At 40.6% G+C, this 131,782-nt stretch overlaps 1 protein-coding gene and 1 pseudogene across 3 annotated transcripts; one reads left to right on the top strand and one right to left on the bottom strand.

Annotated features, from left to right (window-relative positions):
• Positions 1-10,572: 10,572 nt before the first annotated feature.
• On the bottom strand, positions 10,573-11,180 carry LOC118580547 (annotated as a pseudogene).
• Positions 11,181-32,912: 21,732 nt separating this feature from the next.
• On the top strand, positions 32,913-100,978 carry Gprin3 (GPRIN family member 3). Of its 3 annotated transcripts, XM_036180944.1 has the most exons (4): positions 32,913-33,400; positions 62,927-63,019; positions 90,468-90,567; positions 95,052-100,978. In XM_036180944.1, exon 4 carries the CDS (start codon positions 95,161-95,163, stop codon positions 97,456-97,458), a length of 2,298 nt encoding a protein of 765 aa, XP_036036837.1. In that variant the 5' UTR covers positions 32,913-33,400; positions 62,927-63,019; positions 90,468-90,567; positions 95,052-95,160; the 3' UTR covers positions 97,459-100,978. The 3 variants fall into 3 exon arrangements, with proteins under 3 accessions (XP_036036837.1, XP_036036835.1, XP_036036836.1); XM_036180942.1 differs by lacking the exon at positions 62,927-63,019; XM_036180943.1 differs by lacking the exons at positions 62,927-63,019; positions 90,468-90,567.
• Positions 100,979-131,782: the final 30,804 nt, after the last annotated feature.

Genomic DNA, 131,782 nt, shown 5'->3' with positions numbered 1-131,782 from the left:
GACCCGTGGGAAATTAACCCGCACACCTCTGAACATATAATTTTTGACAACGAAGCCACAAATGTACAATGGAAAAAAGAAAGCATCCTCAACAAATGGTGCTGGCATAACTGGATGTCAATGTGTAGAAGGCTGCAAATAGATCCATATCTGTCATCATGCACAAAACTTAAGTTGAAGTGAATCAAAGACCTCAACATAAATCCAGTTACTCTGAACCTGACAGAAGAGAAAGTAGGAAGTACTCTTGAATGCATTGGCACCGGAGATCACTTTCTAAATACAACACCAGTAGCAAAGAAGTGTCTTTAAACAGAATTCTGATACTTGTTAAAAACTTAAAGAATAATTCAGGTGTTCTAGGCTTTTTCAAATGTAGTCTTTCAGATGATCTATAACCTTTCCTTCTAACAATACAAAACTAGCCCATTACAACAAAAAAAGAAAAAGAGAAAGAAAGCTGGCCTGAAAGATTTTGCAGTGAATGCCACCCTTCAGTGAAAACAAAGGTATCTTCCTCAACAGTTCTGCTTCATAAGGTTTATCTCCTTTTCTTGAGGCCCTTGTTCAGGTACATAGAACTAAACTATAACTGTCCTCATCAGGACTCTGCAGCAGGCATTCCAGTTGTCAAATTTTTTTCTGCTGGAAGAGTTGGAAACAATATCTACCCCTCCTCCTAAGATCTCAACATGAAATTGAGTTACAATTCCACAATATTCACCCAGGAAGTCCATGACTTTTTAGTCTTACATAGAGAGTCATGGGTATAGGGTTACAGAAAGGAGCCCAGGTGACCTTCAAGTCACCACACTGGAATATCCACCCTCAGCAGGGATCATGGCTTCCCATGGCTACACGGATGGAATGCTCTTCCTCCATCTTTCTATATCTTCCTGCAAGAGTACATGCAATTAGGGGAAAATTGTGAGAGGGGTCTAAGGAACCCCATGACCCTCTCTGTTCTCTCCTCCTATTAGGGTAGGTAAATAGCCAGTAGGCTCAGATGATAGTATTTTTGCAAGCAGGCCTAGAAGAAATTTTGAAGATGGTGGCAGTTTGGCTCAGAGGATAGTCCTGTAAATCACAAAAACATTGAGACATGGATGAAGCTTTTCTTTTTATCCTTGAAGGCTTTTTCCTCACCATGTCCCATCCACATGATGAGTTGTAAGTCTGCAAGGTATCTGTGATCACAACATAAATCCCTGATGTTAGACTCAGTATTAGGCTTGAATCATAGTTAACATGACAGATTCTGAGACAACATCCTGAAGGCAAGGACAGTGTGAAGAAATGGGAATGAGCTCACTTTGAACTTCCTGCGAGGTGTGCAAATAGAAAGTGGAGTGAACCTGTCTTGTTGTTAGACTGCAGGACCATGGCCATAGTAGGACCTGCATAATAATTGAAATCATGCTGCTTTGATTTTCCTGGCTGTCTTCATCTATTGTTATGAAGAGACGTCATGACCACTGCAACTCTTATAAAAGAAAGTCATTTAATTTGGGCTTGTTAATAGGTTCAGAGGTTTAGTCTATCATTGTCGTGGTCGGGGAGCATAGCAGCACATAGGCAGAGAAGAAGCTGAGATTTTTATAACTGGATCTACAAGCATCAGGAAAACAGGAATACTGGGTCTTGGATTGTGATTTTGAACCCTCAAAGACCAACCCCAGTGACACCTTCTCCAACAAGGCCATACCTTGTCTTCTTTTATTTAGTGCTACTCCCTGTTGATTAAACATTATGTCTATGAGTCCATGGGGGCTATTCTTGTTCAAACCACCAAACTGTCCTCCCCTTTCTCCAGTGCTCACTGAGTATTCTTCCTTGCTGTTAGGGTCTGGGGACTTTTATATCTTTGCTGATACTGATGTCCACATCATTCCAGGTAAGCCACCCTTGCTGTTTTCTCACCCTACCCCATCAATACCTACCCTTGCTGTCTGACTTTTGCTACCAGTACCTCTGGTCAGAGGAAAGTACCTCCACCACCAACCAGTTAATGCTGTCTGAACTTCTAGGCTCATGCCTTCTGCTTTTTCTTTACTAGTTGGTTAGTTTGCTTTCTATTATTCTGATAAAGCCCATGGCTAAAAGCAGTTTGTGGAGGGATGTGCTGATTTCAGTTTACAAGTTATAGTCAGTCATATCTCTTCTTTCAATTTGATTCCATTGGTCCACATGTCAGTTTTTATGCCAGTACCAAGCTGTTTTTATTACAGTAGCTCCATAGTAGAGCTTGAGGTTGGGGATTATGATGCCTCCAGAGGTTGTTTTATTGTACATGATTCTTTTGGCTATTCTAGTCTTTTTGTTTTTCCATATGAAGTTGAGTATGATTCTTTCCAGATCTGTGAAGAATTGTGTTGGTAATTTGATGGGGATTGTGTTGAATCTGTAGATTTCTTTTGGTAAGATCGCCATTTTTACTATGTTAATCCTGCCTATCCATGAGCATGGGAGATCTTTCCATTTTCTGACATCTCCTTCAATTTCTTTTTTCAGGGACTTAAAGTTCTTGTCATATAGGTCCTTCACATGCTTAGTTAGCGTAACCACAATAGTTAGTGGCTATTGTAAAGGGCGAAGTATCCCTGATTTCCTTCTCAGCCTGTTTGTTGATTGTATATAGGAGGGCTACTGATTTTTTTGAGTTGATCTTGTATCCTGCTATGTTGCTGAAGGTTTTTATTAGCTGTATCAGTTCCTTGGTTGAATTTTTGGGGTCACTCATGTATACTATCATGTCATCTGCAAATAGGGAGAGCTTGACTTCTTCCTTTCCAATTTGTATCCCCTTAATCTCTTTGTGCTGTCTTATTGCTCTGGCTAGAACTTCAAGTACTATATAGAATAAGTATGGGGAGAAGGGACAGCCTAGCCTTGTTCCTGATTTTAGTGGTATTGCTTTGAGTTTCTCTCCATTTAATTTGATGTTGGCTGTTGGCTTGCTGTAGATTGCCTTTATTATGTTTAGGTATGTGCCCTGTATTCCTGATAGCTCCAAGACTTTTATCATGAAGGGGTGTTGGATTTGTCTGCATCTAGTGATATGATCATGTGGCTTTTTTCTTTGAGTTTGTTTTTATAGTGTATTACATTGACAGACTTTCGTATGTTGAACCACCCTTGCATCCCTGGGATGAAGCCTACTTGATCATAGTGGATAATTGTTTTGATGTGTTCTTGGAGTCTGTTCACCAGAATTATATTGAGTATTTTTGCATCAATGTTCATGAGGGAGATTGGTCTGTAGTTCTCTTTCTTTGTTGCATCTTTGTTTGGTTTAGGAATCAGGGTAATTGTAGCCTCATAGAAGGACTTGGGTAATATTCCTTCTGCTTCTATTGTGTGGAACAATTAAAGAGTATGGTATTAAGTCTTCTTTGAAGATCTGGTTGAATTCTGCAGTGAAACCATCTGGTCCACTGAGAGAAAAAATCAATCAATAGGATCTGTTGAAACTGAGAAACTTTTGTAGAGCAAAGGACAAAGTCAACAAGACAAAGCGACAGCCTACAGAATGGGAAAAGGTCTTCACCAACAAACATCTGACAGAGGGCTGATATCCAGATTATATAAAGAACTCAAGAAATTAGACATCAAAATGCCCAACAGTCCAATTAAGAAATGGGCTATAGAACTAAACAGAGAATTCTCCACAGAGGAAGTTCAAAAGCTGAAAGTAATTTAAAGAATTGCTCAACATCCCTAATTATGTGGGAAATGCAAATCAAAATGACTCTGAGATACCACCTTACACCTGTCAGAGTGGCTAAGATCAAAAACACAGAATACAGCTTATGCTGGAGAGGATGTGGAGCAAGGGGAACTCTCCCCCACTGCTGGTGGGAATGCAAGCTTGTACAGCCACTTTGGAAATCAATATGGCGCTTCCTTAGAAAATTGGGAATCCATCTCCCCCAAGACCCAGCTATAGCACTCTTGGGCATATACCCAAGGAATGCTCAATCATACCACAAGGGCATTTGTTCAGCTATGTTCATATCAGCATTGTTTGTAATAGCCAGAACCTGGAAACAACCTAGATGCCCTTCAACTGAAGAATGGATAATGAAAATATGGTACATATACACAATGGAGTACTACTCAGCAGACAAAAACAATGACATCATGAGGTTTGCAGGCAAATGGATGGATCTAGAAAAAAATCATCCTGAGTGAGGTAACCCATACTCAGAAGGACAAACATGGTATGTACTCACTCATAGGAGGATACTATATGTAAAACAAAGATGACTAGACTGCTACACAACTCCAGGGAGTCTACCTAGAAAGCTGGACCCTAGGAAAGACCCAGGGATCACCCAATGACAGAGAAATGGATGAGATCTACATGAACAACCTGGATGACAGTGGGAGTAATGAAGGGCAAGATTTGAGGGAAAGAAAGCTTAGGGGAGCAGGAGATCCCAGCTGGATCAAGAACAGAAAGGGAGAATAAGGAATAACAGACCATGATAAATGAAGACCACATGAGAACAGGAATAGGCAGAGTGCTCTAGAGGTCCCCAGAAACCCACAATGATATATCTTCTGTAGACTGCTGGCAATGGTCGAGGGAGGGTCTGATCTGACCTAGTCTGGTGATCAGATGACTAAACAGCCTAGAAGTCGTCTTGGAACTCTCATCCAATAACTGATGGAAGTGGATGCAGAGATCCTCGGCCAGAGCTTAGGTGGAACTCCAGGTGTCCAACTGTCAAAAAGGAGGAGGGACTGCAAGAGCGTGAATTTTTTAATCCAAGATTGCAAAAAGCACAGGGACAAATAGCCAAGCTAATGGAAGCACATGAATTATGAACCAACGGCTGTGGAGCCCCGAGCTGGATCAGGCCCTCTGGATAAGTGAGACAATTGAATATTTTGATCTGTTTGGGAGGCTTCCAGGTTGTGGGACCAGGACCTGTCCTTGGTGCCTGAGCTGGCTGTTTGTGACCTTGGGCTTACACAGGGACACATGCTCAGCCTGGAAGTAGGGGAATGGACCTGCCTGTACTGAATCCACCAGGTTTAAATGTGTCCCCAAGGGTGTCTTGGTCCTGGAGGACATGGGAATGGAGGGGAGGGGCTGGGGGGGAAGGTGGGGGGGGGGGTGGGACAAGGGAGGACAGGGGAACCCATGGCTGATGTATAAAATTAAAACACATAATAATAAAAAAATAAATAAATAAAGACACTTCTTGAACTTTGATATTAAGTTGGTCAAACTGGAAAGCATAGAAAAATCATTAAGATTATTAATAACAAAAGAATTTATCAGGGCCTAAACTTCCTGTACACTGAGGAATAATTTAATACAGTATTTTAAAATGTCATAGTCTAATGCATATTCTTTTCCTCATTAACACATGGTTACGATGCTATTATTTGTAAATTATTCCATAAAGCTGATCATCATACATGGCCTTTTAGATAGAACCAGGAGCCTCTCCAGACACATCTCGAAAGACAGGCTTCCAGCTAATACTTCTCCTGGGAGGCTGAGCTTGGGAATTTTTAAAGAAGAAAACTGGATTTTTTTGGTTGTTTTTTTGTTTTTTTTCCTGTAAAACTATACTTAGTTTTATTTGTTTATCTTCCTTGTTGCTTAATTGAGATATGAACAAAGATAATATGATTTCTTATCTAGGAAACTGCATCTGCTAAACAGAAAACATTGGCATGTCCCTCCCAGCCCCAGGGGTCCCTGAGTTTAATTGCACTTGCCTACAAATTATTCAGTGGTGGATGGCAGTGCAGTGTCTTTCTTTGATCATTAAGATTAATTGTTATTTGTAGTTCTGAGAAATATCCATCAGTGAGGTTAATAGTGTACAGTAACACTGTGGGGTTTTCTACTGTTTGCTTATCTTAACAAATTAGGGTGAAAGTCTAAAGAACATTAATCAAGTGTTATTAAACACAAGGCATAATTTTAAAAAAGCATGTGGTTAAATTCTGCTTTTCTATGAATACTTTTAATTCTTGGGTTTCTGGGAATTTCTGGTATAACAAGTCTAATTTCGTATAACAGGAGCTTCTCCCAAAACAAACAAGCCCTAAGAAAACCAATAAGTAAAAAAATAAAAATAATCAAACAAAAACCAGGAATTAAGATTCCATTACATCCTATCGTTTCAGCTCTGGTTGAGTAATGGTGGACAGTGTCCTAAAATAGTTCAGAGAATTTAGGGGTAGAAATAACCCTTCATCTCTTTTATTACTCCTTTTCTCACATACCACAACCCTGTCCTCAGACACAGAGTGTGCTTCTGTGTGGGTGCCTGTGTGTGCATCAGTGTGGGTATCGGTGCATTTGTGTGTGGGGGGGGTATCTATATGTGGGTATGTTGTGTCTGTGTGTACATCTGTGTATGTATGACTGTGTCTTTATGTCTTTGTGTGTTCTGTGAGAGGGTGGGGGTGGGTGTCTCTGTGTGTATCTGTATTGGTGTATGTGCATCAGTGTGTGTGTGTGTGTGTGTATCTGTGTAGGTGTCAGTGTGTACATCTGTGTGTAGTACATCTGTGTCTGTGTGTCTGTGTGTGCATCTGAGGGTGTGTGTGTGTGTGTGTGTGTGTGTGTGTGTGTGTGTGTGTTCCTTGGTAACCTGTTTTCAGAAGTGATAGTAAGGCTGAGGACTAATAAGTGAACAGTCCATGCCATGAAGAGATCCCAACTTTCAACTTCCTTACCAGTTTCATTTCTGGTGTCCTTTGTCTGTAAAAGATATGAAAGATCTGAACAATAGTTCCTAAAATGTTACTGATATGGTGCAAGAAGGAATATAGCCATGTAGTTCATGAGAACTATGAGGCCCAGATAGATTGTAATTGTCAAGGCTAGACACATGTCAAAGGAAAAATCATATCCCAGATATGTCATCCCCACCCCACTTAGTAAGTAGCGTGCTTTCAACATTGAGACCTGAGAATATGGCTGGCATCTGAAATACATTAGCTGTTTATTTTCTTCCTCTAACAGAAGAGATCTATGTATGTTTCTTTCTCCAAATACCCACTAGCTTCCTTACCCCTTTCCCTCCCCCTCTTTTCTTCCTCCCCATCTCTCTCCCTTGATATTTTAATTTAAGAACTGTCTTCTGCACTAATTTAAAGCTGAATATCATAATTATTTCCCAAAGATGCCAATTTTATAGGAGGAGGTATGTGGTACCAATGAGCATGGTCCAATAAGTCATGTTTTAGTGAAAGAAAGAAAGGAAGGAAGGAAGGAAGGAAGGAAAAAAGGCATTAGTTGAGAATTGCTACATTAAAGATGAAGAGATGGTGTTTTCAGGGGGTCAAGGTAGTAGGCCAATTGCCCGTGAGTCTAGGTCCTTCAGGGACAAATCAAGAATTGAATATCCAAGGTCAAAGAAATTAAAGAAAAGGTGAAGGCAGGTATTTGCTGAAACAAGCAGAGAACAAACAGCAGAAAGCATCCTTTTAGGAAGAGTAGGGTCTCCAGAGGTACTAGACCACCAAAGCCCATTTATAGGGCTTCTACACCTTTATTTCTTTCTTCAGATCCACTTTCCCCATGCTCTATCCCTTGACTACATGGCCCTGTTACAGATAATAATAGCTAAGACTAGTGGCCTTGTAAGACAGATACCTTTGTTAGAAACCTATGCTGTTAGGAAACAGGATGCCATATTACAGATATGAGGGGCTATTTCTAGAGGGGAAGTATTCCATAAGTAACAAAGATGTGATTAGATTTTCTTCAGCATTTGGGAGGGTGGTCCATTGGCTCAAGGACAACATTGATTCCATTTGGATTAAGATGCCTAACTGACCCTTCTAGGCACTCTTCCAAGTTATAGTCGAGACATGCCATTGAAAAATGCATCCCAAAGTTATTAGTCATTCTTTTTGAAAAATAATTCAACTTGGAGAATGGTAGAATAATTGAGGCTGCCTCTGGATGGCCTTTTTTTCAGCAACTTTCAGGGACTACTGGGGCCAGATTTCCTACCAGAAAAAGAATAGATTTGTTTTCTTAAGGCTTTGGGGTCTAATTCTGTCCTAGGTATCTGAGTTAATAGCTGGAGAAATCTTGTAGCCAGGTTGTCCCAAAGGTAATGAGATGGAGGAGGAACGACTGAGAAGTCTCAGGTTGGGTATGACCTCTCCCTTCTAGTGTTCTACAGTTTACCTGGAGGTATCTCCAGTCTGCCGATGGGGGAAAACAGCTAGTGGGGTCTAGCATGTCCCAGAAGGGCTCTGCAGGAATGGTGAGAATTCTGAACTCACCTGTGGCTCAGTGCCTCTTTTTTTTCCTCTTTCCCTCCTGCCTCTGAGCTAATTCAGAGGATCATATTTGGCATCCTTCTTTCCCACTTGCAGGAAGATGGAACCAGACCCCTGGTTCTTCTTATATCTTATGTATTTGTAAAGTTGCCACTTTCCAAAAGAACTCACTTACCATTTGACTTCCTGTAACCAGGGTGCAAGGAGACAACAAAAAGCTAATAAATGAGGGAAAGTAAAGGTACCTTGTGGTAGGGGATTAAAACCCACTGGTTGGGTCATGTTCAGGCAAGAAAAGAAATGGGCTGTTATCTGAGTGCCTATAGTTTAGGGTAGGGCTGGGGCAGAAGGGCTCAGACAGACAATGTGGTTGTTGGCAAGAAGTGCATTAGCTATCATGATAGTTAAGTTTACCTTGTATCTTAGTTTGCATGGTGCCTGCCAAATATTGGGCAATGGCAGAGGGTAATGTCCAAAGTGGTAGATGCAGACCAAGAAAAGGGGAGCCTGACACAGGGAAATTGTTCAATGGAGAGATGAGGTAGAGAGGGGACAAACTGATGGGCAAATTTAGAAAATGAGATGTCACAGAAACAGGAGGACTACTTCATAGTACAGTGCCAATCATGGCTAATGAAATACCCCACATTCTATTCGGAGGCAGAGGTAATGCTCAGACATGATGAACATTGAATTCACCCAGCCATCCTGTGTTTATGAGTTGTAACTAGCTATCTTTTTTTCCATCCAAATTTACTTCATAATTGGTTGGATACAAATTAATGCACAGAAATTAAACAAGATATATGTAACAATTTAACAGAACCTGATGATCCAATTTCTGTATTTTCCAAATTCATCTTTAAGTCTTTCCATCACGGGGTTCATCGGGAAATTAAGCAAGGTATGAATGCTTCATCTCAATGTCAATTAACTGTATATGACATAATTTGTTCTGTAATGCAATTATGAAGAACATTCAAGAAATTTCTGAATGTAAAAAAGTGTTAGTCAAATAACACAATATAAAAGAATCATTTCTGATTTGTTAGGTGGAGAGCACTTTTGTTCATAATTTTTAACTATAATATCAATGAGTCAAAGGAACAAATCACCTTGAGAACAGAAGGCAAAAATAAACACATGCTAAATGGATAAAACATTACATCTTTACTAGACCATCTCTACCTCTAACATTTTGGAAGTTTAGAGACTTAGAGTATTCTTACATTAATTGCAAGAAAAAGGAAAGGAGAAGTTCCTTTGAGATCACAACTATGAAGTCATATGGTTATACAAATCCTGCTGCATTGGTGTGTGAAACAAGAAACACATTTACCTTTCTTTCAGTCACCCAGCAAGACTTAACAGACACCTTCCTTAGAAACAGACTAGATGTGTTTCTGTAACTTCAGTAACCTCAGCACTACAGTAACAGGAGATGCAGTATCCTTTGCTAACGTTCCAGACAGCAGGGAAAGAGGTCATACAGGGAAAGAGAATCAAAACTGTTACAGCTGAAAACTACTTGTTATGTTTCACCATGGTGCCACCTTCGTTTTTACATAAGCATGGTGGCATGGTTCAAAGGTCAATACATCAGAATATTAATATTTAAATTTCAACTTGACTTTCAATTATCACCATATTAACAACCAAAACAATAAGATAAGACACACAAGGAAGGGAATATCAAATCCACTTTGCTAGTATTGGTTTCCTGACACATCAATTCATTTTTAATAGAAAAGGGACAGTGCATCTCCGTTTGCTTACAAGCTAGGCGATCACTTTGAATTTTGCATTTCCTAACTGCAAACAGAATATAGAACTTACAATAGGTTATAAATAAACTGGGTTTCAAGCATAGAGCCAGCCCCAACAATAATAATACACTATTTAAAAAGACCTAAGGCAATGAATTCCAATTCCAATGGAAAAAAAGAACTGTGAAAACAAGCTTTAAACTACTTTTTTTGTGCCAGTGTTATAAAATGTAGCTTTTAATAAAACCTTGACCCAAATGCCAGTAACTTTTCAGAAAAGAATTTGGGTGGAAGGGAGAAGAAACTTTTCTCACTTAGGAAGAAAAATAACAACTATCTTTTTCCTAATCTTCAACACACACAATTTAAACATGTACAGTTGCTGTAACGCTTTACACAATTCCTATGTACTGGAGCAAGAACAAAGTGTAATAACAATTATATTTTAAACACTGGGTCAAGGCTTTACATAAAAATACCATCCATCCTACTTTCCCCCATAAGTTTCTAAAATATCACATACTTCCATCCAGGAATCTGCAGCCATCCAGGAATTTTTAGGAAACTTTTGTGCATGATCTTAATTCCTAATCCCTGGCTCTTTGGGCTCAGTGACAAAAGATCAAAACCACCAAAAACGATGATTCACTTGAAGTCAGACGAGAGACCCTGGCTCAATTAGTCTCACAGGAAGAAAGCAGTGCTGGATGAACTGGCTCCATGCAGGAGGGGCATGTGAAGGACCTCATCAACGGACCAGTCCTCTATACAGTCCAGGTGACAGATGTGTATGCATGGCAGAAATCGAATTGGGTCCCCATACACAAAGTCCATCATACAGATCACACACCCTCGGATCTTTTTTTCCCGATCCATCTCTTCCAGGGTCGTAAACTCCTGTAGGCAGATGCTGTATAAGGCCTATTCTTTGAGCTATTCTAATTCAGTCAGCTGAATTGCTAGACGAGTCTGGCTAGGTGTTGGATGATAGATGGGAACTTGTTCCTGATATGGCTGCGGCGGCTCCTGATCTGGCTCCGTCCCCTCGCCAAAGCTAGCCCGGTCAGATTGAGATTCGTGAAGCAGGGAGATGTCATCTGAGGTCGGGGATTTGAGGCAGTTCCCCATCTTCTGGGGCTGGGGTGTGTGCATGAGATGTTTTATCTTAAAGAAAACAATCAGTTGAGTGAAGAATAAATTCACAGAATGGGAGAGAATTTTTGCTAGCTATACACCTGAAAAGGATTAACCAAGAATACACAAAGAACTCAAAAAACAAACAAACAAACCAAAGTCGGGGAAACAAATGACACAATTAAGAAATGAGGCAGGAACCTCTCACAGTCTTTTGGTGCCTGCCCACCCTATCCCCAGTCCCACACCTTCCTAGTTGCTTTATCCTATCCCCAACTATGGCAAATATCCCTTGCTCAACCACAGGCCACACTGACCAGGAGATCAGAAAGGATATAGAAACCAAGGAACAGAACTCAAATCCAACAAAGACAAACTCATAAATCAGCACCCAGACCTATTATCACCCCAAACCCAGATGCCTAGACAATAGCATAAGAACATAATCAACAATAGCCAGGGCAACATGTCACTAACAGAGCCCAGGTATCCTACTACAGCAAGCCCCAAATATTCCAATACAGCAGAAGCACAAGGAAATAACCTTAAAAACAACGTTATGAACTGGGTAGTGGTGCACACCTTTAATCTCAGCACTTGGGAGGCACAGGCAGGCAGATATCTTTGAGTTCAAGGCCAGCCTGGTTTATAGAGCGAGTTCCAGAACAGGGTCCAAAGCTACACAGAGAAACCCTGTCTGGAAAAAAAAAAACCAAATACATACATACATACATACATACATACATACATAAATAATCTTTATGAAGATGTTGAGGTCCTTAAAGAGAAAATGAATAAATCCCTTAAATAAATCAAGAAAAAGACAAATAAAAATTGGTGGAAATGAATAAATCCCTTTTAAAAAGCCAAGATACAAACAAACAGACAATTAGAGGAAATGAATAAAGCTGTTCAAGACCTGAAAAATGGAAATAGAAAACATAGAGGGAATTCTGGAAATGAATAATCTAGGTAAGTAAACAGAAACTTCAGACCCAAGAATCAGCAACAGTACACAAGAGAAAAAGGGACAACTTCAGGCACTGAAGATACAATAGAATAAATAGATACATCAGGCAAAGAAAATGTTAAATCTAAAAAACTTCTAACACAAAACAATTAGGAAATCTGGGACACTGTGAAAAGACCAAACATAAGAATAATAAGAATAGAAGAAGAAGAAGAAGAAGAAGAAGAAGAAGAAGAAGAAGAAGAAGAAGAAGAAGAAGAAGAAGAAGAAGAAAAAGAAGAAGAACAACAACAACAACAATAACAACAACAACAAGAACAACAACAACAACAACAACAACAACAAGAACAACAACAAAAACAAGAAGAATCCCAGCTCAAAGGCACAGAAAATATTTTCGACAGAATTACAGAAGAAAAAATTTCCTACCCTAAAGAAGGAGATGCCAATAAAGGCACAAGAAGCTTACAGAACACCAAATAGATTGGACCAGAAAATAAAGTTCCCTCACCACATAGTAATCAAAACACTAAACATATAGAACAAAGAAAGAATATTAAAAAAAAAAAAAAAACTGCAAGGGAAAAAGATCAAGTAACATATAAAGACAGACCTATTAGAATTATACCTGACTTCTTAAGGGAGACTCTAAAACCCAGAAGGGCCCAGACAGATGTACTGCAGACTCTTGAGACCATAGTTGCCAGCCCAGCCTACACTCAGAAAAACTTTCAATCACCATAGAAGAAAACAAGATATTCCATGATAAAGTCAAATTTCAACAATATCTATCCACAAATCCAGCCCTACAGAAGATACTAGAAGGAAAACTCCAACACAAGGACGTTAACTACATCCACAAAAGCACAAGAAATCAAAAATCTCATACCAGCAAAACTAAAAGAATGGAAACACACACACATCTCTCTCTCTCTCTCTCTCTCTCTCTCTCTCTCTCTCTCTCTCTCTCTCACACACACACACACACACACACACACACACACACACAAACACAAAATCATCATCAACAATAACAACAACAATAAACAGGAATTAACAGTTTTTGGTCATTGATATCTCTCAATGTCAGTGGACTCAATTTCCCAATAAGAAAAAAAAACAGATTAAACAGAATTGATATAAAAACAGGATCCATCCTTCTGATACATACAAGAAACACACCTCAACAACAGACCTCAGGGTAGAGAACTGGAAAAAAATTTTCAAGCAAATGGGCCAAAAATGTAAGTTGGTGTGGGCATTTAATATCTAACAAAATAGATGTCAAACCAAAATTAATCAAGAGGGATAGGGAAGGATACTTCATACTCATCCAAGAAAAAGTCCACCAAGATGATATTTCATTTCCTAACATTTGTGCCCCAAACACAAGGGCACTAACATATGAAAAGTAGCATTACTAAAGCTTAAACTACACATTGAACCTCACACATTAATTGTGGGAGATTCTAATACCCCATTCTAGCCAACGGACAGTTCATCCAACTAAAAACTAAACAGAGAAATAATGGACCTAATAGACATTATAAACCAAATGGACCTGACAGACATTTACAGAAGATCTCATCCACAAAAGAATATAGCTCCTTCTCAGAACCTCACAGAACTTTTGCCAAAATTTACCATATACTCAGCCACAAGGCAAGTCTCAACAGATAAAAGAAAACTGAAATAATCTTCAGCATTCTATCAATCAGACCGCTGTAGATTAAAGCTGGATGTCAGCAAGGACAGAAACAACAGGACACCTACAAATGGAGGACATCACAGCAAACCACAACTGGACATAATGCAGATGTTGATGGTTTGTTGGACGCTCAGCTCCAACAGACACATCCACATCACAGCTTCTGCACCTATCACTCAGGAAACACCATAGAAGGGGAGTAGAAAGATTGCAAAAGCCAGAACACCAGGGATCCTGTTGGGAAACAGTTTCTCCTTTTGTGACTTTTCATGTAACTTGTAGTATACTTTTCAAATGGAAGAACAAAGGTGTCTACAGTACTAGACTCTCAAATTTGGAAGGTCCTTCGGAGATGAGCAGAACTCAGAGCAGATTCACTAAGGGTGCTTTCTGGTTGAGTGTCAAGACCACTGTACAGCTACCCTCTCTAGACTCCTTATCCTACTTATCAGGTACTTTAGGAATAGCATGTCTTGGTCAGAATGCCTCTGGAAAGTTGAACTCTTTCTCAGTTCATTTGTGCACACTTATCCCTCTGATATGAATAAGAACAAGAACTGTCAGCAAATGTCATCAAATGGGCTCCACAAATATTTGACACTGTTCTGTGAACACATCACGGCTACCTCACAGTACACATGGTAGGTCTTTTCTTGTTATACATAAGAGAGGCTCAAGATTCCTTGTGATGATACTTTGTATATGCTTTAACAAATAAAGCTTGCCTAAAGAACAGAGGGCAAAAGCCAGCCACTAGTTAGCCATAGAGGCCAGGCGGTGATGACACATATCCTTAATCCCAGCATTTGGGGGTGGGGGAGGCAGAGGCAGACAGACTCTGTGAGTTCAAGACCACCCTGGACTAAACAAGATTAATCCCATCTAAAAGAGAAACAGAGCCAGGCAGTAGTGGCACATATGAATTTAATCCCAGCACTAGGGAAGTTGAGACAGGAAGTGATAAGAATGGGTAGAGAAAGGAGTATAAGGCAGGAAGAGACAGGAACACAAGCCCCCTTTCAGCTGAGGATTTCTTAGAGGTAAGAACTAGTGGCTGGCTGTTCTACTTCTCTGATATTTCAGCTTTCACTCTGATATCTGAATCTGGGCTTTTATTAATAAGACCAATTAGAATTAATGTTACAATTCCCCAAGAGGCACACATGTCAGTCATGATGAAGGCTAAATTCCATCTGCTTTCCCTCCTTCTTTAAACATTTTCTAGCTCACAGGCTAAATCAACAGAAACTATAGGACAAAACCAATATAAGATTGTTATTTTTCATTGGTCTTTTCTATTTTCATATGTTCTACATGTTGAATAGGAACAACATTACTAGACCTCAAAAGTTGGAGAGTCATATGGGGACCTTGGTGAAGTAAGCATTTGAGTGGGTTGAAGATGTTGGAGCTAAGGAAAACTAGAGGAGATTGAAACTTGACACCTTTGAGTCAGAATAATATTCAAATCCAAAAAAGTGAAGCAACTTAAGTACCTACCTTGGACTAGAGTGGGTGGAGGAAACAATAAGATTAAAGAGGTTTTAGAAACACTGAGTAAACTAGAAGGAGTGTGAGTGGGGATAAGGGGATAGTGTGGTTGGCAGGGTGGAGCTTTAGTGTAATTTGAAAGATAGAGGTAACAAGTTTTAAATGGGATTTAAATGTTAGAGAGCCAGTTCCCCTGTTAGAATAAGGTGTGTGCAGAGACTCAAAGGGTGGGTGATTTCTTACTATCTCTTAAGTCTGTAAAGTATTACAAAATTATGTTGACTCTTCCAGCAATAAAAATTGACCTGCCCTGCAATATAACATGAAAGTTAATCTCATATAGCTTTACTCAACAATCTTGTAACACTGAGATATGGCTCGACAATATTTAAGTTTTATTTTGGGCTTGAAATTAATGGTTGATTTACTGCACAATATTAACTTGTGTTAAAACAATATTTTTCTATCCAGTGATTTTTTTTTTCAGATTCTAGTAATGAACTAAACTCTTGTCTCTATTCTCATAGGAGTGACCTTTTTGTTAGAAAATATCAAAACGGACCAGAATGGAGTAAATAGAATGTAAAATTCATCTATGAGTGAAAACATGGTGTCTCTTGTTTTCTAGGCTTCAGCTATGTGGTCGAGGTTGGTCCAGTGTATTTATGAATCCTTTTGTTCAATCCCCAGCACAGAAAGAAAGAGAGGTGAAGGAGAGAGAGAGGAAGGAAGGAAGAAGGGATGGAGGAAAGGAAGGAGGGAGGAAGGGAGGAAGGGAGGGAGGGAAGGATTAAGGGATATTGGAAGGAGAAACAATGTCACTGTTTACCCCAACATTTGCAGCCTTATTATTTTTGTAACTATAGTTTATAATTATGCAACATTCACAACTATTCTGAAAAATTACTGCTTGTTAAGAGCAGTGCATAGAAGAGAAACAAACATGGGCAGACACATGTACACATCTGAATAAGTGTCTCTGTGTGTTGAGTGCATACTTTTATTGTTTTGATCAAATGTTATTTAGTGAAAAAATTTACACTTGGGATTTTCAATATGCAATCAAGCTTACATCCAGAAAGTGGTAATGATTGGGTATTTTTACTTATTAAACACTCCAATATATCACAAAATTAAATCACACTATTATAATCAAAAGGATAATATATGAAACCCAATAGAGGAGAGAGAGAGAGAGAGAGAGAGAGAGAGAGAGAGAGAGAAAGAGAGAGAGAGAGAGAATATTCTTGCTATTCTGTCCCTGTAGATCAATTCCCCTACTCTAGGCCCCTCTATTTCCACCAAGCATACACACCTTGAGCCACCCTTGGTGTCTTTTCTCTCTTTGCATTGTAGTTCTGCTTTGGGGTGCATCCATTTTTTTATTATCACCTGATAAACTCCATTTTTTCTGTGGCATTGAATGGAGGAATATGTTGCATATGTGCTGGCTAGCTTTATCTCAACTTGACACAGCTAGGGTCATCTGAGAGGAGGGAACCTCAGTTGATATGGCTGTAGGCAAACCTGTAGAGCTTTTTCTTAATTAGTGATCAATGGGGGAGGGCCCCACCCATTGTGGGTGGTGCCCCCCTGGGCTGGTGGTCCTGGGTTCTATCAGAAAGCAGGCTGAGCAAGCCATGAGCACCAAGCCAGTAAACAGCACCCTCTGTGACTTCTGCATCAGCTCCTGCCTCCAGGTTTGATTGAATTCCTGACTGCCTTTGATGATGAAGTGCAATACAAAAACATAAATGAAATACACCCCTTCTTCCCCAAGTTACTTTTGTTTATGGTCTTCCATGACAGCAATAGAAAACATCACTAAGACACTATATTCTGAAATTTTACATGTATGTATAAATGAGATTTAATGTCACAGAGTTCCCTACCATCTCAGAAAGCCAGGGAAAGCCCACACACCTCCATCTCAAATCAGAATTTACAGTGAAAGAGGCTCACCAGTTAAATATTTGTCCAAGTAGAGGAGAAAAATCATCCTTTCCAATGTTTAGAATCTAGAAAGGGTCCTGATAGGAAAATACGTTAAAACCTTTGATTTTTGTCTTAAATTCTATGAGCTAATAATTTTATTAAACCAGTCCTGAATAAAACACATCTTTCTTATTATTATTATATTCTTATATTATTAAGTAAGCTTGTTCTGAACCAATTTTTATGTTAGCATCATGTATATCCTTTATGTTCTAATACTCGTTGAAATGTAGGACCACTTCCTACCACATAGATTTTCCTCCCCTTAAGGAGAGGCTCTTGATTGTTGCTAATCAAGATAGTCTTAAGGCAATAAAACACAAAAGAATATCAGTACATATTCCAATCTTCTCCCTTCACGTATTCTCTGTGCTTCCCACAGCACCAATGTTGGACGTTTTGCTCACATCAAGTCTTCTTTGTTAGCACTAGTGATTCTACGTGTGCTGAGGCTATAATTAAACTCAGGAAATTATTTTAAAAGGAAGTTTATGTGAATATGCCTCCCCATGGGAGGCCTTACCTTCTTGTGTGGAGGAGTGGGGGGTGGGGTGGGAGGGGGAAGTTGGGGTTGGGAGGAGGGAAGAGGGGGATCTTTGATTGGTCTGTAAAATGAATGGGAAAATGTTCTTAATAATAAAAAATACTTTTAGTAAAAAAGGAAGTTTATATGGGACTAGGGAGATGGCTCAGTGTGTAACAGTGCCATCAATCCTGATGACCTTGACCTTGAGAACCAGATAAGGGCAGGAAAGAACCAATTCCTGCACTTTGCCATATGACCTCCACATACATGCTGTGGAATAAACACACACACACACACACACACACACACACACACACACACACACACACACACTAAAATGAATAATTGTATACAAAATTAAGCATACAGCCTAACATGCTGTCTATCCGCATATCTCCCGCCTAGCTGTGATCAAGCTCATCCTGTGCAGTTGGGACAACCAACCTTATTTCCTGAAATGAAAACACATGACTTGTAATCTTACAAGAACAACAGCCCCCAGCATTTCAGGAAGTTATCTGTCCTTGGGCAAGTAGGGTGTACAGGTTAACTTGAGCTGGCTACCTTCTCATGTCAGGACAGGATTAGGAAAGACAGACAGCATTCAGTTCAGTAGTGTCATTGCCCAGTGCCTTGTGTGTTTTGCCATACAATGTAAGAAATGTCTTATCCAGTTAAACTTCCCTAGGCAGTTTTAGTAGCAATCTAGTAGGCCACAATTTCTTCTAAATCATAAGGTGGCAAACAAAATTATTCACTGAATCATGTCTAATTAATTCAATGGCTATTAAACTATAGTATTTGATTTAAATAAGTCATGTAATTTAGTACAGTTCAAATTGCTCAGTTATATTTGTTTATATATTACATGAGAAATCCTTAATTTATGTACACATCTTTTCATATCATTTTATAGATTTAAATATAATCCTATTTTAAATGACTGTAGATATTCATAATCAGAGAAGTCAGATCTATTTCTAACATTATTTCTACAGGGAAAAAAAAATAGTATGCTTTTCTTACCAAAGGACCTGATGACTTTGCACAGTAAGTGGATAATTAGACAAACAAGTTGCTCATAGAAATAAACAGTTTGAAATGATGACCTAAGAGGTGACTGGGAAAATTAAATGTTTTTGTTAAACAGATAGGATTTTTTTATATTTATTTTTAGTGTGCATGTATGTGCCGTGTGTGTGTGTGTGTGTGTGTGTGTGTGTGTGTGTGTGTGTGTATGAGCTCATGCGCAAAGGGTACAAAAAGGTTTCAGGTCCTCTAAATGGGGAGTTATGGATGATTGTGAGTCACCTGATATGAGTGCTGAGAACTAAACTCAGCCAGGACAAGATACTTTTTCACTGATTTTTCATATATATATGCTGTTTTCATAAAATCTGGCCATATTTTGATAAATTCAGTTTTATCAAAATAATTTCAATCTCTAAAACCAAAACACTACCCTTTATTTAGACATTACAATTCCCTGTATGAATGCATATGTTCTGTGTAGTCAGCAATTTGAAGGACAGGATATGAAGAGCCTTATCCTTGACACACTAGAATTCCCAGACAGTTTAAAACAGCCACTGGATACATCAGACTGTCCATTTTATTCAGCATAGAAGGCACCACCTACCTAGAGCACAGTTTAAGTTGTTCCATTGAGTTAAACAGTTTCAGTAGAAACTAGCTGAACTTAACCAACCTGGGGCAAACAGCATTTCCATCAATCCAAAAACCTTGTGCTTGTGGAGCAAATTCACTCATAATTCAGTATTTACTAACACAGGTGTAGACACTGAATGCCTGCATCATTTTTATTGCATTTTTTTCACAACCATTACAGAAAACAAAATCTAGAATTATAGCTTACTAGCAATTTATTTCTGGCTTATTTTTGTTTTATCATGTGATGCCACACAATTCTGTCAGAGACTTCCATAGTTCTACATCAATACAAGTACTATCTGGCATACTGTAAGTTAGGCCTGTCAAAACAAAGGGCAAAGGGCTAGCCGCTTGGCTGGTTGGCTATTTTAAGCAAAGCCCCTTGGGGATCTACTACTTGTGTGAGCTTACCATAGGCCTGCGTTTAGCTTTGTAGCTTGCTGTCAGTTCTGCTGATTCACTCCAATACAATCAAAATCTGTGGAAGCTATTTAGAATGGAAACATCTATAAGACATAGACAACAAAACTACAATATCATCAAAGACTGACACACTTGGCAGGATAATACATACATTGGTGAGATAATGCATCAAGCAAATAGAGTCAAGTGTCAAATACTGGTCTGCAAACTCACCCTTAGGATAATGGGAGTTAACGGTTTATAAAACAATTACATAATGCTAAACTACTTCCCAAAATAGTATTTGCAAAGAGATTTATTGAGATATAATTCACAAATCACACAATTCACCCCTTTGAAGAGTACATCTTAGTAATTTTAGTTCACATACTGGGTCATATAATCATCACTATTAACTCATTTGAGAATATTTTCATTACTTCAAAGAGAAATACTATGCACGTTAGATGTCTTTTCCCACTCCCTTCTCACTCCCACAGCCCTAAGCAATCACTCATTTACATTCTGTCTGTATAGATCTGCTTAACCTTGAATTTTTTATATTGATAGAATTCTGTCATACGTGACATTTTGTGGTTGACTTTTCCATTTGTCTTATTAATTCCATAGTACATCCATTATGTATCACCTGTCAACATTTTGTTCTTTTTAATTTACAGATATAATTCTACTTTATGAATCTATCATGTTACATTTATCTGTTGGGGTCACTTGTACTGTTTGGCTACTATGAATAATGCTTCTGTTAATATCCATACTCTATGTCTAGTAGGCCATTTGATAACTTAAGGTTTAACTTCTTGGAAACCAGCCAGTGTTTTCCATGTCCATGGTTCAGTATGGGAGTTCCAGCTTTCCATACCCACACCAGCAATTGTTCCTTTCTATTTTATGATCATAGGCTGCTTTAGTCATTGCTCTATTGCTGTGAAGAGACACCATGACCAAGGCAGCTCATATAAGAGAAAGTACTAATTAGCAGCTTGCTTACCATTTCAGAGGTTTAGGTCATTATCATCATGATAGGGAGCATGGTAGCAGGCATATCAGTAATAGAATGTCGCAACCACCTCGACCAGCAAGGAAGACGCCACACCAGGCTCTTCTTTCAGCAGTTTATTCAGGAACCTTGAACAATCTTCTGACTTCTGACCCCAGGGAAACATGCTCACAGCCTTAAGTAATCACTGGGTAGCCAACCCTGATACGCCACATGGGCACTACCAATAGGTCCAGGTGCAAGTAAGCAAGCCAGATTCTCAGCCTTAGCCAATTAAGGAGTTTTTATCACAGAGAGTGCTCACCATCAGGAAGGTGGAGGGTGGAAACCGGCGCCATCTTTGAGGTGCGGCTGCACGCTGCTCTCTACAGTTCCCCCTTTTTTATTTTGCAACAGGCAAGAGTAGAGGTCTGATCTCTGTAGAGTGAATCAGGGACATTGTCCACCCGATGAATACCAGACCCGTCCGATACCCTTTTTCACAGAGGTGGGACACAGGGGATCAACCCACATGCAATCAGACATGCTCTTCTTGGGGTCCAAGATCTCAGCGGGCCCCAAGTGCAGTGCTTGAGCCTCGCATCCTGTGCTTAAAACACACTAATCTTTTAGGGTAGCCAGTTAGGCATGAGTGGACTGTCCTGCTTCAATGGCTGTAAAGGCTTGAACAATCATGGCTGCATTGCAATGCTGAGAACCTTTGATCTGGCAAATGCACCACAGACACATCAAGGAGACTAACACCAGGAGGCCCATCAAAGCTCCTAAACCCGCCCATTCCTTAAGATGATTTATGGCATTAGAGATCCACGAAGACAATCCCTCCGCCAATCCAGCATCCACCCGGGTTGAGTTCACCATGACGATGGCCACCCCCAGCTGTTCTATCAGGTTGTTGAATTTTTCCGTCCAATTGCCTAAAAGATAACTGGACAACTGTTTAGAAAGATTTGCAGCATGGGTAAAGTTTTCATACTAGATACTAGTCACACACAACCCAGCATATTTCCATTGACAGCCAAGCTGGGCTATCTGCCAAAGAATGTCAATTTGCTCTTGAACCAGGTCAATCCTTTGGTTGACTACCAATAAACCCCCCTTTAACTGAGCATTAATGCCCTTCTGCATGTCTAGGGCCTGTGCTACATTGGCAGAAAGATTATTCAGAGTTTGTGCTGTTTGCACAGAGTGGCTCATGGCAATGGCCGTGGTGGTTGCTCTGATCACCGCCAGGGAAATGGCCTTAACAACCGCGGCTGTAATCCCAAAATCTCTTTTATGTCTAAATTGAGTCATGACTTTAGGAGCATCAACAGGTACGGGCACCTGAGCTTCCTTTTCTACTCTGAGTCAGTTGGACTATGGCCGCTGCCAGACCAGCATTGGTCAGGGGTCCTCCCAGTTCTCTGCACACCTTCATCCATGCTTCTAGCCCTCTGCACTTATACGGGGTTATGGCAGCCCTACATTCCTTAGTACATTGCTCATAGACAAATTGTTTAATAAGAGGCATAGCTGCATCTGGGTTCCCAAAAATTCTGCCGGCAGCCTCAACCACATGGGCAAGGTAGTCCGAAAACGGCTCCGTGGGACCCTGCAAAATTTTTGTGAGGTTACCACTCACTTTGCCCTTATTTGGTAAGGCCTTCCATGCCTTAATGCCAATTTTATTAATCTGTTCATAAACTTGAACAGGGTAACCCATCTGTAGATTAACAAATGGACCCTGTCTGAGCAGCATGTCTCTGTTCCAAGCGGCATTCCCCGCAGCTTGATTGGCCACAGCCTCTTCATTAGCAAACTCAATCAGGAAGGTCTTCCAATCTAAGTATTGGCCTGGGCTCAAGCAGGCTCGTGCAAGCCCGCTCCAATCACTGGGTGTCATGCAGTGCCTGTTCAAGGCCTCCACCTGGGCAATTGTGAAAGAGGCTGTGATCCCATAGGTCCACACAGACTCGGCCAATGATTTTATCACCTTAAAATGTAAGGGCTCCTCATATTGTTGCCCCTGCGGGTCTTAAAACACTGGGTAGTCTAGGCGCAACTCAGTTCTGACTGCTTTCCATACCCCCGGGCTAAAAGAGCATTGGAGCTGAAAGAGCATCCGGAGCTACCATTTCCGGGGCCCTCCACATAAGGAGTAGGAGCCAAGGGCGCAGCATGGCATACTGGGGGCTCACAGCATTCTCCTCTGTCTGGATCTTCCTTCTCCTCTCTCTTTTTCCTTTTTCTTCTTCGTCCTTTTCATCTGTTCTATGAGTGACATCAACTCCTCCTCTGTGTCTGTAGACTCAGGAGTCTCTATCTCAGCAAGGTCAGGGTATAATCCCCCTTTGCTCTGTCCCTTGTCACTGCTTGCCTTTTCCGATCTCTCCTCCTGCAACATCTCCAAAGTGACCTGACCATTTTCTACTGCCTCACTGCAACGCTGATCCTCAAGACAGCCTCTTACCAATTCCCAGACTGGTCTTACCCAACTCTTAAGCGTTCCTTGTTCAACGGCAAAATCTAAATCTCTACCCAATTTATCCCATGAGGATATCGTGAGACTTCCGGAAACGGCAAACCATGGGGCAACGATGTCACATTCCTGCAAAAATCTCTCTAAGATACTCTTCTTTAGTTTTAATTTTTTTTTAATACAGTAGCTCGTTAAGAGCCAAAAAAAATGGGTGCGAAGAAGAAGCATCCATAGCTAATTTACTGACTTCTTGGACAACCTTTCACTTTCGTTTTTAGCTCGCCTATCGACCAGCTCTTTATTCCTCTCTCTCTTTATCTACAGAGAAGAGCAAAAAGGTTTCCGCTTTTGTCGCGGATTCCCACCTTACCTGGGAACTTACCGGTGCACCACCCTGACTGCAAAAAGTTCTGAGCCCTCGTTGAAACAACTGGAGTTCCTTCCCCGTACGGGCCACCACTTGTCAAGACCACCTCGACCAGCAACGAAGACACAACACCAGGCTCTTCTTTCAGCAGTTTATTCAGGAACCTTGAACAATCTTCTGACTTCTGACCCCAGGGAAACCCCACTCACAGCCTTAAGTAATCACTGGGTAGCCAACCCTGACACACCATGTGGGCACTACCAATAGGTCCAGGTGCGAGTAAGAAAGCCAGATTCTCGGCCTTAGCCAAGTAAGGAGTTGTTTATCACAGAGAGCGCTCACCATCAGGAAGGTGGAGGGTGGAAGCCGGCGCCATATTTGAGGTGCGGCTGTATGCAGCTCTCTACAATAGAAGACATGATGCTGGAAAAGTAGTTGAAAGTTACACCCATATTCTCAGGCAGAGAGAGAGAGAGAGAGAGAGAGAGAGAGAGCTGGATCTAGCATGGACTTTTGAAACCTCACTGATATTCCTCCAACAAGGTCATACATCCTAATCCTTTTAATCAGAGTTCCACTTCCTGATGGCCAAGTGTAGCTAGAGTTTTCCTGCCTGGCCCACAGTCAGGACAAATCTCTCTCACCCGCCAGGCCCATAGATGCTCAGACCCAACCAAGTAAACACACAGAAACTTATACTGCTTACAAACTGTATGGCCTTGGCAGGCTTCTTGCTATCTAGTTCTTGTATCTTAAATTAACCCATTTCTGTTAGTCTATAAGTTGCCACGTGGCTCATGGCTTACCAGTACCTTACATCTCACTTGTCATGGCAACAGCTGGCAGGTCTCTCCCACCTAGCCTTCTACTTCCCACAATTCTCCTCCTCCTTGTCCCCCCTACCCTATCCTTCCTGCCTTGCTACTGGCCAATCAGCACTTTATTTATTTTAACCAATCAGAGCAACACATTTGACATACAGAACATCCCACAGCACTTCCCCTTTTCTTTTTTTCAAAAAGCAAGGATTTAACTTTTATATAGTACAATTTCAGATAACAAAACTATTATCAAGCAAGAATTACAGTTATAATATTAAAGAAGATATCCTATCTATGTTATATTTGTAAGTCTAAGGTTGGTTGATTATTATGTCAAACATATTTTTACAGGCATATTGTTAATTTACATATTTCCTATAGAGAAATGTTTATTTGTATTTCTGTCTAATTTTCATTTAGCGTATGTATCAGCATTTTATTCTTTGTGTTAGCAATTAACACTACATAAATTAACATTGTGTGCTATAGTGTACTTCTGTACCCATTTTTTCAGTTGCTGTCCCAAATAGAACAAGAAAACGGTAAAGGGCAGAGTTGGTTGTTAATCTGGGACATCCACACCCTTGCACATTAGCAGTCTGGCTCCCAGTCTTCTTGAGGCTAGATTGCAATTCTGTCAGTAGATTTCCTGAGGCTTTTCCTTGCAGATGGCAGATTGTGGGGTTTCTTCACTTCCACGATCACAAAGTCAGTTTCTCATAGTAAATCTCTTTCTCTATATTCCAATAGATCATCTTGAGAATTTTTCCAGAAATTCGTGACACAAATCACCATGACAAAAGGACATTTCTGTGAGAAGACTGGACACAACTAAAAATTAATATGTGGTATCATAAAACAATATACTAATGTGTTATGGATATCAGTGTTGCAAGAAAAATAAATGTGAGGTAGGAAGAGCAAGCTAGAAGAAAGTAGAACAAGCAGTCATTTTAATGCCATCCAATCAGTTGAAGGAGTCTATAGCTGAAGTCATCCTGTTCCTGCCTGGCCTCCACATTCCTCAGACCCAAGCAAACATACAGAGACATATTATTTATAAACTGTATGGCCTAATGGCTCAGGCTTCTTGCTAGATATTCTTATACCTTAAATTAACCCATTTCTATAAATCAATACCTTGCCACGTGGCTCATGGCTTACTGGTACTTTACATGTTGTTTCTCATGGAGGCAGCTGGCAACGTCTCTCTGCCTCAGCCTTCCACTTCCCAGAATTCTCCTCTTTCCTTGTCCCACCTATACTTCCTGCCTGGCTACCAGCCAATCACCACTTTATCAATCAATCATCCACAGCAGGAGTCCCACCTCAAGACTATTCCAGTGACAATAGGGCCTTGACAAAATAAATACCAGAAGGCTAAGCTCCAGAAAAATGTGTTCTGGGAGAAGTTATTTAGCATCAAAGAAAGTGGGAGATTGAGGCAGCAAAGAAATTAGATAGTATCACTCAAAACTATATGTGTAAACGCAATGGTTGCCAGGGTTCAATTTTTAGAAGATAACAGACTACTGGGGACGTGGGAGGAATAAAGGGTTGTCCCTCATGCCCCATCTTCTCTTTCTCTGCTTCTTCACTAGGGATAAGATCACTTGCTCCACCATCTGCTACTGCCATTACTACCTGCTCCCTTCACCAAAGTTATTTGAGTTGGACCTTCAGTTGTTGGCTAAATAAGCACTGTCTGGATAAGTTAATTGTTCCAGCATATCTTTGCAGAAGTACAAAGCTAGCAAATAGGAAAAGATGGAGAGGAGAGACCGTGGGAGGGGAGGAGGGAGGAAATGGAAATGTGGGAGGGAAAGAGGGAGGAAATGGAAAAGTCAAGAGAGGGTTGGAAGGAGAAATAAGCAGAAGCCTGATTTATATACTTGACATGAACTTCTGGAAATCCCAGATTTACTTGTCTTTGTTTGTATTCTGCTGCTGTGATAAAACACTGACCAAAAACAACATGAGGGAGGATAGAATATTCTGTTTATACTTCTATGTCACAGTCCATCACTGAAGAAAGTTAAGGCAGAAACTCAAAAGGGAACCCAAGAACAACTGCCAAGGGATGGTACCACCCACAGTGAGCTGGGTCCTTTTACATCAATTATTAATCAAGAAAATGCCCCAAAGACAAATTGACCCCTTGTAAACATGACTCAAAAATACATCACTATTAAGCTACAACTTTTTCCTTGTCTCTAAGATCTCATATTACTATGACAATACAAAATACAATCCAACTTTTAAACGTCCTACAATCTTTTAAAAGTTCAGCATTTTAAAAGTCTGGGGTCTTTTTAAACATCCAATCTCTAAACTGTTGACTCCTATAAAATATAAGAAACAAGTTTTATACTTTGTTGTTCCAAAAGGAAAGAACCAGGGTACAGTTACAATTGGATAAAAGCAAAATCCAAAATCTAGAAGTATAACGTCATATACTGTAGCTCTGTGTCGAGTGTCTGGAAATAATTCACTCATGATTTCTGGACTCCAAAGGGCTTGAGTAGTCCCTGCTGTGGAATAATCCTCTTGTACACTGTAAACATTTTTCACTTGAATTAGTTTAATAAAATACTGATTGGCCAATAGCCAGGCAGGGAATATAGGCAGGGCAACCTAACTAAGGACAATGGGAAGGAAAAAGGCAGAGTCAGGAGCTGCAGACAAATGCAGAGAAGAAAAATGAGAATACTGTACTGAGAAAAGGTACCAAGCCATGTGGCTAAACATAGATAAAAAAAAAATTATGGGTTAATTTAAATGTAAGATTTAGCTAGTAACAAGCCTGAGCTACAATCTGAGAATTTGTAAGTAATATTAAGCCTCTGAGTGGTTATTTGGGACCAAGTGGTCAGGACAGGAAACATCTGATTACACATCCCACCTCCTTAGATCCCCTCCACAACACCCCCAACCACAGAGCTTATCTGATAAGCTCAGTACATTTCTCTCCACTCCCACTGTGTTCTTGTTGGTCATCCCATATGCCTGGCATATCAAATATGCTGGGGCCTCCACCTTAAATGAAATTGTACCTTTACCAATAGTCTCTCCTGGCCTCTCACAGTGTCAAGCTTTGGCTCTGCTTTATGAATCTTTCTTGCCTTCAAAACCAGCACCCTGTGGAAGATTCTTATGTGTTACTTGCCAATTTCTTCTGCCAGTTTGGTGTGAGCCTTAGTCCTCCACTGGAGCCTAGCTTCTGTATGCTGACCTGGAGGAAATACTTTCCAGAAGACTTCACCTCAATGATATAGGTCTCTTATAAATCACAGCTAATTCATTAGCCTCAGCTGACCAACATCTATTATCCCAATGAAGCACAGGTTTCACTTCCAAAGATCATTAATTCAAATATGTCACATTAATAGACAAATGTTTTTGAGAGACTCTCAAATTTTCTTCTTGTCTCTGTGTGTTGTGGCATAGGTGTGTGGGTTCATGCGGATCCATGGAAAGAAGGCTCAGAGGCATGTTAAAAATGAATCTGGCCTTTCATAGTTGCAAGATGGTCCAGCCTCAAAGGACTGAAGCACTTTCCCTTCACCTAGGGCATTTTTATTTTCTTTCTATTTACAGTTTTGTCAGTTAATTTCTGCACCTTCAAAGCAACCTAAAAGGAGCTCCCAAAGATAAAATGCCAAGTGCAAATTCCTTGATTTCTTGGGTACCATTGTTTTCCAGGTTTCCTGAAGCAAGTTTTGCATAGGCCTTTGATCCTTGGGAGACACTCATTCAAGATTCAGGCGATAAGAGAAACAAAAGGTATAAGAGAAATAAAAGGTGTTGGTAAAACAAAGGAAAGGTTAGGGCTAGGTGCTACTCTCTAGAGTCAGGCCAAGAGTAGCTCAGCAGGAATGCAGCCCCATCTTCAGAAACTTTTCAAGTTTGGACTCCATTGTTTAAAACTCCCTCAACATTCTTATCATCTAAACTCTCACAATAATAACTCATTAAGCTCTGAGCACTCAATGGACGTTTCCTGCCAAAAACTTTAAAATTCTTTCACACACACACACACCCTCAACTAACACAAAAATCACAGTCAGATCCATTACAGTCATACCTTACTCTTGATCCCAATTTCTGTCTCAGTTGACTTTCTTTGCTGTAATGAAACACTAACCAAAACCAACTCCAGAGAGGATAGGGTATTTGGCTTATTCTTCCATGTCACAGTCCATCATCACTGGGGGAAGCTAATGCAGGGACTCAAGGAGAAGCTTGGAAGCAGAAACTGATGCAGACACCATATAGAAACACTGCTATCTGGTTTGCTTTTCATGGTTTCCTTGGCTTGGTTTCTTACACAACCCAGGATCACTTGTCCAGGGGTGTAAGTTCTCCCACTGGGCTGGGACCTCCCATATCAATCATTAATCAAGAAAATGCCCCATGTCCTTGCCCACAGGATAGTTGTCATTGAGACAATTTTCAATAGAGGTTCCCTCTTCCCAGATGACCCTAGTTTATGTCAAGTTGTCAAAAGAAGAAAGGAAGGAAGGAAGGGAGGGAAGGAGGGAAAACGGAGGAAGGAAGGTTGAAAGAAAGAGATAGAGCGAGAGAAAGGAAAGAAGGAAGCAACGAAGGAAGGAACGAAGGAAGAGAGAGAAAGCAAGCCAGCCAGTAAGGACTCAAGCAGTATCAAGACTGTCTTTAACTTAAGTCTTCAGTGTATCTGCTGATTCCCATGAGCACCCCTTCATTATCCAGTATTAATGGAAGGAACGTTTCTTTTAAAACAATAAGTGATCAAAACAAACCCATTTCTCCGTGTACATTCACAGACTTCATGAAAGATCTAATGACCAAATTCCAGGAAATGACTTGGAGGTAGGACAGTTAATTCTAGCAAATAATATTTTCTTTTGTGAACAAAAAGCAGAAGTTGTCTTCTCTACTAGGACTCCCTTCTTGTCTTGAGTATGACTTGTAACTTACAGTTTTGGAAAAGACTGAGCCATTTTATACATGTGGTAACAATTCTGCCCAGAGCTCAGTAACAAGGAGAGCATAGGACTATAAAAGGTAGAGAAGCTGTGCCCAGAGAGCCAGAGAGATCCAGAGAGTAGAAACATACCCCTGAATCATCTGGCAAACAACACTGATGCCGTTGCTCCGTGATGAATTGCTTATTTGTTTCTTTATTTGTGGATGTGCGTGCTATGCATGTGTGTGTTTACATGGTACGGTTTGTGTGTTTTTATATAATGCCAGTATTTCCTGTCAGTACAGCTAAAATGAATATACCTGACAAAAGGCATGGCATTTAGAAAGAAAAAAAAAACTTCAAAATTCTTATGTATTTTAAGTGTATTGTGACCCGTGCATATCACTAGTGACTTTCACTTCAAAAACATATGGTATCAAAAAGTTACTGGGCTGGACATTGAATTGCAGTCATGATACAGCCAATAAATAGCTGTGGGACACTGTACAGGTCATTTGACTATTTCAGAATCTGGATTCCTAATTAGTAAGTTGAGGCTAATGATTCACTGAACTAATAATTTCAGAGCCCTTTAGTGCTGGGCAGTGTTTATGTGAGAGCAGTAAGAACACACACAAGCCATTACATCATACAAGGCAGACATGAAACACACAGCTGTGCAACATGCATTAGTGACTTTCTTTGTACACATGATCACAGTAGCTTAATTCACGAGAGGTTGATTTAGCTTACAGTTTAAAGGATGCAGTCTCCCATGGCTAGGAAGGCATGGGAGTTGGGACATTTCAGCCTTAGGTGACATCAACTTGGACTGCAACCTGAACAAAGCCTGGTAGGTTAGGAAGGAAGCAGAGATCAACTGAAAACAGGGACAAGCTGTCACTTTCAAGGCCTTCCCTTAAGGACCTGTGTTCCAAAAGATCAACATACCCTCCAAAGTGTACCACCAGTTGGAGACCAAGTCATCATCTGTCACTCTTGTTTTTTCTCTCCAATTATTTTAGGATCCATTTTTCATAAATTCTGCATCCTCAAAACAAACAAACAAACAAACAAAAACCCAGCCAGGCAGTTGTGGTGCATGCCTTTAACCCCATCACGTGGGAGGCAGAGCCAAGTGGATCTCTGTGAGGCTAGAGTGGTCTACAGAGTAAGATCCAGGACAGGTACCAAAACTACACAGAGAAACACTGTCTTACAAAAACAAAAACAAAAACAAAAAACAAAAAACAACAAAAAAAGAGCTCCTGTCTATAAATGTCTTGAGTGTAAGAGCATTCAGTCATGCTTATTGTTTTGTCTGGTGTTTTGGTTTATCATTATTATGAAAACTTTCTCTGATAGGATTGGCATCATATTTGGTGTCTTAGTTAGGGTGTTCATTGCTGTGAAGAGACACCATGACCTTGGCAACACTTATAAAAGAAAACATTTAATTGGGGTGGCTTGCTTACAGTTTCAGAGGTTCAGTCCATTATCATCATGGCAGAGAGCATGGCAGTATGCAGACAGGCATGGTGCTGAAGAAGTAGCGGAGAGTCCTACATCTTTCAGGTAACAGAAAGTCAACTGAGACATTGGGAGGTATCTTGAGCATAGAAAACCTCAAAGCCCTCCCCTACAGTGACACACTTCCTTCAACAAGGCCACACACACTCCAACAAGCCACACCTAATAGTGCCACTCCCTATGAGATTAAAGGGGCCAATGACACTCAAACCACACCACACTTGGTTTTTGTTTGAGTTTGTAACGGTTTCATTTCTCTTGCATCTGTGTGCTGTTAAGGACAGATCTGTGAGAATGTCTGTGTTGCTAAAGAAGGGATTCTTTATCAGGGTGATACTTAAGAATTACCTCAATGTCCAGCTTATCCAAAACAGTCTAAATCCTTTGCGTCCTGTGCTGACCATAACCCTGTATGTTCTCTGCATGGCTTTGGAAGTATTTCTTGCCAGTACTCATTTATTAATACCATTTCTTGAATGATTTTCACGTGAGTGCTTAAGTTGAAGGAACTTCCAAACAGGTTGAAACATCAGCACAAGGAAGGTCTAAGTGAAACTTAACAGAAGCTGTAGGACTCACTCTGTGCAATGGAAAGCAGAATAGACCTTAGGGACCTGTGAAGCTATCTGCCCTTATATTGCAGAAGAGATTTTGCCTATGCATTAACTGGGTGTGTATATGACTGAAATGATTATGGGCATAAATAACTATGGGAAGCAATATGTGTAGAAAAAGTGAATATGCAACCTATCTGTCAATCAAAATAGGGAACCACCCTTAGTATGCCCTTTAGTAACCACATCTTCCTTCTGTTGGACATACAAGAGGAAATCCAAAAAATAATTAGGCTCTGAGAATTTCCCTCGTGTGGTCTGCTGTACTATCCGTCTTCACAGTGTGCCCTCTAGGGCTCTACACTGCCGCTTCCCTCTGAATAAAGTGATCTAGTTCTGTTTACAAACCAGTATGAGCCCTTACTTTCAGTTCTTTGGTTGAGAGGCTAAGAACCTGGAAAGAACAGACCACACTCCAGCCGCTCTTGTGAGAAAGCTACTTCAGGAGTGGTCTGGGGTCACTGCAACATTTCCCTTCCTCCTTCAACCAAAGGGAGACTTGAGAACCGCCCTCCGCTTTGCTCAAGAGCCAAGATGTAACTTCTGAAAATCCTTCTTAATCCACCTCCAGGAAGTATCTAAAACCAACATTAAAGAAGCATATTTCCGTTCCCTGGCCTACTAACTGAGACTGTTCGTTTGACCCGGGATTTTGTTCAAAACTCAGATCCTTGGACCAGGCTATAGTCACCATCTCCATATCCGGGGAAGCCCTGAGTAGTTGAAAGGCCACTTCTTTGAGGGGTTGGAACCCCAGCCGCTGTTTACTAATCTCAAGCAAAGTTTCAAAACACGATGCCCTAAAAGGAGTAACACCCCCCTTAATAAGTAGTTGTGAGAATTATAGCTGCGTGTTGTGCAAACAGATAATCAGTTGTAATAGTTCTTGCGGTGTTAGTTAGCACCATCTACACCAGCCCACTAGACTGCACACTACCTATTCAGTGTTGCCACAGCAGGTCAGCGAGGGCTGTGTCCAAAGTCATCCAGACACTTGGAGGGAGATATGAGGGGGAGGGACCCAAAAGTTTTGCTGTGGCAATTCCAAATACTTAAGATGTTGTCCATTTTACCACACATATTAGACGCCTGTGTCTGCTTGCTTTCAAATCACTGCATGTGCCTTTATAAGGAGCCACCTACTGCTCTATACCCAGACAGTGGGTATAGTTAACTGTAGGAGGGAGTAAGGAAGGGCCAGACTTCCTGCTGAGTGGCTCTGGGTCTTCAGTCTTCTTCCTTAATCTCCTTCTTAACTTTCCATCTGTCGCTTGTCCACCTACAACAGAAGCGCAGCCATCCAGTCCTCGGAGCTTCCTGGGGAGCTAAGCTCCCAGCGCTAGGGCCCGGAGGGCTGGCTAGGGCGGAGCTCGGCTTGGGGAGCTGCAGCCCGGACTCGGCGGCTGGGGCCTGGCCACGGGGGCGCGCAGGGCTGGCGCGGATCTGCCAGCACGTGAACTCCACCTCCAGGTTGGTTTGGCGCCGAGCGGCGGGGCTGCGGTCTCCACCCCGCTCCAGTGCCGCCTCAGCCCTTGGCATAGTAATCTCAGTTCCTGATCGCGCAGGGAACTGGCTCCCGGCTGCAGCAGACCGCGGCATGTCCCCCAGCATCGGTGTGGCCCAGCCGGGGCTGGGAATACACGTGCGACTGGAAGCCTAGCACCCCGCAGGCAACGGGCCCAGCCAGGGACAGCCCGCCGGTCGGAGCAGGTAAGCAACCCGCGGCCTGAAAGGAGCCGCCCCCGCGGCCACCTGGCCCAGTGGCCAGCCTTGGGACAGGAGCTGGCAACGTGCCCTGTGCTGGTGAAGGAGGAATTCGGTCCCACATTTTGTTCGTGGATCTTTGCCTGTTGCTCACGTCCCCAGCCCATCCTGCTTCCCAGGCGGGGCGGTGTTCCCCGCAGGTGATGCTTTTCTCTGCAAGGTTATTGCTCTCTTGAGCTCTGACCCAAAGGTAAAGGGGAGAAACCGTTTGCTGCTTCAGACCTGGGAATCCTAATAAGTAGGATATGCACACAGCAAATATGCGAAGAGGGGCGTGTGTGTCTATGTGTGCATGTGCGTGTGTGTGCGTGTGTATGTGTTTGGCATTTTTATTATTTTCCTATGATTATTTCCGGTAAGGTAAAAAAAAAAAACAGTCATATGCATTATTCATAGGTTTACATGCGTGTGTGTGTGTGTGTGTGTGTGTGTGTGTGTGTATTTATTAATACATTTGCATACATATTTATTCCTGAGGTAGGAAGGAAGAGAAGAGGAAGGTTGGGCTGAGGCTGATAAAAAGGGAAGTCATTGTCGAGCATGTTCAGTGTCTAGAGGTGAACTTTGGAACCACAGTAAATCAAGGCAGCGACTAGAGGTGATAAACCCTTCTCCGGGTAGATTAGAGCAAAAGTCTGAGATGTTCATCCAGTACACAGCAAATCTTCTTGCTTCCCAGACAGATGGAAAAGGCAGTCGTAGGCAAGATTTTAAACAGTGGACAAAAGGGAAGGAGAGAATTCGTGCTGGTAAGTAAATTAGGGTGGAGGGAAGTCAGATCAGACTTCAGGGGTTTGGAGGGAATGTTAAGAGAGATCACTGGTTGCATGTAGACAGTTCAAGGTTAGGATGATGTGAGAGCAGCTGAGGAGGGGGGGGGGGAGGCCAAAGCCTGGAGTAGGTGGGGAGGAAGGGAGTGTTAGGTAGATGCCCAGCTAGCAGCCACCTTTTCTGAAGGTGTCTGCTTTTTTTTCCGTTTTCACAGCACATTTGTTCAAGATCCGTAGGTCCATGCTTTCATTTTATTTTTTCATAGAATCTGGGTCATGGCAGGACTGGAAGAAACTGAAGTGTGTACACCACCAGAAAGATTTGGAGAGAGGGTGATTAAGGCTTAGCTCATGAAATATTTACACAGCTCTTGCGTGGGCTTTTGTTTGCTCTTGTTGGTACTTCTGCATATTTTACCTTGATAATGCTTTGGGTGTACTTCTCCTGAAAGAGACTATTTTCTCAGTTATAGACTAGTCTTTCCCTCCCGTTGTGTTCACCCTTGGCCTGCCCAGAGGAACAGTTATGGGAATAAAGATCCATGAGTCACAGTGCAAAGAAGAAAATCTCTATTGCTTGCTCAAATGGCCAGAGTTTACACAGAAAATGTTCATGGATGAAGAAGAGTACGGAAGAATTTGTTTGTTTTATCTCGTCAAGTTTGTGGTGTGTGTGTATGTGTGTGTGTGTGTGTGTGTGTGTGTGTGTGTGTGTGTGTGTAGTGGGGGGAACTGTACTGATTGTAAACAGGAAAACAATGTAGTAACCACCACTGTTATCACTAGTCTAGACATTCTGTCACTGAAATGGCGCCAGGAACTCAAGGAGACACAAGTAGACGGCTGCGGTGTGGTGTGGTGAGGCTCACCTAGCCACCCAGGGCTGTTGGGAACATGGCGCAGCACAGCAGGGTGCACTCACAGGGTGGAGGGATAAAGTACCACCTAAATCAGGTCAACCACAGTTGGTGAGGAAGTGTACTTCAAGTAGAATGTCCTAACATCTGAGTGTTTTCATCGCCTCAAAGACTTTCCTAGCACAATGATTATTAGTTCCTGCAAATTTTTCTTGATTATACCTGCAATGTACTTCAAAAGATGTATTTAGACAATGGGCTCCAAAAAGCCAGTTTATGAACTAGGGATAGATCCTATTCCTGCTGTCAGGGGCCCCTCAAAAAGATCAAACTACACAACTGTCTCACCCCTGCAGAGGGCCCAGTCCAGTCCCACGCAGGCTCCACAGCTGTGGGTCCAAAGTTCATGAGTTTGGTTCGGTTGTCTCTCTAAGTTTCCCCATCTTGGTCTTGATGTCCCTTGCTCATAGAATCCCTCTTTTCTCTCTTGGACTGGACTTCCAGAGCTCGGCCTGGTGCTTGGCCTTGGCTCTCTGCATCTGTATCCATCCATTACTGGATGAGGGCTCTATGATAACAGTTACACCTTGCACAGCCTTGATGCAGGAGGAGGAGCTTGGACCTGCCTCAGCTGAATGTGCTGGGCTTTGCTGACTCCCCATGGGAGGCCTTACCTTTTCGGAGGAAGGAGTTAAGGGGTGAGGGGGTAGAGCTGTGGTGGGAGCAGGAGGATGTATGAAGGGGGGATCTGTGGTTGGTATGTGGGATGAATAAAACAAATTTTAATAAAAAATAGATGTATTTAGAGACAACTGTACGTCACTGTTGGAGCTCTGTCACAAAATCTGCCACTTCCAGGGAAGGCATCAAATATCAGTCATAGAATCACAAGGGGTAGAATGCTGGCTTCGGACAGGGAGGGTGCAGTTTCCCTCACAAACTTGCACTACGGCTCTCCATAATGGCTGCTTCCGCCCTCTGTGCACTCACCCCTTCATTCAGTGGGCCAGTCACTGGCTCATTCATGCTGTCAACCTGTATTTTCTTGAACAAGGCATGATCCTTGAGTGTGACATACAAGAAAAATAAGACACAGTCTGCACTTACAGCACCTAATGAAGTGATGGATGACGATGGCCAGGGGACTGTGGGAAGGCGTTGCAGAGGCCAGGTTGAGGAGGTGAGCAGCACAAGGCAAGTTTCCCAGGAACCAAAACAATGAGAGCTGCTGCCCTGGTTTAGGGGAGAGGGAAGGGCCTTAGGTAAGCAGAGGCCCAGGAAGACAATCCTGTGAGTCCATAAAGGTAAAAGATGAGGAGAGAGAAGGCAGCAGGCTATTGCCAAGCCGAGTCCAGAAGGGCTTCTACCTCTCAGCCTTCGGGATGCCCTTCTGTTTGGAGACAATGAATCTATTCATGGTGAGACTGTTCTAGATTGTGGTTACCCACACCTATATCCTCCAAAGATCTCCGAATCATAGCTAGCTTCATCTGCAATCATTTGCTCTGAGGAGAGAAAGGTCTTCAAGTAAGCCGTGACTTTCTGTGCCTCGGCTGCTTCATCCCCAATGTCTCCAGTATCACCACTTGGCATGTTGTAAAAGTAAATGAAGGAGGAGAGATGGAGTTTTTAGAAATGATTTTAGAAATGGAGGAAATCTTTCCTGTTTTCATTTTAATTTGTGTTCATTTGCTTCTTTACTCATTTGTATTAAGTCATGGTCTTGCTCTGTAGCACAGACTGCCCTTAAACTCACAATCCCCCTGCCTCAGCCTCTCAAGTTTGATGAAAGTAGATATGCACTATCACACCCAGCTTGGAAATCTTATTTTTATGATAACAGAACTCAGGGATAAAGGATGGATACAAGTGACTACAGAAAGCATTTAAATATCTCAAATCACTCAGTAAAGCAAATGCAATAGACCGATAACAATTAACTCTGGAAAGTGGATCAAAGAAATCCCAAAGGGCACATAGAAGTGTTTGTTAATTGTAAGTGAGAGAAATAGTTATATCAGTAAGTAACCTTCTAGACCTGGACTTTTCAAACCTCAGGCACAAAATGACCATGGAATCAGTTAAGTGAATGTGATCAGCATTTTTGTTGTTGAATATACCGGGGAGGAAGATAACATATTAAAGCAGATGTAGCCCAGAGAACTTTTAAATGCTATGTTGTATGTAGGTACATAATGAACCACAATGTAAGCGCATACCTCCTACTCCTCATGTCCTGCGTCGTCTGGGTGCGGCTGCATAAGGTAATAGAGAGGCTTCTGGTTGCAAGATGCAGCCGTTGCACTAAGATTCCCATCCAGGCTTTTATGCACGGTCCTGAGCAGCAGAGCTGCATCACTGAAAAGGCAACACCCAGGAACTGACCATATGTGTCCACAGAAATTCCCTCAAGTGCAGAATTCATCTGAAAAGCTTCAGCAAGGAGTTGGAGCTTAAGTTAGTTTGCAAATGATATGTGGATTCAAGTGGGTAGTGAGAAAAGGGTGGTATGTAGGCATGTAGAAGATAGATATTTACTATAGAGAAACCATCAACGTGTGAATCATCTCCCAGTTGCCTATTTCTCACTCCCTACTCTCCATCCCCATGCCACTCTGCCTGGCAACAGCAACACTCACTAATGAAGCAAAACTCTGGAATACTACACACTGCTATTAATGACAGCCTTCATGTCATTCCCAAGAACTTTAAACTTGTTCTCCCTACAGGTCTTCTGCTATATGTCATTTGCCCTACACCGTTCCGTTCTTCCCCACCTCCCTACAACTGCTGTCTTATTCTCTATTTCTGAATATAGAGCATTTTATGTTGTTGGTTATTTTGTAGCTAAAATTTATCTTCTTAATACTTCAACTTTAGGGAAAATCTAGCTGGAATGGTCATTACAACATGAATCTGTTCTTTCCTGCCATTTTTCCCCTGTTGCAATCATTTCCTGGTTGGACCTAGATTCAGTTGAATATGATAATTGAACTGCTAACTATTGACAAGATGTACCAAAGTGTAGCATGACTCATTTCTCAGAACACAGCTACAATCACTGGAACAGAGGGGGTAGGGGGTGGTCAGGTGATTGTCAATTAAAAAAGCAAGCACTCATCATAAGCAGAATCCCAGGCCAGGCACCATCACTAAGCAGCCACAGTCCCAAAGGGAAGCACACCATCGGCCATATTTTCTTTCCTTTGGATTTTTTGTGTTATGACTATTATCTTAGTTTAATGTTTTAATAAGTTCGTGTGAAATTCTTGGGTTGGCAAGATGGCTCAGTGGATAAAGACACATTCAGCTGAGCCTCATGATCTGTTCTATCCCCACATTTTGGAAGGAGAGAACCTCCAGGGAGTGCATCCCCTACTCCAGGTATATACTGAAGAAAAAAAGGAAGAAAAGAAGGAAAGGAGGGAGGGAGGGAGGGAGGGAGGGAGGGAGGAAAGGGTGATAAAAATTAAATTTTAAAAAGGGCAGTTAATACCTGCATGTTCTGCTGTGGGTGGCCTAATGGTTATTGTGAGGAGAAAAGTCACAGAAGAAAGGTTTTGTGCCCCTGAAAGCTCATTGACTTTCCTCTATCTCTTGCTGGAATAAAACCACATTGTGATATTGACCCCTTCTGAATGAAGCTATGCCCTTACTCAGAACAACAGCACTAGGTCATACAGATTCACCAGCATGAATTCGTTGATTTGGAGTCAAATATGAGAATTTCAGTGTTTTTCTACTCCATCCTGGACTCCATGTTCATCCTCCTTTCCTATAGTGGAGTGTTTAGATTAGTAATAATCTCAGAGTGTAGCATTTCATTCAGGTTTAGGACATTGATATTGGGAGCTGCATTTGAATTGAGGAGACATTCATGAATTCCATGGGGGAAATATCTATATAATCTTATAGTTGAAATGACTTAGTGTGTTGAATGCCAATGAGATAATCACTCGAAACTTCTGGGAATGTGTTGGAGTTAATAACATAGTGACAGCATTCCACTGTTCAAATTTGTAATTAGGTTGTCTTATTTTGAAGCCAGCCATAACTTAGGACCAGATCATTAATGGTAGGCAGTAATAACTGACCCATGGCCAGAGGGCTAAATGAAATGACCTCTTGCTTCCTAATCTGAAATCCAGAGGTGAAGCTTAGAAATCTGTAATCTATTTAAAGGTTCCCAAACGATTCTGATAGCCATATTTTGGAGCATTATATAGTTACAGAGGAGTCCCTATGAAGTCTGTAGCATATCTTCAGTCACATTATGTTAGAGCTAGGTGCAGGGCCTGGTAGTGGTGGTGGTGGTGGTGGTGGTGGTGGTGGTGGTGGTGGTGGTGGTGGTGGCAGTGGTGGTGTGTGCTGTCAGATCCCCTCTTTGGAGGCAGAAGAGCCTAATTATGCAGTCTTTCCTCCCTTATTGAGGGTGAGTAAAATATGCCTTTCTACATCAGAAGCTAAAATGGAAGGTGAACAAAAAAAAATATGTATTTTATTCAGTATCTCTCTCCTACAGAGCCACAATTCAGAATGAAAATCTGGAAGCCATGCCCAATTTTGCAGCATGGAGAAGTTGTATAGTGTACTCACTAATAAGGGCAGTGTATGGGCAGAACCGGTTATACTTCAGATCATCTCTGTCCCCATAGTCCAAGATGTTAGTAAAACCATGGAGATCAACTGGATGGCGTTCAGCACACCAGGTTCCATTCAGGATGTTTAATTCCTGGATCCTAAAGAGGATGCATACCACTCTTGCTACTGACAAGGAAGTTTTCTGTAGTCAGGAATCACAGCTGTGACACTTTTTGAACCAAGAAATCCATTCAGAAGAAAGTGGCAGCCACGTCACAGGCATCTCTAGGACCTCCATCATGTTCCTCAGTGAGGGGCAGATGTCACAGATCCAAGCCGCCTTCAAAATCCACATTTGCATCTAGCAATTTTCTGAAGAAAAAGAAAGATTTGGGACGATACTTAAGCATGGATTGCAAACAAACCATCGAAGTGGGATATCTAGTTTGTGAAGAATAAGATGTTGATAGATTCTTGATTATTTCTCAAGGCTATTGATTATAAATAATATAAATGTTAAGTAAACATATCGTATCAACGGGAAGTTCTTTATAATGTATGCAAATTTGCTTAAGGGAGTAGAGTGCTTGTGTTAATTTTATTTTCTGAGTAATTGGAGCATCTCCCTTTCAGAACTTGTGGACCATTCTGAAGTGTAATCGGCTCTGCCCATACATTCCTCTTAGTGAGTACACTATACAATTCTTCACGTTACAGAATTTGGCTGGCATTGCTTCCAGAATTTCATTCGGGGTGGTGGCTCTGTAGGAGAGAGATACTGAATAAAATAGAGACTTCTTGTTATCCACACTCTATGTTAGCCTGTGATAAGGGTGTGCTTTCTCATGATAAGCTTTTGTAAATTGTTCAAAAATGCAATCCCTGTTCATTGTGAGTTCCATTTTGTTCAGATCTGGTCTATGTCTTCGCTGTATGGCATTTAGAAATAAATGCTCATTTCTTCTAAGTCAGTTTCTCAGTGCACTCAGTCATAAGTTGAAGCTCTTCTATTTCCAAAAACCCTCCTTGATTCTTGAGCACTGTATGTGAAATTCTTGAATATATAGCCTGAATGTTTGACGTGTGCTTAATACACCATTAGTTAAGAATGCCTTTTTAAAAATCTCTTCTATAAATTATTTCTCTTTAAAAATGAAAATCAAAATGAAGTAAATAGAGTTTTATGTGGAGATAGGTTTCATGTGGAACATTTTCTGGAAGCAGTCAAAGAACAGAAACCTGTCAGGTAGGGGGTAGAGGCTGAGCTCTGAGTAGGGGTATGAAAATCTCCACCACCTCGGCATGATTTCTTGTCTTTACATTGATTCTTAGAACAGATGAAGACATCCCAGAGATCTTCACTGCGTGGGCCTCAGGTTTGCTGACATAGGTACCAGCTTAGAAACTGAAACCCATCAGTCTTCAGGCCAGCAAAAGCATCTTAGCCTGCAGGTCTTTGCTTTTCATTAAGTCAACATTCAAAGATGAGCTCTGTTATCAAAACATGAAACACTGGCCCATGGCACAAAGCACGAAGCAGCTGCATGTGCTACCTGCAGTAACTTCCTTACATGTAGTCTCCACTTCCCTGTTGTCTCTCTGACCTTGAGGTTTCCCATAAGTCACTTGTACTCATCCCTTCCACGTTATTCTGAAATAAACTTAGGACTCATAGGTATGGATCTTGGAATTCTGCACTAGGTGTTCCAAAGGTACCATAGAACTCTAAAATTCCATGTCTCAGCTAACTCCCATAAACTGATGAGCTCAAAAAATTTCCATCTTCAAAATATGTAGATTATATAAAAAGCTTAATGAGTGCAAATTGAGTTGACCTAGTCTGTTAGTAGGAGTAGAGGAGTTTTATTTTTCATTTGCTTGGTCGACTGCTTGTTTTTAAGGGTCTTGAAATTGGAGTCATTATCAGTTTTTACAATAATTTATTTGTTCTTCCTCTGAAAGAGCCATGGCTAGGATTTTATCCTGAATTGCTTTACATAATTTTAAATGCATCATATGTTTACATATAGCATCATATGTTTATATGCCATATTTGCATAGTCTTCTGAAAGCTCAGAGCAAATCCTAGTCTTTGGAGTAGGGGTACTTGAGTAAGTCTTCCAAGAGTAGCATGGATGCATGCATATCCCAGTTCCTGGCTGGGTCATGTGAGCTGAGCTATGTTCTCTCAGAAGACAGTTGGCTGTGCATACAGCCCTTCTCTGAAACTAACCACTAATGCAGTTGCCACTGAACATCAGAACTGTGCTGTGGATATAGATAGGATTGAGGTGACTTTGTCAGGATTAATGAATTTGTGTTGCAAATAAAGACAGATGCTCCTTTGCTTATTTTGTTTGTTTTTTGTTTTGTTTTTGTTTTTGCAGCAAGGTCTCCAGTATCCCAGGCTGGTCTCTAACTGGGTGTATAGTTAGTTGGAGATGACCTTGAACTTCTGATCCTTCTTCCCCTACATCCAGAATGTTGGGTTGCATATACTTCCCTGACCAGATTTTCTGTGGTGATGGGAATCAAACCCAGGACTTTGTTCTCCTTAGGCACTCTGCTGATTAAAATGCACCTCTTTGAGACAACAGGATGCTAACTAACATCAGGCCAATCTTTTAGTGGCAGAAGCTGCCTCAATAGCTCTGAAGTCACTCATCCTTTCTCCACTTTCCTTCCTCGTGAGCACTTCACAAGCCACCCCCACATCAGACCTCCTACCTTACTTCTAAAAACATCCCCTCATCTAATTATTAATCCTGAAAGTGTCGGTGCTTTGGCAACGTCACGCCGAGAAGGCAGTGCTGAGAATAGTAACCTTTGAAGGGATAGAGGACACAGTACTACATCCACTCCGGGCTCTCTGGAGAAGGAGCATTTCCTTGTACCATAAGGAGTGTGTAACTGTAGGTGCCATGCCCTCTGAGGGGTATTGACAGCATGTAGGCTCATAATCAATAAAATTCTTCAGAGATATTTTTTCATAGTAAAGGTAATATAAGTTCAATATTTTTGTTAAGAAACTGATCTATAGATCTCCTACTGATTATTTTGGTATTTGAAACTGCAGTGGTGGCTGATTAAAAGACTACCCCTGCAGGTTTTGTGACTTCTGAATGGAAGGCTCCTAAAGATAATATGTAAGACAGGATGGGTGAGGGATATGTCAGTTCCTTCTGCTTTATAGATTAAAGAAAAGCATTGCTCGATTTATTTGGGAGCTGGGTTTGAAATGTGGCTGGAAGATGCCCTGATTGGAGGAAGTGCAATTCCTTGGTCATTAGTCCAAGCATATTGAGCCTGTGCTATGTGCTAGGGATCCAGAGTCAAAGGAAATCGTCTAAAGCTTTTAAATAATCCCCAGACTCCGGGAATACTGTTATCAATAATTGATTCATCACAGTTACAATGGGCCGTTTCCCGGTCAACATCTCAGGAATTCCCCTGGTAGCCTGACAACAAGCATGCTCCTCTGTGCCCTGTATTTCTTTCTTCCTGTGGGCACCAGCAGTTAAGCTCAGCTTCTGCGCATCCTCATAGTTTCATCACATGTCACGTTCCTTTCTTCTCTGATAGGTCAACCTGAAAACTAGAAGTAATCTCAATTTAGTCTTAATGCTTCAGAAAATAAAGCCTCAGACACACATGTCTTAACTATGTGTCCAAGTGATTCCATGACTGTTAAAAGCAAGAAACAGGACAAAGTGGGAGCCAGGAGGCAGACAGAAGAAAAACCTTCCAGTTTCTACTGGTGGCTAGCGTTAGCACAGGAAATCTCTTCCATGTGAATTTGTCACAACTTCGGTAAAACAAGAAAATAGCTAGAAATAAGATAAACAAGGGTGATACTATTACAGAAATCATTTTACTATCAACATAATATAACAGATGTTAGAAATGGTTCATTATTCTGATAAACCATATTGCTAGAATGGCCGGTGATGCTCCAGTAAATGTTCAGAGTGTTTGGTGACCGGTTTGGATAGCTGCTTAGACTTGGGGACAGTCTCTGCCCTAAGGCCTCACTAGTGGTGTTGCCCTTCCAGAATGCTGGAAATGTCCAGCTGTTTCCATAGCTGCTCTCTAAAATGCCTGGGACCCTCTTGTATTGCACCCCACCCCTGCCCCCATCTCGGTGCCACCTGTCACTCTTCTGGAGCCTCATCTCCAGGCCACCGGCCTGCTAACTGAAGTACTAACTCACACCTCTGGCCTCTGGAATTTCCCTAGGGTGATGATTCCCGTGTCTAACTGAGAGGAAGGCGTCCTTGCTTTATCACCCAAAAGGCAAGAGAGAAAGAAGGCTAAAGGACAGGGTGCCACTTCTGCAGTGAAAAAGCAGCCAGACCTGTGGGGGAGATGTGGGATGGAGTGAAGAATGAGCAGGAGCTGAAAGAGACCTTGCAGGCACCCAGCAATGTTGGCTTCAGGCAGTAGCAGAACTCTGGTATGTTATATTTTATCTGTCTAGTTTGTAAAAAATGGACAACATAGATTATAACTCATACAACTCTCAAAATGTTCTCCCAGACTCCCCGTCCGTGTCATTCTGCTGAACCCCTTCCTCATGAAAGGTAGAAGGTTGTACTATTAGTCCCCCATTTTAAAAATGAGGAAACAGGTCCCACAAACTATTCTGGAGAGGGCACTGTACGTTCATAATCACCCAGCCACAAAGCTAGCTTCCCCATGGCATGCAGGGAGCTGTCCCTCAGAAATCATCAATAGGAAGGACTAACCAGGGTGTTATGAACAGATTTCTTCCCACTCGGATTTCATTTCATGGTACATGAACAGGAAATATGAAAACTTCTGAAATAGTTGTAAGACATTTTTAAATAAATGGATAAGTTCCAGGACAAGCCTTTTTAGTCTGTAAATCATTGTATAGGCAATAAACCCAGCAAACATGACTTTATCAGAATATCCAGGTAACACATATGTTCAGCAAACAACATTTCTTTGTTTCTCAAAAGCAAAATTAAGTGCATTCTCTAAAGTCACGTGCACAGGCCAAACACACATGTGTGCAAGCACGTGAACATTCACATGCACAGCAAGAAAAAGCCAGGCCTGTATTTTGTTGAACTTGCTGTGGACTTTGGACTTAGGAACTATTTATAGAACTGGTGTTTCCGAGATTGATCTTTTAATCTTAGGCGTTCATTACTCAGAAATGTTAAGCAATGCCCTATGATAGCTTAGAGCTAAGTGTTCTACGTGAAAACTAAAAGCTGAAAAAAGAAAAATTTATGCACAGGAGGCTGGAGAGAGTCTTTAAACTCTAATGCTAGGCAAATACTAAAGGTCTTCCATATTGTTCTTTGTGGCGCTCACTATGGAATCAGGGACTCATACATGCAGTGAACCCCCAAGCTATGGTTCTGATGCAGTAGTGGAGTCGAAATATATTTATCTCTGTCATCTTTGAAGATGAAAATTAACTTTTCTAAAAAGTCATTGATCTTTTCCTAGTAAATTGGAAATTGAAGGAGTTCTCCTCAGGGCTGGTCTTGTCCTGCGCCTCACCCTCTGGAATTCTTTCACCTCCAATATCATGTCAAAACCCTCTCTGTTGCAGGAGGTGGTGGCCCAGGACTGAGCCCTGTGTGTCTGGAGACTTCCAGAGTGACCTATGAAATGAGCTTAGATAGTCACAGGTTTACTTCTAAGTTTAACCATTATGAAAGTATGAGTATGTCTTTTAAAAACATGTTGACAGGCATGCCGAACCTGTGATTTCATGGGTAATACCCCATATGCAGAGGCCAGTCTCTTTTAAATAGGTCAGTAGCTAAAGTCGATTTAATAAAAATATTCACTAAAAATTACTTTAGATAAGTAGCATATAAGAGAAGATCAATGTAAATTGGATAGAAATATGCAAGTGACACAGCACGCCATGCTGTGGGCTTCAGAACCTGATGCTCATCCAGTTCCTACTGTGGCTGTCAGCTCCAGTGTGTGCTGCTTTCCCCCAGTCCTTCACGGCTTTTTCTTTAGCTGTCTCCGTGTTCACGGAGTTAAGATGCCCTTGACACTTTTTCCAGTACACATCTTTCTTATCTATACCCTTCTGCTCACCTTGCTTTCATTCACTAATAGGTGGATTTTTTTAAGGATATGCCCCATGGAGTGCTCATGCTCTAGGCCAGCAGTTCTCAACCTGTGGGTTTTGAACCCTTTAGTGTGGGGGTTGGGGGTATGGGGGTCATCATGACCTTTCACCAGGATCGTCTAAAACTATCAGAGCAAACACACAGATTTACATTACAATTCATATCAGTGGCAAAATTACAGTTACAAAGTAGCAATGGAAATGTTGTGGTTGGGGGTCACCACAACATGAGGAACTGTATTAAAGGGCCGCAGCCTTAGGAAGGTTGAGAACCCCTGTTTGAGGTAGTGTAGATACATAGGAAAGCTGCAGCATTCTGTGCGTGTGAACATCTGCCATTCACACTGAAGACAAAGCTCTTGAGAGCCCTGGACCTCTGCCATAATCTTTTCTTTGTCCTTCCTGGATGCTTAGAGATCTTTAGTAGGAAGTTCCTTCATTGATAACATGCACTGTAAGAGACTCCTATCACAAACCTCAAGGTATTATGAGCATGGACAAAGGGGCTCTTATTTTCACAGCTAGACACAGAGTCTCTGAAGCCACTTTAAATACAGTAGGAGAAACTGGTACTGATTTAGGGGTATAAAGTAATTCGATTTTGTTCACATGGAGATTTTACAAGGCTAAGACACATGTAGTAGAAATTTAGCACATCAGTTTCTTGGAATTTAAAAAAATCAGCTACATTGAGATGGGAACTAGATTTCAGTAGTATTTCATTGCTTTTTTTTTTTTTTTCATATAAATTACCCCCCTGATAAATGGTTCATGTGTAACTATTATTAGGGCTGGTTTTTTCCTTGGGAATTTGCCCTCGGGGAAACATTGCTGAACCTTCAAATGCTCCTGAACGAAGAGAACATACATTTTCAAGAGCATCTGTGTAGTGTCACATCTGCTTTACGCTGGCTGGCTGGCAATTCCTGTGATTTGAATTGGTGAAGAGGAAATAGCTGTGGTTTCCTGCCGGAGTTTCTGTACAATAGTGAGAAGAGCAGGAGAGGACCTAGGTCCTTGTGGTTGCTTGCTCACACAGTGCTGCTCTTTTCTCTTTTGTGAATAACAGGAAGCCAAAATTTGTACTTTACTGATTTCAACTTATGTTCAGTAAGGACTCATTTCTGTGCCAATATGGAGAGTATAAAATAAAAAGATCCCTGCCTTTAAGGGAGTAAAATCCTAACAAAGAAAGTAAAATATCAAGAACTTAAACAAAGAGAAATGAAACAGTCACAGGAAAATTTATCCACATTTACCGCAAACAATTGTGATAAACTTGATTAACTGGAATTGTTTGCAAATTTTTCATGTTATACTTTATTGTGAGTAAACATAACTCTGTGGGTAGCATGATATTAAGACATGTTTTAAAGGAAGAACTAGTGAACTCTGGTAGTTTGGGTGCTGTATGGTAAATTGGTTGATTATTTTTGAGACAGGGTCTCACCATGTAACCTAAGTTTACTGTGAACTTACTTTTTAGCCCAGACAGTGTAGAACTCGAGGCATTTCCCCTGCCTCAGCCTCCTGAGTTCCGTGGTTATGGGTCTATGCCACCATTCCCATAGTTTTTAACCAAAAAACTAGTTATTGAACCGAAGTACAAATTATTTCGGCAATTTTTCTGTTCTCTTACCATGAACCAGACTCCCAGTTTCTCAACTCATTACTTGGGGTGTGTGTGTGTGTGTGTGTGTGTGTGTGTGTGTGTGTGTGTATGTATGTATGTATGTGTAAATGAGTGTGCAGGTAAGTATGCATGCAAAAGCCAAAGCAGGACATCAGTTGCCTGCCCTGTTGCTAATAACATTATTCCCTTGAAACAGAATCTTTCACTGAACTGAAGCTCAGTGACTGGACTGCTGGTCCACATGATTGCCCTCCAATACTGAGATTACAGCATCTATGTCTGGCTTTTCACATTTTTACATCAGATGCTATGGATTTAAACTCAGGTACTCATGAACATTCTGACTACTGAGCCATCTCCTCTGCCCAGTCTATTATTTTTGATGTGAATAGAGGATAAAACCATATTCTATGCCCCTGTCACAAAAAAGGGAAAATGAAATGATATAGTTTGGAATTATATAACATTTCTTTTTGTATTGACATAATTTTTAAAGATTTATGTTTATTTATGTGTAGGAATGTTTTACCTGCATATATACATATGTACATGTGTGTGTGTGTGTGTGTGTGTGTGTGTGTGTGTGTGTGTGTGTACTACATGCATGCAGGGCCTGGTGTCGACAAAAGAGGCCATTGGACCACCTGGAACAAGAGTTACAGACCTGTTGTGAGCTGCCATGTTGGTGCTGGGAGCTAATCTGGGTCTTCTGCAAGAGCAGCAATTTTTATTAACTGCTAAGCCATCTCTCCAGCCCCTATCATCATTTTTAAATGGGTATGCATAGAAAATTTTATAACCCACCACATACTCTGGACAGGAAAGACTTTATGGAAACTAAACAGCTACCACAATACATAATGGTGAATTCATTCTAAGTTTTACATCCTATCCATAGTGGGAGCCCCAAGTTAGTGCATCTTTTGTCTTTTCCGTAGGCCCAGGAAATCCACACGTGAAATATTTTAACATTCCATTTATATCATACAGTTCTCCCCTTTCTAAAGCAGGCAAATAAAAATGAATTATTTCAACAAGTATCCATGAAAACCACTGAAAATTTTAAAATTCATGAAAAAAGGCAGAAGGTGCAGTGGTTTAATTGAAATTCTTTTGCCATCCCGAAGGGGTAAAATTAAGCAACAGTACATACCTCGGTTGTGTTGGTGAGTGTGTTTGTCTATTCTGATCCTATAGAAACACTCCAGTCACACCAGTCACTTGCCTGTTTGCTTTGGCTAGAGAGGCTGTGCATCCTATGTGTAGGAGAATGAAGGCTTGCTTCCTCCCCCGCCCAAAAAAAATGGAGGAGAGAACAGTCATAACCAAGTAGAGGGAGGAGGAGCACTGAGTGTGGCCTTACTAAGGAAATAGAAATATTATGGATCTAAAAAGACAAAGTTTTCAAATTTTATGCTTATGATGGCAATGGTTTGGGAAAAAAGGAGGTGTGTGTGGGTGGGGGGGGGTAAAAACCCTGACAAATACCATGAATCACTGGGACCTCTCTTATTTTGCTAGTGGGTATCTGAGGTCCTGGGACTGCAGGGGCTCCTAGATTTCTATAGTTATGAAGATGCAACTAAGTTAAGTCAGAGTGAGGGTGAAATATATTTAGTCCATTAGCTTAGCTTCCAACAAAGAGCAAGGCCAGTGCTGTTCCCTCCTTTGCTTGCATAGCTGACTGACCTGGGGCTCCTTGTTGCTGCTCAGGGTTTTGAAACTGTTTGATATTACATGTCATTCGCCTGGACGAAAGACCAGATCCTACATTTGAAACATGGTTTCTAGTCGATGTGTATTGAACATCAATGAAGTAAAAGAAACCAAAAAGGCAGTCCATCAAGGACTGTCTACTCTCTTGATGGTGATGATGGTTCTTCTTCAAGCCTTTGTCGGAATTCATAGACCTGTATCCCCTAAAAAGAGCAGACATAACTGGATATGAATGGTTTTCATTATTACAAGCACTAAAATCCAACTTAGAATTGTGGCCCAGAGTATAGTAGCCTCTGAATACTATATACGTCTATGGAAATGTGAGTTATTCGGAGAGAATGCTTATCCTGATGCTGTTAAAATGGACCTTAGATTTGAGCAAACATCTCCATTGCCTGGGATAATGCCGCCATGTTAGTGCTCTGGTAAGCACGTGTGTGAGCACCATGTGCAATGTATCCAGTGCTGTCCATGTGACTCCGGCATGCTTCGTCCCCGCACTCAGACTAGGGAACGATGCCTGCCCATTTTTCTGACTCTTGAGCTACTCAGAGTCCCCATAAGATATGGGACTTCTAACCTAACGCGAAAGAAAGACGCATGCCTCATTAACTCTCATCCCATCAGATTGCAGCAAATCCTGTAATCAGCATTGCTTCCCTGCATTGAGGCTATGGAGAGAGGGCTATGAGGAAAGGATTATTTCACCAAGACTGGCGTCTTTCCAGAAACTTAAATTTTGGCAATTCTAACCTCTTTGAGAAATGAGGTTTTTTTCCCTTGCCATTCTCACAAGTTTTTTTGTGCACATTGCCAACCTCTGTGTACCGTGCTTTGGGATGGATGAGAGGGAGGTGGGGAGGGAGGAAGGGAGGCAGGGAGGGACAGCATGGTCAAGGTAAACAACACTTGTGACAGAGCCCAAGCTGAGGAGTACAGGCCAAACCTCTGCCACATTTGAAAACGGGAACGATTCTTGCTGGCTGCCGTCCAAGCAGATTACTGGAAGCAATGTTTGAGAGCAGTGTTGGAAGCACCATGAACAAGGGGAGCTTTTTCACCATGGCCAGCCACTGAAGGGTTTTTGAACTCAGACTAATAGGATCAGACCGATTTCAACAGGATGTCATTTGACACAGTGAGACTGTGAGATACCCAAACCTCAAACTTGACTGGGTATCAGCAGCCACTGGACTGTTCTATCTGGAGAGCAGGAGGCAAGAGCTGGGACAGTGCTCTTAATTTGACTGCTATACTGCAGCACACACACCACAGTGTCTGAAGCTGTGGGTATCAAGGACGCCATCACTATGGATGTCTGAGGAAGGCCAGAGAGTGCTGTGTGGCTGAGCTGTGCAAGGATGGTTGAGTCTCAACGGTTGCTGTCAGGAAAGGTTAGGGGTAGTTCTGGAAGACATGAGGCAGGAATTGGTGACTTCATGAGTAGAGGCAGGAAGGGCACCAAAACCACCAAATGATGGAGGAAACATTGGTGATGTTAACACAAATAGAGATACCAAGACAGAGAGCTCATGTAGGTAGACTAGCACTAAATCCAGTGGCAGATGCTGCTTGTGGCGTACAGGCAAAACACTCTGCTCAGCTGCCCAGTAGCACATGGAGAGCTGAACAGGAGAGAGTGGGAAGCCTCAAACTGTAGCCAGTACCATTAGACACTGATTCCTTCCCAAGGACAGAAAGTGGGAGTCTTAACAAAGGGAATTCAGAGTCAGAGAAAGGGAAGTTGAAGTCAAAGCCACAAAGAGGCCATGTACCAGTGAGAGGAAGCACCAACCAGAAGTGACAGTGGCCAAATGATCCCAGACATAATAGCAATTAGGAATACGATTGGGCTTGCTGTGGAAAGGAAATAAGATCCAGCACTAAGCAGTCTCAGACGTAGTAGGCATAAAAGTAGGAGCAGTTACTAGCCTGCCATGCTGTCATTGAAAAGGCACACTCGTCTTCCCCAGGCTTTTCAATGGCTTTTGAAAACTGTAACTCAGATCTTATGAGTGTTGTGTGTGATCCCACTTTTCTTCTTAAAAAAAGAAAAAAAAAAAATCCACAGGCTACATTTGTTGCATAATAACATCTCCTGACCTTTAAAGGGTAAAATGATGTTGCTCGCTCCAGTTTAGAAGAGCTGTGTAGTTCTGACAGAGCATATTGTTTTTCGGTAACTCTCCTGAGAATGCCCTGTTTGCAAAAACAAATTTTCCTCAACCAGGCTGAAGCTGAATCCCATCAAGTTACATGAGGTAAAGCGACTTGCATGTCATCTTCCCACTTCCCTTGTGTAGTATGTATGAAAGGCTCTGTTGCAGTCCTGACAGTGGCAGGCATATGTGTTTATGAAATGCAATTGGCTCAAAATCATTAGTTAAGAGAAAAATTAAACAGAATGTTGGATGGCATGAACATACTGCATTTTCCTACGCATGAGTGAGGCCCAGGAGCACCATCCAGTCTGTTTGCATTGCTCTGCCCCAAGAGGCTAAGCTTCTCTACTGTTATGCAAAAGACAGTCACTGGCTTTGCTGAGAAATGATTTGAAAAACATTTCTTTTTCAGGACCATCTTTTTTTTTCTCCTCAGATCAGCCTTTTTAGAAATGTACACAACTAAGAAATCACAGTGGGAACGAAGAAAAGACTTCAGACATTTGCAGTTCCCCAGGAGAAACCACTGCAAGGAACAGGGTTGTGTGATCTCTAGTGATTTCTCCCCCATACTACATTATGGCATGCATGAAGTGACTCATCAAAAAAGCTGGGCACTCTCAGGGCCACGAAGATGGCTTGGTTGGAAAAGTACTTGAATTACAAGCAGGAGAACATGAATTCATATCCCAAGCACTTTGTCTAAAGCCATCACAACAATGCACACTTAAAATACCAGCACTGGGAGGTGGAGACAAGGGGCTTGCTGACCAACTAGTCAACTCTACATTCAGTGAGAGACGCGGCCTCCAAACAGAAGTTAGAGAGCAAGAGTAAGATGTAATGTTACTTTTATCACATACATGGACATACACACACACACACACACACACACACACACACACACACACACATACACACATACACAAACATATATATATCTATCTGTACACACATGTACACACAAATGCAGATACATTAATATGTATAAATACACACGTGGATAATGAGGAAATTCCAAGGAGTCTACCTGATAATCAAAGGAATTTATTCTAGGTTAACTCACAAAAAGCATAAAGAAGTTGTTCGTGGAATCCAGGAGGGGTGGAGTGTGGTCCAATGTGGTTCTCTGGAGAGCTCTGCCTTGATTCACAGCACCAGCATCCAAGACCACAAGGTAGCGAAGACAAAGTGAGCATGTACTCATCCCAGGTCTTAGGGGGTCCTCCTCTCGGCCATGGGTGTGTGTGTGTGGTACCTAGCAGTTACCTGGTGCCTACTTGGGGCAGTGCTTCAGGTTACAGACTACCATTCCTACACATGCATATATGTATAGTTTCACATACACATATATATGCACACACATGTACATGCATACACATATACTCTTATGTGCACACACAGGCACACACATGTGTGTACACAGACACACATACACGCAAGTAAACAACACATGTATATGTATACACACATATACATACTTACATATATATGTATACACATGTGCACATACTTGTATGCATACATATACATACACAAATACCATATACACATATACACACATGCACATAAACACTCATGTGCATACTTACACATAAATGCACACTCACATACATATGTATACACGCATACACTCAAATATGCATACATATACACATGCACACACACATACATGCATTCATATGCACACATATACACCTACCACAGATATACACACATGCATATATACATACATACACATTGATAGGAATTCCAACCATGCCTCATGATCATGCATGCCCAGCGGGACACTTAGTCATCTCCGCCTAGTCATTTCCAGGTCATACATCCTGCGTGTGACCCAGGCCCCATGGTTACACAGTCATGTAGTCACACAAAGTGACTGCATGATCTCTGCACGTGGGCCTGTGTGCCCAGGTGCAGACTGGCATTTATAAGGTGGTGCCATGTTCCCTCAGTCTCTCTTTCTTGCACATTTCCTTACACAGGCCTGATCACATCTATCCCATTCTCTTTGTCTTGATAAAACTCAAGAGCTCCACAAAAAAACATCATACTCATGCATGCACACACGAATGCACACATATATATGTCCACAAACACAGGAAATACAATGCTGTAGGGTTTCCAATAATTTTGTTTTTAAAGGACACTCTCAAGAAAATTGGTGCAAACATCTGTCCCTGATGCTCACACTCAAGCCAACACATGAGCGCCTTTGCTCAGCTCCTTGGTGATTAGAACACTTGCTTGTGCCTCCCCGGGCACTTCCTTTATGTCTAATACAAGAGTCACCTTTATTGGTAGATCTTCCCTACCACGTTCAATTTGGAGGAGAGCATCCAGAGTTTGTATGCCTTAATTTATCTGTGTAGCACTTACAGAATGTTGCACAATGCCTTGTGTAAGTGGAAGCCTCCATAAAGTTTTACTGAATTCATTTCCATTTTCCATTGAGTTTAGTACTGAATTCCTCGAGATTCTGAGACTAGATTAGTATATTTAAAGAAATAGTGCTTTGTCAATATTTTTGTGGAGTTGTTTCTAAATTTTTATATCATTTAACAGTGGGTTTTTGTTTTTAAATGTTTTAGTATGTTAATTGCAATAAGAAAACCGTATATTTCCCTATCAGTACTTGGTTGATTTTCTTTTCTTTTCTCTTTAGACTTTTAGTTTTTGAGACAGCGTGTTACATCACCCAGGTCAACTCAAGCTCATTATATAGCTGCTGAGAATGACCATAAACTGACCTCCACCCCCACTTCCCACATGCTAGGATCACATGCATGTTCTACCATACTCTTGAGTTACTTTGTTAATTAATTGGGTGTTTTTTTCCCTTTTTGTACTTTTTTTTTCCTTTGATACATGTACTGTATTTAAATCATTTTTCCCTCCTTTCCACTCCAATATATTCATTTAGTGTTGCTAGTATGTATATGTCTTTAGGACTGACGACTTAAATTACATAACCTATTAGAAGTCTTTTCCCTGGACAAGACTTTTTCCCTCTCTTAGAAGCCCTTACTTGCCTGTAGCTATTAATCTAGGAGTGGGGCCTTCTGAGATTTCTCCTATACACAAGATAACATATGTTATTCATGTGCAGGTCTTGTTTAGGCGGCAATATTGTTAACACATCAAGGGTGCACTCCCTGTCATATATATAAGACACTGCATCCCACCAGACACCCTGGTCCTCTGGCTCTTAATCTTCCTTTCCCCTCTTCCACAGTGTTGCATGAGCCTTAAGTGTAAGGTTTGTATTGCATAAATTAGAGTTGGGGACCCCTGGCCATTTGTCTTCTGCATTTTGTCTAGTTATGGATTTCTGTAATGGTCTCATCTGCTGCAAAAAAGAAGCATCTTTGATGATAGGCGAGAGCTATGTTTACTTGTGGGCATAAGAATGGGTATTTTGCATGCACTTAGGAATTAAACTGGTTTAAGAAAGTGATGACAGTAGGTTCTCTGGGGTGATGACCTCACCAGTTGGTCATGTTTACAGTGTGAGGCATTAATTTCCTCCTGCTAAGTGAGTCTTAAGTAAAACCAAATGACTGATGGTTCCCTCCCCCATAGTAGCCACTATTGCACCTTTGGTGCTATCTGGCTGTGGTGGCCATTGTTGTGGTTCCTAAGCCTTACAGCTGGGTCAAAGTGTTTATTGCTTTTCTCTCCTGGCAACTTGCATTGCATCTTAAGATATTCTGAGAGCTAGTTCTCAGGGAGGAGGCTTCCAGGCCAGTTCCAGGTTGATCCCTCCAAGTCCTGTGTCTGAAGTATGTGGTGTCTTCAACAATAATCTCTTACTTTCAAGTTCTGGGGGGCAACCACGGGGAATGACAAGAGCCCATATTGTTTTCTGTCTTCTTGGACTCCCATGACCAGCAACTCAGAGGGAGGTTCCCCAGTCCTGGCCCTGGAGCTTTGTTAGATAGTCCCAACTCCTGTAGGGAATAAGAGCACAGCAAGCTTTGTAACTTCATTTAAACTATGTGTGTACACATATATTTTCTATATGTACTTTTAAGTAAATGTAAAATAATATATTTTCTATGGATTTTCAAACATCCTTATCCCTCTTCCTCCCCTCTCTACTGTATTGCCCTCCCTCTCCATTCCTGTTTAAAGTCCTCCCATTTTTCTCATTTCCTCCTTCACACCATCTGTGCCTCTCCATCTCCCCTCCCCCACGGTCCCTCTTTTACTTTCCCAGCTTCTGTAGTTATTTCATATAACTACATGAGGTTATATACTCATAGCTAATGGTTTAGAGATTGAACTCCAAAATAATAGAAAACATGGAGCATTTTCTTCTTGGGTCTGAGTTACCTTACTCAATATAATAATTTCTGGTTTCCTCCCTTTTGCTTGCAAATTGCATGGTTTCCTTTTTTTTTTCTTTATTTACTGCTGAGTAATAATGTGTATGTACTACATTTTCATTATCCATTCATCTGTTAAAGGACATACAGGCTGCTTCCATTTTTTAGCTATTGTGAGTAAAGGATCAATAAACATGGCTAAGCTACTGTCTGTGGAGTAGGATGCCTAGTTCTTCTGTGCATATGCCAAGGAGTAATATAGCTGTGTTATATGTAGTTCTATGTTTAGCTTTTTGATAAGTCTCCGTACTGATTTCCAGAGCTGCTACACCACTTTTCCATCCCATCAAGAAGGGAGAGGGCTTTTCCCCATATCACCAACAGCATTTGTCCTCACTTGTTTTGTTGATGTTGTCCGTTCTGACTGGGATCAGATAAATCTCAACATAATTTTGGATTTTTATTTCCCTAATTACTGAGGATGTTGAACATTTTTGTGATATCTCTTAGCCATTTTTATTTCTTCTTTTGAAAAGTCTCTTTCTCAAGTCTGTAGCACACTTTTTTTGTTTAATTAGGAAAACTTCATACAATATATTTGATCATGTTTTACCCACCCTCAGCACCTCCCAGTTCCCCCAACACCATCCTACCTACCACAAATCATGTTCTCTCTTCTTCTCCCTTTTCCTCTCTCCTTAAATCAAAATAAAGAACAACTTAAAACAATAAGAAAAAAGCCAGATCAAAACAAATTGAAGCAAAAACCCCACAAACAAAACATAGAGTCCATTTGTGACGCCTGACCTAGAGTGTGGTTGATGTACCCAGGGGCTGTCCATTGAAGAAAACTGATTTTCTCTTTCTAATAGGTATCTATTGCAAATAGCTTCTTAGTTAGGGGTGGAACTGTGTGTCTACTTCCATGCTCAGTGTTGGGAGTTTTTCTGATTTGAACCTGTACGTGCTGTAACAATCTTTGTGACTTCACATGTGTATCAGTCTTGTGCCTGGAAGACTTTGTTCCCTTGGAGTCATTCACCACTTTTGACTCTCTCATTCTCTCTGCCCCGTCTTCTGCACAGATCCCTGATCCTTGAGTGGACGGGTTTGATAAAGACCTTCCATTTCAGACTGCTCCAAAGTCTCTTCCCCTCCACACATTGTCCAGTTGTAGGTCTCTGTGTTAGTTGCCATTTGCTGCAAGAAGAGACTTCTCCAAAGAGGGTTGAGTGATGCTAGCTCTAAGGGTGTGGCGATATGTCAGTATGAGTCATTTTATTGCTATATTTCTTTAGCATAGTAGTAGTAGTAGGTCTTCCCTCAGGTCCAATCTATACAGTTTCAGGTTTACGGTGAATTTAGCAGAGACAAGGGTATGGACTCCATCTCATGGAGTGAAGTTTACATTAAATTAAAAGGTGGTTGGTTACTCTTATATTTGTGTCTCTGTTGCACTCAGGTCACTGTTGCAGGTCACAGGGTTTATAGGTGGGTGACACTGATGGTGATGGTGATTTTTTTTTTAATAGGAGCATGCAGAGTACCTTGCAAGACTATGAATACTAATCAGTAGGGTGAATAGGGTAAGCTTCTAGTTGAATACCAGCCTGATATCTCTACATTCACTGATATGAGTAAACAGTGTCTTCACCAATATGGCTTTATTAGGTTGTAGAGAGTAACCAATAGCCTTGGCAATGGCCTGTGATTTTTGAGGTGGTGGCGGCAGGGAGGTTGGTCTATGGGACTGCTTTAGCCAACAATTCAACCAGATGTAGCCAACTCCTGGCATGAGTAGTTTTACTTGGTGTCACTGGATGTCACGTTAAGGTATTATTTCCCCCATTATATGGTGACTCTATTTAAATTCCTTTAATACGTGTATATATTTTAGGGTACTTCTACAGTAGTAGGTTTCATTATGGTTTTTCAAAAGGCTTTTAGTGTTAGTTGTCCCTCCCCTTATTTCCTCCTTTACCCTACTGTCCCATTCCCCTCCCCATTTAATCCTATTTTACTTTCCCATTTATCTCTTTATCACATTGTGTTCTATTTTCCCTTCCTTGGAAGATCCCCTCCTCCCACTGCTCCATTACTAAGCACTTAACTTATGTGATTATTCAAATTGAGGCTTAAAAGTTAACATCCACATATAAGAAAAATTATGCAACATTTCTATTTTAGGGTCTGGGTTCCTGCACTCAGGATGATTTTTTTTTTCTTTCTAGCTCCACCTGTTGACTAACAAATTTTGTTTTTCTTAACAGCTGAATAATTTCCCACTGTGTAAATGTATTACATTTTCATTGTCCATTCATCGGTTTATGGACATCTAGGCTGTTTCCAGTTTCTGGTTATTATGAATGGAGCAGCCATAAACATGGGTTGGCAAGTATCTCTGTACTAAGATGTAGAGTCCTTTTGCATGTATGTCCAAGAATGAGATAGCTGGATCTTGAGGTAGATTGACTTTCACCTTATAGGTGAATCTTCACACCCATTTCCATGATGACAATACTATTGGTGAAATTATTAAGGCCACTCCATGTAGTTAAAAGGGAGGTTTATTTTGTGGGGTAACTTACAAGTAAAGGGATAGGTAACAGGGTCTGGGAAAGGTGTGGCGCAGTTCGGCGGTGTTCTTATGGAGAACTCTGCTCAGTCTACCTCTAGCATCCAGGGTCCAGGAACCAAGAGAGCTGGCGCATCCAGATCTCAGGTCTTCAAGATCCTCTCTCGGCCCCGCCTTGTAGGCGTGGCAGTTACTGAAGCCTCAATGGGGGTTGGAACTTCCAGGACAATGCTGGAATGGCTGCCCACTACACAATACCAGGTTGCACTCTCTCCAGCAATGACTGTTCCCCATTCTCCACATCCTCACTAACATGAGTTGTCGTTTCTTTTATTGATCTTAGATGTTCTAACAGGGAATAAGATGAAATCTCAAAGAAGTTTTAAGGCTAAGGATGTTGGACAGTTTTTAAGTGTTTCTCAGACATTTGTGTTTCATCTTTTGAGAACACTCTGTTCAGTTCTATACCCCATATTTCAATTGGATTGTTTGTTTAATTGATGTTATTTGAGTTCTTTATATATTCCAGATAGGAAGCTTCTATCAGAAGTATAATTGAATAAAGCTCTTTTCACATTCTGTGGCTAACTGTTTGCCTGAATGCTATTCTCTGTGATAAAGATGCTTTTCAGCTTCATAAGGTCCCATTTATTAATTGTTGCTCATAGTACCTGTGCTATCAGTGTCCTGTTCAGAAAGTCATATCCTGTGCCACTGACTTCAAGTCAATTCCCCACTTTCTCTTCTATCATATTTTAGTGTATCTGATCATATATAGACGTCCTTAGTCTATTTGGAGTTGAGTTTTGTGTAGAGTGATAGATATGGATCTCTTTACATTCTTCTGCATGAAACCAAACAGTGTGACTAACACCATTTTTGAAGATGCTGTCTTTTCTCCAGTGTATATTTTTGGCTTTTTTTTTTTCTTTCAAAACTCAGGTGTTCTTTGTTGTGTGGTATTATATCTGAGGCTTCAGTTTGATTCGATTGACCACTGTGTCTGTTTTTATACTAATGCCATGCTGTTTTGATTGCTATAGCTCTTTAAAACAACTTGAAATCTAGAATGGATACTGCTAGCAGTTCTTTTATTGTTCATGATTATTTTTAAAATCTTGATTTTTCTGGGACTCCCATGAGCAGTTTATTTTTTTTTTTTAATTTCTGTAAAGAATTGTGTTGGAATTTTAATGGGGTTTAAGTTGAATCTGTAGATTGCTTTTCTTAGGATATCCATTTTCACAATATTAATTCTACCAATTCATGAGTCTGGGAGATCTTTCCATCTTGTAGTATCTTCTTCAATTTCTTTCTTCAATGTGTTAAAGATTTTATTGTACAGGATTTTTTTCCTTGCTTGGATAGAGTTATCCCATGGTATTTTGGTTTGAGGGGCTATTGTGAAAGGTAATTTTTTCCCCTAATTTCTTTTTCATTATGTTTGTTATTTGTATATAACAGGGCTGATTTTTGTGTACTAATTTGATACCCTACTACTTTGCTGAGAGTTTATCATCTGTAGAAATTAGCCCTGTGCAGTCTTTGGGGAATTTTATGAAAAAAAAAAAATCATGTCAGCTGCAAAAAAAGATACTTTGACTTCTTCCTTTCATATTTGTATCCTCTTGGTCACCTTTGGTTGTCTTATTGCTCTAGTTAAGATTTCAAGTACTGTACTGAATACTTGTGGATAGAGGGAACATCCTTGTCACTTTTGTCGCAAAGAGATGTTGGGTTTTGTCAAAGGTCTTTTCTGCAGCTAAGGAGACGATCATGTGGTTTTTGTCTTTCAGTCTGTTTATGCAGCTTACATTTATCAATTTATGTATGTTGGATGATCCCTACCTACATCTTTGAAATGACCATGGTGGATAAACATTTTATGTGTTCTTGTATTCATATTCCAAGTATTTTACTGAGAACTTTTACATCTGTGTTCATCAGGGATACTTGTCTGTAATTTTTTTTTTTTTTTTTTTTTGGCTTGGGTCTTTGTATAGTTTTGTTATCTGGGTAATAGTGGCCTCATAAAAAGAATTAAGAGATGTTCCATCAGGTTCTATTTTATGGAATAATTTCAGAAGAATTGGCATAAGTTTTTCTTTAATGTGTGGTAGAATTCTGCACTGTGTCTTTCTGATCCTAGGGAGTTTTTTGTCAGGAGATTTTTTTTATTTACCTAGGGGTTATGTGTGTTTAAGTTGTTTATTTCATCTTGGTTTAACTTTGTTAGGTTATATATATATAATGAAACTCATCCATTTCTTATAAGTTTTCCAGTTTGCTGTAGTACAGATCTTTAAAGTTAAAGCATATTCTCATGATTCTGAGTTTCCTCTGTGTCTATTGGAATATCACCATTTTCACTTCTAACTTTATAGAGTTCTATCTTCCTTCTCTGTATTTTGGTTAATTTTGCTAAGGGTTTGCCAGTCTTGTTGATTTTCTCCAAGAGACATCTCTCTATTACATTGATTCTTTGTATTTTGTTTCTTTTTGTTTGTTTATATTTCATTAATTTCAGTCCTGAGTGTGATTATTTCTTCCCATCTTTCCCATCTACTATTTTTGGATATTATTTCTTCTTGCTTTTCAATTTATTTCATGTGTGTCATTAAGTTACTAATATGAGAGCTCTCTAGTTTTGTTTGTTTTTTTCTTTGTTTGTTTGTTTTTAATATAAGTGCTCAATGCTATGAACTTGCCTCTCAGAACCACTTTCATTGTGTTACATAAATTTGGGTATTTTGTGTTCATACAATTCTAAAAAAAAGTATTTTATTCCCTTCTTAATTTTTGTCTTGACCCAATTTTCATTCATGAGTTGTTCAGTTTCCATTAGTTTGTGTAATTTCTGCTTTTTGCGTGGTTGTTAATATCCACTTTAATCCTTGGTGGTCAGGTAGAGTACAGGGTGTTATTTCAACTTAACTATATCTATTGAGACTTGCTTTGTGTTCTAATATGTGGTCAATTTTTGAGAAGTTCCATGAGCAAATGAAAGTATATTCTTTAGTGTTTGGATGGAAAGCTCTGCAAATATCTGTTTGGTAGGTCCATTTGACTTATGGTATCATTTAACTCCATCAATTCTCTGTTTAGTTTTTGTCTGAATTATTTATTAGTGAGGGTATGGTATTCAAGTTTCCCACTGTCTCTGCATAAGGGACAATATGTGATTTTTTTTTTTAGCTTTTCTGGTGTTTTCTTTATAAACATGGGTGCCATTTGGTGTATAAATGACTAAAATTATAATATTCTCTCGTTGGGTTTCCTTTTAACATAGATGTACTGTCTTTCCCTATCTCTTCTGGTTTGATTTTGTTGAAATCTGTTTTGTCAAGTATTAAAATAGCTTTTCATGCATGATTCTTGGGTCCATTTGTTTAGAATACCCTTTTCCATCTTTTTTACCCTAAGATGATGTCTGTCCTTAATGAAGAAGTGTGTTTGGATATATCAAAAAGTGACTATTCTTTTCTTATCCAGTCTGTTAATATATATCTTTTTATTGGAAAATCAAGACTATTAATGTTGAGAGGTAGTGATGTACAGTATTTATTTATTCTCCTTATTTTGTTATGCTGGTAGGGTTGTCCTGTCATGCCCTCCCAACCCCCATTGCCACCAGCACTACCTTTTGATTTACTGTTCTGGGATTATTCATTCCTTGTGTTTTCTTTGATGCAATTAACAGTGTCTTAAGACTGAAATTTTCATTCTAGTGCCTTCTGTAGAGCTGGACTCATGAACAGAAATTGCTTATATTTTTTTAAAAGTATATAATGTTTTAATTTTTGTTGATTGTTATAGTTTTGTTGGGTATGGTAGCATGGCTAGCATCTATGGTGTCTGGTTTTCTGAGTTTCCATTGAAAATTCAGGTGTTATTCTAATGGGACTCCCTTTATTTGGAATTTGGTCTTTTTCCCCTTGCAGCATTGAATATCTTTTGTTTGTATTTATTATTACATGGTGGCTCTGAGGCTCCCTGAATACCAACCTAGTGTGGGTGCTGGCAGTCTATGATGAGAGTGTATATGGGGATTGACAGGTGTAATAAAAGAATCTATAGCCCACCTTTAAATTGGAGCATTTGTTTTCTTGATTTTTTGTTATTTGAGTTCCTTGTATATTCTGAATATTTATACTCTATCAGTAGTATAGCTGCTAAAGTTCACCTGCATATTCTGTAGGCTACTTTTCACTCAATTTACTGTTTCTTACCTATAAAGAAGCTTTTTTAATCTTATGAGGTACCATTTGACAATTATTAAGATTAATTCTTGAGTAAATAGAGTTCTATTCAGAAAATCCTTTCTTATAGTGTAGGGTACTGCCTATTTTTTTCTAGCAGTTTCAGAATTTCAAGTTTTGCATTGTAGTCTTCGATCCATTTAGAGCTGATTTTGTGCTGGGTGGTAGATATATATCTAATTTCATTCTTCTACATGTGGACATTTCATTTTCTCAGCATCGATTTTCAAGATGCTATCTATTCCCCAGTGTGTATTTTTTATATCATCACAAAATACCAGATGGCAATAGTTACATGCACTCATGTTTGTGTCCTCTGTTTTGTTTGTTCATGTCTATTTTGTGCCACTACCATGGTGTTTATAATCTCTCTCTCTCTCTCTCTCTCTCTCTCTCTCTCTCTCTCTCTCTCTCTCTCTCTCTCTCTCCCTCTCTCTCTCAACCTCTGTTATGTGGATCAGGATGCAAGCTCTCATCTAGTGTTCCAGCACCATGCCTGTCTGCCTGTTGCCATGCTCCCTTTCATGATGGAAATGAACTAACTCTCTGAAAATGTAAGCAAGCCACACTTAAATGCCTTCTTTTATAAGTAGGCTTGGCCATGTGTCTCTTCACAGCAGTTGAATAGTAACTAAGACACCATGCCACTATTACTTCAGTTCAAATTGTTCACAGCTAGATCAGACTGTTGATAACTTTTTTTCTATCCAGCAATCTATATAACATCTTCTGATAATGTGAGAGCCAACTAATGGGAAAGAAACATCCTGGTTAATACCAATATTGGTTTTTCCATGTCCTGTGACCAATGTATGTGATATCCCCAGAAGTAGGGTCTTATCAAGTTCCAGTGGGCAACCAAAAGGAATGACAATTGCTTGTATTTGGCAGTGGGGGGGAGGGGTTGGGGGGGGTTCCTGGGACACTTCTATCCAACAACTTGATTTGTGGTATCCAAGATGTGGCATTGGCCTTTTAATTTGGCACCCCATGGCTTTCTGAATGAGCATACTACCCTGCGTAGGATAACTCCAATTAAACACATGCACATACCTTATAAAATAGGTAGTTTCTCGTGTGACTTTTCCAAGCATCCTTAAAGACGATTTTCTTTTCTGATATCCCCTCCTCTGTGGCCCGCTGAACAGCAAGTCACTATAAAATGTATCACAATATTTGATTTCATGTTATAGTGCAGAGTCATAGTAGTTACAGCAGAGTGTGCTACTGGCACAGGAACAGACACAATGAATGGAGGAATAGAATCAAGGGCCCAGATATAACTCCATGAACCTGCAGCCCCCTGATTTTTACAAAGATACTGGATATAAACATGGGAGGAAAGACAGCACCTTTAACAAATGATGCTGGAAAAGCTGCATATCCACATGTAGAAGGGTGAAACTTGATTCTTCTCATGTGCTCTGCACACAGATCAATTCCAAATGGATCAAAGATCCCAAAGGTAGACCTGAAACTCTGAAACTTCTTAAAGAAGGAACAGGAAGTACACTTGAGGATGTAGGCTCAGGTAAGGACTTTCTGAATAGGACTCTGGTTGCCTTGGAAACAAGACCAACAATCAACAAGTGGGACTTAATGAAATTCAGAAGCTTTTGCACTGCAAAGAAAACTGTTAATTAACTAAAGAGGGAGCCTACATAATGGAGGAAGAAGTCTTTGTCAGCTATATAACTGACAGAGAACTATTTATCTAGAATATGCATGGAACCAAAAATACAAAAGACCCAAAAAGAAAGAAAAGAAATAGTTATATACTGGGCTCCAGAATTGAACAGGTAATTCTCAGAACAAGAACTATAAATAACAAAAACATACTACAGCCATCAGGGAAACACAAGCGAATACTACATTAAGATCTTATCATAGTATCATTGGCGAGGATGTTGGGAATGGGGAAACCTCAAGCACTGCTGGTGGGAGTTCATATTTGTGTAACTATTACAGAACTGTAGCCATAAATTTCTCTGGTTCCACCTGGCCCCACAGTCCTGTGCTTCTCTGGTTCCACCTGGCCCTGTGGTCTCACAGTCACTTATAAAATAATCATTCAGAGGCTTAATATTAATTGCAAATTCTATGGCCTATAGGCTCAGTCTTCTTGCTAGCTAGCTCTTACAACTTAACTCAGCTCATTTCTATTAATCTATGCATTGCTATGTGGCTTCATGGCTTACCGGTACTTTCACATCTTGCTTGTCCTGGCAGCAGCTCACAGCATCTGCCCCACTCTCCTTTCTCCTCTTTCTCCAGTTGGAATGTACTGCCTAACCTTATTCTGCCTCACTATTGGCCAAATAGCTTTTTTTTATCAACCAATCAGAGCAACACATTTTCACAGTGTACAGAAAGACATCCCACAGCACAGAACTTTTAGGGAAATATATGGAACCAGAAACAATATACCAAGTGAGGTAACCCCAGCCCAGAAACACAAACATTACATATTCTCATTCACATGTGGATCCTAGTGTCAAAATTTTCAGATTTGTGTGCTTAATATGGAATATCTGAAGAATCTTGAAGCTAAAGAGGAATTGTTGGTAGAGGGAAGAAATGTCTTAATAGGGTCAAGGAGAATAGAAGAACATAAGTGCATATCCCACCCCTAACAAAACATCAGGTAGAAATTGAGGTGAAAGAATGAATTGTGTCACAAGCAACTTGTCAATAACAATTTCTTCCCAACACTCCTACCCCCAACCTGTGCTTTGGGACACACTGGTTTTCTTCATATTTCTTTCCCCCATCAGTGTCTGCTTCTGCTTGTGCACAAGTGAGTATTCAGTAGTTTCCTTTAGGAATGATTATGCAGAAGGGATTATATGTCCTACTTTGGAAAAAAATAAAATGATGTGCATTTGATGACAGAAGAAGGAGCTGAGGTTAATCAATATCACCTGACATTCCCAGTGCATTTTGAGAATTTGAATGCCAGTTGTGGATGACGATCCAGTTACTCTGTGAGGATGGAGTAAATATGATAGGAAAGGGGAGAGTGGTGACACCCAGTGGAATGAAGAGACTGACCTAGTGAGACAGCCAAACTGCTCTCACTGGTATGTTCCAAACCTCTCCTAAGAGCCGACACTGGCACCGCAAGCTAGGTGCTCTCATCCATGAGAAAAACTTTATAAGCATTAGGCACCAAGGAATTGATTTACCTAGGGCTGAGGTAGATCATTGACTCTACTCTGAGAAAAAAAGATAAAGAAATAATAGGATAAATGGGTAGATCACTGAATCTCCTCTAAAAAGTGGAAGATATAAAAATTACAAAAAGGAATATTACTGAATCTATTATGAAAAGAAAAACGAGAGAATATGAATATATGATTTAAAAACGTCAATTTTTGAATCTACTTTTTTTTTTAAAAGATTTATTTATTATGCATCAGCATGTATTCCTGCAGGCCAGAAGAGGGCACCAGAACTCATTACAGGTGGTTATGAGCCACCATATGGTTGCCGGGAATTGAACTCAGGACCTCTGGAAGAGCAGTCAGTGCTCTTAACCTCTGAGCCATCTCTCCAGCCCTTGAATCTACTTTTTAAAAAGAACTACTTGTTTTAAATAGGATAAGTAATGAAATTTTTTGTCTGAGTTTATCAAATGTTACTGGACTGGACATTGTTAATATATACAATGGAGTTTTTTGTATGAATATGTCAAATGTTAGTGAACTAGACATTGTTAATGTAATTCTTGACTGTATATATTGTATATTGTAGTTAGAGTTTTCCTGCCTGGCCCAGTCAGGACAAATCTCTCTTACCCACCAGTCCCACAGTTGCTCAGACCCAACCAGAAACTTATATTGCTTACAAACTGTATGGCTGTGGCAAGCTTCTTTTTATCTACTTCTTCTATCATAAATTAACCCATTTCTGTTAGTCTACACTTTGCCACATGGCTTGTGGCTTACCAGTGTCTTTACATGTTGCTTTTCATGGCAGCGGCTGGCAGTGTCTCTCTCCAAAGCCTTCTACTTCCCAGAATTCTCTTCTCTCTTGACCCGCCTATACTTACTGCCTGGCCACTGGCCAATCAGAACTTTATTTACACAGAGTGATATCCACAGCACTCCCCCTTTTCTTTTTTTTTTTAAGGAAGGTTTTAACTTTTACATAGTACAATTACATATAACAAAACAATTATCAAGCAAGAATTACAGTTACAATATTAAAGAAGATATCCTATCTATCTTATATTTGTGAGTCTAAGGTTTTATATCTAACTTATCTTTTATCATAACTGAGGAAATTATAACTAACCTTCAACCACATAAAAGACCTCAGAAGGATATAATATTACCTGAGAACAGGGAGAAGGATGCAAGCATTTTTCAGGAGTCTTACAAGAGTAGACAGAGACAGCTGGCAGCCTGGACAGTCACCCAATGTTCCTTTGTAAAGTTGGGGCATTTGTCTTCAGCCCACAGGGCTAGAGTCTCTTGGGCACTTTTCTTAGTGTCCTGTAGAATGTCTGGCAGTTTCCTCTGCGAAGCAGGAACCTGAAGGACCATTTTGTCAAGCAAAGTTTAGTGGTCACCTTTCTATGGGTCCTGCATGTCCAGTCGATCAAGCAGTCCAGGCAAGAACAGTTTCTTGCCCAAATGGCTATTTTTGCCAAGGTGAAGATAAGATATGAAGTGTCTTCAATGCCCATCCTCCTCTCTGAAGTAAATCAGTGTTGCCAGGAGCAGACATGTCTCACTGTCCAGAAAGTCTAAATTTTAAAAGTATTTTAAATGCCATATTCTGTAGGTCTTTGAAGTATTTGAAGATTACCTATGTATCTGAAATATCTCTATGTATATCTAGAAGACTTAACTAACATGGCTACGAGTATGATTATCATAGATGACTAATTATTAATCTATTTTTAATTATCCATTTCAATTTAAAATGAGCCATACAAACATAATACCTTAAACAGAGTAGAAATATACACACAGTATAACAAAATTAACTTTAAGTTTGTATCAATAGACTAAAATCTATACCAATGTAAAACATTTTAAATGAGTTGTTGCTCTTCTAGAAGTAAGTTCATTAATCTACCCTTTCATCCTATCATATCTATATCATATCCCCTTTTTATCTTTAGAAAGAGATTGCATTTATAATCAACCTGTTTTAAATAAAATAGTAGTTTTTCTCTGTCCCACACCAGAGGGCTCTTCTAATTTGGGACACAAGAAGCTCTTAACCTTTTCTTTTAACAATGTGCTTGGGTTTAGAGAAGGAGTGAGCCAATTCCATCTCCAAAGCCAGCTGGGAAATTGGGCATAGTTTTTCTTACTACTTCCTGCTGGAGGGGGGCGCTGTATCTTATGGGGACACAAAGAAAATTTTAGGATTATGGAGTAGTCTGTGAGGGTAAACCTCTGAGCCAGTTGCCTTGAAACCATTCTGGATGTTGGATCATCTGGGCCATGGTGTCATCGGAGACCTTTCAGGTGGTCTTGGCTGATCAAACCTGATGTATCTTAATCTGGAACAAAGCCATAGCCTCTGGCTTTCTGTGGAAACAAAAGCAGAGACTCTTTTCCAAAGCAACATATCCTTATATCCAAATTTTGAAGTCAAGTTACCTTTAAAATTTACATATTTGTTTAACTCAACAGCTTTTATGATCAAATCTTTTTCTGCAGTTAAAAATCCCAAAGACAACATAAACCAGATTCTCTGTGTAATATCCATCTATGTTTTTTTGTTTTTTTGTTTGTTTGTTTTGTTTTTTGTTTTTTGCGACAAGGTTTCTCTGTGTAGCTTTGCGCCTTTCCTAGAACTCACTTGGTAGCCCAGGCTGGCCTCGAACTCACAGAGATCTGCCTGGCTCTGCATCCCGAGTGCTGGGATTAAAGGTGTGCGCCACCACCGCCAGGCCTAATATCCATCTTTGTAAGACTGAAACGCCACTGTGGCTGCTGGCTCCACCCCCCTCAGCTTCCCAATATGGCAATGGGACAGTTTACCGCCAGCTCTGGGTCTGGAGCTATGTGTACCATCAACTATCAGAAGCAGTTCTATCAAAGCAGTACATAGACTAGAAACCTTTTTTTTTTTTTTTTAACTAGCAAAGGCTAAATCCACCATGCAGCAGAGTGAAGTGCCGCTTGTAGACTCCTCATTCCCGCCACACTGCAGGTCAGACGCATATGCCAGAAACCCGCCACAGTAGCTCAAACCGGCAGGCTGCTGTTAACTTGAGACAACTAGGAAGCTGTTTTTAGCTCTGTTTTAGAATCTTTTTTCTCAGGTTTTAGGTGGAAACTCTTGCCAACACATTAGGCGCCATTTGTAGAGTTTTCCTGCCTGGCCCAGTCAGGACAAATCTCTCTTACCCGCCAGTCCCACAGTCGCTCAGACCCAACCAAGTAAACACACAGAAACTTATATTGCTTACAAACTGTATGGCCGTGGCAGGCTTCTTGTTATCTACTTCTTCTATCTTAAATTAACCCATTTCTGTTAGTCTATACTTTGCCACATGGCTTGTGGCTTACCAGTGTCTTTACGTGTTGCTTTTCATGGCGGCGGCTGGCGGTGTCTCTCTCCAGCCTTCTACTTCCCAGAATTCTCTTCTCTCTTGTCCTGCCTATACTTACTGCCTGGCCACTGGCCAATCAGAACTTTATTTACACAGAGCGATATCCACAGCAGTATATACTTATTGGATAGTTTTTCTTGTATTAGTTATAAGCTTTTTTAATTTTATACAAAAAAAAAAGGGGAAATGTGGTTGTATGGAGTTCCCCAAAATATTGTGCACCCTAATAAACTTACCTTGGGTCACAGAACAGAACAGCCACTAGATATAGAGGCTAGAAAATGGTAGCACTCACACCTTTAATCCTAGCATTCCAGAGGCAGAAATCCCTCTAGATCTCTGTGAGTTCAAAGCCACACTGAAAACAGCCAAGCTTGGTGACTCACGCCTTTAATCCCAGGAAGTGCAGAAAGGCAGAAGGGCAGAAAGCACAAAGGTATTTAAGGCATGAGGACGAGGAACTAGAGCCTCATTAAGCTTTTAGCTGGCTAAGCTTTTAGGCTTTTGAGTAGCACAGTTCAGCTGAGAGGCATCCAGTCTGAGGAAAAAGGATCAGCTGAGGAACTGGTGAGGTGAGGAAGCTGTGGCTTGCTCTGCTTCTCTGATCTTCCAGCATTCACCCCAATAACTGGCCTCAGGTTTGATTTTATTAATAGGAACTTTTAAGATTCCTGCTCTGTAGGGCCACACAGCTAAGAAGTGGCAAGCAGGGTGTGAACTCACACACTCCTGCTCTGGAGACATACCCCTGACAGCTGCTCTCCCAAGGACAGTATTTGCTGTCAGGCACACAGTCATTCTGAACAAGTACTAAAGAGGTCCGGGTTATATCCACCATGTGTCATTACTGTTCCTCCTCTGCCCTGTTGTTTCCTTGGCCTTATAATCCTTCACTTGACTAACTCCTCACATTCAGGTCAAAGCTTAGGTGCCAACAGTGACAACATCTTCCCAGGTCTCTCCGGATGGGTTAGATCCCATGCCTGACAGACTTACAGTGAACAGCCTATATGTGAACAGACAGCACCCACAGCCTTGTTTACTTTCAGCTTGCCTTAGAAACCTTGCATTTTCATTCCTTCTCTCACAGTCTTGTGGTTCAGTTGAACCAACATCACATACATTCTCAACCCATTGCTTCTCCAGTCACCCTCTGAATGGGCCTCTGTCTCCTGTCTTCACATAGCTCCCTACCTAGTGTATCCTGGACTGTCCATCACCTGGACTTACTGTGTTGCGTGGTTTTCTTGTTCCCTTTGGCCTCCCTCTCAACAGATGGCTGCTGTGCATGTGAAGCTCCAGCAACAACCAGCTACTATTTGTTCCAGCCCCACTGCACCCTCTACCACTCCCCCGCTCTGCCAGCCAGCTGTCACTATGCCCAGTCATGTGTTCATATGCACCTGAAATGCCCTCTGCTCCGTCTGACAAGCCCAAATGCAAGGTTGCCTGCACTCCAAGGCCCTGGCTGGACCCTATCCTGGACATAGCAGCAGTGTGTGCTCCTGATGTTCTGTGCCTGACTCTATCCAAGGGCTGGCTGCATTGCCTTCCAATCTCCTTTCCTTTTAGCCACTAGGTAGTGTCTCTCAAGAGTCATGGTATGTGCCATAACCAATTAGATTCCTATGCTTTTCCTGATGGTTCTGCTGCTAGGGATTTGCAGCCAATTTCCCCTAACTGTCCAGGAAGCTTTCAATGATTGTAAATGTAGGAATGGTCCATTATGTTCTTGTATGATACTAAAATCTCTGCCATTGAAACTGTATTTTAATAGATACAAGTCTCTCAAGTCCAAGACTGGGCACTGGCTGTCTTTCTGACTACTTAACCTACCACTGGCCTGGCACAGAGTATCTGTTAAACAATTTGGCATGGCCCAAAAAGTATGCTTAGTGCATGCATTCTGGCCACAAAGAACAAGCTGTATCTTCTCTTACCTCATGGCCCTCAGATAAACAAGAGATTTTATAAGTGAAATGGTAAAGCCTCCCTACCCTATCCAGCTCTGCTTATTTCAATAATAATCTTCTTGGGCCTGTACAAGAAGAAGATTAATAATACTTTTAGGGGGAAAAGACCCCCATTAACACCTAGAGCAACATGATACATACACAGGAATTAATCAAAATGATGAATTCTAAAAAGTGTCTTTAATAAGAGAACCTCCACAAAGTGGTGAGATTGTGGTTTATGATTCCTAAGTCTCAGGACAACAATGTGGAGATAGCCCATCTCAGTCCAAGGATAGGTGGCTTCTAGGGAGTACAGTGCCTACACTTCTGACAAGCAGTTTCTTGGCTACCTTTCTACATATTTGGATTGCTCATTTCTAAATGAACTCTTGAATACCCGAGCATTGGTCCCCACAAAAGATCATACCACTGAAGCAAATGAGAAATCACAACTTTCCAATGGTCCAACTAACAAGGTGACTTGTAAATATTCCTGATTTCCACTTAGCTTATTGTTACAAATATGTGTCTATTGTAAATATTCATTTTAATTTGTTACACATTACATTCAAAGCAGAAAGACAGATTCAAAGCAAATAATTCATTCTTTGAGATACTATGGACATAATTCGCATCATTGATAGTGAATAAAATTAACACAATAATGGAAATAGCTATTAATTAAATTAAATTAAATTAATTTTTGTTGGTAATGCACTGTATATTACTTACCTTCCGTGAGCTCTTACTTTTCCCACTAACTTATGTCCACTCTACTTAATGATGTATAAGAGTACATATGAAGAAAGTGAAATCACACTTTTTCTGAGACAAGCTGAAATCACCAAACCTTAAGTGGACTCCTTCCTCTTTTTTTCTTGCCCATGTTGTACAAGATACTGAAGATGCCAGGCAAGACACCCTCATTTCTTTACTGGATTTCATCATTGAACTATAAAAACAAAAGCAAACGACAATATAGCAGTGCATCTTCATAGAGCTATGCACAAATTCACTGAAAAGACAAGGACAGCTGTATTAAAGGTTGGCATAGGCCAGGGCAAGGGACTTTCCCACATTAGGTTACATTGAATTAACTTGAGGTTAGTATTGGAATAGGAGTCAGGACAACCTGATGGTTTTCGGTAGGCAGAAGTTTCTGTCCCACCAGCAACTCCCAAATACCCAGCAGCAGCTTCCCAAATTATCACATAGCGGCTTATATTAACTATAAATGTTTGGTCAGTAGCTTAGGCTTATTACTAACTAGCTCTTATACTTAAATTAACCCATAATTCTTATCTATATTTAGCCATGTGGCTTGGTACCTTTTCTCAGTTCAGCATTCTCCTCTTGCTTCCTTTGCATCTGGCTGGTGACTCTTGACTCTGCCCTTCCTCTTCCCAGCATTCTTAGTTTGGTTACCCAGCCAGTACTTCCTGCCTGGCTGCTGGCCAATCAGCATTTTATTGAACCAATTAGAGTGACAAATCCTTACAGTGTACAAGAGGATTATTCCACAGCAGTTCTCTAGAACTAGAACATTGAAATCAAACAACACACACTTTTTCTGCCCTAATAATCTAGAAAGGCTGTGCCATGCTGCCTTGGCTTTGCTGGCTGGCAATGGTTGGTTTCTCAACACACTGTACCAATCTCTGTGTCAGTCTTGGTAAGATTTTCTCCCATGTATCTATGTTTATGAATACACTGGTCATACTGGATTAAAACAAATCCTAATCCAGAATGATTTTATCCTAAATTGATTATATCTATAAAATTTTATTTTCAAATAAGATCACATTCACAAGTACACCTGAAATTTAGAGAATAAACCTCACTCAGACAACATTTGAGAAACAGACAACAGCATGGATGAAAGCAGAAAAGCTCTTGCTGTATTTGAGTAACCATAGATCCTTCTCACATGATTGAGTTGAAAGTCTCTGGAAACCCCAACAAGAAGGATGAGACATAAAGAATAATGAGAGCCTCGTTGTACAGACTTGTGTGCCATACTCAAGAGTGTGAATGCCATCCTGAAATGGATGTGTGCCATTGTTCTAAGAGTTACATGATCAAATTTGCATGTAGAAATGCTCTTTGGCAGCAGAGTAGAGCACTGAAGGTACATATTGGAGGGGGTGAGTTTAAAAAGTCACTGAAATAATTCTGGCAAGGAATGGTAAGAGTCTACATAAGACAGATGTAGGCTATATTACAAAGAAAGTGTGAGACTCGGTGGATAGAAGTATGGAGTAAGGACAGTGAGACAGGAATACCTCTGACATTTCTCGCTTCAATAAAAAGGTAGAATTGCATTAATGTGATCACAGTAAAAACATATTTTGTTTTGTTTTTTTACTTTAACAAGGTACCACTAAGACTTGCAAATGGAACTTGTTAGCTTTGGAGATTAGTGGAAGCTCTTGATGGAGACAGATTGGAGGTTTGGGGCCATGTAAGTGATCAAAATTCTAGGTGGAATGCATGGACTGAAAAAATCAGACTTCTAGGGAATGGCAACATTGAGGAAATCAATTAACAAAGGAAAAGGGAGCTAAACAATGAAATTAAAGAACCCTCAATAGAAAAGAGAATTAAACCAAGTAAGAGCAAACCACAGCTAAAGGACCTCCCCTAAAGAGAGTATCTTAAGATTTCTACTCCTTTGATTAAAACATCATAATCTTAAGCAATCTGGGGAGGAATGGGTTTATTTCGCCTTACAGCTTGTAGTCCATCACCTAAGCAAAGAAAGGACAGGAATATGGAGGCAGGAGCTGATTCAGAGGCTATCCTTACTGGCTTGCTCCTTGTGGATTGTTCAGCTGCTTTCTTACAATACCGAGGACCACCAGCCCAGAGGTGGCACTGCTCCCTGTGGGCGGGCTCACATACATCAATCCTCAATGAAGAGAATGCATGGCAGGCTTGCTCACAGCATATTCTCAATTTAGGTTCCCTCTTCCCAAATGACTGTAGTTTGTCTCAAGTTGACATGAAACTAGCCAACACAGACATGGTGGTCAAAATAGCATATGTTCCAGGGAAATTCACAAAAGATGAGGGAGGGAAGGAGCCCATCCATTCTGGCAAAGGCTGGCCAGCCATTTAGCAAGGACCATTTCAGTGAAATGAGGATTGACCAAAGAAGACGCCAGATTTGGGAGTGACTTGAGGAGAGAGTTGTGAAGGGATTGTATCCCCTTCAAGAAGCTGAGTTGTGATGGAGTCAGAGCTCCACAGCAAACAGTAGCCACCCTGGTTAGGAAAGAGGATGCTGTGGTCCCACTCAGTTGTGAGATGGAGTGCTATAGAATCACCTCACAGGTGGAGCAAGGCCTGGGAAAAGTAGGTCCATCTCCCACACTGCAGACGTGGGACATACTTTCTCAGGTAGCTCAGGGTTTCTCACACAACTGCCACTGTTACTAATCAGGAGTACAACGATTTCCTTCTTGTTCCAAGTCCTGGATATTGTTCGCTGCCTACCCTTCTCAGATCTGGGTTTTTGTTTTTGTTGTTGGTGGTGGTGGCTTTTTTGGTTTTTGTTTTCTGCGGCACTCCTGTGGCATGGAAAGGAATCAGTTCTTCCTCTTTATGTTCTGCCTTTGCAGAACTGTCAGTCCAGAGTGTCCTGCCCCGCCCCCATTCAGTGCTAACTGGGCCTCGAGTACGAAAGATTGACTCTGGAGACTTGAAGTTGATAAAAGGCTTCAGGTGATGGGAGTGACGAGAATGATATCCCCCCTCTACAGTCCCTGGCTGCTTCCCGGTTATGAATCTACTTCCCTAGCTTCCATCACAGACTGTTCACCCTGGATCTCTGGACAGGATGTAGTCCTTCTGTCTTCCAAGACTTCTGGGTCAGTGAAATGAAGCTATGAGAAAGATCACCTATATTTTCTCTATAGGAACAAAGGGGTGGGAATTGGTTTTAAAAAGAAATTGCTAATATTTTTCATATAGATAGATAGATAGATAGATAGATAGATAGATAGATAGATCATAAAGGTAAAATCAAATTTTGGGTAATAGAAGTAATTAGTGAAATAGTAAATGAAAGGGTCTATAATTATATTAAAAATATGTTAAAGTGAGTTAGAATATCATCAGCTAATGTCTTAGTAAACATATCAAGATAGTCTAAGAGACTTAAAGATCAACATAGTCTACAGAATAAAAGGAAAAGTAAACATTATATAAAGCAAAAATATGCATGGTTATACTGGTGCCAAATATATAATTTTCAAAGAATGACTGATGTATTTAAAAATCCATTCATTGTTCATATAAAAAGATTCCTACACTGTTTGCTAGAAGAGGGACGAGATAGCTCCAAGAAAAGGTCTTGTTGTTTTTCCCTATTGTTCAGCCAAGAATGTCCTGGAATTTAATTCTCTTAAGGTAGATAATGCTCACAGAATCATCCTTTGAAATGAAGTGTCCCTAGCCTACATTTAAACTGTAGACATTATTATAATAGATTTGAGCATTATGTATAAAAGCCCCTGCCCCACTTCTTTAAGATGAGGGAGGCAGACAGGGCTTTATCTTTTACATTCCTCTATAAAATATGTGAGGAAGTATTAACACACTACATCAGAACCCAGATTGCATTTAAGTGATGGCATTATGGTCTGTCATTGCTGGAGATGGGGACAGGGAAGCAAACAGAGGTCTGCTTCATGAAGGTAAGGAAAAGGCCACAGAGAACAAGATAACCAGAGTTTCTTCTGCAGCTCTAAGCAGGGCTGTGAGGAAGGAGAATATTCTGAATCTCCTCCCTGAGCTGATGCCATTAGTGTTTTGTTAGCTAGGGCACAAAACTGCCAGAGTGAATCTTATCCAACTGTTCACTGTTCTCAAGGAAAAAGAAAGCTGGCCCTTTGCCTCTTTGTCTTTACCCCCCTTATTCCAAGATAGTGCATATAGTCCAAGGTCAAAGAATATGTTAACTTCATCCAGCACTTGAGTGCCAGCCTGCTCTCGGCAGGTACGATTATTTGAGTATTGGTTAGACTTACTTGACTAGAAGAATGTACACATCATCAGAAGTTTACAACTAGATGTCCAGAGTTTGTGTTTGTTATTCAAATCAGGGGGACAGAATTACCTTGGAATGTAGTGCTCTTCTTACACAATGCAATTGCTGAAATGGAAAGTATCAGCTCAGGACCCCCAAGACCAAGTTCACAGCCAGAGGGATAGAGAGCAGGGAATAAGAGACAAACACAGGAGATAGAGGACAAGGGAGAGGGGACAGGGAGCAAGGGAAAAAGAGACAAAGGACTGCCTCTGGATAGAGAGGAGACACACGTGGCACACAGGAAAATGATACTTTACAAAGGTAAAAGGAGAAACCTCACATTAGGAAGGGATGTCTAATTTTAATTGGGCATGTTCATTAGGTGAGCCAAAGGGGCCTTTTGATAGTTGGATTCAATACTTCCATATCTGGACCTTAGTAGTCAGCTTCAGAAGGAGCAAGTGGCCAAATAAGGGAATAAACCTTGGTGACTAGCTTTATGAATGTAATCTAATGGGGGTTTAACAAAAGCAGCAATCAGAAGAGGGCCACATACAGCGTGCCAGAGCCACATCCTTGAGTGGCTCTTCAATTGGCTTACCCTCAGGGTAATGTGTGCCCACCACTCCTTCCATGTGAATGCAGAATGACAAGAAGGCAAAAGGTAAGAGGGGGAGAGAAGAAAAGAAAATGAGAGGCAGGGAGATCAATAGTCCCTGTGCCCTTTCTGCCCTAACGGTCATGTTGGGTGTGTGGGTGTCAAACACTGCCACCAATACCTATTCATCTGTCCCTACTGAACATTTTCAGGGTAGGATTCAAGATGGCAGCCACTTGGTCTCTACTGACAGGTCTCCATATTGATGTAATTAGTTAAGAAAACTCACTGGGGAGGCAGATGCTCTGGAAGAACTAGGGTTGGGAAAGAGTAGTTGCTGACATTGCCATACACTCCTACCTTTCCCAACACAGCATCAACCCAGAGGCCCCAGTCTCTACAAGGTCCCGTGAGTCCTTGACCTTGATTCTATACAAGTTGCTGCCCACCAACCCCTTAGGCTTCTCTCTCTCTCTCTCTCTCTCTCTCTCTCTCTCTCTCTCTCTCTCTCTCTCTCTCTCTCTCTCTCTCTCTCTCTCACACACACACACACACACACACACACACACACACACACACACAGCCAATTCCTAGTTCTAAGCTAAGCAGAAGGCACTTCTAGGGCAAGCACTTGGGGCTTAAGAAAGCTTCAAGACATAGCTTGGCAGGTAGGAGAAGTAGGAAAATGTGTTCCCAAGCAGATGCTGGCACAGGAAGCCAGCCTACTAAGCTCTCTGAGCTGTTCATTCACCAGATGGTCATGGGGCTTCAATTTAGAGTCTATGTGTACTTTATTGAGAGTGAATCTTCAGTGTTTGATAATACTTGCTTTATTTCCCCCACCTAAAATTAAACTGTTGCCACCCTGCATTATAACCTAGAGGATGTAGAGCAGAGCCAGTTGGCCTTTGAAGGGAAGTTTGCCCTTGTGCATGAGAAGTCTTTTGGCAGGAAGGATGGCCTGTTAATCAGGCATGAGCCCGTCAGACCAAAGAAATTCCATAGGGGAAGTAAGCACTTCCATGTTGACTTCTCTGTGAAGCTGCTCCTGGTGAGCACAGAAGTTAACTCTATAGAACTGGGGGAACATACACAGCAATCTACATTTTTCAAAGCTTTCCAGAGCATTCCTATATTTGGGCCCACTCACCCTAGTCTACTCAATTATTTCCCAGATAAAGATACTGCTGTGATACTGTTGCCAATTCAACTCTCAAGGTTTCCTACTTTCTAATCTTCCTACTGCTCCATGCTACCTTACAGCTCCCTGGAAAAGCATCCCAGGCACCATAAGTATCAACACAATTACATGTATAGGCCACTGAACAATGAGAATGTGTTATGGAAAATGCATCATTAGTTCATCTCATCATTGTGCATCATCTTGGAAGGCTGATGGTCCATAGTATGGCCTCTTGAAGCAATCAAATGTGGTGCATACGAATGTTGGAGCTGCTGTAAGAATATCACCTGCTATTTCACAGTAGACATTTTATAAGGACTCATTCTACCTTCCCCAGCACAGCACCAACCCAGGAGTACACTCTAAAATAATACTAAAAAATGAGGGTGGGTCAGGGGGGAAGGCTGGAAGAATGGGCAGAGGGAAGAGAGAGGGATAATATGGTACAGTAAGTAAGCAAGCCAACATGTCCACTTACTGTCCATTGGAGAGTGTTACATCTGCACATCCCTATTTGCCCAAGGCTTAAGGCTAGTGACAGTTTACTGGGCTTGTTTAGGGTGGTAGCATCATGTTATGATGGCTGAATTGTCACCTGTCGGATCTTATGGGAACACTCTCCTGTATCTGGCTCACCACTGATAGAAATGTCTCTTGTGATTCACAGCTGCACTAGCAAACCAAATATTACTTTTTTGCACCATCAGTGCAAACACAAGCAGCACTAAAGGCTGTCCTGATTTGTCTAGACATAAAATACTCATACACACTTTTGTGTCAGTGTGTCTCTTGGCTCACCATTTTCTCACACACTTCTGTGCTGTAGAAGCTTGGGGCAGCATTATTTCCTCCATGCTTAACTTAACCCTTTTGCTTCATGCTCTCTACCCTCATAGACTTCAGCTGCCCCTCCGTTACATGCCTTGGCCTCTCTGTAATTGGCATTTTCTTAGACTCCTGCCTTGCTTATTTAAAACATTCTTCTTGAGGTTAAAGTCCGTACTTATTTTGTGTCTTCAGTGCCTACTTTAGTAATTTGTAAACTCTAGGTGCTTAATTAGCTGAGCTGAACTAAACTGTAGTTAGAAATAACATGAAGGAAGATGTGGCCCTTGCAAAGGACATAGACCATCATATATAAAGTCACAGATGCCGGACACAAGTCAGGTCACCGCATGTCACATAGACTTGCCTGTTGAAATGAATCTGTGAAAGGATGTTTCCATACTCACTAAGTTTTCAAAGTTTGTATGGTTTCTAGAAATTTCTGAGGTGGGGGTGGGCGACGGAGTTCTGCTCTGATAATCTACTCCAGATTCCTACTTCTGTTTCTCCTTTCTACTGTTGAAATGATTCCAGTCACTGTAGTGTTCAGATGTAACATGGCTAAGACCTCCAGGGGGTTAAACGTTGCTTCTTAGTGATGGTTAGATTAGTGATATAATTAAGCATTTTGGTTAACTTGAATTTTAGTCTTGGGAACATATTTACTGAATTTTCATATAGTATTAACTAAGGCAGAGTGCCGTCAAGAAATGTGTTACATTTTAAATTAAGATTACACAATCTAGGAAGAAGATAGGATCCCCTCCTTTCATCTTGTATCCAGCGCTTCTGTGGACACAAAACCATAGGTCTCACCTTACACGGGAAGGGAGATAGTCTCTCCTGGAGCCAAACATGAATGCCAATGGCCCAGGAACACAGAGGTAGGTTTCTCAAATTCCATGTTTCAAGGTGGAAGCAGTTTTGTGAAGTCAATTTATAATGACAGAACAAAGACGTGAATCAAGGCACTTTTCAAACACATTGGTGGGAACGTTGAGAAGGTAATTACAGCACAGCCGAGAAGTCTCAGCTACAGGCCTCAGATGGTGCCTGATGACAGGCTTTTGGTTGGTAGAAACTAAGGTTTTGTTAAGTTATTACTTTATAAAAGGCTTCTTTCTGATAGTCACATGTGTCTAGGGTGGGCTAGGAAAAACTACTTCAGGGGCTAAAGGTAGCTCAAGGTAAATTGTAATTAGGAAACGGACCTGCAGCGTCCCAGCCTCCACCTCCTTGAAGTTCTGATGAGTTAGCCAGTCTAGCAGAGGGTTCGATCTGAATGTGCAGTGCTTTCTGGAAAGTTTTCTTCACAATTCTAAAGCTCCATGTGCTGGGTTCTACATTAGGCACCAGAGCACATTCTCAGCATATGCCTGCATACTCACACATGTGCTATGTGCCAGGTTCTGTGCTGGGCACCAGAGCATACTCTCAGCACACGCCTGCACACTCACACATGTGCTCTGTGTGCCAGGTTCTGTACTGGGCACCAGAGCACACACTCAGCACATGTCTGCACACTAACACATGTGCTGTGTGCCAGGTTCTGTACTGACACCAGAGCACACTCTCAGCACGTGCCTGCACACATGTACTTTGTGCTTGTATCCCCAATGAGTCTCTTTAGATTTATGAGAGCATGGATGAGAAGTAATTCATAAGAACATGGGTATCTTGCCAGTGACTATACCACTGAAGAAAATGCCTCTTCTTCCTCCATTAACCATTAATCCTCAGGGAAGGGTAGGGCATCATGAGCCCCTTCCCCTTCCATGACATGATATTGAGGGTACCAGTCTTGGGCAGGTCGTGTACAGGTGCTCACAGCTGCTGAGAATTTAATTGTTCAAGACCATGTTATTTCTGGAAGACAGTGTTCCACAGCTCCCCACCCCTTCCTCCGGCTCTCATATTCTGTGCCCTCTCCTCCACGATGGTCCCTGTGCCTTACAGCAGGTGATGTAGATGTCCTATTGAAGGCTGGCCATTCAACACTCATTCAGTCTCAGCACACTGAACAGTAACCTCCACCCACTGCACAAAAGGACCTTGTCTGCCCAAATACAAAAACGGCATTATGAGTCTCTGAACTTAAATATAGTTGTTTAGAAAGCAATTTGACAGGCACGTCATGTCCATTTATCAAAATGTTACCAGTGGTCAGGTAGTTCAGATGTTTCCAGGTTCTTAGCTTCTCATTCAAAGACCTGAAATAAGTATACAAAGATTTCAAAGTCCAAGAGAAACTAGTTAAGACGATAATACATTCAAGATATGTTTGAGAAAGGCAGCATGAGGGAGACACTCAGGGTCCCAAGTTACTATCTGTGGCTTTTTTTGTGGAGCCTGAAGAAAGAGAAGCTAGTTGCTAAGGGGTATAGGATGGTTTTAATGGGAAATGTTCCCCAGAGACTTATGTATTCAAACACTAGGTCCCCAGTTAGGGGTGCTGTTTGGGGGAAATTATAGATCCTTTAGGAGGGGCAGCCTTGCTGGAAGAAGTGCCTCACTAGAGAGGAGCTTTGACAGTGTATACACTGGATGGCTTTCTGTTCTCCCTGCTATTTCTTGTATACAAATGAAATGTGGTCAGCCTGCTTCTTGCTTCTCCAGCCATGGCCAGTCTGCTGTCGCTCTAGAACTAAATAAACTTCTTTCTTCCCTAGACATGCAGGGCAGTGGAGAAGAATGAGATAAACTTCTTTCTTCTCTAGGTTGCCTTTGATCATGGTATTTTTCACAGCAACAGAAGAGTAATTAATACAGGGTGTAATTTGCATAATTCCCTATTTTGATTGACAGATTTGAGTTAGAAAAGCTTTTGATCACTGTGCACATCCTCTCTCATGATGCCTTTGATTTTATTCATATGCTCATCCAAATATGCATAAGCATAAAGGATTCCCCAAAAAGGTCCAACTAGAGGACGTACTTTGCCTTATGGCCTATGCATCCAAAATTATGACAGGCCTGATTGCTCTCCCCTGTTCCACACTACGTAGGTATAACTGGAGCACATTTCAGTAGAAACTGTCCATAAGTGATAGTCAGGAATTGCCAGGAGGAGAAATTATACTGTTATTCAGAGAAGGGCAGATATGCAGCTCCACACAGGGAGGGGTCTTAGGCTGCTAGCTAGTTATTGGTGCTCTGTCTGAAGAGGAATGCCTGTGCATTGAACTTTCAGGCACAGGTCTATGCTGGCTCTATCCTTGGTCTAACCTTGGCTAGGGTCCGTTTTTAATTTATCCTGTGACAGTTTCACACACACACACACACACACACACACACACACACACACACACACACAAAATGCATTCTGATCACACTCATCCTTCTATTCTGTCTTCTTTCTGATGCCTCCACCCCACTCCCCACTTGCCACCAAGTCCCCACCCAACTTATGTGTCTTCATGCTTTGTTTTGGTTTTGCTTTGTGACTCCCTGGGTTTAACAACGCGTGCCAGTGGGCATGAGTAAAAAGCTATTGGAGCTTAGTAACTCCACAGTGCTAGGACAGCTTTGATTAGGTTGTTTGTTTTCTTCTTGTTGTTCTGGCTTTTGAGTTCTTTGTGTGGCCTGGGTATTAATCCTCTATCAGGGGTGTAGGTGGTGAGAATTTCTCCCATTTTATGGGCTATCTCGTCACTTTATTTTTATGTAAGCTCCCATTTTTCAAATGTTTGCCACATTTCCTGAGCAATTGCTTGGGGAGTGTGCCTCTTCCTTTTTCCTCTAGCCCTTACAGACTTTCAGGGCTTACATTTTGGAGCTGATTGTTTAGGCAGAGGGAAAGGTAAGAGTCTAGCTCTGCTCTTCAACATGTAGCTATCAGGTTTTTCTAGCACCATTTGCTAAAGTGGCCATCTTTTCTCCAATGAGAGGGTTTTTTTATATTTTTGTCAAAAATTAGATGGCTGTAGCTGCATGGATTCATACCTGCATTTTTTTTACAATCTTTTCCATTGGCCTGTATGTCTGTTCTTGTGGCAGTAGCATGCTATTTTTTTATACTATGTCTCTGAAGTATAACTTGAAATCAGGAATGGGGATAGGTTCTGGAGAGTGTTATCCTTTTTGCTCAGAATGATTAGACTATTCAGGGTCTTTTGTACTTCGATATGAAATGAATTTTTTTAACATTAAAAAAAGTCTCTGAAGAATGGCATTGGAATTTTGATTGGGATTGCAATGAACCTATAGATTGCATTAAGATGGGCATTTTTGCACATTGATTCCTCTGACCCATGAGTATGGGAGGTCTTTCCATCTTCTAGTGTTTTCCTCAATTTCTTTCTTCAGTGTTTTCATTATAAAGGTCTTTCAATTTTTTGATTAGGTTTATTATTCCAAGATGTTATGTGTTTTGTTTTGTTTTGTTTTGTTTTGTTTTTTTGAGGCCATTGTAAATGGGATCAATTCCTTCTTTCTTTTTCAGTATCTTTGTCATTGGTGTATACAGGAAGGCCACTGATTTTTGCATGCTTAATTTTGTATACTATGTGCTAATATTTTATACTACCATTTTACTAAAACTATTCATCAGTTATAAGAGTTTTCTGTTAGAGTCTTTAGGATTTTTTAGATAAAAGAATAAAAAAAGAAGACAAGTATTGCTTATATCAATATTTGATTTGGGGAAATAGAAAAGTAGTTAGATATAAATATGTATATTTGGTTGTAATATATATTTAAATCAGGTTGTGTCAAAAGGTTTACAGTTCATTGACATATGTGAATAATAGATGAAGTTTGTGAAATCTTAATACTTCATTGAATTGGGAATCCTATTAAACCACTTAGAACAACTAGAAACATGTTATGAAGAAAGTATAAAACATATAGAGGAAATGGAGGTTTGAATTGCACATTCAAGCAACTGGAAATATAAAAAAAGAAATTTTCTTCTTACAAATCTTAACTTCAGAAATATTGAGGTTGCCTTGACTAACACCTTGGTGTGACTGACTATGAAGAAGGCTTCTTAGTGGACTGTCAGTGACATGTGTACTGGATAGAGCCACTTAAACTGGGTCACCACCCTATATAGAACATATACTTACAGAGATTGGGGAAAAAATAGCAACAATAAAATTAATTCAAAATCAAACATGTAATTCATCTGAGGTGTTTCTGCAAGTATTCTCCATGGTGTAGCACAAACTCACACATGTGCAGCTCCCTTGCTGTCCTACCACACAACACTGGTGAACGCTGCCTGAAATACCTCAGCTAGGATTCATGACAATGTGTGTTATGAACTCACATGGAATTACTGTATAAATGACATTTTCTCCTTCTACAGAAACATAATGTTTTTATTTCAGAACACAAAGACTTTTAATATTTTCTTATTGCAATTCCTAAGCTTTGGTCAAAGTATATCTTTGGATCCTGTCATGTTAGAATGTTTGACTTCCAAAATTGCTGTTTAGCAGGACTGCAGAGATGACTTGACAGTTAAGGGTACTTTCTGCTCTTGTAGAGGACCTGGGTTTGGTTCCCAGCATGCATATGGTGGCTCACAACCATCTATTACTCCAGTTCCAGAGGATCTAATGCCCTTTTTTGACCTTTTCAGGCACCAGACACACATACATTCAGAAAAATACACACATATAAAATAAAAGTTATTTTAAATTCTATTTGAGTTGCTGAATTTTTTTGTAAAAAATTATTTGATGAATTTGACTTGTGATTAAAACAAAATTTACAACAGTTTTTGAAATGGCCCTCAACATATTTCTGCCATTTTATAACACATATTTATGTGAAGCAACATTCTATTGTTGGCAGTTGTAGACAGTGCATATCATTCTACAAAGCAATACTCAGTGTCCTGAAGTGATAAATATTTAGCCAAGATTTAATTATTTATATAAAAATAAACAAGGATTTGCATAACATTAGTATGCAATTTTACTGTAATCTTTAATAAATGATACATTTATATGCATACCAAAGAACTGTCTTAAAATAAATTTTTAAATCTATTGGTAAAGGTTTGTGTTGTATACTGGTTTTGTACAGCTATGAGATCAAGCAAAACATTGTTGGAACCAAAGTAGGAAAAGCTATAGAATGTCTTGGTGATGTGACCCTATCAATGGCAGCATTGGCAGTTGCCATGCTGGGTCACTGAAGCCACCCTTGCCCGGCCTTTCTGTGCATCCCTTTACTCATTTATTAGAATCTTATATATTGCAAACATTCATCAAGTTATAGGTTGAATCTCTAGGTTTTGGCTTTTGTCACAGTACTCCTTAGAATATTGGTGTATGTGTGAACACATCAGGACTGTGTGACAAGAACCATAGACCTGGCAGGATTAAACAACAGACCTTTGTTCCTCATATTCTGGAAGCAGAATAGGCACAGGCAGACTGGGAGTCTGGTGAGCCTTCTTGCTGCATCCCACCAAGGCAGAACTATTGAAAGCTTCAGTCCTTTTTTTACAGAATCAATAATCTCATTCATAAAAGCTGGACCGTTAGGTTCGAATCATCCATCCATCGCCCTGGAGATTAGGTTTCAAAATCTGGGTTTTGGAGAACACAGTTATGAAGCCTAGAGTAGAACCCCACCTAGTCTTAGCTTGATTGTTTCTGTGGGATGTTGCTGATGATGAGGATGAGGATGAGGATGATGATGATGATGATGATGATTTTCTGTGGGATGTTGCTGATGATGATGATGATAATGATGATTGATTGATTGATTGATTGATTGGTTGATTTGATGTGGTTGGGTTTTTTTTTTTTTTATTGGTTTGGGTTTGGGTTTTATGTGCAGTTGAAGTGTTTGAGACAATGTCACCCTATATAGTCAAAGTTGGTGTCCAACTCCAAATCCTCCTACCACAGCCTTCTGAGTTCTGGGATCACAGGCACATGCCACCACATTCAGTTAAGTTTTCATAATTCTCTTTTGAAAAATATTGCTACAGTGTGGATAAGAAGTGTCTCTCCTCAAATGCTCATGTATTGAAAATAGGACCCCAGCTAGTGGTGCTATTAAGTGATAACTAAATCATGAGTCTTTTAACCTCCTTGGTGTATTAATTCATTAACAAGTTCATAGGTAAGTGGAGAACATAGACCATTATACTTTAAAGGCTATCATTTATCCCTGGACCCTTCCTCTTGCTCTCTGTCCCTGTCTGTATCCTGTCTACCATGAGGTGAGATGCTTTGCTTTACCACATGTTGTCATCATGACACTCCGTCTCTGTATACACCATACACCTGGCCAGTAGAGCCAAGTGACCTGGGACTGAAGCCCATGAAACCAAAACAAACCTTTCCTCCTCCAAGTTGATTAGCTTGGGTGATTTGTCTTCATGAGAGAAGCCATTACAGGTGTGCTCCCTCCATGTCTTCTCTTTCCACTGATGGCTCCCACTGTTGATTTAGCCATTGGCCTACCTCCACGCCCCCTGGAGTACACTTTGATTCTGCCATTCCTATCATGGAATGATGTCAGTGGGCGAGTAAAGAATGCAGATGGAGGGCAACAACACTGCTCATTGTCTGTCCAACTTTGATAAAATTGACTAAACATTTTGAACTTGTTTCATTAATTATAAAGTATGCGTTAAATGAGTACTACCCTTTAGGATTATTGTGGCATTTAAATGAGAACTATACAATTTTCAGAACTTAAGGACATGTGTAGCATAGCACATGCTCAACATTATGTTTCCATCTCTTAAATCATTGTCTACCTACAGGAGACAGAGAGTATTCTCAGGCTTTCCACAGACTAACACATTGCATCTACAGTATTGCTAAAGACTCCTGCTTCACAGCCTGCCCCATCCCTGAGCAGTGTAGACTTGACCTCTTCTTCAGTAGTGTTCCTTCTAACATGCCTGTGAATCCTTCCAGCCTGAACCAAGTTCAGCATTTACGGATTATTGCTCTTATCCAGCATTATTCACTAACATTTTTAATGGACTCAGAATATCTTTCTCATATAAACTAGCAAGAAACCCTTAACACCTTCCAACTTCAGATTTTGCTGCATTGAAACAAAGCAATCCTAATAACGTGAGTGTTCAGTGTTGTGGCAGAGATGGCTCAGTAGGTAAAGGTGCTTGCTGCCCAAGCCTGATATCTGTGTTCAGTCCTGAAACCCAAGGACAGATGGGAAAAGAAAACCAGCTTCACAGAAATTGTTCTCTGCCCTCCACACATACATGGCATGTGCATGCTTACACATATAACACACATACACACACACACACACACACACACACATTAAATAATAATTATAATAATAACAAACTATTTTTAAATGATTATTCTGTGTTTACAGTTACTGTCCGATCTTCCCATCTATCTCATTCACTGTTAACTCAATAGCCACATTTTTAGCAGCCACCATTGCCAAGTTTTTCCAAAGATTTCATTAATTTCAAAAAATACTTTTTTATTTCTTTTCCATTCTTTCATGCCAACTCATATGGTGACTAGAACAAAAACTAGCTAGTAACTTGAGAAAGAGCTCCTGGCTCCTACTGAGCAGACACCCCAAGACTGTCTGCTGATGGGACACCATGTCATGGGCCTCATCAGTACATTTGATGCTGGGGTTAGGAAGCTAGTCAGTAGTTATTTAAAGAGCTTCTACTATAAACCCTATGGTGAACTTCACCATTCCTATGCCAGTTATTTGAACACACACAGATGTTGTGGGTTTTGTTGTAGGTTGTTACGATTTTGTCTAAGGCTGATGATAAGTTAGGGTTATACTGTGGTCAGGTGATCAGTTCCTATAGGTAGAATTATTGGTTCAAAGTTTACCCAAATGATGTGATACCTGTAATATTCTCCATTGGTCAGTTCATGTTCCCATAAACAGGACTAAAATGTCTGGTTTTACCCTTCCCCTGTAACTACTGTGGCTGTGGTGTTTTGTGCTAATTCATGTAGTATCAGATAATGTGGTCGTTCTTAACTGTCTGTATATGAGTTTACCAAGAAACTTCCTCAGGATTTTATATTTTCTACACAACCTTTTGTGGTGGTTTGAATAAGAATGGGCCCTATAGACTCATCAATTTGAATGCTTAATCACCAGGGAGTGGCACTAGTTGAGAAGGATTAGGAGGTGTGGCCTTTTTAGATGAAAATGTGTCACTGGGCATGGCTTTAGGGATTCAAAAGCACATGCCAGCAACCTCCCTTCCAGTCTCTTCCTTCTTCTCTCTCTGCCTAAGAAATGGGATGAAGCTCTTAGTTGCTGCTCTAGCTCCTGTGTGCATGCTGCCATACTCCATGATAATAATGGACTAATCCTCTGAAACTATAAGCAAGCCCCAATTAAATGATTTCTCTTATAATAGTTGCCTTGGTCATGGTGTCTCTTCACAACACTAGAACAGTAACTAAGACACCATTGTATAATTAATTTTTTTCTACAAAGCACATTACACTGTTCCAAAAGAAATGAGAACAACATCATGGTTTACACTTTTGCTTTATACTATTATAGAATATTTTTATATAAATTACATTGGCTATATCAACAAAAATGTAGATGCAAAAAGAAGAAGTGATGGGAGAAGGGGGGGAAGAGACCACCCAACGATAGTATAACCCTAATTTTTCATCAGCCTTAGACAAAATTGTAACAACCCACAAAATCCACATCTGTATGTGTTCATAGGCACTTCATGAATTCATCACAAACCTGTGAATATGCAAATACAGCTGCTCTCTAAATCAGAAAGATATCAGGAGAGATTACCTAATCTTTCACATTTTTCTGTAAATCAAATTACATATTACATTTTCTCCTAAGTATTTGAAACAAACAAATGAGAATGCATTGTGAGCACTTATTTGCCAGCCCCCAATAAGCTATACCCATCTAGACATGAAGTTAGAAATTCCCTGACTCCTGATCGACATAAGATTTATCATCGAGATGAGTTATCCCTTTATATTAAAACAGTGTGTTTATAAGTAAAACATATGGCCAGCACAGGGATAGTCTGACACAAGTAACTTAAGCAAGATTTGCTCCTGTAACCTCACACATACCACTATAGACAGCATGTTTTAGCTGTGGCCTATGAAAATTGCTTACGTTGCTTGGTGTAGATGACCAAGAGAGTTAAGGAAATTGTGACTTCTTTAACTACCTGCATGGTCAGGATGGCCTCCTTACATTGCAAAAAGCAAGTAGGAAATGAATTAGTGGCAGAGCAATACAAACCCTCTCCTCTAATAGACATGCTGCAGGGTGCAGACTATGTGAACGTTACACTATGCGAACATCAACTTCAGAAATTTTTATTGTTCTAAATGTGTAATGTAGCTACATACTTTAAAATTCAAAATATATAAAATAGATTGGGATAAAATATTCTCTACTCTGAGTCTTGGCATCCACTTCACTACTCTAATCAATTTCATACTTATCTTTGCAGAAATATTTCCTGTCTATATGAAAAAGATGCTTACTTATCCACCCTTTAGTGTGAATGGTAGCACTCTGAATACATTCTTTATCCTGATGTTTCTAAAATTATTATTAGGTTTTTGTTTTGTTCATTATCATTTCACTTAAAATTGTACTGGAGTGATTATTTCTTACCATTCTATAATGCTATCCTCCTGAGATATGCTGCCCAATATGTCATACTCACTTGTGTGCAGTATTGCCATTTATGTAAAGAATTACCAATTGCATGCTCATTTAGATTTCTTCTAATTTCATGTACTAAATAACCTGGTGCATATATGCATTAGTACATTTTAGTACAAGTCAGTAACTGAAGTGGACTTGCTGAGCCAAAGCTCACATGGCCTTGCATTTTTACAAAGGTTTCCCTCCATAGACTGTACTAACTTAGAGTCTCAGAGGCAGAGTATCAGCAACCAGAGCACTGTCTTTGCCCTGAGAGCCAGCCCCAGTGTCACTCCATGCCCAGCTGGAATAAATTAGTATACTTTGCAGATAGGTTTCTTGCCATTAAAGAAGACTACACTCACCTTTGCCCCCAAAGTTATTTGATGATTTCTAGACAGTCTAGAAGAGTGGTTCTCAATCTGTGGGTGCCCACCCCTTTGGGCATCAAATGACCCTTTCACAGGGATCAAATATCAGATATTTACATTATGATTTATAACAATAGCAGTTACAGTTATGAAGTAGCAATGAAATAATTGTATGGTTGTGGGTCACCACAATGTTGAGGAACTGTATTAACATGTTGCAGCATTAGGGAGGGTGAGAACTACGGGTCTAGATTGCCACACCCAGAGGCTAGGCTGATATTCGAATCTAGTGAGAAGGGAGGGGAGAAGTGAGGAAAGGAGAGGAGAGGAGAGGAGAGGAAGAGAGTAGGCTGCTTGACCTCCTGTGGTGCATAGGACAATGACCTTTCATGAAAAAGAAGTTCAGGATGTCCCTAGTGCTAGGGTCTCACAACATCTGCTTTCCTTCATCATACTAATACAGTTTGCAAAGACCTGCATCCTTCAGGGTGAAGTGCGGGCCAAAAAGTATGAGCCCACTTCTATGGGACATTTTGGGCTTTTTATTTCTCTTTTTTTTTCTTACAATATCCCAATTCTACTCAATGCTTTGTGGTAATTGGGAGCCCCTCACAAGCATGAGCAAAGGCACCTTCTTTATGTTTTTTAGCCTGAATCTGTGGCACAGAGAGGCACTCAGTTTATTAAATGGATGCATGAGTACTCATGGTCTTACCTTTGAGATTGACATAAAGATTTTCATTCTAATCAAATCCCATTCTATTTACACTGACTCCTCTTTTCTCTAAATTTACATGAGCAGTTGTTTTTTCTGAACTTTCAGAACGGTAGTGAAAGGAAACCTCCAGTGAATTGCATTCTCCTGCTGATTTGAATATCTACAGAGTGTGCTTCATTGTTCCAGCACCAAGTCACTTCATCAGGTACTGTTGTGCTCACTTACAGCCTATGGTTGGGGTTGTCTTGTCACTTTAAGTGGGTTAAATCTCCTTAAAGGACAAAAGCACACAGGTCTTCATTCCTGATGCCTAGCAGTGTTTTGACCTGCAGAAAAGCAAGGTTGCTTGTGCTAGTGTGCTGCTGGCTTCCTCCCCTCCTCTTCTTCTTTCTCCCCCTCCATCTCCCTTCCCTCTCTTGACTCTTCCCTTTCCCCACCCCCTCCTTCTCCTCTTTTTTAAAATTTACTTAACTCTCATCTCAACTTACAAGCCAAACCCCAAGGATCCTGAGTCTAGCAAAGAAACCTACTCATTCTCAAGAACAGAGCACTTCAGATTCTTTCTCAAGAACAGCACCGCAGACTCTTTCAGACACACATAGCAAATGAGCTACAGAGCAGCAAAAGGAGCTGGAAGGCCCAGGACATTTCTTGGTAATTTGTCTCTTCTGGGGTTTCTGGGACTTTGAGAGCAGGAGCCCTGTGGGCTCAGTGTGCTGCACTGCTCCCTTTTCAGAACATTGCTTTCCATCATCACCATCAGTGTTGCCCTCAGACAGGTCCTCATTCACCCATGATCAACAGCCCCAGCATGAGAAACGGAAGAGGGACTCCTCACTGTTGCCTGATGTCAGCTAAAGGCAGAACTCATTCCTAAGTGTCTGCCCACTGAGGTGCTCGCCTCAGCCCCCCAGAAGATGCCTTTGCCAATAGCAAAATGGGCTGAAGTGAAGGAGTCATTGTAATGAGGACTTGCATAGTTGGGAATCAGTGATGGAGGAGCCAGAGGGAAAGGCAGCAGGACCAGCAGGGTCAGCGAGAAAAAGCAAGGTCATATGGAAGACTGAGTGGTGCTTCACTGCAGCTAAATATATCCTGCAGAAAATCAGGATGGGAGTAGCTTTGATTATATCGAACATGGGATTTTAAAATGCAAATGCAAAAAATGCAAATACAGAATGCTAGGTTGACTTCCATTAGCTTGTTATTTAACCACTGCTTATCCCTGAGGTTCCCCCCTTGCATGATCTTTGCAATTAAAATAAGCTGAAAGTTGAAGCACTTCAAAGCTGAGTTGCAAAAGAAGACAAAAACACCAGTGTCTGGGTATCTATCAGACAAACCAAGAAAATGCTATGAGTCAGCTTGATTACCCAAGGTGAAAGTAGAAAATATAAATGTTGCAAATGCTTATTCTCAAGAGTTCAAATTAAAAGAAAAAACTTTAGGAATTTTTAAATGCTGGTTTTATATTTAGCCACAAGTTAATCTGCAGGTATATTTCTCAAGGTTACTGAAATTAGAGTTTTTGATTTTGCTGATAAAAGGCCCAAGCGTCTCCATGTTGCCCTGATCTAAAATGAAGAGGGAGGGCTTATTGGTGTGATGGGTATTGTGTTCCCTGAAATATTGTGTGTTCCCCGAAATAAACATATCTGGGGTCAGAGAACAGACAGCCACTAGAACAGAGCCAGAAATGGTGGCTAGAATATGGGAAGAGTAAGCCATAACAGAAGTTGGGCAGTGGTGGTACACACCTTTAATCCCAGCACTTGGGAGGCAGAGCTAGCCAGGTCTCTGAGTTCAAGGCCACTTTAGAAACAGCTAAGCATGGTGACCCACGCCTTTAATCCCAGGGAGTGGGGGCAGAAAGAAAAAGGTATATAAGGCGTGAGGACCAGGAACTAAGGAGAAAAAAGCATGTAGTGAGTAAAGCATTCGGCTGGTTAAGCATTCAGGCTTTCGAGCACAGTTCAGCTGAGAGCCATTGGGATGAGGATTCAGAAGCTTGCAGTCTGAGGAAACAAGACCAGCTGAGGAACTGGTGAGGTGAGAAAACTGTGGCTTGTTCTGCTTCTCTGATCTTCCAGCAATCACCCCAATAACTGGCCTCGGGTTTGGTTTCATTAATAAGACCTTTTAAGTTTCCTGTTACATATTGGTGTGCTGATTTCAGGTGCACAGAATGCATCTTTCACAGGACCATCTTTAGATGAGACCATGTAGTAAATGTATTTAAATATTGAGCCATTACAATACATTGCATAGTTTCTTCATAGATGAGTTTTGACCAAATGATTACATAATAATTTTGAAGTACTAACAATAACCCACTATTACTTCTAAGTGCCAGGCCAAGTGATAGTTGTCTTATTTCACTTAAGCTTTATCACACTCTTTGAGGCAGGTAAATTCTATTTATTGGCGTTTTTTTCCTGTTGCCTCTGAGAAGAAGATCCGTGTGCTGTGCAGTGGTGGAAAGATTTCCACTACCTCGCAGGATGGTGCCCCAGCAATCTTTCCTAAACTGAAGGAATTGGAAAGTGACATGGGCTGGAAGCACTGTCTGGACCCTTCCATGAATCAGGTCATGATATCTCCCCATTCAAAGCCTATCCTGATACTGCCTATTGCCTCCCCTAGTCTTCATTTTTACTTAAAAAATCTTGGCCCAACCAGATTTGACTTTATCTCAGGATTTTGCAACCCCATTTAAGAGTGTCTGTTGGGTTGGGGATTTAGCTCAGTGGTAGAGCGCTTGCCTAGCAAGTGCAAGGCCCTGGGTTTGATTCTCAGCTCAAAAAAAAAAGTGTCTGTTGATAAATTATTCACCCTATGCAAAGAAACAGGGTCCTTGAATGGTACAGCTTGAGAGACCTATAGGAATCATTTTTTTTTTCTCCTACAAATAATACATGAATGAGCACACCATTTCTCCATTGATCTTTCTATTGATTGATCTACTTCATTGGGTCAGGGGTATGCTTTAACAGCTACACTACTTCCCTGGAAAAACTGGAGTGAGATGCCTCTCTGCCTGCAACTATTCTTTCCTCCACTCAGCCTCCTTTGGCCACACTGCTGCCCATCTGCCTTTGCATGCACAATTGGTGTGAAGTAAAATCTCACTGTGTATTTATCTGGTGACAGATGAACTCGCCCCTCGTTTCTGGAGCTCACTGGTTCTTGGTTTCTTGTTAACTGTGCTTTCCAGTTCTTTCACCCACTTTTCCAATGGATTGTTTGATCTCCTTTAAAATTTTAAGGGCTTTTAGTATAATACAGATATTGTCAAGTGCCTGCCAATTTTTGCAAACTCCTTTCCCCTCAAATCTGTGATCTAAAATGTATTTTATGGAACCTTTCGTTATGCGAAAGTTTTGAATTTCCTCTAGCTCTCCATTTGTTTTTCTTAATGTATGCCCAATCACAAAAGCATTCTATTGCTGCCCCTATTATACTGATGGTTCCTTGATTTTATTTCAACAATGACCTTTATCTATATCTTACATTGTAATGCTTTAGTCCATTTAAATACATTTAGGACTTTTATCAACTGGAATATGATTAATAAAATAAACCCTGCCTTTCTTTTCACAGCAGTGGTTCTCAGCCTTCCCAATGCTGCAACCCTTTAATACAGTTCCTTGTGTTGTAGTGACTCCCTAACCATAGTTATTTTTGTTGCTGTTTCATAACTGTAATTTTGCTACTGTTATGAATCCTAATGTAAATATCTGTTTTCTGATGGTATTAAGTGACTCCTATGAAAGGGTCATTTGATCTCCCCTCAAAAGGGTCTTGACCCACAGGTTGAGAACAACTGTTCTAGGTTGTTTACTAGTACTCTCTATTAGATCCTTTAACAGGCTTGAAATGCCCCTTTTATCAGACACTATAATCCAATCCCTCTTACATCCAGACCCACTTCTGGATAGTCTGTTGCAAAGATTCTTGATCTCTTCAGGCTTGCTCAACGCCTCACAGAGTTAGTACCAGGAGCATTGCCAGATTTTACTTTTCTGGCAAGTCAGATTACAGTGATGATGTCTGAAGTAGTTTTGGAAGGTAGCTATGCTAAAAACTCATTCAATAGACAGCACTGGAATGTGAGCAGAAACCAGTCAGTCAAAATAATATTGGAATAACATTAATAGAGTTAGACTAATTTTTTTCAGTCTTTCTATCTCAGGTAGATTTTAACATCAACAAATGTAAGCAGTTTTTGTTGTGGATTTCCATATCTCTCTCTCTCTCTCTCTCTCTCTCTCTCTCTCTCTCTCTCTCTCTCTCTCTGTGTGTGTGTGTGTGTGTGTGTGTGTGTGTGTGTGTGTGTGTGTGTGTTGCCATTTGCTTGTTTGTCAGTCTTAGTGAAGGAGCCTGTGCCATCTGCACCACATGCCAGGAGCTACTCTGCTGCTGAGCTACACCCTAACTCTTTTCATACCTTTAGTAGCCTCTCACTCCTGTGCCCAGGCTTACCATTCTACTTGGACTCTAGCCAGAGTGGGCCTTGAACTTGTGACTCTCTTGCCTTTGTCCTTGAGATCTGGGAAGATAGGCCTGTACCACCAATCTAGTTTCAAGCAGAAAAGTTTAAATGAGCTTATAAAAGTGGGAGTTCAGTATTTTTTTTTTCCTCCTGAAAAAGTATGCCATATTAACGATACTGTTTGCTTAATTCCACAGGCCAGTTCTTTAGAGGACCCATCCCAATAGCTTCCCTCTGAGTTCTGACTACTTTCCAGTGGAAAACGTACTTGGGACAGACACTGGAGTGCTCTTGGAGAGAAGTCCCATGGGGACTGTACCTGACCCTCTGAGAGTGACTAAAGCTTCCATAGTGGCAGTTTCTGGAAAGGAAGAGGGTCGAGGAGAGCTGCAGAATACCTCCCCACAACAAGCTCAGCCGGATAAGAATGCTAGCTGCATTGGCAATGTCCCTGCTGAACTCAGCCTCAGGCTCAGTGCAGCTGCTGAGGCCCTGATGCAAGCTTGTGTGCATGAGACCAGCCAGCAAGACATGGCATCTCCTGGTGTCCTCAATGAGGTGGAGCAAGTGTCTCCCACACACAACCCTCCTGATGACTCCCGGCTGCAAGGAAGCAAGGAGCTGGCTGCACTGAGCCTGACTCCTACTGCAGAGAAAGAACTTAGGTCTGCACCATTTTTAATGCCAGCCGTTCAGCACACTCACCATGCCACCCAAGGTGACCCGCCAAATACTAGCAGCAGCCTGGTACCTGAAGATTCCACGGTGAAATCAAAGGCAAACTCAAACAGTGAGAAAACCGAGACCTCAAGTTTTCCTACCAGGGTCCCCTGTTGCAGCAGCGAGAAACAAATGCTCTGCGATTTTCCTTCTCCAGAAGATGCCCGGGGAGTTGTACAGGCTTCAGATCCAGCAATGGGGGTTCACTTGTCCCCTTCTGCAGACAGACCTGATGGGGAAGGGCAGAAAGTCAACAACAACACCACAGTGGGACCCAGTGAACCTCTAGCAAGAGGAGGATGCTCGGAGAACAAACAGCCCTTTGCCACTGCCATGGATACCACAGGTGAAGGGTCTGAAAACCTTCCCCCATCCCCACTCACCAGCAGAGATTCCACATGTTCTCCAGATGCACAGGAGGTGTCGCTGCCAGCGCAGCCTGCGGTGTCAAGGTTCAAAGAAGCCAGTACAATGACCTGCCAAGCTGAAAGGGAGACTAAGGAGGTCCCTGGCAGGGCTTGGCAAGATGCCGAAGTGCAGGCAGTGGCAAGTGTGGAGAGCAGGTCTGTCTCTACTAGCCCCAGCTTCCTCCCTGCATTCCTAAAGGAAATCCCTGCGCCCGAGGGTGAGAATGGGCAAGAGCAGCTACGTGTAGTTTGCCATGGCAAGGGCAGTGGAGGCCACTTACTGGAACTCTCTAACAGCACAGAAGACCCCAAAGAGTCAAGACAGTGTCCCGCCTTTGTGCCCAAGGTGCACATCCTGTCAGCCGCTGCCATTCCTGCTGCTTCCAAGGGGGAATGCAAAACCAAAACCCAGTCAGGGGAATCCTTTAATTCCTCACTGATGGCCTCCAGTCAAAACCAGGATACAGAGGTTGATGGGCGGGCTTCTGCAAGCAAAGAGGCAACCTCCAGGCAGCCTCCAGGTACTAATCCTGGCTCCCAGAAAGCTAGCCCCATTGGCCAGATTTCCCTCAGGGCTGGGAGTCAAGGTGAGATTAGTCATGGGGTGGGGAACTCTGAACCCAAGCCACCTGAATTTGTAATGAAAATTACAAATGACCACAAAACAGAGCCAGACTGCAAACTCCCTGACTCCCGTGGAGGTGCCAGTAAAGATGACCGGCTGGAGAGCTTGAACCCTGCTGATAAAAGAGGTGCAAAGCACGGGAAGCCTGCTGCTCCTCATATTGTAAAAGAGCACACACCTGGGACCACCTGCACCCTAGGTGCCAAAACCCTACTACCAAATCCTAAATCTCAAGAAAATGAAGGTACAGGACCCGAGACCAATCTTGCACCCTCCCCAGGGAGGAAGAACCAGCAGAACACCTTGGAAGAAAATAGACAGGCCAAAACAGCCACGAGCTTGAGCCTGCCACCTGATGGCACAGGGGACTCAAGCCCAGGCTCTGGCAAGAGGACCCCTTCTCGCTCAGTCAAGGCCAGCCCACGCAGGGCCAGCCGGGTCAGCGAGTTCCTCAAGGAGCTCAATGTGACGGCAGCTGCTGCCCAGGTAGGGCTCACACCTGGAGAAAAGAAGAAACAGATGGGTGCAGACTCCAAGCTGCAGCTGAAACAGTCCAAGCGAGTCAGGGACGTGGTGTGGGATGACCAGGGCATGACCTGGGAAGTGTATGGTGCTTCCTTGGACCCAGAGTCCCTGGGAATTGCCATCCAGAACCATTTACAGAGACAAATTAGGGAGCATGAGAAACTAGTTAAAACACAAAGTGGCCAGACTCGAAGATCTATTTCCTCAGATTCTTCTTCAAGTAAGAAGCTCAAAGGGAGACAGCAGGGTGTTCTACAGTCTATGCTGCAAAACCTCCGGCGCCCCAACTGCTGTGTCCGCCCTGCGCCATCTTCTGTGTTGGACTGAAAGGAAGCAGCACCGCTGTTATGAGTTGTGGTATTCCTTCTGTCTATCCATGTCAAAGCTTAGGAGTTTGGGTTTCTATTTTGTTTGGGGTTGGTTGTCCTTGTTGTTTTTTGAGAGACCGAGAAGTAAAAGTAACTATTAAGTTTAAGACGTAGCTATTACAAACTCTCTGGTCCTTCATAAATAAAATGTCATTTCACATTGATAGAAAGAACGCAAGAAGTGAAGAGAAGCTCTGAGTTGGTCTATACCCCTAATTCAGAAGAAATAATCTTCACGGGGGTTTTCTTTTTAAAACGTTTGTTTATACAAATACATTTTCATTACACCGACGATTCATTTGGTATTATCTCCTCAGTCTATCACAAGGTAGTATTTTCTCTAAAATGCCTGCTTTACATTAAAACTAGCAAAAACCACTGTCAGCAACACTGTGATGATTTCTAGTCTTACTGAAGTGAGGATGCTGGTACCACAGATGTTTAGGTCATTCATAAGAATCTTAATATGAAAACCTGAAACTAATTTGATTTATTCCTGGGACAAATAAGATGAAAGTAGTCGAAAGTATGCAATAACAAATATGAATTGGCTTTAAGCATCTGAAGCTAGCCCTTTGTATGTGAACAAGTTTCTAGTTAGAAAAGCTAGCTACACGTCCAAATATGAGTACTGCCTGAGCCAAACATGAATTTCAATCTGTACATTTTCCTGCCCTGAAAGCAAAGTGCATCCTTCTGTGCTTCTGACCAAATTATATTGGTGTTTTCTTACACTAGAGGAAGTGTCTGCAACTGGAGGCATGAAATTAAGGAGAACAGTAGGTTTTGAATTGTAAATGTGTCCTCTGGTAACAGTTTCTGACTCAAATGTACAGCCTGGATTCCTCCAGATTTATCACTTTTAAGAAACACGCTTCAGAGATCTTTGTGAAATCTTGAGCTTTGGGCGGCCTTGTTCTCTCACTGGTTTCTACAGAAGGGTATCCGTGGACCATGAGAGCAATCTTGGGGCCCTGAGCTAGGCTGAGAGCAGCAGCTTGCATATTAGGGTTGTGTGGAGATGGGGTGCAGCAAGCATTTGGGGAAGCCTTCCTTCTTCATTCATCTTCTCTAGCCAGTGCTGATCTGAAGGTTGCTGTTAGCACATTGGACTAAGACGTGAGAGGGAGAGCAACAGTTAGCTGCCTTTGCTGAAATTACTCCCGATGGGCCTGTAAAAAGGACCTGCCTTGTATATTTTTTTTTCCTTTAGAGACTCAAATATCAGTGGAATAACCAAATACCTATTTTGGCTTTTTTCAGTTTATTTCTATTTTGTAGATTATTAACACAAAAATTATACCTGAGCTCTAAAGCCGGAGCTACGTTGCATTTGATTTCTAGGAGAGCAATTTAACTGTGTATGTAACTGCAAATGTAGGCCATAGTGACAGCACCCTCTGAGCTGGAGAATGGTAATTACAGGGTTATACTTGGAACTTATAACAAATTCTTTTAATAAGGCATATTTTCAGTTTCTTACTAATTGGCCTCTGTTAAGAATGCTTTATAAAGTAGAAATTACTGTCAAATTACTGATCAAATTGCTATATTAATGATTAGAGATTTAGTATGAAAGTCTCTTTTAGTGTAAGTACTCATTTGTCTCAGATGCCTTTGCTGGGACTTAATCTGTCTCCCATCTTGCACTCACTGGAGCCTTCTGTCACATGTCGGCACCCATGCTGGGTATTCACAGGGTACCCCTGGCATACCCAGGAACAGCTGTGCACAGGACCCACTCCAGATGGTGGAACCTAGCAAGCCTTTGCCGTGAAGTGCTACAACAGGCTGTTCCTACATTCAAATAGAAAGAATTCCGGTCATTAATAATGTTTGTGGATTTAGAGTAAGCATAAAATGCCTAGATGCAATGAAGCAGAGACCTGAGAGAACTGTAGGCATCTGTCCCAGATTTAATAAATCGAAACTGCCTCAGTTGGTGTTACAGTTGTACCTCTCAAATCCAAACCTTAAGAAGAAATATTTGATTTGATTAATCAGTTTGGTTTTCTTTGGTACTAGCACTGAATTCTTCATTTCTACAAGACTCTAGAAAACATCACAAAATGGTACAAAGAGGTTTTGGTCCTTTTGAATCTTAAAGAATTGAAAGCTATTAGAAATAGTCGTGGAAATACCTAACCAAATGGATACATTAAGCTGGGAACCTATTCAAGTGTTTATATCATGGAACCTATCCATAGACACTCTTGTAGTAAAATTCTATTTGAAGTTTATCCTTCCCATAAGTCTGTGACACAGCATTTGACCTTCAGGACATCACTGGAACGCCTTGCATTCTTTATCCAGGGAGGCACATGGTGGCTTTCCTGGCAAACTCTTCATTGCTTATCGTTTTGCTTTATCTGTGTGATATATACTGGTTTGAGAGTAATTTTGTGTCTGACAATTTTTTTACATGTCATTTAGACCTTCCTAATACATCTTAGATTTTTAAAGATAGATAGCAAATGTTATATTAAAGATAGAAGTAGAAAATATTTCTTGCATCAGTAATAAAGGAAGTAAGAACTCAGGGTCTGGAAGTTCATTCAGCATTTACAATGTGAACATGCTATACCACTCACAAAGAAAATACTAGATCTTATTTAAACTGTAACTATGCTGTGTCTGTGACCATGAGACAAACACCCCAGCTTCCATTGTAATTTGTTTATTGTGAGTGATTTTATAACAACATCTTTTTGAATTAGTGGGTTTTGATGTCATGGCCACATACAGTAAATTCTTCATTAGCCCTTCATTTTGAATCAATGACATAAGATAAATATTTTGTTATGTCAAAGTTAACCAGAAACCCGTGTGTATGTATGTATGTCCAAAATGAAATAGTTGTAAAGTGAATTGATATGTTTTCCTACCTTGACCATTTCAGCTATCTGGAATGTAATTTGATTTTTGATAGTTTTTTTATTCCTAGAAATCATCCAACACATATTATTTTGGATATTTGTATTCCCTGTATTGTAGATTAAATATAAAGCTGTAATAAGGTGGACTGAATGTTTATGTAAAGCTTCTACCCAGAGGTTGGACTTTGTAACCAAATCCTTAATGGGAGCTTGCTATCTCAAAGCAGAAAGAGAAAGACAAGGAAAGTGTCATTTGATTGGCTCTGAGAATCATGGGGTTTTGCTGTCCCCAGTTTGTGCTGTTTTGCTTCATTTTGGGATCCTCCATCATTCTGGGAATGGTGTATATACCACACCAAAAAATAGAACACAATGGGATTTCAACTTTTTGTGGGGGATATATGAGAGTGTGCTTTTAATGTCACTTGTCCAGCTATTTTTATATTAACCTTTACATTTACTGCAAATATGTGAGAAATCACTGTCTCCTTTCACTTCTACAGTGAAAGTATTTTTAAAAGGTCTCCTTCTAGTGCCACATAATCCTCTGTATTTCTTGTCTACTTTTTCAGATCATTATAAAGAAAACAATATATTAAATAACATCTGTGTATAGGTTTATGTTATTTTATTGAACACTGGCCAGTCATGGTCTTATGTAGACTCAGATTACTAATTATCTACAATGCTGCCATAGAGATGAGGTTGTCTACTCTCTCCTGCTCTGTTCCAAGTGGTGTGTGAGACATAAGCTTGTGAACTCCCCAGTGTGGTGACACAGTGAACTCTGAAGTATCTTAAGTGAGCTGACGACATTGTCACTACCACTGCTTTGTATATGTGATGAATCAGAAGCCTTGTTTCTGTCCATGTCAGTACCTAGTGTGTCACATTTATACCCAAACATTTTGTTTTCTGTTAGCAGTGTCCCTGGTTGTATGTTCTTTCCCAATGCAGGTCAGCTGCTGCCCGCTTGCAAATGAAACTGCAATCTGTGAATCGCCTGCCATCCTTGGGACCATACCTTCCACTAAGGAAATTCTGCAACTGATGAATGATTATAAAAGTCATCTGTGCAGACACATAGGCTTATGAATAACTATATAACTTTGAACAGTTTTGCAAAAACAGCTTTGTAAATAATGAAGCAGTTTTCCATGAACTTTGTCGTACTTTTGGAACAGAAAGTATTTCTCCTTGGCTACAAAAATCAAATAAGTTTGATTTGCAATAACCAAGAAAATAAATGGAGAACTATGGTGGGACATTTCTGTTTCATGGTGTAATCTGGCAGAGGTCTTTACTGCTACGTTTGATGCTGAACACTCACCAGCTCAGCTACTCACTTGCCACAACTGAATAACCTCTCTCAAAGTAAATCCAGTACATCTGTAAATGTGTATATATACAAACAGCAGACAATCCTGAAAACACTTTGGATGTTGCAAAATCAAGGTGACAATAATTATAAAGGACATCCAAATAACTGCAGACTTGGTGAGATGGTGGGGTCCAGAATGGTGCAACAAGATATTATTTTCACATTTTTTCCTAAGACCCAGATATCTCAGAAACCAATTTGAGAATAAGACTGTTGACTGTGAAACTAAAGCTAAGCAATACCATGCCAAAAAGAGGCAGTTATACCAGCAAGTGCATCGGCTGGCTGTGGGCACACATGTAACTCTAGTTTGCTCTGTGAAGATGGACTGTAACTTGGAAGATATGTAGAGGGACAATTTCTGCTTTCTGTTGGAAAGCCTGGGTAGAGGCTTCACATATGGAAGCAGCACCAGTGACCAGGAGCTGAGATTCGACTGCATCTCTGTCTCATGCCAGTCATGACAGCAGAGGAGCCACCTAAAGTCTTGCCGGCTTCAAACTCAAATCAGCTGCAACCAGAACCTTTGTCCAATAAAAGGATTGAATTTGTAGGAATTTATCTTCCTGGACACTAGCATGTCATACACAATTCACTTAACTCAAAAGAGTGGATTGCAGGACTTAGCAATGAAATGCGGGCTCCCAAAAGTGCTAAAAAATGAGCCCATCTAACAAAAGGAGCCTCAAATAATGCCTTACAAAGAAAGTTCTAGATGATTTCTGGATACTAATGACTCATCAAGTGTCTATCTGGTTTCAAGTTCAAAATTAATTGGCTGCAAAGTATTAGGAATTGAGTCACATATTTTGCACTTCAGAAAAAGACACTGATGATCAACCAACAAAATGATAATTATGATGAGATGTTCTCATGATTTACTCGTGCTAGGGAGAATTGAAATAGGAGAGAACATCTAACCTCTGGATCTCTTCAATTTGGAAATGTCATCAGTTTTTTCCCCTCTAGAGAGAAACTTATAATTTGGTCTTTTTTTTTAATGTTGCTGCTACTATTAATTTTTGTTATTTTAAAAATTAACCTGTCTCTTTTGGGAAAACTTCTAAGTATTAAACAGTTTCTCTCTGATTCATGTGACTTACAATAACTCTTTGTGAAGGTGGTGTGTGGAGTAAACCCCACCAGATGAGCAGAAGGAGCTTGTCTATGTTGGAGGCATTCTTACTGATTCCACTGTATATTCATTGGCATTCATTTTAGCCCATGTCTTGGAGTAAGTCACTTTCTACCATGTCCTAAAATGACACATTGTAAAATGGCAGTATTCTAGTCCTGCACTTTGGTCATTAGAAGAGAGGAATGACTACTAATGCTTGCTATCAGGAGGTCTACAGATACCTCCTGTTAAAGATGACAGAAGTCAGCCTGGCCAGAGAAAAAAGAAAAACTCTCTAATAGGAATTCCTAAATCTCTGTATTTATTTACCTCTGCTGAACCAATGTGTGAAAAAAAAATGTGTTGTGCATAATACTGTAGCTGGTTGTGATATGTCCATACATTCTGTAAGTGTGTACAGTCTGTGAGTGACTGTCACTTTTATGTGTAGAAAAAAAATAGCATGTTATAGCCCATTTAAAGGCTATTTCCTATTTCCAGGTAGGCACATGCAGGAAAGTAAATAAAATCAACAAATGTGTGCATGTATATTCAGTGACAGAATCAATCCTTTCAGTTGAAGGTCAGGAGGGACCAGGCTTGTTTTGTTTTGTTTGTTTGTTTGTTTTATCATCTACAAGAGTAGCCAGCATAATTACCACAAAGGTTGAATAGAGTGGTCTGTATGTTGGCGTGTTACTGAATATTCCAGAGCTAATTTCACATGCCATTAGTCACAAGTAAGGTCAGTTCTTTGACCACACAGTTGATTTACATTCCTCACACATCCTCTGTGTTAACTGTGTGATAGTATGTACATACCATAGGTGTGATTGTGTACATACCTTGTATGAATTATCTAAATTCTTTAAGCAGTTGCAGGAAAGCAGAATGAAGAAATAATTATTCAAAAGCCTCAAAAGGGCTAATCAATATGTATTTTCATTTTTTACACATAAAATGTATATATAGCCAAATGTAAATAGCATATCAAAATAGATATGCACACAAATGCATTTTATTCATACTACTACATTTGAATAAATCATTACCAAATTAAAACAACTAATTAACAGCTACATCTTTCCATGAATTTCCTATTTTAAATCTATTAATGTTGAACTTAATGACCCCTCTTAAATGATATTACACCCCAAATGGCAGATTTTATGCAGAAGAAAGTCCAGCCTATTTAGCATCTCCCTGAGTCTGGTATCTGAACAGCTTCAGAGTATTAATGCTGTTTTCTAAATACAGAAGTTTATCTGAAAGTGACACACACTGGGGAAAACTGCTTATATTTGGGGAGCTGAATTTGGACCTTTACCAGTATTCATATGCACAGTCTGACAGAAAGCTTACATTTTTGTTCAAGTATCCCTAGATTTCTCCAGTGTATATAATCATTCAAAGAAGAGACAATCACAGGCCTTCTCTTGAGATTGGTGAAAACAATGTGTACCCACACTGAAGAAAAATAAAAGAGAAAACAAATTACAGGTGATGTTGGTAGGATTGGACAACACGAACAATTGGGAGATCCTTAAGAGAGACTTTTGTACCCTGCAGACTAATCTGAAGGCCAATGCCATTAGCCAGTCAGTAGTGGCAATGCTGAACAAAAAATATCCTGTTTATCAGTTTTCAGCAAGGAATTGATCAAAATGCTCTCATTTCTTCTCAAAGAAAATTCTCTGTTAAATAAAGATCAGAGACTGACATTCTTAAAGGTTAGTATAATTTGACCCTGACTCCGTGACACTAAAAACTGGGTTAGCTAGTTGCTGGGCTGACAACATGACCAGAAATATCAGTATTGTCCTTTGATAGAGAATTCTATTTGGAAAGTACAGATACAACTACTTTGTACTAAAAGTTATGAATAACATTTGAACACACATTCATGGATTAGGAACTGGATGTCCAGTCTTCACATCTTAGAGATGGGTAAGGTTAACCTGTTGGACAGACACTACGTGATGACTGCAACTGGCTGGGTTTGCCTGTGATAAGAATACAATTCCTGAAATCTTGATGTTCACCAATATTTGCTCTTACATAAAAGAAATGTTTGTAATCTTGAAAAAAAAATCACCAAAAATTCTGCCAATGTGACAGTCATTTGTGGACACTCACTGAGAAAGACCAAAGTGAACGACCATAGTTAATAATTGAGGAAACAGTAACATTCAAATTTTAAAGTGTGAGAGTAGTTATGGCATCATGTCTTTCTACAAAGATCATAAAATAGCATGTTCAAGAAAGTTCTCATCTCTTGGCCATTGTTCAGGAAACCTTCATTACCCAGATAAAGATAGAAGGTCATGTTTACACAAAGATAATGATTTCACAGACTCCAACCTTCATTTTGCATATGGTTTTTAATTGGTATTTAAAATACTGAGATTCAGCTGGTTAGCTACTTTTGTCCTTAAAAGTTTTGAAATATGATTTTTTTGCATCTCACTTCTCACAATAAATATACTATGGAGTAAAATGTCTTATGTTTTTAATCACTGTTTCTGTTGTCACTACTGCTGTGGAAATTGTTGTTTTAGTCCAGGATGTATCAAGTCAGTTGATTTCCTGACTGACACTTTTCTAGTAGGAATGTGCAGTAGAGCCGAGAGGGTTTGCTATTGAAAGAGATGTGTTTTCCTTAGATTAGAATAGAGTTCTTATTAGGTCAACAATGCCTCCTGATTATCATAAGCACAGGTTCTCCTGCACTTGACAGAGCGAAGCAGTGGGGAGAAAGAGTATGTCTGTGTGTTTATGCACAAGCCTGAATGGCGAGATATAACAGCTTAGTGCTGCTGGAACTGTCTGCATGGTGGTGGAACAGGACACCTAGATTGCCTCATATCCACACTCTACTGCCTTTCCTTCAAGGTTATTGGTGTGTACTTCCAAACTCTGTCTGCTCCTCAGTAGGTTATTGGAGCCTGCCATATTGATTCCCAGAAGGCAAAAGGAAGTCCAGCCTTGTCCTTGATTCAGTCTTGATGATTAATTAAATGAATATTATAATTTGATAACTTTTGCTTCCTTAAATCTGTCTTCATTTTGTCAAAGAACTTTCAAGGAGAAGTATAAGGTTTATAAACTCAAACTTTCCAAAAAGTTTTGAATTAATTTTCTATAAACTTTAAATCAGAGGTTCTCAACCTGTGAGTCACGCACGACCCCTTTGAGGGTTGTAAATCAGATAATTACACTATGATTCATAATGGCAAAATTAGTTATGAAGTAGCAATGCAAACATTTTATGGTTGTGGGTCACCACAACATGACAAACCGTTTTAAAGGATCACAGCATTAGGAAGATTGAGAACTACGGCTTTAAACAAATTTTTTCAGTAGTGATAGCTTTAAATTTTCCTAGAGCCATACAGTCTTTCCAGCTAACATGTACATCTAAACACATGCTGTTCAATGTCAAATGATGCCTGGAGCAGCTGTTACCCAACTCTTCTATACTAAGATATTCCATCTTGACCCAGTTAAGCCTCAAATATCTCCATTCTAGGAGACATAGTCTGGCAGTGGTCCCATGGTGGCTGCACTAGATTGTCTGTCTTCTTGTGTGGTTCTGCCACTAACCATTCTTACCATCTACATTTTTATGTTTGGGAAACACACCGAGGAGGTCTTTGGGGCATCATTTGGCTTAACTGGAGTGATATTAAATAAAATTATCTCTTGTGCAAGTAAAGTTGTTTGGGCAAAGGGTATACTGTATGACACACTGCAGCTCCCATGGTGAGATTTTTTTTTAATCTTTATTATTTTTTCTTTTCTTTGGGGGAAGATATGTGCAGGATGGGGACATGAGTGGTATTGGGGTGCATGATGTGAAATTCACAAAGTATCAATAAAAAGTTAAAAATAAAAGCCAACAGCTATTGTTTGTGAGAAAAGAGCATCCCTTTACAAACCTTGCAGGATTGCCTTCTGAGTACCATGCTATCTGGGTCTATTTGAGCTATGTAATACACATCATAAACTTGGTGGCTCATAAATGTATTATGCACAGCTCCAGAGGCTGAAAAGTCCATCAGAAGAAAGTTGATTTGCTGTCTAGTGGGTAGCTCATTTGGATCAAAGATAATGTTACTACACTATATCATCACATAGTAGAAGTAGTAAGGAGTATGAGGCTTCTCTTATAAATGTGACATGAGAGGAGAGAGATGGCTCAGCGGTTATAAATGGGACAGTAGTTCCATCTGTTTTCATGCCCTACTCACCTGCCAAAGATGACACCTCCTACTACCACATCAGGAGTTATGATTTCCACAGGAATTTTTGGTGTATAAATACATTCACACCACAGCAGATGCATTTTTTTCATTTTTTAAAAATTCTCTATGCAGGAGTATTTTGCCTATCTGTGCTTGTGCCCACAGACGCCCGAAACAGTCAGCAGACTGACTAGAACTGCAGTTACAGGTGGTTGTGAGTCACTTGTTAACTATATTCTTTTAGTCTATCATGAAGCTAAAATAATGGTTACATACCAAGCATTCATCTGAGTACTTCCATATACACCTGAACCTCAGATGATGCTATGTAAAAATGGGCACTAGTTCTCAGTAACATGTATTTTTCACATTAGCAGTTTCTTCAAACAAATTAGATGATCGAAGGGATGTGGTATAAATACCCAAGCTTGGTATCAACAGACCTTGATTCACATTTATAAGCTGGACTTTCTTGGCTGAGTAATTTAATTTTCTCCATCTGGGAGCATTCATTTACAAATTGAAGATGACAATAATTCTGAAAACTGTAGGACAGACAAAACAATTCCATTCCCATCTCCTTTGTACTTTGTTTTCTCTTTAGATAGAACTTTATCACTATATTGCTAAGAGCCTTGGGTTTTGCCATTTTCTTCTACCTATTACACTTTTTGTAAATCTAGACAACTACTAAAAATAGTTTTAAACATGACTATGATACATCAAATTTGACTTTTAAATTATTTCCTTTTGTTGTTTGAAGCATGAGGACAGGCAATACTTCAACCATTTACAGTTGTCAGATCTTTGCAAAATGGGAAAAGATTTTGATTAATTTTGTCACATCAACTATGATTTATAAGTTAAAGTGAAATATTAATATAAAATGTTACCAGTTCAAAAAAGGAGAAGAAAGGAGAAACAAATTTGGAAAATCTTAGCTACATGAGAACTTAAGCTTTAGATGTTATTTTTAAAGATTCTACATAAAAATTACTAGAAAAGTCACATGATTGACATTATCATCTAAAATATAGGAAAGGCACCTATAAATCACTTTGTCCAGTAGAGCAGAGGATCTTGAGTCCACACAGTTTAATGCTGACAGGTGAGAACTTCCATGTTGCTAGAGGTTGACCGAGGGGTCTATATGAAAGGGTCAAGAGAAAGTACTTCACCTTATTAAAAGAGCTACAAAATGGAGCTGCCTGGTGATGTGAGTCCCTGCATGATGCTGAAGAGGAAGAATTCTCCAAAGAATCTACAGAATAGTCAGTCAGATAGAGGGGAGCACCGGCCACCTCTGATACTGCAGCACCCAGAGATATATGAACCTTCCAGATTGTCTCTTCTCCCTCCCTTATCTTCACCCAGACTGTCATAAATAGAACCTCTGAAAGGAGGCAAAAAGAGTCAAAATCATGTGATCTTCACAGTGCTAGATATATTTATCATTTCTATATTCTCTATTGAAACACCTGACCCTGACTGCATATGAAGAGGTTTATCTATCCCACTTGTTCAAGCGCACAGCACTAGTTTAAGCTCCATTCTCAACTTTATTTCTGGTCACTGTATTATGCAACATCTCAAGATAGCCCCTAAGATTTCTTTCCCCTACTCTGTGTGCCTTCTGGTTATTGAATCACTGTTATATGTAATTCAAGTCCAAAATCAGTTGGCCTTAAAATGCAATTATCTAAGTCTGACATAATCATCAGAAGCCATTAAAAATAGTTTTCAAGCCAGGCGGTGGTGGTGCACGCCTGTAATCCCAGCACTCAGGAGGTGGAGACAGGTGGATCTCTGTGAGTTCGAGGCCAACCTGATATCCAAAGCAAGTTCCAGGAAAGGCACAAGGCTACACAGAGAAACCCTGTCTCAAAACACACACACACACACACACACACACACAAAAAAAAAAAAAAAAAGTTTTCTTCAATTGATTCTAGAAGGAAATGGTAGAGAAACAATTTCCAGTTAACTGACCTCTAGGAAAGACCACGTGCCCCAGAGCCCCCATGTGTGGAAATGCCGCCCTGCTCTAGTTGCTGAAAGGGGACCCTAGCTGATAAGCTAGGAAGGAAAAGGCACCTAGTCCTTCCTAGAGTTGTATAGAAATCAATTTTGCCAAAAACCAGTCAACTTAAACAAGAACACATACATTCAGGCAAGAGATACTTCTTTCATCATCCATACATTAGATGGTTGCCTAGCAAAACCTGAACAAAGAAGTAAGCCACACTGTGACCTACAGGAAGTATGAGACTGTAAGTGTGTTAGTTATCTTTAACTGTCACAGTGTATAGTCACCTGGGAAGAGAGTCTCAGTGTGGGACTGTCTACACTGAGTTGGCCCATGGATATGATATATCTTGGGGAGGGTTTGTTATAAGCTAATTGATGTGGGATGACCCAGACCAATGTGGGTGGCACCATTCCCTAGGAAAGAGTCTTGAACTGTATAATAGTGAAGAAGTCAAGCCAAATACAAGCAGAAAGGTAAATGTGTATGACTGCAGATATGATATGAAGAGCTGTTTGGACTCCCTGCCTTGACTTCCCCACAATGACAGGCATAAACTGGAATTATAAATTGAAATACATTCCCTTTTTGCTTAACTTACTTTTTTCAGGATTTTTTTTTTTTTTTTACCACAGCAACAGAAATGAAATTAGAATAATTATCTTGAGTCGGATTAAGTTACTCAGTTTGTAGTCATTCATTACGTGGCAATTGAAGACTGATATGGCATCATTTCATTAAAGTGGAGATTCAAAATTGTCAAAACTCAATTTTGTATTCAAGAACCTGTTTATCTCTATGCTACCAGCATCAAGAAACACAGACCCTCCCATTCTGAAGCATCAATGTTATTGAAATATTTAATGGTATGTTTTCTTTATTATATGATAGTGATTTTCAATAAAGGAGAAGAATACTGGTGTGGAATAAACACTTAGTTACCATAATGTATAGATAGTTCATGAAAATATATGCCTTATACTATTTGTTCTTTGCTTACAGGTAACTTATTCATAAATGGATATACTTTGACTTTTTTTTTCAGACTGCATTAAATTAGCAATGACAAGTCACTATTTACTATATGCTAGTCATTATTTGAAGCTTCTTATCCTACTGCTCACTATAAGAGCCCTATGACTTCATCATTATGATTATTACCATGCTTATTTAGTACACAAAAGAGTCAAAATACAGAGAACAACAGGAAGTTAATGATGCACCAAAACTCCCCTGGTATCTTTGTTATCTACCCAACTAGTCCAGTGTGGCCACCTTACTGAACAGGCTGAGAATCAAAACCACTGGTAATCAGGAAGCCAGATGCTATTTGAATGGTGGTTACCACCTGACTACCTAATGTTTTCTCCTAATAGCCATTATAACGTTCTACTAACTCGGGCTGCCAGAGAATTATTTGTTGTCATTAATAAAGTCAAGAGACTTATTTCTAGAATAAAACACCATTTCCACTAACTACTGTCTCTAAGGGCAGGAAGAAAACAAGCACAGTCAGGACTAAGAATTTTTTATTTGCATACAAAACCTCCAAAAACCCAGATCTTTATTCTTTTCCCAAAAAGTGACTTTAATTTCAGTAAACATTTTTCTTTATTATTGCAGTTCTGGAATTAATTGTTGTCAGTATGAATATGAGATTTATTTGTGTGACAGTTGAAGCACAATTGCACAAATTAGCTAAGTTATTTTGTGGCTCTTTTTGCAAATGATACTATTGCAAATAAGATTTCTTTCTACCCTCACTACTACTTCAACAATTAATTATTAAGTTAAATTTTTATGAACATTACAAATACAGCTCATAAACTGTGTTAATAAATGTTGAACATTTTTAAAGTAATTAGTAAAATGATTGGAAGGTATACATTTTTAATCCGATCACCAACCTTTTTAATGGAAGAAGAGAAGCTTGTCCTGACTTTTCCTTCCCTTTAAGATAAAATTCTTGTCTGAAGATACTGATCCTAGTAACACCAGACAAATGTGCGGTCAAGATATTAAACCAATTAGGGATTTGTGAATGATGTAAGCATTCCATTTTTAAAACTAGGTGCACTTGTTTTCAAAGGAGATGTGTTTTCACAAAGTAGAATCAGTATCCATGAAACAGCACTTAAAAGTATTCAATCCCTTCCTAAATCTATAGACTTCTGGAATTTTGAGAAGGCACAAATGTACAGGAGTAACCAACTGCTTTTTTTTTTATTGGATTTAAGACCTGGAACCTGGGGTTGGAGAGATTGCTTAGTGGTTAAGAGCACTGATTGTTCTTCCAGAGAACCTGGGTTCAATTCCTGGTACCCACATGGCAGCTCACAGCTGTCTATAATTCCAGTTCCAGGATACCCAACACCCACAGAAAAACACCAATGCACAAAAAATAAAAGTAAATAAATTAAAGACCTGGAACCCATACCAGCAACGGTTAATGAGGCTGAGAACCTGAGACTAGATAGGTCATGGGCCTAAGGGAAAACCTACTACTATTATTCTACTAAATGAACATAGCAATAAAATGACTTTTATTGACATATTCTTATACCCACCGATTAGAGCATTACTCCAGTAGATGGCAATTAACAGAGGTTCACAACTGGACAATTGTGCTGAGCACGAGACTTTGAAGCACTCTGTCCTAAACAGGATTTCCTTTATCACACTCCTTCCAGGCTCAGGGATTTATGTGAAAGAAGGGCAAAAAACGTTTGTATTAGCCAGAGGAAAGAGTTTTCCAAACACAACAGGGCTGATACACATATGAAATCAGAGACTGTAGTGACACACAGATGACATATACTAGTTAAACCCAGACAAAATCCCAGCTTGGAAACAGGAAATAGACACAGAGTCCCACCCCTAACCAAGAAGCCTTTTGTGACTGATGTCTGATGACAAAGGGAAAATCAGCTTTCATAATGGAGACACGTCAGGTCTGTGTGGGACATGAACCACACTCTAGGGCAGGTCTCATGCTCAGAAGAAACAGACTAACACAAAACAGACTCCACGGTTTTGTTTTTGTTTGTTTATTTGTTTTGTGCTATTTGTTTTCTTCAGCTTGTTTGGGGTTTTGGGGTTTTTTGTTTGTTTTTTGAAAAAAGACAACACTAATTTGAGTGAAGGGTGTCTGAGAGGAGTTGGAGGAAGAAAAAAATAATCAAATACACTATATGAAAAAATTTAAGTAAAAAACATTAAAAATAGCTATTTGGGAGAAATTCAATGAGTTCGAAGAAAACACAGAGAAGTATCCATTTCTCTCTGAGAGAAACCTAACAAAAATGCAAGCGATTTAAAATTATTAACAGAAATCCTTGAATTTAAAATACCCTCAGAGAAATTAAAAGTATCTCAGAAGGTATACATCATAGAGTAAGAAAACTGACAGAAACTTTAGTACAAAGTTAAAATAGCAAATATTTGGGATAAGTGTTCACAAAAGACTTAAGAATGCTAATGTGATAAAAAGATTATTCAAAGAAAAAGAGGCTGTTAGCCTTGCCCATTTTAGGTTGTTATGGTGTATACCATGTTTGACTTGTTCCTGGTACCTCAGATTTGCATCTTTTTCTGAGAAACAGAGCAATAAGGAAGCATCAGCTTATTAAAATGCATTTAAGCCTTCAGAAAAAAAAAGTTGACATAACAGTAGAAATGAGAATAAGTTTAAGAAATCTCTTGCCACACTCCTAAGAGGAAGGAAAACATACGACTTCTCTATAGCCCTAACAGGACATAAATACCACTCTTTCCATGATCCAAGGACTATCACAGAAAACAGGAGTATAGAGGCTCTAAGTTCTGGAGGATGATAGGAGTCCTGTGACATAGCCAGCGTAAGCATGAACACACAGCAGCTATGGCTTCCTGTAAAAGACCAGAACAGAAAAATAAGACACAAAAGTTGGAGGGGGACTGGGAGAGAAGAAGGAGGGACGGCCAAAGGGATGGGAGGAGGACAAGAGAGGATGATTGAGTGTGTATGTCTCTGTTCATAATGTATTATATGCACGTAATAATTTGTCAAAATTAAATCATAGAAAAAAGAAGTTCAAGGTCATCCTTAGAGTACATGAGACACTGAAATAAATTAGACTTCTCTAAAGAAAAATGGTTTAAAAATAAAAGTTGAATTCACAGAAATCAAGAAGAGCCAGGCACAGTGGTGTACACCTTTAATCCTAGCACTCAGGAGGCAGAGGCGGGCAGATCTATGAGTTTGAGACCACCCTGGTCTAAAAAGCAAGTTCCAGGATAACCAAGGCTCTTACACAGAGAAACTCTGTCTCAAAAAACAAAAAACAAACAAGGAGGAGGAGGAGCAGGAGGAGGAGCAGGAGGAGGAGGAGGAGGAGGAGGAGGAGGAGGAGGAGGAGGAGGAGGAGGAGGAGGAGGAGGAGGAGCAGGAGAAGAAGAAGAAGAAGAAGAAGAAGAAGAAGAAGAAGAAGAAGAAGAAGAAGAAGAAGAAGAAGAAGAAGAAGAAGAAGAAGAAGAAGAAGAAAACTGGACAATTGTGGTTACCAGGTAGGGAAATGCTGATTTTTTTTTTTGAAAGACTGTGTGTGTGTGTGTGTGTGTGTGTGTGTGTGTGTGTATTTTGCCTGCATGTATGTCAGTGTACCACATGTGTGCAATGCTGGAAGAAGCCAAAAGATGGGTGTCAGTTCCCCTGTAACTGGAATTACAGATGGTCACTGTATAAATTGATGACATGGCTGATCCATGCTATGATTAAGGGAAAGGTTTTTATTGTGGATATGAGACAGAGAACAGCTTAAGACATCTGGAAGAGTCGAGAACACAGAGAGAAAGTAGACTGAACATGGCCAGCTGCCTGGACATGGCCAGGGCTATCTGTGAGAGACAGAAAGATGGCAGGGGACAGAAACATCATAGTGAGAGAGACACAAGCAGGTCAGAGAGAGGTGAGGAAAACATAACAAGAATAGTAGTGTTATAAGGAGAATGAGTAGCTGTGGGAGGGAAAGCCTGTGAGCTGGAGAGAGTTTAGGGTAGATAAGGAGGTCAGAAGGGCTAGCATGCTAGCATGGGCTTTGAAATGTATAACAGGTACTTTGCTTGATGCTGAAGGAGCCTGGAGGTCAGCATGTTCTTTGATATGCTGATAGACACTACAGGTATCCATATGTCCCTTCTGCCAGAAGGTAAGGGACATGACTGTTGCTTGCTCTGCAGCTGGTGTCCTACTGTCTCTGATCCCGGGGGCAGGGGGTGAATAGACGCAGAACCAAAAGGCACAGACTCTGGGAGGTTGTAAACTATCTAGTTTATTAAACAAAGGACTGAGATATTTATGTGTGTATTTCTTGGCGGGCTCTGCTTCCAGCTGCTGTGGTGTTTCCTGGTTGGCTCTGGGTCATATGTCAACAGTGGTCATCTTGAGGGTCCAGTTTCAGGGTTCTCTGGGTCAGGATACTGCTGCACATGTCAGAGCTCTTTGTTAGCTTAAGGCATAGCCCAGTGCTTTAGTCCTTATCCACCTTACATGACACCTTTTAGTAGTGAGGAACCAGTTTCAAAAGTTTCTGAAGAATGCTGGCTTTTATCTAACCATCAGAAATCCTCCAGAGCCCAGCTTGAACTCATTGGACTGCCTTTTAGTGTTCGGAGAACTGGAGTTCTCTTTGAACCTAACAGTTGTGAGCCACCATGTGAATACTGACATTCAAACCTAGGTCTCCTGCAAGAGCAACTGCTGAGCCATCTCTCCAGCCCAGAAGTGTGAACAGGCAACATGTCACTAAGTAGGGACAGGAGCTCTAATTCAGCATCGCTCCTACAGTGACCATAGAAAACAATCGTGTGCTACACATTTCAGATGGCCAGATGAAAGGAATTTGAAAGCTTCAAGTATTTAGACATGATAAATGCTAGATGTGACAAGCATGCTTAAGTTAGCTCAAATAATGTACAACATAATATGTGGAAACAGAACACATGCTGAATTAATACACCCGAACTTACTTTTTAATGTATCAGCTTAAAGACTGTTTTAGTTTTCTCCCTTCAGACATCTTTTTTGTCTCTTCCAAGATACTTAGACAACCAAACACATCAATCAAATGTTCATCTGACTCATATTGAGTTCTAACAGATTTTCTAAAGAGACAGCCCATCACATATCAAAACAAGGGGAGGAAAAGAACCTACGAGATAGGCCCTTGTTGCTGCACCCTGAGTGAAGAAATTCTCACTACACGTCTCCTGAGGTCCTCTCTGGGATTTGAGGCCTCACTGAATATCTTCTACCTGTTCATGATTTGGGAAAGATTTTCTTTGCACAACAGAAGGAACTGCCCTACCATGGGCCCTAGAACTGCATCAGCCTGAGCTAGCCTGAAAATGGAAGACTGAGTGGCAGTTGCCTTCTGCTGTGAAGCTCCAGGTGGCTGCCCCCAAGGCACCTTGGTGGGACCCAAAAGCCAGCTGCCCTCTGCTCTGCCTGCTGCCTGCTGCCTGCGATGCTCACTAGGCCATTGCTGCGGCTCTCACTCAGCTCAGCTGCACCTGCCCTCTCAAGTCTGTGCTGTGGCTCCTTAGACACAGGAAATAAGCCTTGGACCTTGGTTTTTCCACAAAGACATCCTGACATAAGCTTGAGATTATTTCATCCCCAGTTCCCCTCACCCCCAGAAATACCCCACAAAATGTTCATCTTTAGGACTAAGATGGATACATGTGGTGCCAGCTCAGCCAACTGCTACAGTCTACCCATTGCTTTGTGTATATTAGTAGAGACAGCTACAGGCTACTGAGACCCAAAATGATTAGGTAATGAGAACCAACAAAAAGACAGAAAGACAGACCCAAGGGTCTGGAGAGATAGCAGTAAAGAGAGTGTGTACTGCTCTTGGCGAGGACCTGAATTCCATGTCATAAACTTCAATATGCCTCTTACTCCATCTCCAGGGATCTGACATCTATGGCCTCTGTGCACATCTGTACTCACATGCACACACACACACACACACACATACACACACACACTCATGCACATAATTAGAAAGAAAAGGCAGTCACAAGAAAACAGACTCAATCTCAAATGCTAGTTTTATCACTTTGTATCATTTATCTACATCTGAATGAAAGAAATGAACTGATTCCTAGAGATGGTAGAATCTGATGAGCTGTGACTCACAAGTATCTGACACAGAAATGACAGTGCATATAGAGCTAAAGTAATATGTTCCCAAAGAATTTAATTATGGTAACTTCATGATTATTTAATATAAGTATTAATTCTATCCTACATTAGAATATTTAGGAAAATTAATTATATTGTTTTTTAAAACGTCATACATTCTCCTTTGTGAGTTTAAGTAACTTTACATTTTCACTGCAACCAAAGTTTGTCTGATTGGTCACCCTCTTTATCTTAATCTTGTCTGTAGTAATTATATCTATAATTCTCTGAGGAGCTACAAAAATGTCCACAGATCGGTGAAACGATTTCTTTCTCCTGTCTCATTGATGGTATCTGTTGTCTGCAGAGCCATCTGAAACAGTAAGATGATGTAGAACTCTTTATTCTATGGATGTCTCCCAGCCTGGAAAGTCTGATCCTTATTCAAGATCCAGGGGTGACTAAGCCCATAGGTATGTTCCACGTGAGCTGAGCTGCATTAAGCACAAAAGGATGAAAATCTGTCTATGTTACCTCCCACAAACCCATGGAACATGGCCAAGCAGGAGACACATCAGTAGGTTCTCAACCCTTATTTTATAGGCCCTTTCACCAATCACCTACTCTATCTTAATTCTCTAGACAGAGAGGGAGGAGAAGATCATTTTCCTTTGTAGGCTTCCTTCTTCATATACTAATTCATGATATATCCCATCTCATGGCAAACTGATTGTTCTCGATGGCATTTACAGTGATAAACAAGGCCTAAATGGTGATCAAATTTGAGCCCTGAGACAGGTTGTCCTCAAACTCCTCTTCCTGGACTTTCTTTTATGTTTTCCAAAATTAAAATATAATTACATAACCCCCTACTTCCCTTTCCTACCTCCAAATGTACTCTGCCTGCTCCCTCTCAAATTCATGACCTATTTTTTCTTTGTTATTATTACCTGTATGTATGTAAATGCATAAATTTATCAATTATACCTGCTCAGTTTCCTTAGTGTGTCTTGTATGGATATGATTTCAGGGCTGAACAAATGGTATTGGATAATCAATCAGGGGCCTCATCTCTGGGAGAAAATAATTCTCCCTCTCTGAAGTCATTAACTACCCATTTTTCTTTGTCTAGGGGTGGATCCCTGTGAGACTTCTCCCTTCCATGTTAGCATGCCTATTGGTGTTGTACCTGGTCAAGCTTACTGAAGCAACCATATGCTGAGGTATCTTGAGTGAAGCTTCCCTCTCATTTCTAGGATGAAAGACATCACAGGAGATAGCAGGTCCTCAGGATCTTTCAATCAATCTGCCTCCTCTTCTATTATGCTGCCTGAGCCTTAGGTGCAGAAGTTGTAGTGTAGGTTTATCCACTAGGGCTTGGCACCCCACAATCAGTTGTTCTCCATATTTTGATTAGTTATAGTTTTCTGCAATAGTCTCCACTTGTTACAAAGAGACATTTCTTTGATGAGAAGAAGTGGTAGCTACACTTATCTGTGATTATGAGGATAGATATTTAGAACGCATTTAGGAATTATGCTTGGTTAGTAAAGTAGTAGGAAAAGGTTCTCCTCTAAGATCCATGATCTCATTATCTCCAGGAACTTAGGTGGGTTTCCAGTACCAGGCGTGATTTCTCTCCTGTTGGGTAAACCTTTCTTCATCCACAACTTGCCACATCAGCCTTTCCTGTCCAAGGATATGGAAGTTTTCCTTATCTGGTCTCCTGGAAGGATTCTCCCATTACTCCTACCAATCCAAGACCTAATCAGTCCTGTGCACTCCTTCCTGTCCCACCTAAGAAGCCTGATATCTCATCTGTGAATGACAAGCTCCATTGCCTAAACAAACTGTTCTTGTTTTTCATATATTCCAATGTCATCAAAGAGTGACTTGATAATTTGACATTAATAAGCTTCTTTATATAATACTTACAATTTATTGAGTGGTTTAGAGATAGTTTATGCTATACTGTGATAAATGAATTCCTAACCCCACTTAGAGAATTTCAAAATGGAGTGATTTGTTCTTAGACCATCAAAAGACCAGAGTAAGGGTTTAAAGAGTATATTTTCAAGACCAATTTCCAAATCTCTACACATGAAGCTAAGAACCAAACTAAAAGTCACCAGTTCCCTTGGCTCAAACTCATTAACATATCCTCCAGAGAGTCCTCGGGCTCTTAATCAGAGGCTATTCAGTCTAATCCTAATCACAATTCCAGATCACCAGTTTCCAAAATTTTGTTGGATAGGAAACAGCATTTTAAAATCACTGAGACTAATAAGAGATGTGATTAACAGATTCAAAGTAAAATACATAAAAGCCACAGAAATTAGTCTCACAACATGAAAACAAAACAAAACAATCCCTAGCCAAATAGGACTACATAGACACACATGTCTCTGTGTTCTCGTGTTAGATTAATTCAATAATTAATGTTAACAAGCATCAGGGACATCTTTCTGTCACTCTTATGGCCTCCAAAGAAGATTCAGCAGCCGTGTGTCTCATCATTCCTTTTATTTTTTGAAGTTAACTTTCATCTTGAAGAAAATAACTGGTTCTTCTTTGGAAAATAATTGATTATGACAAGTTGAATTTAGAAGAACATTTGATGTCCTAATGGTGAAGAGTACATACACATGAATTCAGTTTTCTAAAGCTTATGAGGAGCAAAACATAAAAATGTTTTATTTTGGAAAATATGACTGGGCAAATTTTTAAATGTGGTGGAATAATGGCTCTAAAATTGGAGGATGAGTCTAGGAGGTGACAAGGCAGGCATTAAGCAAATAACCCAGTCTAAGATGGGTGAAGGATGTGAATAGATATTGAATGAAGGAACATGTTATAGTGATATTTTATTTGTATTGAAATGTGATTTTATTTGTATGTTAATAAAGTTGCCTTGAGGTCATAGCAAGCCAGAGCAGAAGCTGGGCAGTAGTGGTGCACGCCTTTAATCCCAGCACTTGGGAGGCAGAGCTAGGTAGATCTCTGTGTGTTCAAGGACACAGCCAGCATGGCAGACACACGCCTTTAATCTCAATACCAACCATAGAAGACCTGGAGGTCTGTGCGAACAAGCAGTGATGAGGAGGTCATGTGGCTGGGTTTACAACCAATGAGAAAACAGAACAGAAAGTCTATAAAACAGACAGGACACACAGAAGTAGGTCTCTTGCAGAGAGGAAGGACAGCAGAAGCAGTGAAGGTTAAGGTTTTCCACTCTTGCTCTGACCTCGTGGTTTTTAACTCTGCAACTGGCTCTGTGTTTCTTATTTAACAAGATGGTTATATCTACAACATGTAGCTACTAAGCTACTAAGATGCCTATAGGGCACATACAGACATGTTTGATATTAAATAGAAAAGTACAGATCAAAGCCACATGGACATACCATTGATATATGAAAATTAATTTGGTAATTCATTGCTGGGAGGCCCTGCTTATCAGAGGTTGCAGTCTACCATGGCCTAGCAGCTCTCTACAAGCTCCATAACATGGAGGACTCCCCCACCCCTGATGGAAGACACCCTCACTCTGTTCTCTACCTGACCTTATTTGGAGACTGTCTCTAGGCACAGATGCCTGACTTATCTCTAGTATGACCCTTGATATAGTTCCGTGTGGAAGCTTTCCCCCTGATGCCCATATGGTAGCACTGTGCTGGGAGCTTTAAGATAGGACTGTGCTTCCACATATGATCAATAAGACTTGCACTAGGAACCTTATGATAGAAGCATGCTGTTTAATGCAAATTAGGTGATGCCCCAGCCACTGTCCCCATCCTACATGGCTCCCCTAACTCTGGAATAAAGTTGAGCTGACTCACTGAAGCTGTCTCCCTGAGAGCTATCTCCGCCATGTTTGCAGGCCGCGTACAAAGCTTTCTGTCAATGCTTCTGCCCCTTTGTCAGTGTTGACTACTGTTGGCCAATGGACCATGAAAAAGAGGGGACCCCCCAATTAACACCAAATACAAGATTTAATCTAGTAATTAAATCCAAAAATTCAAACAAGTTTTACTCAAGATGTTGAAAAACCAGAACCACATACATTGCTAGTGAGAATGTATTATCGTCAGTCTCTTTATGGACAAATTTGCCCTACAAATTACAGAAATTCTTATAAAGAAAAACATTTAATTAGGGCTAGCTTATAGGTTTAGAGGATCAGTCCATTATTAGCACCCCAGGAAGCATGATGGCATACAGACAGATATAGTGGTAGAGGAGCTGAGAGTACTACACCTGGATTTACAGACAGCCGGAAGAAGAGAGACACTGGGTCTGGCTTGAGCATTTGAAACCCCATACCCACCCCTAGAGACACACATCTTCCAACAAGACCTCCTATTCCCTGTCAAGTAGTTCTATTCCCTAATGACCAAGCATCAAAATGTATAAGCCTATGGGGGGCATTTCTATGTTTAAACCACCACATTCCACTCTCTAGCTGCTGTAGGCTTGTAGCCGTATCACAATACAAAAATGCCTTCAGTCCAACTTCAAAAGTCCACATAGTCTATCACAGTCCCAACACTGTTCAAAAGCCCAGAGTTCAAAATTTCTTCTGAGACTCAAGGCAATCTCTTAACTGTAATCCCCTGTAAAATAAAAGCAGATCACATATTCAATCATACAATACTACAAATATAGATTACCATTCCAAAAGGGAGGAAAGGGAACATAGTGAGGAAATTCTGCACCTAAAGGCAAGACCTAAAACCAGCAGGGCAAAACTCCAAATTCTGCATCTCCATGTCAAAGCACTTTTTAGATCTCCAGCTCCTTCCACTTCTCTCTCTTGAGCTGGTTCCACTCCCTGTTAGAGCTCTCCTTGACAGGTATCTCACAACTCTGGCATCTCTAACATTTTGGGGTCTTCAAGGCAATCCCAGGCTTCACCGTCACAGCTTCAGACAATGGGCCTCTATGCAAAGACATCTGGCCTTAGCAGCTTTCCTTCACCATGGATGAAAATTCCACAAGCCTTTTCTCGTATCCTTGACTCTAAAGCCAAAAACACCCATGTGTCCAAAGCTACCAAGTTCTTCTCCTTATTCAAACATATTTTTGCCAGCTTTCTGCTTTTGATGGTTCCCTTAATTGCCTAAACTTGGTTGTCCTGTAACTTGCTCTACAGGCCAGGCTCACCTCAAACTCAGGGACATGCCAGCCTCTGCCTATAGTGCTGAGAATAAATGTGTACACCATCATTCCAGGACCTAGGCTTTTCTTTAATTCCTTTTCACAAGTTGGAAGCTTAGCTGAATGAGGTCTTTCTCTGAGGAAAAGTCCATTTAGGATCAGGCTTTGCTCTAAACTTTTTATCTCCTTGAGCATTGGACTTAGCTCTATTATACTTCCTGGTATTCTTTTTCTCCCCGAACTGTACATTTTGGACTTTTCCTGGTTCAGCTTGCTCCTTTTCCTTATACATCTGTGGCCCTGCTGCAGTCATGGTCTGTGTTGATATCCATAGCTCCTAATACCCTGATATCATCAAAGGCCGAGCAGATGCCCAAGATCTGGGCCACCACCTAGGGTCATGCTATTGTCCAAGGAACACCTTTCAGCAAAGGCAATGACATTCTGAACTTGGGGCCAGGGTGGTGATGGGGAACATGACTGAGTCCATGGTTCTACCAAAACCTGGCTCTGTGGTGATATCTATAGCCCATGCGGCCACCAAAGGCCACAAGAACCTCTGGCCTCTGGGCCACCACCTATAGCCATGGTGGAATCTGAAGGACATGTCACAGCTGGGACCATGCTAACTTCAGGGGCCTACACTGCCACCTGTTACCATGGTGTCATCTGGGCCCAAACCACTGCCGAGGGCCATGTCTGGGTCCCTGGCCCTACCACAGTCAAGGTCTGCATCAATTAGGTAGGCTTCAGTTACCACTGAAGGCAATGCAGAGGCCCAGGGACTGGACCCCAACATGTAAAGCTGTTCCTACCCCTAATAGGAGATCTGGTCTCCCACCCCCTCACCATGGGCCTGGGAGAGCTGGCTCCACTTCTCACTGGAGAAGAGTAATCCCAATAGTTCAGACTGACCATTTCAGCTGCCACCCAGGCACACAATAAGAGCTTGGAGTTGGCACATCCTAATATCTACCCCATCTATGATCTGATGGAGTGTTTGAAGGGACTGATCCTGTGGGACCATAGCTTCAGGATCTCCATGATTCAGAGCAACAGCAGGATATCAGAAAGGAATGTCAGTGGGGTCTACTTTTGATGATGGACCAAAGCCAGAGGTCTTGAACCTAACCAACAACTCATTAAACAATGAACATTTGCAAGTAATGCTGTTTGGACAAAAGGGTCTACTGTATGATATACAGAAGTCTCCAATGCCTCTAAGATGAATGCAGAGGCAACAGAGTAACAGAAAATGCAGAGGAGCAAATTGTTTTTCCTTTTAAAAAAATATTGGTTTTTTAAATCTTATTTTATCAATTTTTAACTTTCTTTTGTGGGGGACACTACAAGATTGAGGGTTAGATATTTAGGGATTGGGATATGAGCGGGATTGGGGTACATGATGTGAAATTCCCAAAGATCCAATAGAAAAAAAAAAGGTCACCACTAACAACCGAATGACAGAGTCAATACTAGGCTGACAAGAAATCTCCTCTGCCAGTGTTGTTAATCCAAAACTCTTCAATTTAGCCTCAGACAGAATTTTTTGACAAGGGCAAGAAAAGCCAAAATCTTTGGCAAAATATCACAATGGTCTCTAGGCAACATATTAATATTCTTTCCTTCTGAAACTTTCTGAGCTGGGCTCCCACACTTCAATTGACCCTCAGCACCACTGATTTTTATGACCCTCCTAGGATGGCCCATGAGGACCCACTTAAAGTGTCCAATCACATTTCTAGTCCAAAGTCCCAAAGTGTTCCATATTCTTCCAAATAAAATATGGTCAGGCCTATCACATCAATACCCAGTTCCTGGTACCAACTTCTGTCTTAGTGTTTCTATTACTGTGCAGAGACACCATGACCACAGAAATTCTTATAAAGGAATGCATTAAATTGGGGCTAGCTTATAATTCAGATATTCAGTCCATTATTATCAGGGCAGGAAGCATGGTGACACACAGGCAGACATGGTGCTGGAGGAGCTGAGAGCTCTACATCTGGATCTGTAGGCAGCAGGAGAGAGAAAAAGACACTAGGCCTAGCTTGAGCATTTGTAAGACCAAAGCTCACACCCAGTGATACGCTTCCTCCAACAAGTGACACCTACCTATTCATAACAGGGCCACACCTTCTAATCCCTGTCAAGTAGTATTACTCCCTAATGACCATGACCAAGCATCCAAATATATGAGCCTATGGAGTGTGGTCATATATTGTGTACCCTAATAAGTTTGCCTGAAGATCAGAGGACAGAACAAGCCTCTAGATGAAACATAGAGGCCAGACAGTGGTGGCACACACCTTTAATCCTAGCACTCAGGAGGTAGAGATCAGTCTGGATCTCTGTGAGTTCAAAGCCACCCTGGACTACATGAGATTGACTCTGTCTAGGAGAAAAAAAGAGCCAGGCAGTGGTGGTACACATCTTTAGTCTCAATACTTGGGAGTCACACGCTTTTAATCCCAGCACTTGAGACCTCATGCCTTTGCTTGGAAAGCACACACTTAATCCTAGCACTAGAGAGGTTGAGACGAGAAGTAATATGGCAAGTGAAAAAAGGTGTATAAGGTGTGAGGAGACAGGAAATAGAAGCCTTTTCAACTGAGGAAGCCCTTTTGGCTAGAGGCATTTGGGCTAGGCTTTCAGCAGAAGTGTCCCTTTCAACTAGGGTTTTTTTCAGGCTGAGGAATCCTAGAGGTAAGATGTGGCTTGTTCCTCTGTCTCTCTGATCTCCAGGCAAATTATATTAGGATACACAATATATCATCACAATGGAGGCCACTCTTATTCAAACACCACATCTACTCTTCAATGTCTGCCCAAGATAAGTAAAAGGTATACATAAATACATGAAAGTGTATACATACATAAATATTCATGGGATCATGACTCACCATGGTTTAAAAAAAAAAAGAAAACTGGAATTAACTCAAATATTCATCAACGAGTGGATAGGTTTTAAAGTGTTATGTAACTACAAAATGAATACCTTCAGTAAGCACAAGGAATAAAGTACTGATGGGTACTGCCCATAAATGAGCTTCCACAAGCAGCTAAGCAATGATTGCAGAGGTACATACTTTTACCCTTATATCAACATCGCAGAGTGGTCATGTATAGCTGAACACCAAACTTCCCCATAAATGTGTAGCTCTAGATGACAATTTAGGGATCAAAATAATTTGCTGCATGAAGGAAGATAGACATAGAGTACCTATGGTATGATTCTGTTTGTGGGAAATGTCTTAGACGGACAAGACAGAAGCAGTTGAGTGCCTATTGTTGGAAGCAGGGAGGAGTGACTAGGGATAAATACAAAGTTCTTTTTAAGGTGCTGGAAATATTCTACAGTTAAATCATGGCCATGACTGTACAACTCTGTAGATATGATATGCTGAATTTTCAATGAAGTGTACACCTTAAACAGTAAATCTTATGGCATGGAAAGTCTATCTCAATAAAACTATTTTTAAGCAAAGTGTGGAGGTTTGAATAAGAATCATTCATATGTTTGAATACTAGGTCCCCAGTTGGTGTAACTGTTTGGGAAGGATTAGGAGGTATGGTCTTGTTGAATGAAGTGGGTCACTGGGATCTTTGAGGTTTCAAAAGCTCACACCATTCTCTCTCTCTTCTCTCTCTCTCTCTCTCTCTCTCTCTCTCTCTCTCTCCCTCTCTCTCTCTCTCACTCTTACTAGTGGATAAGGATGTAAGTTCTCAGCTACTCCTCCAGAGCCATGCCTGCCTGCTGCCATGCTCCCCCACCATGCTGGTCATAGACTGAAACCTTCTTGAACTGTAAGCCCACAATAAACTCTTCTGCAAGTTTTCTTGGTCATGATGTCTTTTCATAGCAATAGAAAAGTAACTAGGATAGAGTATATTTAATTTAGCATTTTAATTGCCTACCCACATTATTCAAAGTCCTCTCAGAAACGTTTCTTAACGGAAGCATCACATGACCATGCAGCTCATCTACTTCTCATTTGCATAACTGTCAGGTGGAAAGCAGAAACTTAATTGCCCACAAATTACTCTCATTATCATCCCCACCAATTTTAAGCAACCACGGTGCCTATGTGAGTAATGTCACTAAAACTGTGTAACTTCCAAGTTCCATCAACAATAGGAAATAGTGACAGTGAACTTTGCCTTACTCTCTCTGTATGATACATGTTACATCTTGTCCTAGCCCAGGCTCTATATTAAGTTATGTCACAATGTCCTGATTTTTACATTACAGCAAGTTGAGAGTAGCTGTTTATAAAACTCAGCCATTTATGTATTGTGTGATCTTACTTGCATAGGGAAACTTAACAGACCAAACTCATAGGTGCAGAGAGTAGAATGGTAGTTGCCAGTGGTGAGAGGGAAGGGACACTGGGAGATTATGAGTCAAGGGATGAATAAGGTCTAGGGTTCTAAATCAGTATTTACACTCAACAAATATTGTATTTTATAATTTAAACTTATTAAAAGTAGATCTTGCCATATACAAAGAAGGAAAATTCTTTTTTAAAAATAATTTGACTATCAAGAGTTTTTCCTGATTAATTTTTTTTAAATATGGAGATGATTCATCTTTAGGATAAGATAGAAAGCAAAAGTGAGTAGCATGAATTCCCATACAAACAAACATCATCTTAGAGATGTACTTTCCATTATGTCAACATTCTCACTTGATTCTTACTGTACAGTTAACCATGTTTGAACTTTTCTATTATTGAAATATCTCCCAGGAGCTCAGATTAGTATTTCTGATACAATTGTTTTAAAAAGAAATATATGCCTTACATTTATTTCCAGTGCATTATTGTTCTGTGTTGTCCATGTGCATTTGGTACTTTTAGCGGGCTGATGTGAATGCCAAGTGAATGCTACATTCATCATTTTCCAAAGAGCAGGTTATCACAGGCTCTTTCTACACTGCAAATGGAAGTGTTGTATGTGGAAACACATCATACATAGACCAGCAAGCTTTTCTCTGACTTGTGGAACATTACACCAAAGCCAGAACATTTGGACAAATGTAAAAATCAAAAAGCCCCAGAGAGCACATTAGCCCCAAGAGCCTCCCGCTGAACCGGGTCACAGGCAATACAGCAGGAAAAGAGCAGAACAGCAAGGTGCTGGACCAGCTATCTCCATCTTTGTTTATCAATAGCTCTTCAACCAAACAGCTGACTGGGTGAACAAAAAACAGCTCTGGAGAACTCTTAATTTTCTAATAGAGCAATAGAATTTGAATAAATGCTCTTCTCAAGGGAATCTGGACCATAGATATTGTCATTATTCAGGGCCCCCCTCCCTGGAATATCTTCTGCTTCCATCTACATCTTGTTAAATTAAAGTTCTTTGATATTGAAAAATAAGCAAACAAGAGAGATAATGGAGAAATCTGAGCAAAATATGTACTTTACTGCAAAGTATAATTATGAGAGTTAATGTCTGAGTTTTCATGATTGTGCCAAGCATATTATAAGGGAAGGGCAATTGGTAATTGGAAAGAAAGCTGGGTGAAGGATATACAGAAATTATCTTTGCAAGTTTGACAGAAAATAACAACTTCCATTGGCTTAGAATTGGAAGGAACTCTTATAAAAGACAAAGCTGTAATGAAACTCAGGTATAAATTTGCTAAAATTGTAAAGTGTATATACAAGATATCCAAAGGTTGAATGACCCTCAAACAAGCAGCTTTGGAGTCCATCTTCTACAGCATCCTTGACAAGAAACATAGTAGATGTTCAGAGAAATGACAAGACAAAGCAAAAAGAGATTTGAGTCTGATAATGGCAACTTTGGGGGAGGAAACTAAGTGACTGAAAATACAATTAGTGAGGCTTGTTCATGTAAATAAATCCCCTAGTACCAACCTCAAGCCAGTTAGGAGCTACAGCTATTTTCAGTGGTCAGTCTTGGCTTCCTTAGTAGAAGGCAGGAGGCCATGCCTTTGTGTACCTATGTCTCACTTTGGGAGAAATGGCAGGAAGTAGAGAGCTGCTGCTAAAAATTGCCTTGAACTCAACAACGTATCTTAAAGCAGCATATTCTGACCCCTACACAAGGCTTCCAGAAAGTCAATACATGTCATAATACAACTATTAAAAATGGAACTAAACTATAGAGCAAATACTAAACCCAAAACAGTATGAAGTCTTCTCCTCATATTCCACCCAACTGTCAGGTATGATCCTTCCCATGGTATCAGCTCTTACACCATGGTGACAGGGTAGTTTTATATTTTATTCACTCTTATGGCCTTTTATTTTCATGTATCATATATCATACTCTCACTCTTATCTCTGATGTATATGCTTAGTCCCACCTGTAAGGTAGGCAAAATGAGTTAAAGTCTGAAATATGGGTTTAAATCCTATTTTGCCAACCTTAGTCGGGGGTTTTAATGTTCTTTAGTCTTGTTTCTTATCTAAAACACTGGTTCTCAACCTGTGGGTCATGACCCTTTGGGGCTTAACTGACTCTTTCACAGGAGTCATATACCAGATATTTACATTAATATTCATAACAGTGGCAAAATTGAAGTTATGAAGTAGCAACAAAAGTAACTTTATGGGTGGAGGTCACTACAACAGGAAGGATCACCGCATTGGGCAGGTTGAGAACCACTGATCTTAATTAAAATGAAGACAATAAGTTGACCCATCCCTTGTGCAAGTAAATGATATACAGATGAGGAATTTCCACAATGCCTAGTGTGCACCCAATTAATATGAAGCATATTTCCATAATTGTGCCCCAACCATCACTGGTGCATTCAGTTTCTTGGCACAGGGACTTCTTGGTTTAAGTTTCCAGAAACTCCAAACACAGGTGCTCTGAAGTGGAGGAGTGATATTAATCATTGCCTTGTGTGGTTGTAGTAGTTGCTTTTCAATTGCTGTGATAAAACACCATGACCAAGGTAGCCAAGGTTATTACACTTCCCAAGGGATAAGGGTCCATCAGGGCAGGGATGCTATGTGGTACCAACCAGAGAATGCTGAGACACAGTTTATAGCCAACTGAAAATCTGTTTTCCAGCTGACTGGGATGATACTTGGGTATATTGCCAAGTGCTGTGGGATGTTCTGTATGCTGTGAATGTGTTGCTCTGATTGGTTGATAAATAAAGTGCTGATTGCCCAGTAGCCAGGCAGGAAGTATAGGCGGGATAGTCAGATAAAAAGAATTCTGGGAAAAGGAAGCTGAGTCAGGAGATACCAGCCCACCATCCAGGGAGCAGCATGTAATGGCACACAGGTAAAACCACAGAGCACATGGCAACATATAGATTAACAGAAATGAGCTGAGTTTAAATGTAAGAGCAAGTCAGTGGCAGGCCAGAGCTAATGGCCAAGCAGTTTTAATTAATATAAGCTTCTGTGTGTTTACTTGGGGGACATGAGTAGGAGAAATTTGTCCCAACTGCCGGCCAGCCAGGACACAGGAAATCTTCCAGCTACAGCCAAGTGTTTAGAGTAAGAAACTTTTAAGGCAAAACCATACCCTGGTATCTTGCTCTGCAGCTGCAGGGAGAGGTTTTGCATAAACAAGCAGTTTTTAACAGAAGCTAAGCTAAGTTAGCTGGGCATCTTGACCTCAGGTTCCTAGAATAGAGTTGGGTAACTTTTTATGGGAGTCTCCATGAAGGTGAAGATGTATTTCTAGTAAATCCTACAATGGCCTCAGCAAGAATATAAGATGAAAGAATCTCTGAGCTGTCTTGTCCTGTCACAGGGTGACATAGCAGCCAGTGGGAAGCATGGTGGCAGGAACAGGAAGCTGAAAGCTCACATCTTGAACCACAAGCACAAAGAAGAAAGAGGGAACTATAAGTGGCTCAAATCTTTGAGCCCTAAATACCTGCCATCCAGCCCCCTCCCCCACCACACACACAGGGCATGCTTCCTCTAGTAAGACTACATCTGTAAATCTACCCAAACAGTCATTAACCAGGACCAAGTACTCAAATGCCAGAGACAATGGGGACCGTTTATCATTAAAGCCACAACAGCAGGTAAATAAGCCCAAGCAGTGAGGGAGTAGGTTTCTGGGTTTGTGAATCTGCCAAACTTCTGACTCTACTTGGTATTTTACTCCAGGTTATTAGTTTTCTCTTTGCAGTTTTGGATTCCCAAAAGTAAATAACCATGCCCTATCTGGTTCAATCAATCAAAGGTTGTTGTCAACCTACAGTACAAGGTGAAAAAAGCACCACTCCTGACACACACAAAGTTAATGAGTGAGTCTGAACTGTTTCTCTTTTCTGTCTCTCTCTCTGTAACACAGACTGTGCCTCCCATTGCCATGTCAAAACTTGCCACATTTGGGGAGTCTTGGTACCGTTTTGAGAGGATGCTGTTAGACATCCCAAGTGCCTTCACAAGTATACTATTATTGTTCTTACCAAATCCTAAAGCAGACAGTTCACTGCAATCCTCTGTTAATCTTGCCTCTGTGCTTTGGGGCTTAAAGAAATGATAGTGCTGGGATAAGAAAGGATAACAGTTTCCTTTTTTAGTGGATACTGTGCAAATGTTTACTAGTATAAGCTCAGGTACTCTGTCATTCATTTGTTCTCTCAAAAAAAAGGGCGATTGAACATTTATTTGTACCTAATGACTACTAAGTTACATGCTGAAAATATAACCCACAGTAAAACTATAGTCCTACTCCAAAGGAGCACACATCCTTTAGGAAGAGTTATAAAGCCCTCATTGTAATGCACTGGGGAGTGTGTGATAATTGAAATGTTCTAGAACATTATGGTATCATAAAAGAGCATTTAACTCTGCAAAGACAAAGAATGATAATCCAGGCAAGGCATCTTTGGAGAGATGAGAATGAACTGACTTTGAAAGTATAGCTACCATAGAAATTCCCCTAAAAATTATTGAAACTATTGGCCCTGGGAGCCAAGCACATATATACTCTGCTGTAATTGGTCTAGGGTTGTTGCCTAGGCATGAGTCTTTCAAAGATGCAATATTTTAAACCATGAGTAAAAACTAGCCAGGTTGAGAACAAATTGGGAAAGGATATGAAATAGAGATACTGAGCAAAAAAGACAGAAGCAAAGAGCAAGATAGACATGCTGTGTGACCAGGAAGACATGTTTCAGGTTGTGAGTGCAGAGTGCAAAAGTGGGTAGGGGTTAGGTCTGCCTACAGAAGAGAAATAGTGTGGCCAGATTTTCACTACTCTGTTATCTGAGTGAAGGCAAGTAGAAACATTAGGAAAGCAAAACAAAGAGAGATTAACAGTAGATCTTGAAACAACATAGGAAAATGATTCCTAAAAGTAGTTTATAAAGTCATATTATGGGGTTCTCAAATATTACATGCATTTGGTGAGTGGGTGGAGAGAGAAATCTGGTAACAGGTGGACAGAGATTAATACCTACTGAGAAGGAAGGCTATGACCATAGCTAAAGGAGAAAATATGGTGTGCTCTGTTCACACAAAGCTTTTGAGATGCCTGTGGAGTGTTCAGGTGGATATATGGCATTAGGCCATCTGTTCTAGGTTTAAATCTGGGTAGAAATAGTGACCTGAACTCATTTAAGGTAGTTTTGCTCTAGCTTGTGGCTGAAATAGCAAATCAGCAATGCAAGATAAGGATGCATAGGGTAATGATGCTCTGTCTCCAGTGTATGTCAAGTATTCATTTGTCCATTTGAAAGAAAAACTATGGGCTTGCTGATTTCTGACCTTGACCATATCAGAAGCCCAGTAGCTTATGGGAGCATTTAAAGCCACAGCTCAGCTCCTCCACAAACTACATGTCATAGGCTGACCATCTGAGTTCTGAGCTTTGAAATTCTAAATACATTAGCAGTGGGAAACGAACGTTATCTGCCCATGTTAGCTTGGTTATCCACAGCCCTTTGATTTTTTGTTATTGTTGTTTATTCCAGTGGCTAATAATATTTAGCTATCAGCAGATAAGAACCAGGCCTTCCCAGGACATCAGTAGCAGGTTGTGAACAAAGTGAATCTTAGGCCAGACTGTGCCATAGAGGCAGACATTGAGTAGTATTATGGTTCTCTGTTGTCATAATCAACCACTCTAAGAGTTAATGGGTTTTCAAAGTGAGTTTTGTTGTTTGGAGTCTACTGCTATGTAAGCCGGGTTATTCTGTCTTGTGAACTCCCAGGAACCATGGCCATTGGGGTTCTTAGAGACAGACTGACCTGAACATGCAAAATGGCCACTTACAAACTGGCTTTAGTTGTCAGCTCTGCTGATGCCACCACTCCTATGGATAGTCCCCTACACAGCCTGGCAGCCAGAAGCAGACATTAG

Source organism: Onychomys torridus, chromosome 3, assembly GCF_903995425.1.
Source record: "Onychomys torridus chromosome 3, mOncTor1.1, whole genome shotgun sequence".
Lineage (NCBI taxonomy): Eukaryota > Metazoa > Chordata > Mammalia > Rodentia > Cricetidae > Onychomys > Onychomys torridus.
This window is presented reverse-complemented; position numbering and strand designations above follow the sequence as displayed.

What these genes read in the sequence shown, in the direction of transcription:
- Gprin3 (XM_036180943.1), top strand. Translation starts at nt 95,161, where the DNA reads ATGGGGACTGTACCTGACCCTCTGAGAGTGACTAAAGCTTCCATAGTG.